Source organism: Lissotriton helveticus, chromosome 8 (assembly GCF_964261635.1).
Source record: "Lissotriton helveticus chromosome 8, aLisHel1.1, whole genome shotgun sequence".
Taxonomy (NCBI): Eukaryota; Metazoa; Chordata; class Amphibia; order Caudata; family Salamandridae; genus Lissotriton; species Lissotriton helveticus.
In genome coordinates this window covers 1,703,134,585-1,703,278,763 of record NC_136069.1, presented here as the reverse complement: position 1 = coordinate 1,703,278,763, position 144,179 = coordinate 1,703,134,585, and positions in this window count along the sequence as shown.

Genomic DNA, 144,179 nt, shown 5'->3' with positions numbered 1-144,179 from the left:
AAATCCGGGTAGCATCAACTGATGCTGGCGGAAGAGAGCCGGACATCACATCTTTCTCTACACATGTGGGACTGTGACGTTTCAAAAGAATGAGTTTTGGGGTGTCTTCGGTGACCGAAGTGTTTCAGGAAGCAGTCCGAGAGGCGCTGGTGGGCATCAATGTCAGCGATGATATCCTGATTTACTCAAAATCGCTTAACGAGCACCACATGAGGTTGAGAGCTACTCTTTGAAGGCCGGGGCTGCCCCTGCATCACACCAGGTGTGACTTCTATGCCACAGAAGTAGAGTTCTTTGGGTTTCGGTTCTCAGCCCGGGGGTTGCAAGTAGATCCGGCTAAGGTGGAAGCCATCAGGACAGCGGCGATTCCCCAAACGGCTTCCGAAATACATAGTTTCCTGGGAATGGCCAACTACTGTGGCCGGTTCATTCCTCATCTGGCAACCTCTCCGGCAGCTCACCAGAAGGACGTCAAGTGGCACTGGTCTGACAAGGAAGCACAGGCGTTCGCCGATGTCAAGAAGGCTCTGCTGAAAGGTGCAACTATCGCATATTTTTGGCCGGGAGCAGCCACACCGCTTATTGTGAATGCTAGCCCAGTGGGGTTAGGAGCAGTGTTACTACGAGAATAAATCAAGATGAGTGGGTGCTCGTCGCCTATGCCAGCCGTGCCCTCACGGTGGTGGAAACCTGATATGCACAGATAGAGAGGGAGGCCTTGGCCATCCAGTGGGCTTGTCAACACTTCAACATATACCTGTGTGGACACACGTTCACAGTGGTGACAGATCACAAGCCGCTGGTGCCCCTCTATGCAGGCACGGCCAGAATTGGGCCTCCTCTGATAGAGAGGTAGGCTGTCCATATTCAGCAACACTGGTTTGAGGTGGTATACCGCCAGGGAGCGAGCAACCCGGCTGATTATCTGTCATGGCACCCGCTGGCGCCAAGTGGAGTCCAGGGGCAGGCGGTGGATGAAGGAGCAGAGGCATTCGTAAGACAGGTGGTGGAGGAGGCCCATCCCCAGACCTTGCTCTTGGAGGACATTAAGGAAGCGTCGCTGCGAGATGTGTCTACAGGAGGTTGCCCGCATGCTACGTGACTATCAGTGGAAGTGGTTCCTAAGGAGAAATGACAGGAGATCAACCGACAAGGAATATTGGGAAGGTCTTTGGAGGTGCCGAGAGGAGCGGAGTGCGTCAGGGGATGGCATAATCTTGAGGGGCCCTCGCTTAGTGGTACCGGCAGCGTTGTGGGGCCGAACAGTCGAACTGGCACACCAGGGGCACCAAGGGATAGAGAAGACCAAGGCCCGCTTGAGAGCTAAAGTGTGGTTTCCAGACATGGATCAGCTCCTGGAGGACAAAGTAAGAAAGTGCCAGGCATGCCTAGTGACGGGGGCCGACCTGCCAGAAGCGCCTGTCATAATGGAAGGGCCGAGCCAGTCACCACGGGCGCGAGTAAGTTTAAACCTTGGGGGCTTCCCAGATGGATGGCAAATGGCAGTGTTCATAGACAGCCATTCAAAGTTTCCCGTGGTGGAGGTGGTCACATCAACAGCATTTGAGTGCATCCAGCCGGTACTGGAGAAGACTTTTGCCTTGCTGGGAATACCGGAGGAGTTCCAAACAGACAATGGGCCACCGTTCCAGGGACAGGAATTCCATGCTTTCCTCGATAGGCATGGCATACGACATCGGAAAATAACTCCCCAATGGCCACAGGCGAATGGAGATGTGGAGGGTTTCAAGAGGACATTGAAGAAAGCCTTAAGGATTGGAGTGGCTAAAGGCAACAACCTGGTATCATGTTTGCACCAGTTTCTAAGTGCGTACCGTCAGACGCCTCACTGCACGACCAAATATGCGCCAAACGACCTCCTGCTAAAAGGAGCTGTGCGTGATGGTGTACCTAACAGAGAAGTGTGGACTCCTGTTGTCCTGGATGTGGAGAGGTCCCATGCCCGCCGCCGACAGAACAATGACCAAGCTAGCAAAAGGAGAAGGGCTCGACGGGCGGACATCAAAGTAGGGGACTATGTGGTAGGAAAAGACCGACACCCAAGTTTCGCACGCCGTTTGAGCACGAGCTCTGAAAGGTAGTGAAGGTCCAAGGAATTCTCGTTGTTGCGGAGAAGGGAAATCAGTGGATAGCCAGGAACATGCTGTGGTTTAAGAAGGCCTGTGGCCCGAGTGAGGCTGTGTTGGAGTTTGACAGAGAGATGTGGGAAGAAGTAGAATCTGAAGTGCCAATGGAAGGGAGCCAGACAGTCGAAGCCACCCCGGAAGAACAGCGGGAGGTAGCCGAACAAAGTACCTAAGGCCACTGCTGTGACAGTCATCACTCGAGTGCCGAAAGCAGCGAGGACCGGGGCAGGCACCCCCACTATGGGCTATGTAATAATCCGGAGCCGAGTTCCAGGTTGCGGGACTTCTTATGTTAAGGGCTGCTGGATAAAATGCTGAACATGTGACTGCATTGGAGACGCCTCGTGAGGCGATATCTGTAAGTGACTATAATGACATTCTGTTTCGTTGTTTATTCTAAAATCCATAGATTGGATGGGATGTAGTGAGCCACCTGCCACTGCAATACTCTGTAGCACAGCCAACTCCCTGGGCAGGGCGCGGACCAGGGAGTATATAACAAAAGGTGTCGTCAGAGCACATGGCGGACGGCACAAACCGAACAACTGAGTAGACGTGCCTTATTGCAGCTCCGCTGTCAGCAGTTAGGCCTCCCCGGTCCCTTACTTCCTAGAAGTCTGTTGAAGCCTCTACCGCATGCCCCACAGATTGCCCCATAAGCTCCTCAGACTACTGGTGCCTCTCGAGGCATTACACCGTGCACCGTAATAAAACTATGACTAAACGTAACTGAGCCGCCCAGGATGAGAGTTCCCACTGTGAGCCCGCCATGTTATAGCCAGGTAGAGGGACACCTCAGTTTCTGTTCCAGAAGACTACGAAAGTCAAGGAATTTCACTATTGCGGTATAGTATTCTGTTTGTAGCGCTGATCAGGGCTTCTTCCAACCACTTTACTAAAACAGTGCTCTGGTGGGGAAATGTGATAGTACTATTGGTTTCCTTACAGAAATCTACCAGTGCTAAAGGCGCTTTCGTTGATTTTGAGGCCCTGCTACTGCATTTTTATGATGCTGCAACTAGTTAGCAGAACCCTCCCACGACCAAGATCTTTGCAGTGGGACAGGAAGGCATGAATGTCAGAAGCTCAATATTAAAGTAAAAAAGGAATGCCCTAGTGTCCCCCTTTTTAATGCAGTGCTGTGTTGGGACATTGTGCCTGCTGCCTGCAAGCATTACTCAAAAGCACATTGGTGAAAGGCAGAGAGGCTGGACCAGCGAACAGTGAATGGTGTCCAGCAGAAGCATTCCTTTCCTATGCTCTTTGGTGGCCGCTGCAGTTAAGGGCAGCTGCAGGAGAAACTTTTAATGACGGCAAGGGCAGCAATGCGGGGACTTATTCTTTGGCTGGACCCAGTTTACGGCAGGCCAACTGATAAATATTCAGCCTTTCTATCAGCCTCCATGAGGACCTCTTGAAATGGGACCGTCTAGTGGATATGGTCGTCAATATTATCCTTTTTAAAATACTATCAGTGTAACAGAGAGGCCGCAACTTCTCTCCAGTCGCGCAGATTGCTTGGATCTCTTTTGCCATCTGTGGGAAGGGCAGGCTGTAGCTTTAACCGACAGTGCCAATAGACCCATGGGTTCCTCCTCCGTTCCTTAGTGAATACGCTTGTGGTGTTACCTGGTGTGTTCTTATAGGAACTTTAACCCTTGGTGCGGTCTTGGACAACAGCACAGGTGCAACCCTCCTAGGCTCTGTGCCAGGTCACTGCAGCTTCTGGAAAGATGGGTGCAGAAATCGGTGCATATCACCAACATCATTTGATGGAGAATGTCCTCTACAACATATGCAGGTGCCTTTTTAGCTTTCTCTTTCCAAAGGTAGAAATTTTGGGCCGGTTAAAGATCCTATTGCAGTGTAGTACTGTTTTCCGCTCCCATGGAGTGATTGGCACACAGAGATCCAGGTCTTCTAACGTGATGGTAATGAAGCTGTGCATGAGATAGTACTCTGCAGTGAGTGGAAGACATTCCTCAAGTGAAGTGAACACAAAAGTGGGCAGGACAAAGGGGGTCACACTATCTCTTCCATCACCCAATTAATTCTCATAAAGGGGAGAAGAGTCTTCAGGTGATATCATGTTTAGGTCGAGCCTAGCGCAGCGCATGCGCTGCACTAGGAAATCAACCTCTTGGAATCACTTCAGCTTTCTTCCGGTTTTGTAGAAGCTTGTGCGTGTGGTGCTCACACGCGATTGGCCTTTGCGTCGGGCTTCAGCGCGCAAACGGCCAAAGGAGTCTGGATGTCCCAGCTTCTTTTGAAAGATTAACCCCCAGAGCATTTTGCTCTCTGGAGCCAGCATCGGCCATCTGTTTTTAAGTAGCGTGCCCGCGCTGGTCTCGCACGCAGGGTCTTTCCCCTCTCGTGCAGGAAATGCATCCAGTTGCCCTCGTGTGTGTGCGTTAAGGTAATGAGATGTTGCCAGTACCTTAGCTCCCAAAACTATTGTCAAAATAACGATAATGCGTATGTGCCAGGAAAAGCAGCGGGCACTGTTTTACTTTATGTGGACGGGATGTGTGGAAATTAATCCATTCCGCAGAAGTTTGTGCTGATGGGACAATAGCAGACACTGTAAGCATCCAATATGGGGCAAACCATTAAGGCTGCGGGAGGGTGGCTTGACTGCACAAAGCAATTTAACAAGTTATCCGTGGGGTAGCTCCTCCTGCCCTCACCGACACAAAATATCAATCCTATCAACTTGTTGATGAGTTTAGGCAATGATGTGTGCTTTGGCTTGAGGATGAACCCGTGTTTTGGTTAAGACACCCTCTATGGGTTAATGGATAATCCAAGCACTCTTGGGCCTTTGCTTACTACCCTCAGCGCAGGGCTCACCTTCGGTTCCTCCGGTGTGTGTCTTCCATGAAAAGCCCCTTGACCTCTACAGCAGGTGAGACCATGCGCTTGTGGCAAGCACTTTCTGACCGTGGGTCCAAAAGCCCCACTTTTGATAAACATGGGGATTTGAAAGTAACTGGGTAGTATGTTTAAATACAACATATATTTCGCTCTATTTCTCTAAAGACAGATTGGTATAACAGCCACACAGCACCCTAGACTCCACACATGATTGTGGGGCCACAGGAGGTAAGAGTTTAGATTTAGTTTATTGTATACAACCATACTCTAGCTTATGTAAAGGCACTTTCTGAAGGTGTTCTCAATCGTTTACAGACAATACTCGAGGACAATCCAACTTTTTTCTCATTTGCATACATTACCTGAAGACTAGGTGAGTCTTCAGCCCTTTTGTGACTACTACGTGGACACAGGGGTCACATCTATGAATGGTGACACAAGTATGCGCATGTCAGAGGGTGACTTGACAAGTACCTTGACTTAATGAATAATTGTAATGGACTCAGTGTTTAACAACTAATACCATATTGATGGGAATTTGTAAATACATTGACTGACAAGGTTTTTAATTCTGACCTAAAGTGCTCACTCTAGACATAGGGCCGAAGTTGATCCTGTGATAATTTTAAGGGACTCGGACCCAGGTGATGGGATCTTAAATACTTCGGTGCTCCTCCCTAAATTGTGATTATATTTATGTTTGTGGCCCTGTTGAGGTCTGAGGCAACATTATCAACAATAGAATAAACACCTGTTGGCGAGGGCAAAATGCATTAATGGATATCTAATAAAGAACATATGTTAAAACCACGACCTCAACTCTGAATTCTAGAATTCTCGAACAACCCCTTTTTGAACATAATAGTGATGCAACTAAACTTATGTTTGTGTGCATGGATTGTGTTGAAATGAAACCAGGAGATGGTGTTAGACTAGAATTCCTGACGAAGTTAGAATTGGAGTACATTATCTCATTGGAAACTAACTATCCAGGAGGTCTGAATCAGGGCAAAGAAATGTGGGTTCATTTGGATCAATAAGGGTATATCAATGTAGCAACACAATGACAATGGACTGATTGATAACCTGTGTCTCCAAATTGGAACTCTCTCCTTTCATTTACTTATTTTTCTTGTATATGTAAAATGTCATAGTTTGTTTTTTGTAAACTTGGTAGGATATACCCAAATTATCAGACACAGTTTTGCACAGATACTCATTTAGAGTGTAACTTTGGGGATGTTTATTGTGTCTGAATATCACTATTCTTTCCACGTCAGTAATTTAAATGCATCATGATCGGTATAGTGCCTTTTTAATGAATAAATATGTATTTTTTTAGATTTTTATTCTCTCAGATTTATCATCCTCTGTGTCCATTGACATCCTACTGGTGAAAGACGGTTTGTGTACGACTTACACGAATAGTGTAATAAGTGTGTATCAATCCAAAGGGGCTTTTTTGTGACTTTGATGTTTGTTTTTACCTTTGGAGTATAAGCCATCTATAAAGACAAAAGGTCCACTGGGACTAGATTGGTATAATTTTTAATTTAAAGAAAATCTTTAATTAGTGATTGTCAGAATTTTCTGAAAGGATGGAATATGGGAAAGTGTATGTGCAATATTCTAGTGGTTGACTTTCAGTAATATATTAAATATAATAAAGAAACCCTACTCAAATTTGGCAGCTGTTTGTATCTGAAAGTTGTAACAAAGTTTGTAATCCTATTTTATGTTTTGTACTGTGACTCAAGATGGCTGAATAAGTCAGAGTTTTAGAAAAACTTTGAAAAAGCTGGTCAGAGAAAGGTTTGGTTTAGACTGAAATGTGTAATCTGTCTAATGCAATGCAACTGAACATATATGCTGATTTTTTATTCTAGACATGTTCCGAGTATCAGTTGCCCAGCTGAAGTCAGCGCTGGCTATGTGAGGGTCGTGGGCAGAACAGGGCAGCGTTTTTTTCGTATATACATACAAGTATGATTAAAATTTAAAGTGATGCCAAAGTTAGATGTAAATGTAAGTTAAAAATTAGCATTTTAATTAAAAAAAAAACATTTGCCATGAATAGTGATGTCATTAATCCGGTCTTTCAGATATAATTATGGATGTTATCGATGATATCACAGAACAAGTCCTGAGCGATGTAATAGGTGCCATCATATGAGAGGGCAAAAGTCATACGTGGCTAGTAAGCAAGTTAGTTACTTCATTCATCTATAACTGGAGAATACCCAACTATAATATCATTTAACCATGAAAATCATATACTCCGGAGCCCCGTCAGATCCTTGCCCGCACGACATCTTTCACAGAGCAGCCGCCTCCATCGCCCTCAGCTTTTCCGCACAATCAACTGCCCTCAAATCCGCCACCTTCCCCGATGGCTGGAAACACGCCAAGATCAACCCCCTGCTAAAGAAGCTGTCCTCATACCCTACTGACCTCAGGAACTCCAGACCCATCTCCCTCCACCCCTTCCCAGCCAAGGTCATCTAGAAGGCAGTTCACGCTCAACTTCGTCCGCGTTCCCAGAAGTAAATCACGTCCTGACACCTCCAAATCTGGTTTTCGTAGCAACTAAAGCACAAAGACCACACTCTTCTCCACCACTGACGACATATGCTCCCTCCTCGACCGGTGTGAGACTGCAGCCCTCATCCCACTGGACATCTCGGCCGCCTTCAACACGGTCTCCCACTGCACCCCAATGACGAGACTCCACGACGCCTGCATCCGCAACAAGGAACTGGACTGAATCCACTCCTTCCTCGCCAGCCGGATTCAGCAAGTCAAACCACCCCCGTTCCTCTCAGAACCAACAGAGATCAGCTGCAGAGTGCCACAGGGTTCCTCCCTGATCCCCACCCTCTTCAACATCTACATGGACCCCCTCACAATCGTCAGAAGCCACAAACTATCCTCATCTCCCATGCTAAGAACACCCAGCTGATCCTCTCCCTCACCAACTAACCCAAAACTACCAGAACCAACTTCCACAGCGGAATGAAGGTCGTTGTAACCTGTATGAAAGGTGCTGCCTCAAGCTGAACTCAAACAAGACTGAAGTACTCATCCTGGGACCCACCCCTTCAGCCTGGGATGACTCTTGGTGGCTAGCCGCTCTGGGGTCCACTCCCACCCCGTCGGACCATGCAACGCAACCTCAGTATCATACTTGACTCATAGCTCACAATGAACCGTCAAATGAATGCGGTTTCCTCAGCCTGCTTCCACACGCTCCGCCGGCTTCGAAAGACATTCAGATGGATCCTTACAGAATCAAGAAATACTGTCACACACACTCATCACCTGCAGACTCAACTACAGCAACGCACTCCACGCCGGCGTCAACCAGAAACATCTCAAGAAACTACAGAACGTCCAAAATGCAGCAGCTAGACTGGTCCTAGACATCCCCTGCCACAGCCACAACACTCACCTCCGACAACTCCACAGGCTCCCAGTCAACAAGAGATTCACCTTCAAGCTCCTCACACATGCCTAAAAAGCTCTCCACATTCAAGGATGAGCATACCTGAACCACTGCCTTGCATTCCACGTACCCACCTGACAACTCTGTTCCGCCCAACTTGCCCTAGCCTCCGTCCCCAGGATCCAGAAGACCAAAACCAGAGGAAGATTGTTCTCCTTCCTTGTCACAAAGACCTGGACCACCCTGCCCCTCTACCTCAGGCAATCTGCGCCACTGACCCAAATCAAGAAGGCCCTCAAGACCTAGCTCTCTAACGATCCTACACCCTGAAGGACCAGCAGCCCCCCCCAGTGACTGGAGGACCCAACGGGTGAGTAACTGCACTATACAAGCCCCTGATTGATTGTTTGACTTCACCAATAACATAAGAATTTAAATATAAACTTAGAAATGTTGTAATATTGTTTCTGTTCTATGTATTTTGAATAATTTATTTTCAAGTTGTATTTTTATATGAAAATCTTATTATATACGTCTCACCCAAGCCCACAAGACCCTTCACAGCAACGGTATGCATCATGAATGCGTAGGTTATGAATTTTTGCAGTCAACGCATGAAACTCTATCGGCAATATATTAAAGAGCAGGATTCTGATATTAAAAATACATCTCTTTATTTTTCCTGTTATGCATCAGTGTACCAAGCAATATCATAAATGACAAGTTGCGACAAACATCCGCAAACCATGCTGCAACTGCTCTATCCTCAATTGGCGCGAAGAGAGAAGACCCAGGGCCTGGTGGACATCATCGAATGTTGAGACCCTGGATGCAGATGATCCTATTATGCTGAAAAACAAGGATACAATTCAATAAAAGGCCATGCATGGTTTGTAAGCAAAGTTAAGGATCAATGAGGCAGCACAACAAAGTAATCTGCATAAGAACGGTTAACCTGGCCAATGTTGAACCTTGACCAGAAGCTCTTGACTAGTTTAGAAGAGTACTGAAAAAACCTCCAGTTCAGTCTGTCACATATTCACAAAGGGATTCCTGGCAGCAATAAATAGATTTACTGTTGTGGATTCCTCCACTATGAATGGAGAGACACCCAAAGTCATAAATCTCAATAAGGGGGTGTGGGAGAAGTTCCTTTTCCTAAAGCAAAATATTTTACTGAAGAACGTAGGAAAATAAAAAAATATATATGTTTGCACAGCGGGTTCCATTACACCTTTGCCTAAATCTATGCTTTGAAGATTACCATGTAGAGGAAATAGGAGCACAGATACCATGTGACGTTCTCAGTAGTTTATTAAACACACAAAAGATGAGACATGCTTTCAAAGTGTATGACCACGGACACTCACTAGCATTCTAATCCAGCATTCTCCCCCCCCCCCCCATCATGCCATCTCAGGTAGCACCATATGCAAACCAGTCTTGACCCTGCGCCAATAGGAACAGTCCAGCCCGTACACCCAGGGGAGTTCCTTCCTGAACCATAACACAAGTAACGCAAGACTAGTTTTGCACTAATTGGGGCTCAGTCGGGTGTAGGTTGCTACTAGTTGCACTGTGAGAACGGGGCCCGCGCCTGAGCATAACTTTGCCACTGAAGGCTGGACATCAAACATCTTGCACCTTTATATTATATATATATATATATATATATATATAGATAGACGTCCCTGTTAGTGACATCATTGTGATTTAAATATGGTAACTTGTTCCATTGCTATATTTCCCAGGTCTTGTGTCCAGTGTTAATGTAGGTGTATTTCCTCTCCTTTTGAATTCAGTGGCACCATTAGTCTGGTTTGCTTTGAACTGCCAACAAACATCACCTGACTTAAATAGTAATATTGCCCTTTATAAACACAAAACAAACATACAAATAAGACTATACCTTAGTTATATATTAATGCACACTATAAACAAAATATGTACAACTTGCACATCATGTTTGTTCATCTTAGCCAGTGATCCATCTCATGATGTCATCACATGCCTCCATTTTACTATAAGACACTGGTGCATTAAGGCTTTATTGCATCAGACAAAGGCTCAAGGCAGCATCACAGCCCAGGGTGGGACCCTCACAACCCCTGGGAGGAGGGGTTCCACCATGGCAGGACCACAAGACGTGCTGCCAGCCTCCTCTTCTCAAGCTGCCCATTTCCTATCATGCGTCAATACTCACCGAGTCCTCGTACGCAGTGATATCCACAAATATTGATTACGCAGGTCTGACCCCAAGGACAAGGTCTGTCTGGACTACACTGTTCAGCGCACATTCCTACACCTAGAAAAGAGAAATACGGCAGTATGAATAGACATTATTAACATGTTAAAAACCTGTGAGTGCCCCATTCTGTCACCATAGTAATGAAATAGCATCTTATTGCCTGAAGAGGTTCATGAGTAATGGCAGGCGGGAGTCGATACGCCATTCCCTCAGAACCGTGAACCTTCACTGGGGTATATTACCAACAACCGGCGATAATTATCGCTAAGCACACTTGGCGCTAGGATAATTATCGCCAGCTATTACTGGTTTCCATCGCAAAGATAGCGCGCTATCAGCAGCGCTTACCTCAAATGCAATAGGAATACCAGCGATAGCTGATGAATGTGCGATTATCGCTGGAAATCCAGGAAAAAGGTAAACTGGGATACATAGAATTAAATAGGCAGGTTATAACCAGGGCCGGACTGGGAAAGAAAACCGGCCCTGGCAAAGTGCTTGGCCGGCCGCCCCCAGTCCGGAAAAGGGGGAGGGGGTGACCGAGCTCTTTGCCTGGGCCGCTTTTCGGCAGATTTTGTAACAGGGCCGATTTTGCAGCTATGCTGCAAAAAGAGCCCTGTAACAAAAACGATCCCCAGGGGCCCAAAATCAGGCCCCCACCCTTACGGCCCACAGGGGGATTGCGTGGTGCCCGCAATGGCCAGTCCGGGCCTGGATATAACAATGTTTGAATATAAAGGGGTATAAGTGAATGGTGTGAGTGTGTATGGGTATTTGTGAATGTAAACTGGCATGTGTGAATATAAAAGTATTTGTGAAGGGCATTCGTGAACATGAATGGGTATATATGAACATTCAAAGCGATGTGTGAATGTGAAAGGCCTATATGAACGTAAAGGGTATGATTGAATGTGTAGTGGTATAATTCAATGTGAATGATGTGCTAATATGGAAGGGCATGTGTGAGTGTGAAAGGGTAAATGTGATATGAAAGTGTATGTGTGAATGTGATGGGGCATGCATGAAAGTGAATGGGCATGTTTGAATATGACAGGGTTCATTTGAAAGTGTATGGTAGGTCTAAATTTTGAAGAGTATGGGACAGCGTGAAGGGGTATATGTGAACCAGAGTGGTGTGTGAATGTGAAGGGGTGTATGTGAATCAGAGTGGTGTGTGTGAATGTGAAGGGGTGTATGTGAATCAGAGTGGTGTGCGTGAATGTGAAGGGGTGTATGTGAATCAGAGTGGTATGTGAATGTGAAGGGGTGTATGTGAATCAGAGTGGTGTGCGTGAATGTGAAGGGGCGCATGTGAATCAGAGTGGTATGTGAATGTGAAGGGGCGTATGTGAATCAGAGTGGTATGTGAATGTGAAGGTGTGTATGTGAATCAGAGTGGTGTGTGTGAATGTGAAGGGGTGTATGTGAATCTGAGTGGTGTGTGTGAATGTGAAGGGGTGTATGTGAATCAGAGTGGTATGTGAATGTGAAGGGGTGTATGTGAATCAGAGTGGTATGTGAATGTGAAGGGGTGTATGTGAATCAGAGTGGTATGTGAATGTGAAGGGGTGTATGTGAATCAGAGTGGTGTGTGTGAATGTGAAGGGTGTATGTGAATCAGAGTGGTGTGTGTGAATTTGAAGGGGTGCATGTGAATCAGAGTGGTATGTGTGAAAGTGAAGGGGTGTATGTGAATCAGAGTGGTGTGTGAATGTGAAGGGGTGTATGTGAATCAGAGTGGTGTGTGAATGTGAAGGGGTGTATGTGAATCAGAGTGGTATGTGAATGTGAAGGGGTGTATGTGAATGTGAAGGGGTGTATGTGAATCAGAGTGGTGTGTGTGAATGTGAAGGGGTGCATGTGAATCAGAGTGGTATGTGTGAATGTGAAGGGGTGTATGTGAATCAGAGTGGTGTGTGTGAATGTGAAGGGGTGTATGTGAATCAGAGTGGTGTGTGAATGTGAAGGGGTGTATGTGAATCAGAGTGGTGTGCGTGAATGTGAAGGGGTGTATGTGAATCAGAGTGGTGTGCGTGAATGTGAAGGGGTGCATGTGAATCAGAGTGGTGTGTGTGAATGTGAAGGGGTGTATGTGAATCTGAGTGGTGTGTGTGAATGTGAAGGGGTGCATGTGAATCAGAGTGGTATGTGTGAATGTGAAGGGGTGTATGTGAATCAGAGTGGTGTGTGAATGTGAAGGGGTGCATGTGAATCAGAGTGGCATGTGTGAATGTGAAGGGGTGTATGTGAATCAGAGTGGTGTGTGAATGTGAAGGGGTGTATGTGAATCAGAGTGGTGTGTGTGAATGTGAAGGGGTGCATGTGAATCAGAGTGGTGTATGTGAATGGCAGAGGGTATTGTTAATGTGATGATGTTTATGTGAATGGCATGTGTGAATGTGAAAGGGTGTGTGAGAGTGAAGGGTCATGCGTGAAATTCAATTGGAATGAATTTCTCCCTCTTTTCCCTTCTGCTTCTTTGGATTTCTTCTTTCACACCATTTTTCCTTCTCTGGTAATCTGAAATCTTCCCTTCCCACACCTCTATCCTTCCCTCGCTGCATCTCTCACTTCCCCTTTCACTGTGTCACACTGTTCCACTCTTCTTCTCTCGCGTGTTTCTCCATCTGTCCTCTGATCTCTCCATCTCAGTCTTTCCTCACTCCCTGCATCTTGCTTTCTCTTCTTATCTCACTATCTCTTCTCTCTCCCAATTTGTCCTTCTTTGTAACACCCAATTTTGCCTTTTTTATTCTCCTTTCCTCTTCTCACCATCTCTCTCTCTCTCTCTCTCTCTCTCTCTCTCTCTCTCTCTCTCTCTCTCGCTCTCTCTCTCATCCCCACTGTGGGGCAGAGAGACAGATAGACACATTGAAAGGGTAAATCACACCCATATGAACACAGCCAGCTCACACCTCTGCAGAGGGGAGTGGCCAAGCACCCCCTTGTTTTTGTCTTTTGATCTGCAGACCTCTCATCAGTTAGGGCTCACCAGGGGGTGCGGCTCTGGGGTTACCCTTTCAGACCCCTAGCACTGCCTTTGCAAACTCTGGCCTCACAGGTGGCAAAAGAGGCATGAAGAACAGCATGTAACCCAGGCAGTAATTGTGCCGTTTCATTTCTACAGCTCTGATTGGGGCATTACACTTTGTTTGGTAAAAGAAATGCATGTCCAATCAGCACTCTTAGAATATATCATGAAATGAAACAAATGCTAATTTTTTTAAAACCCGTGGTCATGCTTCAGTACGGTTGAGAAAACTAAAAACAAGCAGTGGCAAAGTCAATAGGTTTGACCTTTGCAAACTGGTGAGATGTTTATGTGTTATTACTGTAAGAATATGACACCAGGAAATACTGCTTCAACACAGCACAATAAGCTTGAGTACAAGTTTAGTAGAGCAGAGGGGGTCCTTTCAGCAAGCAATTGTACATAAGACAGATATAGAAATTAGACCTGGGTGAAATTTTAATTATGCTGAAATATTCAAAGTAATTTCACATTACTCTGATGTGAAATGACGGGAAATTAAGCGAATATGTCCACTTGTATAATTTTGCATAATCTTGAGCAAAAATCCCTACAAGAGCACAGGGGATGGCTGGCCGCTGCTCTTCCTGTTCATTTATCGCTATTTTCTTAGCACAAATTACATCATTGGGTCCATTTTGGAAACGAGGATGCATTTTGTGCTACGAAAATAGCACTAAATGCAGGGTTAAAAACTAAAACAAGCACGTGGAGAGGCAACAAACACAATAATGACAGAAAGTGTTGATACAACAAAACACAACTGATGTCCTTCGTAGATGTATAAAAAGTCCAGTTTTAATAAAGCTTCTTGACACGATGATACAAGTGAACAGCCAATATTCTCAAAATAGGATGACCAATGAAAACCACCAAGAAACAGCCATCACGTTTCGCCCGAAGTGGGCTTCCTCAGGGCAAAGATTTCTCGAATAGGCACTCCAAAGGTAAAAGTACGTAGAAAAAGCAAACTTTATATACGTGTCCTATATAAATAATGCATCAAAAAAACACCAGACAATGAAGGAACCAGATGCAGATTCATACCGGAATTTCTTTAAGAAAAATTCTGAGTTAGGTAACTTTTCTGCCACACGTAGTTGTGATTGCGTAATTGAGTTATACGCTGCAATATGTAACACGTCCAATGAGCATTAGTTGTAAAACTCCCCATTCCTTCCGTACGATGTTCACCCTCGCTCCCTGGCAACCGGGGTGACATTTTAATGATGCTGAAATATTCAAAGTAATTTCAGTAATTTCACATTACTCGGATGTGAAATTACTGGAAATTAAGCGATTATGTCCACTTGCACAATTTTGCATAATCTTGAGCAAAAATGCCTACACAAGAGTACAGCAACAGAGCACAGGGGATGGCTGGCCGCTGCTCTTCTCGTTCTGTTGCATTTAGCGCTATTTTCTCAGCCCAAATTGCATCATTGGGTCCATTTTGGAAATGAGGATGCATTTTGTGCTACGAAAATAGCACTAAAGGCAGGTTAAGAACTTCACGCGAGTCCGAATAATTTTGCTGTAACTTGCCATAATTACGCTATGGCAAACTATACGTGTTACACTCCCTCCTAATGGAAAACATTTTCACCTGTAATTCAGAACATTAATGTTGTGTGAATATAATCTTGTGTAAAGGTAAATTTTTTTTTTTTTTTCACGGACTCGGGGGCATATTTACAAGCCCCTATTGCCACAAGAATGTCACTTTTGTTTTACATTCCTGTAGCGATTCGGGCTTCACCTTATTTAAAAAGCAGTGCTAAGCTACTTTACATAGCTAAATGCGGTCTTGTAAATAAGGCACCCTTTCATGCTATATTCAGCGTGAATTGGGTCAATGAGTGTTGTGGTGGAATCCCCGCCGCAACACCCATTGATTTTGACGCTGCCCCATATTTACAAGGGTGGCCTAAATATAGGGCAGCGCCAAAATTAAGACCAAAAAAACCTGGTTTTAACATGGCGCAACAAGAAGACATGCTTTATTTCGCCTCGTATTTGCTGTTTTTATATATGCTGCATGTTGAAGTACACATTAACAGCAAAACACCATGCATGATTGTTTATGTGCAGGAAGGTGTCACTTCCTGCACATAAACAATCATTTAAAAAACAAGCATTTGCAATGTAATAGGTCTCGCATTTACACACTTTTAAGCTATTGGCATTGTAAATGACAATGCCTTTTATTTATGTTTTGGTTTTAAAAAAACATATATAAAAAGGCATTGGGGCCGATTCACAGAACTAATCAGAGATAAAATCCTAAACTTACTAAATGCCTTCTGTGAATACCAACAGTAGTAGTAGTAAAGTTAGGACTCCTAACTGTGTCCATTTAATTTTTTGTATATGCAGGATTCACTGTTCAGAGTGAGATCTTGTGCTTAATACCGATTAGGTTGAAATGTGTGTGTCTCTCCTTCAACATGGAAGAAATGAAGTAAATCATGTGTGTGTGTATGTGCGCATGTGTGTGTGAGTGGTGTATGTGTGTGCAGGCGTGAGAGAGTGTGTGTGGACGTGTGCTTTTTTATTTTCTGATTTTCTCTTTGCATGAAGGGGACGAAACTTCTAAAACTGTCCCACGGACACCTAATGATATGTTTCAAATACCCAGTCCCCTCTAGGTTTCACATGTGTGGCACCTCCTTACAAGACATCATAAATCACGTTATGTAAACAATGAAACAGGATAAATCAAGCCGATAATGGAGGGTATATTTATTGCATTGTTGCATATTGATTTATATTGGTGGGGTTGACCATTGATTTAACTATCTTTTATGTAACTCTTCCTTTTATTTATCAATACATACACTAGGTGCCCCATTTATCAAAGTGTTGAGTTGCCCTTGCATCGCGCAATGTAACGCAAAAGTAATGCAAAACTAAAGTCAGATTTACCGAGCCACGCATGGCCACCTTGGACGTCCCTGTGGGGCTCGGTAAATCTGGAGTAACGCAACTGTAATGCAAAACTAAAGTCAGATTTACCGAGCCACACATGGCCCCCTTGGACGTCCCTGTGGGGTTCGGTTAATCTGGAGTAACGCAACAGTAATGCAAAACTAAAGTCAGATTTACCGAGCCATGAATGGTCCCCTTGCACGTCCCTGTGGGGTTCGGTAAATCTGGAGTAACGCAAGAAAGCAGAAGTCGCAGCGTCCATTACTCTGCCCATGGAGGCATTCCATGGGTGGAGTCACATCCGCCATAAATGTAGGCACAGTCCCAGATTTACCATACGTGGTAAACCTGGGAATATGTCAAAATCCGACACCTTCCCAAGGGAGGAGTAATATCTTGTTTTCCTTGACTTTTATTTCTTTCTACGTGAGCTGCATTCATGAGGAAAAGCATCAGGCGTCCCTTTCTGTCCAAAAACAATCCTGCATGGAAAGCAGGCGCACTTGCAGCATGATACAAAGCGGCCTTCACTGCGCTAGACAGACAAGAGTACATCCGTGCAAGGAGAGGACAAGAATGCACCATATAATGTTATATCTGGGGCATTCCTGCCCACTCCCTTTTAGGCGCTGCAGCGCCGCAAAGTAGCTGCTGCGTTGCCTGAAAAATGTAATCATTTCGTTCTTGAGGGGAGTGGCATCAATTATTGTGATGTCATCAGGCTCAAGGTCATGTTGCTTCACTTCCTGGTATTCAAAGTCATATAATGTCACTTCCTGTGATATCATTAATGTCAACAGGTGTGTGATGTCACTTCCTGTGATATCATTAATGTCAACGGGTGTGATGTCACTTTCACTAACCCTGGTATTTCAGGGGATCACCGTCCAGGTCAGCCCTGTTTATCAGACGCGACCACGCACCTAGAAAAGGAGAGATATTTGATCTGATGGTCGGTGTGTGGAGCTGGGATTTATTTGGGGCACTAAAGCCATAAATGGTGACGTCGAGGCTGTGGAGCAGGAGGGGAGCTGTAGGCATTAACTACACCCTCCCTGGTCTCCACAGTGGTGGGGTTGGGACTGCAGCCTTACATGTGCCTTCTCCACACTTCCTTCTGTGCAGTCAGCCTTTCATTAGACTGAGATGCTGCGGACACAAGACGGGGGTGAACCTGGTGGTGTGGAGGAACCCCCCCCCTCTGTATTTAGAGCGGGGTCTCCCTTCCTTCCCCCTACTTGAGGCAAAAGGAATCAGGGAAGTGTCCCCTGTGCCCTGGCAGGGTGGCTGCTTGGATGTAATGATGCTGTATGTGTGTAATCTGGCCTCAGGGCGCTTTAAAACCCAGCCGACTGGGAGAAGCCTCTGGATGTGCACCAGAGGCACAGCGGGGGGCTGCTTATGAACATTAACACTTTCACTTCCTAATTAACACCTCGTTTACTCTTTAAACACAATTCAAATGTGTGATACCAACTTCCACACATCTGTTTAAGATCAGTGTGGCGCTTTCAGCTGTCCACCAATTGGCAGTTTGTAAAACCTACACGTGAATTATAAAATGGTAAAGCAAACCAAAAAAAATTATTTTCAAATTTCTTTGGGATTCCGCTAAAATGTTTATTTTAATTTGGCTAATTTCATAATATATATTGGGATGTCCCGGTCTAAGACATCATTGTGATTTAAATATGGTAACTTGTTCCATTGCTATATTTCCCAGGACTTGTGTCCAGTGTTAATGTAGTTATATGTGTCGGTGCTTTTGAATTCAGCAGCACCTGTGGTCTGGTTTGCTTTGAACTGCCAACAATCACCAGACTTAAATAGTAATATTGCCCTTAATATACACAACAAATAAATAAACATACAAATAAGACTATACCGTAGTTATATATTAATGCAACCTATACACAAAATATGTACAACTCACATCATGTTTGTTCATCTTAGCCAGTGATCCATCTCATGATCTCATCACATGCCTCCATTTTACTATAAGACACTGGTGCATTAAGGCTTAGTTGCTTCAGACAAAGGCTCAAGGCAGCATCACAGCCCAGGGTGGGACCCTCACAACCCTTGGGCGGAGGGGTTCCACCATGGGAGGACCACAGACTGGCTGCCAGCCTTCTCTTCTGAGGTTGGTCATTTCCTATCGTGCATGAACACTTACCGAGGCTTGGTAAGCAGCGACCTCCACAACCATTGCAGATTTGAGCCCAAAGACCCCTAGGACAAGGTTTGTTTGGTCTACACAGTTCAGCGCACAGTCCTCCTAGAATAGAGAATAGACATTATTAACATGTTAAAAACCTGTGAGTGCCCCATTCTGGCACCACAGCAATGTGCACAGCATCTTATTGCCTGAAGATGTTCATGAGTAATGGCTGGCGGGAGTCGATACGCCATTCCCTCAGAACCGTGAACCTTCGCTGACTTTTCCCAACACCGAAATCCAAATCCCAACTGCCTCATTCTGAATCCACCCCCTAGAGACCCTCCCATGGTATGTTACAGAATCAAATATGAACAACAAGTCACCAAAATGGCGGCTGTACAAGTGCCATCATTTATGCTTTGGTACTCATGACATCAGATGTCTCCCCCTTCTCCTAGCCCCTAAGCATGAAGTAGTGTCCTACTTGATGCAGAAGGGACAAGAGAAGGGTAAACAGATCAAATTGTATAAGGTAAACTGTGCTCAGAAAGACTATGGGCCAGATGTAGGTCGGTCGGTAACGGCCGAATATCGGTATTTTCGGCCGTTACTGAGTGGTATTCTAGAATTGGTATGTAGGGCATTATTTTACCGATTCAGTAAATTCCCGATGTAGGTGGGACTTTTCTGAGTCCCACAGGCCCTACAAATTCGGTATTTTAACACAATCCACCTGGGTGTTAAAATACCAAATTCAGGTGTGCATGCACATATGTGCATGCACACCTAGCCATGTGACAGACAGACATGCCCTTAGGGCATGTCTGTGTGCCACATGGCACACATGCCTATTTTTGGGGTACCAGAGGGTGTCAAAGTGACACCCCCTGCACCCTTGCAGAATTCGGTATTTACCGATCCGGTATTTACCGATTCGGTATTTCCCATTGATTCCTATGGGCTTCACAGCCCATAGGAATCAATAGGGAACACCGATTTGGTATTTACCGAATCGGTAAATACCGAATTCTACAGATTTGATATTTCAACATCTGGAAATACCTACATCTCCCCCCTTCATATTTACCGACTCTTAAATACCGAATCGGTAAAATTCGGTATTTAAGAGTCGGTAAATATGATTTACCTACATCTGGCCCCAGGTCCTTTCCCTTCATGTCTCTGATGTCCTGACCTTAGAGCAGGGATAGCAAGGCTGGTGCAGGGGTAGCAGCTCCTCCTTCTGATTGGAGCATTCGGCACTGCCCAATGGCAACTCACGGAACGTTGCTCTCTTCGCGAGCGCTCTTGTTCCTGGTTGCCTAGCTGCGCGCTTCCTTTGGATTGTGACGACTGAGGATTTTGGGAGCAGAGTGTACTCTGGGAGTGATGTTGTCACGTAATTTCATGTTTGTGGCCATTTTGGATTGGGTCGTTCATCAGAAGTGGGTCACTGTGCATCACCTCTTAATTAAGAACGATGCACATGCTATTTCGTGCGCTTTGAGAAGAATTGACACAGCATTAAGCGTATCTTCTGGGAAGAATATTCTCTTATTGACAGCAGCGATACGCACGCTAGTTTGTGTTTTTGGACAACAGCGACATACACGCTATTTGTGGTATTTTAAAATAGTTACTGCATTATTATTAACGTGCATTTTCTTTAATAAGACTGACATTTCTAGTATTTACTCCTTTTTCAATGTTTTGCTTTTGTGGAGTTATATAACTATTTATTGTTTCTATATTTATATATATTTTCTTAACATTCACCATGTCTAATATAATGGTTTCACCTAATTTTTTACCAACAGCAGGAGAACCAAAAATGGAATGGGACTTATGGTATCCTATGTTTTTAGCATATGTTGATGTATTGAAAGAAGATGGTTGTTCTTCTAAAAGAAAGCTTGATTTATTACGCTTATCTTTAGGGGGTCAAGGTATCGAAGAGTTATCAGAATTACCTCCTTTAGAAGATTAACAAATCTGATGTTTTTGAAATTGCGATAAAACAGCTTAGTATTAGATTTGGTAAGAAAATCAATATGGTAATGGAACGCTTCACATTTTATTCAAGAGCACAAAGGGATAATGAATCTATTGAGAATTCTAGATCAGCTTTGCGTGTTCTAGCTGGGTCCTGTGCATTTGACACTATTAACTATGAACATGTTTTAAGGGATCAAATAATGATGAAAACAAAAAGTAAGAAGATTCAAGAAAGGTTATGGTTAGGAACTGAAACTTCTCTTAAAGCAGTAGTTAATATTGCGAAAGGAATTGAACAATCTGAAAAGTTTGCAAGTGAAATTAGAGGTCAAAGCCAGTCAGTGAAAATACAAGAGTCTGTACCCGAGGTTTCAGTTGTTAAAAGTCAATTTGTTCAAAAGAAAACAATGTATCCTAACAAAAAAGATGGGGTCATGAAAGATAATAAGATGGGTAACAGACGTACATTTATAATTTGCTTTAGGTGTGGTAGTTTAGCATGTAGGAAACTTTAAGAATTGTCCAGCCGTAAACAAGATTTGTGTACAATGCAAGAAGAGTGGACATTTTGGGAAAATGTGCCGTTCTCCTCAAAGTTAATTGTATTGCTTTAGGTGAGGGGATAACCGATGATACACATGAGATGCAATTGAATTCACTAAATTCTTCAAATAACTGAAGGTTTTCCTTCATGTTTTGTCAATATTGATGGTAAAGAAGTTTGCATGATGGTGGATTCTTGTGCCTGGTATTCTACAATTGGCAAAGACCTGTTTGAGGAATTGTGGGCAAATAGGGAATATTCATGCCCTGATATTAAACCTGGCAGCAGCATAAAATTGATTTGGAAGGTTCTTTTTGGGCAGAGCTCAATTTTAAAGGTAGATCTACAAGAGCGAAGGTATACATAGCTCGCAAAGGAGAGTCCATTTTGGGATGGCCTCATCAAAAAGAAATGGGGATGAAATTAGATCCTAATGCTTCACCACCAGTTTACAATGTATCTTCAAATAATGAAGATTTTATTTCTGACATTTAGGAATTAGAGAAAAATTGGGAGAATATGCTCAATTCAAACACAAAATTGTAGTACTCAAAGAAAATGCCATGCCTGTTAGGAATAGGGTTAGGAATGTGCCTTTAGCATATCGTGACAAATTAAAAGACATTCTTAATGATCTAGTGAAGTCTAACATCATTGAGCCTATTGAATCTTCACCTTGGGTTTCTCCAATTGTTTTCACTTAAAAGCAACGGCGAACACCGCTTATGTGTAGATCTTCGCAGTTTGAATAAGGAGATTTGGACTGACAAGCATCCTTTACCAAACATTAATGAAATAATTTCCACTCTTTCAGGAGCTAGTGTTTTCTCTACTTTAGATCTTGCAAGTGCCTATCATCAGGTTGTGTTAGAGAATGAATCCAAGAACTTGACAGCCTTTGTGACACCGGAGGGCATGTATCGCTATTTGCGTATGCCATTTGGCCTTGCCTGTGCTGCATCTGTTTTTCAACGGTTAATGAAGGAAATGCTTGAAGGTTGTAAAGGGGCTATTGCTTTTCAGGATGATTGTTACTTAAAAAAAATGCAAAATTCTTGTGGGGTAATGAGTAACAGATGCAAAAAGGAAATTTGTTCTGCTCCATTTTTTGGGAAAGAGTGTGTTGTAGCTGTAGATGCTAGTAACACTGGTTTAGGGGCTATACTCTCACAAAAAAAGTGATGGAGAAGAAAATATTGTGTCTTATGCATCTAGAACATTACGAGGTGCTGAATATAACTATTCTACGACTGAAAAAGAGTTACTAGCGTGTACCTGGGCTGCTCAACATTTTCGTCAATTTTTGTGGGGCACAACATTTTTGCTCAGGACCGACCATAAACCTTTGGTGAACATGTTAGCTGCAGGAGGTGGCAGGGTTCTTACTGCTAGATTGGCTAGATTAGCGGCTAAACTACAAGAATCAGTGTACTGTAGAGTACATTCCTGGTAGATTAAATGTAGACGCAGATTGTATGTCCAGATTGTCGTTGCCCCAATATGATGAATGTGATGTAGCATATACTATGCAGGATATTAATGGATCTGAAGCTGAGGTGATCTCAGAAGAAGCTTGGAAAAGGGCTATGTCTGATGATGTTACCTTGTGTTCGGTTGGGAATTATGTAAAAAATGGTTGGCCAGAGAAGAGGAAATTAACTGGTGACATTAGTTCATTTTTTTAAATCAGGGATGAACTGATGTGTTCACATAACATTATTACTAGAGGGGACAAAATTGTCCCTCCGTTTAATGTTAGGAAAGATCTTATTAAGATTGCTCCTGAGGGACATATGGGGATGTCCACCACTAAGGCGTTTACGTGAATTTTATCGGTGGCCTTGCATTGACAATATGGTTGATAGATGGGTCAGCGAATAAATTCCATGTTCTAAGAGTGACAAATCGGTTAAACCATTGTCGGTGCAAGTTTCTCCAATTGAATGTGCTCAAGGTCCATGGAGGAAATTAGGAATTGATATAATTGGACCTTTAAGTATTTCTAATTCAAAAGAAGTGTATGGTTTGGTTCTAATTGACTATTTGGCCTGAAATTAAAATGGTAGAAAAAATGACTTCTCTTCAAGTAGATTTTCTTAACAATGTATTTAGTCGCGAAGGATTAACTTCTGGGATAATTTCAGACAATGGTACACAATTCATTAGCAGAGAAATTAAATTGTTCTTTAAAGAACAAGGCATTATCCACAAGAGAGTTTCAAATTACAACCCAGAATCCAATGGTCAAGTTGAGCGCTTTAATAGGGTTATTAAAGAAGCTATTCAGCTGGCTGTGAAGAATGGTTTGGATTTGAAGAAATCACTACGTGCCACTTTAACTTATCGCACTTGTCCAAATTCTGTCAAGGGTTGTTCTCCGTTTGAGCTGTTAGGGGGTAGGACAGCAGGTTCAAAATTATTGCCATGGTGGATGAAATCTAATTAATCCGACGTGTCTAATTTGGACTTTAATAAGGTAAGGGAACGTGTGAAGAATTATCAGGATAAAATGTGTAACAACGGGTGTGTGATGTCACTTCCTGGGATATCATTAATGTCAAAGGGTGTGTGATGTCACTTTCACCTACCCTGGTATTTCAGGGGATCACCGTCCAGGGCAACCCTGTTTATCAGAACTGATCACGTGCTTAGAAACGGACGGATATTTGATCTGATGGTGTGTGGAGCTGGGATTTATTTGGGGCACTAAAGCAATAAATGGAGACGTCGAGGCTGTGGAGCCGGAGGGGAGCTGTAGGCATTACCTACACCCACCCTTGTCTCCGCAGTGGTGGGGTTGGGACTGCGGCCTTACATGTGCCTTCTCCACACTTCCTTCTGACAATCAGTCTTTCATTAGACTGAGATGGTGCGGACACAAGATGGGGTGAACCTGGGGGTGTGGAGAGACCTCCCCCTCTGTATTTAGAGCAGAGACTCCCTTCCTTCCCCCTACTTGAGGCAAAAGGAATCAGGGGAGTGACCCCTGTGCCCTGGCAGGGTGTATGCTTGGATGTAATGACGCTGTACTTGTGTAATCTGGCCTCAGGGCGCTTTAAACCCAGCCCACTGGGAGCAGCCTCGGGATATGCACCAGAGGCCCCGCACCAGAGGCCCCGCGGGGGCTGCTTTCGAACATTAACACTTTCACCTCCTAATGAATACCTTGTTTACTCTTTAAACACAATTTAAAGGTGTGATACCAACTTCCACACATCTGTTTAAGATCAGAGTGGCTTTCAGCTGTTTGAGGCATACCACCAATTGACATTTTGAAAAACCTACACAGGATTTATAAAATCGTAAAGCAAACCAATTTTTTTTAAATTTATTTCTTTGGGATTCCGCTAAAATGTTGTTCATTTTAATTTGGCTGATTTCATAATATATATTGGGATGTCCCTGTCTATGACATCATTGTGATTTAAATATGGTAACTTGTTCCATTGCTATATTTCCCAGGACTTGTGTCCACTGTTAATGTAGTTCTAGGTGTCGGTGCTTTTGAATCCAGCAGCACCTGTGGTCTGGTTTGCTTTGAACTGCCAACAAACATAACCTGACTTAAATAGTAATCTTGAAAAATAAAATCTACAAATAGTAATATTGAAAAATAACATCTACAAATAAGACTATATCTTAGTTATATGTTAATGCACACTTTAAACAAAATATGTACAACTCCCACATGTTTGATCATCTTAGCCAACGCTGTGTATCCAGTGATCAGTCTCATGATATCACATCACATGCCTCCATTTTACTATAAGACACAGATGCATTAAGGCTTTATTGCATCAGACAAAGGCTCAAGGCAGCATCACAGCCCAGGGTGGGACCCTCGCAACCCCTGGGAGGAGGGGTTCCACCATGGCAGGACCACAAGACTTGCTGCCAGCCTTCTCTTACTGCAGCAAGTGCAGAATGCGGCCGCCAGGCTCTTGACGGGTCTCCCCAGGCGCCAGCCTGCTCGCCCGGCGCTGAGGGCTCTGCATTGGCTCCCTATTAGGGACAGGGTGAAATTCAAATCACTCTGTATAGCCCATAAAGTTCTGCATGGGGTAGGCCCACCTATTCTGGGGGAGATGGTTCAGCCTTACAAGGCCTCTCGCTCTCTTCGCTCCGACCATCAACATCTTCTTCAGGTCGGGAGGGTGAAGAGGGCTAGAACCGGTGGCAGAAGGTTTTCGATAAATGTGGCCACTTTGTGGAATTCACTGCCCCTACAACTTCGCTCGGAAGCTAGTCTTCTCCGGTTCCGCAAACTTTTAAAGACGTTCCTGTTTTCTGTTTAACCCTGCATTATTCTTTGGTAGCGTTATTATCTGGCGAGCGCTGGGATGCCTATTTGGTAACCAGGCGCTATACAAAACTCAGAATAATAATAATTATGATGTTACCCATTTCCTGTCACGCGTCAATACTCGCCGGGGCTTGGTCTGCACTCATGTCCACAGCCATTGCTTACGCAGGTCTGACCCGCAGGACAATCGTCTCCTAGTCCACACCGTTCAACGCACACTCCTACATCTAGAAAAGAGAAATACGGCAGTATGAATAGACATTATTAACATGTTAAAAACATGCGAGTGCCCCATTCTGTCACCATAGTAATGAAATAGCATCTTATTGCCTGAAGATGTTCATGAGTAATGGCGGCGGGAGTAGATACGCCATTCCCTCAGAACCTTGAACCTTCGCTGACTTTTCTCAACACCGAAATCCAAATCCCACCGGCCTCATTGTGAATCCACCCCCTAGAGACCCTCCCTCGGTATGTTCCAGAATCAAATATGAATAACAAGTCACCAAAATGGCGGCTGTAAAAGAAGTGACATCATCTATGCTTTGGGAATCATGACATCAGATGTCTCCTCCGACTCTTAGGCCCTAATCATGAAGTAGTCTCCTACTTGATGCAGAAGGGACAAGAGAAGGACAAACGGATCAAATTGTATAAGGAAAACTGTGCTGTGAAAGACAGTGTCCTTTCCCTTCATGCCACTGGCTTCCTGACCTCAGAGCAGGGACAGCAAGGCTGGTGCCAGGGTTTAAGAGGTTAATGCAGGGGTAGCAGCTCCTGCCTCTGATTGGATGACCGAGGGATCAGATCAGATGATGCCCTCCTCGTATGGACAGCTGGGCAGGGCGTTCACCTCAAGCTCCCTACGACTCATCTCCCCGCTCTGCGGCACGCTGGGTCCTGCCATGCGATCACCAGGTATTGAGCTCTTGCTAAAAGACAAGGTGCAGCGACCTAGGACCAGCGTTGAGGAAAAGTGATGGTGATTGGTGGAACGCGGGAAATCATCTCTGCATTTGGTGATTACTGGGGGCACATTTCAGACCCTTGTTTCTTGTCACTATCCTACTTTAGACACAGATCAGCCATATGTAAATCAGTCTTGATTCCGCTCCAATAGAAAGAGTCCACCATGTACTGCCAGGTCCACCTCAGAGGAAATGCAAGAAAACCCAGACCAGTTTCGACCTGTTTTGCCTTCATAATGTGATGGTCTAAAAGACGTTGTGAACCGATGGTTCAAGGTTCAAAGACACTTTATTCGGATAACATCCATAAAAGCACAGCTACTCAGCAGGTTAAATGTTTACAAATAAGAGAGTCATAGTAAAATCCATTAGCAACATACAGTATACAATAATCTTTCAAATTCGTGCAAAAATACATGGATATATAATATAGAAACTCAAAGATTGGATGTGTGCGGTGGACGGCCGGGGGCCGTCCTAACCCTGCCCACTCATTAATTCACCAGCACTGCGGCGGAATTGTTAAACCGCCTCTATTCAAGCGTTCAGCCTACAGGAGGCAAACCTTTTACGTTTTTTGTGACCATGGCCTGGAACAAGCTCTCCGCGAGGCTGAGGGACATGTTCCTACAACCCCCTTTTCAGGAAACAGCTGAAGGCATGGCTTTTTTTTCATCTTCTGACCCTATCTGCCACTCTCTCACATGACCTCCTCCTCGGATTCCCTCACTTCCACCCTCCACCAGTGCCCCTCATCTCTCCCTAGCTCCCCCTCCACCCATGAACTCTCCCTCGGATTCCCTCACTGCCACCCGTGTCCCTCATCTCTCCCTAGCTCCCCCTCCACCCATGAACTCTCCCTCGGATTCCCTCACTGCCACCCGTGCCCCTCATCTCTCCCTAGCTCCCCCCTCCACCCATGAACTCTTCCTCAGATTTCCTCACTGCCACCCTCCTCCAGTGCCCCTCATCTCTCCCTAGCTCCCCCTCCACCGATGAACTCTCCCTCGGATTCCCTCACTTCCGCCCTCCACCAGTGCCCCTCATCTCTCCCTAGCTCCCCCCTCCACCCATGAACTCTTCCTCGGATTCCCTCACTTCCACCCTCCACCAGCGCCCCTCATCTCTCCCTAGCCCCCTCCCCTTATGACCTCCTCCTCGGATTCCCTCACTTCCACCCTCCACCAGTGCCCCTCATCTCTCCCTGGCCCCCTCCCCTTATGACCTCCTCCTCGGATTCCCTCACTTCCACCCTCCTCCAGTGCCCCTCATCTCTCCCTAGCTCCCCCTCCACCCATGAACTCTCCCTCGGATTCCCTCACTTCCACCCTCCTCCAGCGCCCCTCATCTCTCCCTAGCCCCCTCCCCTTATGACCTCCTCCTCGGATTCCCTCACTTCCACCCTCCTCCAGTGCCCCTCATCTCTCCCTAGCTCCCCCCTCCCCTTATGACCTCCTCCTCGGACTCCCTCACTTTCACCCTCCTCCAGTGCCCCTCATCTCTCCCTAGCTCCCCCTCCACCCATGAACTCTCCCTCGGATTCCCTCACTTCCACCCTCCTCCAGCGCCCCTCATCTCTCCCTAGCCCCCTCCCCTTATGACCTCCTCCTCGGATTCCCTCACTTCCACCCTCCACCAGTGTCCCTAATCCCAATTTATTTCTTTGGGATTCCGCTAAAATGTTGTTCATTTTAATTTGGCTGATTTCATAATATATATTGGGATGTCCCTGTCTATGACATCATTGTGATTTAAATATGGTAACTTGTTCCATTGCTATATTTCCCAGGACTTGTGTCCACTGTTAATGTAGTTCTAGGTGTCGGTGCTTTTGAATCCAGCAGCACCTGTGGTCTGGTTTGCTTTGAACTGCCAACAAACATAACCTGACTTAAATAGTAATCTTGAAAAATAAAATCTACAAATAGTAATATTGAAAAATAACATCTACAAATAAGACTATACCTTAGTTATATATTAATGCACACTTTAAACAAAATATGTACAACTCCCACATGTTTGATCATCTTAGCCAACGCTGTGTATCCAGTGATCAGTCTCATGATATCACATCACATGCCTCCATTTTACTATAAGACACAGATGCATTAAGGCTTTATTGCATCAGACAAAGGCTCAAGGCAGCATCACAGCCCAGGGTGGGACCCTCGCAACCCCTGGGAGGAGGGGTTCCACCATGGCAGGACCACAAGACTTGCTGCCAGCCTTCTCTTACTGCAGCAAGTGCAGAATGCGGCCGCCAGGCTCTTGACGGGTCTCCCCAGGCGCCAGCCTGCTCGCCCGGCGCTGAGGGCTCTGCATTGGCTCCCTATTAGGGACAGGGTGAAATTCAAATCACTCTGTATAGCCCATAAAGTTCTGCATGGGGTAGGCCCACCTATTCTGGGGGAGATGGTTCAGCCTTACAAGGCCTCTCGCTCTCTTCGCTCCGACCATCAACATCTTCTTCAGGTCGGGAGGGTGAAGAGGGCTAGAACCGGTGGCAGAAGGTTTTCGATAAATGTGGCCACTTTGTGGAATTCACTGCCCCTACAACTTCGCTCGGAAGCTAGTCTTCTCCGGTTCCGCAAACTTTTAAAGACGTTCCTGTTTTCTGTTTAACCCTGCATTATTCTTTGGTAGCGTTATTATCTGGCGAGCGCTGGGATGCCTATTTGGTAACCAGGCGCTATACAAAACTCAGAATAATAATAATTATGATGTTACCCATTTCCTGTCACGCGTCAATACTCGCCGGGGCTTGGTCTGCACTCATGTCCACAGCCATTGCTTACGCAGGTCTGACCCGCAGGACAATCGTCTCCTAGTCCACACCGTTCAACGCACACTCCTACATCTAGAAAAGAGAAATACGGCAGTATGAATAGACATTATTAACATGTTAAAAACATGCGAGTGCCCCATTCTGTCACCATAGTAATGAAATAGCATCTTATTGCCTGAAGATGTTCATGAGTAATGGCGGCGGGAGTAGATACGCCATTCCCTCAGAACCTTGAACCTTCGCTGACTTTTCTCAACACCGAAATCCAAATCCCACCGGCCTCATTGTGAATCCACCCCCTAGAGACCCTCCCTCGGTATGTTCCAGAATCAAATATGAATAACAAGTCACCAAAATGGCGGCTGTAAAAGAAGTGACATCATCTATGCTTTGGGAATCATGACATCAGATGTCTCCTCCGACTCTTAGGCCCTAATCATGAAGTAGTCTCCTACTTGATGCAGAAGGGACAAGAGAAGGACAAACGGATCAAATTGTATAAGGAAAACTGTGCTGTGAAAGACAGTGTCCTTTCCCTTCATGCCACTGGCTTCCTGACCTCAGAGCAGGGACAGCAAGGCTGGTGCCAGGGTTTAAGAGGTTAATGCAGGGGTAGCAGCTCCTGCCTCTGATTGGATGACCGAGGGCTCAGATCAGATGATGCCCTCCTCGTATGGACAGCTGGGCAGGGCGTTCACCTCAAGCTCCCTACGACTCATCTCCCCGCTCTGCGGCACGCTGGGTCCTGCCATGCGATCACCAGGTATTGAGCTCTTGCTAAAAGACAAGGTGCAGCGACCTAGGACCAGCGTTGAGGAAAAGCGATGGTGATTGGTGGAACGCGGGAAATCATCTCTGCATTTGGTGATTACTGGGGGCACATTTCAGACCCTTGTTTCTTGTCACTATCCTACTTTAGACACAGATCAGCCATATGTAAATCAGTCTTGATTCCGCTCCAATAGAAAGAGTCCACCATGTACTGCCAGGTCCACCTCAGAGGAAATGCAAGAAAACCCAGACCAGTTTCGACCTGTTTTGCCTTCATAATGTGATGGTCTAAAAGACGTTGTGAACCGATGGTTCAAGGTTCAAAGACACTTTATTCGGATAACATCCATAAAAGCACAGCTACTCAGCAGGTTAAATGTTTACAAATAAGAGAGTCATAGTAAAATCCATTAGCAACATACAGTATACAATAATCTTTCAAATTCGTGCAAAAATACATGGATATATAATATAGAAACTCAAAGATTGGATGTGTGCGGTGGACGGCCGGGGGCCGTCCTAACCCTGCCCACTCATTAATTCACCAGCACTGCGGCGGAATTGTTAAACCGCCTCTATTCAAGCGTTCAGCCTACAGGAGGCAAACCTTTTACGTTTTTTGTGACCATGGCCTGGAACAAGCTCTCCGCGAGGCTGAGGGACATGTTCCTACAACCCCCTTTTCAGGAAACAGCTGAAGGCATGGCTTTTTTTTCATCTTCTGACCCTATCTGCCACTCTCTCACATGACCTCCTCCTCGGATTCCCTCACTTCCACCCTCCACCAGTGCCCCTCATCTCTCCCTAGCTCCCCCTCCACCCATGAACTCTCCCTCGGATTCCCTCACTGCCACCCGTGTCCCTCATCTCTCCCTAGCTCCCCCTCCACCCATGAACTCTCCCTCGGATTCCCTCACTGCCACCCGTGCCCCTCATCTCTCCCTAGCTCCCCCCTCCACCCATGAACTCTTCCTCAGATTTCCTCACTGCCACCCTCCTCCAGTGCCCCTCATCTCTCCCTAGCTCCCCCTCCACCGATGAACTCTCCCTCGGATTCCCTCACTTCCGCCCTCCACCAGTGCCCCTCATCTCTCCCTAGCTCCCCCCTCCACCCATGAACTCTTCCTCGGATTCCCTCACTTCCACCCTCCACCAGCGCCCCTCATCTCTCCCTAGCCCCCTCCCCTTATGACCTCCTCCTCGGATTCCCTCACTTCCACCCTCCACCAGTGCCCCTCATCTCTCCCTGGCCCCCTCCCCTTATGACCTCCTCCTCGGATTCCCTCACTTCCACCCTCCTCCAGTGCCCCTCATCTCTCCCTAGCTCCCCCTCCACCCATGAACTCTCCCTCGGATTCCCTCACTTCCACCCTCCTCCAGCGCCCCTCATCTCTCCCTAGCCCCCTCCCCTTATGACCTCCTCCTCGGATTCCCTCACTTCCACCCTCCTCCAGTGCCCCTCATCTCTCCCTAGCTCCCCCCTCCCCTTATGACCTCCTCCTCGGACTCCCTCACTTTCACCCTCCTCCAGTGCCCCTCATCTCTCCCTAGCTCCCCCTCCACCCATGAACTCTCCCTCGGATTCCCTCACTTCCACCCTCCTCCAGCGCCCCTCATCTCTCCCTAGCCCCCTCCCCTTATGACCTCCTCCTCGGATTCCCTCACTTCCACCCTCCACCAGTGTCCCTCATCTCTCCCTAGCTCCCCCTCCACCCATGAACCCTTCCTCAGATTCCCTCACTTCCACCCTCCTCCAGTGCCCCTCATCTCTCCCTAGCTCCCCCTCCACCCATGAACCCTTCCTCGGATTCCCTCACTTCCACCCTCCTCCAGTGCCCCTCATCTCTCGCTAGCCCCCTCCCCTTATGACCTCCTCCTCGGATTCCCTCACTTCCACCCTCCTCCAGTGCCCCTCATCTCTCCCTAGCTCCCCCCTCCACCCACGACCTCCTGCTCGGATTCCCTCACTTCCACCCTCCACCAGTGCCTCTCATCTCTCCCTAGCTCCCCCTCCACCCATGAACTCTTCCTCGGATTCCCTCACTTCCACCCCCCACCAGCGCCCCTCATCTCTCCCTAGCTCCCCCCTCCACCCATGAACCCTTCCTCGGATTCCCTCACTTCCACCCTCCTCCAGTGCCCCTCATCTCTCCCTAGCTCCTCCTCCACCCATGAACTCTTCCTCAGATTCCCTCACTTCCACCCTCCTCCAGTGCCCCTCATCTCTCCCTAGCTCCTCCTCCACCCATGAACTCTTCCTCAGATTCCCTCACTTCCACCCTCCTCCAGTGCCCCTCATCTCTCCCTAGCTCCCCCCTCCCCTTATGACCTCCTCCTCGGATTCCCTCACTTCCACCCTCCACCAGTGTCCCTCATCGCTCCCTAGCTCCCCCTCCACCCATGAACTCTCCCTCGGATTCCCTCACTTCCACCCTCCTCCAGCGCCCCTCATCTCTCCCTAGCCCCCTCCCCTTATGACCTCCTCCTCGGATTCCCTCACTTCCACCCTCCACCAGTGTCCCTCATCTCTCCCTAGCTCCCCCTCCACCCATGAACCCTTCCTCGGATTCCCTCACTTCCACCCTCCACCAGCGCCCCTCATCTCTCCCTAGCTCCACCCATGAACTCTCCCTCGGATTCCCTCACTTCCACCCTCCACCAGTACCCCTCATCTCTCCCTAGCTCCTCCTCCACCCATGAACTCTTCCTCAGATTCCCTCACTTCCACCCTCCTCCAGTGCCCCTCATCTCTCCCTAGCTCCCCCCTCCCCTTATGACCTCCTCCTCGGATTCCCTCACTTCCACCCTCCACCAGTGTCCCTCATCTCTCCCTAGCTCCCCCTCCACCCATGAACCCTTCCTCGGATTCCCTCACTTCCACCCTCCACCAGCGCCCCTCATCTCTCCCTAGCTCCTCCTCCACCCATGAACCCTTCCTCGGATTCCCTAACTTCCACCCTCCACCAGCGCCCCTCATCTCTCCCTAGCTCCCCCTCCACCCATGAACTCTCCCTCGGATTCCCTCACTTCCACCCTCCACCAGTGCCCCTCATCTCTCCCTAGCTCTCCCCTCCACCCATGAACTCTCCCTTGGATTCCCTCACTTCCACCCTCCTCCAGTGCCCCTCATCTCTCCCTAGCTCCACCCATGAGCTCTTCCTCGGATTCCCTCACTTCCACCCTCCTCCAGTGCCCCTCATCTCTCCCTAGCTCCCCCTCCACCCATGACCTCCTCCTCGGATTCCCACACTGCCAACCTCCACCAGTGCCCCTCATCTCTCTGTAGCTCCTCCTCCACCCATGAACCCTTCCTCGGATTCCCTCACTTCCACCCTCCACCAGCGCCCCTCATCTCTCCCTAGCTCCACCCATGAACTCTCCCTCGGATTCCCTCACTTCCACCCTCCACCAGTACCCCTCATCTCTCCCTAGCTCCTCCTCCACCCATGAACTCTCCCTCGGATTCCCTCACTTCCACCCTCCACCAGTGCCCCTCATCTCTCCCTAGCTCCCCCCTCCACCCATGAACTCTCCCTTGGATTCCCTCACTTCCACCCTCCTCCAGTGCCCCTCATCTCTCCCTAGCTCCACCCATGAGCTCTTCCTCGGATTCCCTCACTTCCACCCTCCTCCAGTGCCCCTCATCTCTCCCTAGCTCCCCCTCCACCCATGAACCCTTCCTCGGATTCCCTCACTTCCACCCTCCACCAGCGCCCCTCATCTCTCCCTAGCCCCCTCCCCTTATGACCTCCTCCTCGGATTCCCTCACTTCCACCCTCCTCCAGTGCCTCTCATCTCTCCCTAGCTCCTCCTCCCCCTCCACCCATGAACTCTCCCTCGGATTCCCTCACTTCCACCCTCCACCAGTGTCCCTCATCCCTCCCTAGCTCCCCCCTCCACCCATGAACTCTTCCTCTGATTCCCTCCCTTCCACCCTCCACCAGTGCCCCTCATCTCTCCCTAGCTCCCCCTCCCCCTCATGACCTCCTCCTCGGATTCCCTCCCTTCCACCCTCCACCAGTGCCCCTCATCTCTCCCTAGCTCCCCCTCCACCCATGAACTCTCCCTCGGATTCCCTCACTTCCACCCTCCTCCAGCGCCCCTCATCTCTCCCTAGCTCCCCCTCCCCCTCATGACCTCCTCCTCGGATTCCCTCCCTTCCACCCTCCACCAGTGCCCCTCATCTCTCCCTAGCTCCCCCTCCACCCATGAACTCTCCCTCGGATTCCCTCACTTCCACCCTCTACCAGCGCCCCTCATCTCTCCCTAGCCCCCTCCCCTTATGACCTCCTCCTCTGATTCCCTCACTTCCACCCTCCACCAGTGCCCCTCATCTCTCCCTAGCTCCCCCCTCCAGCCATGAACTCTCCCTCGGATTCCCTCACTGCCACCCTCGACCAGTGCCCCTCATCTCTCCCTAGCTCCCCCTCCCCCTCCACCCATGACCTCCTCCTCGGATTCCCTCACTTCCACCCTCCTCCAGTGCCCCTCATCTCTCCCTAGCTCCACCCATGAACTCTTCTTCGGATTCCCTCACTGCCACCCTCCTGCAGTGCCCCTCATCTCTCCCTAGCTCCCCCTCCCCTTATGACCTCTCCCTCGGATTCCCTCACTTCCACCCTCCTCCAGTGCCTCTCATCTCTCCCTAGCTCCCCCTCCACCCATGAACCCTTCCTCGGATTCCCTCACTTCCACCCTCCACCAGTGCCCCTCATCTCTCCCTAGCTCCCCCCTCCACCCATGAACTCTCCCTTGGATTCCCTCACTTCCACCCTCCTCCAGTGCCCCTCATCTTTACGTAGCCCCCCCCTCATATGCATGTCCTTGTATATCTATATATATACTACATATCGGTGTAGTGTGTGTCAGTACTTTACACCGCGCACACATTATACAGAGACAATGAATCATACAAGTATGTTAATCAGAGTACAGGGAATGTCACATAAGCCAGTGAGGATTGCAAGGTGTAGGATTCACGCGTCATCCATACTGGTGGGCAGGATATTTTAAGAGGGTTTGGTCTGGGGAAACAACCTTAGGATTTAAAGAGTATTCCATGGGGTCAGTTTTACTGATAGAAATGTATATCTGCCCAAACACACTCATTTTAGCAACATTAGAATAATGAAAGACTGGGGCAGGTCTAACTATATCACAAAACATAAAAAGTGAAGCTCTAACTATACCATTCATGTTTGTATGCAGCTCTTTGACAGTTCATTGGTCACTGTCCTATGACAGGATTGTAACTTCTGAACTCCAAGTAACACAAGGATCTCTGTGACAGAGGCAGTAACCCACTGAGCTATCCACATAAAACACAGTTCATCTGCATTTAAAAACTACTAATAGACAAATGATTGCTCTCCAGTAGGATCATTAATCACCAGCGTTATCTGGACACTTTGTATTGTCTTATTGTTGTCCTGCATCGGCCATTGATAATGATAACAAGCATTGGCCTAGCCAAGAGGTCTCGCCTTTGGGACCTTATAAGTGTTTAGTTATCCAGCACAATATCCTTGGTGCAACATCATCAAGTGTTGCATGGCTGAACACTTCTAAAGGTCCCAAAGGCAAGACCTATTGGCTATGCCAATGCTTGTTTCTTCTGCTTTGTTTTTCTAGATGAACAGTGATATGCAGAAGGACGATAATATGGCAAAATGTTTATTTTTTGTGCACTTCATGTAATGAAAGAGCGTTATTTTTAAAATTACTTATGTTAAACTGATATATATTTTGCAACAAATATCTAACTGCTTTTTAGTGTGTTTAATTTTACAACACAAATTCTACTTTTATTCTCCACAACTGCCACCATCCTATCTATTTCATATGAAAAAGCAAAATACCAAGGATATTGGTGTATTGTGGGAAGGCAAGCGTGTGATCATGTATTAGAAGGAATAAAGTACACCCTAGCATACATTAATGCGATATTGCAAGTTACCTCTACAACCTTATAAAGGAACTTGGCCTTCAGCCTCATTCTTCTATATAGTCGTGGAACTTGTTAAATCCTTAGTATGTGCAGTAGGGTTATTTAAGCTATATGTAATATACCTACCTGTAGGTTTTTTTCATTCATCAGTCTGCTGTCGTGTTATTCTGATTTTGACTGCGCCCTCTACAGCGGTCAGCCCAATTCAGCCACCGGATAGCTTCCCTGTGATCAATGCCATCTGTTAATTTGACCCGGAGCCTGAACTCACCCAAAGTAGTTTCGTTAAGTGTCCGCGACTGCTGCGCAACTAATGGGAGCTTTCTCAGACCTAATATCTTTGCTTTCAGCCAATAATATTATTTTAGACTGAGGAGGGCCTGCCAACTCCCCCAACACTAGATTTCGCACAACTCTTAACAGATCCCTTGAAAATTACAGTCGAGATTAAAAGTATTCTGGAAATAAAGTGAATACTGCGACTAGGACAAAACAATTAGGAGGCAATTTCGCTTTTAAAATGAAGATAGGCTGATAAAACGGAAACGCCCATTTGGGATGAGCAATGTATCTTATACTGCGCCGACTTATTTGCGCTTATGCTATAAAAAAAACCACAGATGGGCGAGCGCAAGTACTCATGGGACAAGCCGAGCCAGACCTGAGGGGGGGCCTGGGGGGTCGTTATGATGAGCTGAAAGGTAGCGCCTTCCTTCTTGGGCGCTTTTACTGCTTTAGCGCAATTCTGCTCCTCTGAAGCTGTGAAAGTGTTTTAGGCCAATCTGCTTCCGTCGCCTCTGAAACCAGCATTTCATTTTGATTCGGTTTCTTTGGTGCAGTTTTATATAGCGCCAACTGGGCCTGAAGGTATCGGAGCGCTTTTCATGAGCACTCGTAACATTAACACGCGGCCCCAGTCATTTTTAAGCACAGAGCGAACAGGGGATTTGCCCAAAACCACAGGACGTTAAGCCACACCGAAACTTGAACCAGTTACCAAGGGCCAGAGTCAGCACTTCTGGTCATTACGCCACATCCTCCCACCAGACTGTTAAAACGTTATATTTAAAGACAGAGCGGCTAGAGGCAGTGTGTTCCTAGAGTTTCCACACAAGGCAGCTTTTCATTGTGTGTCTGTGGGGGCGGGGCGGGGGTGAAGCACCTTGAGCTCAATGCCGCTGCCGCAGTCGCCTTCAAGCCCTCGGTGCCAGGCCCACCCGCTAGAACTGCCGGTGCTCAGACCTGGTGAGACCCGGCCCTCTTTAAGCCCTGGAAGAACCCTCAAAGGCCCCCAGAGCCCTCGCCTCTGCTTTACTCAAAAGTGCTTCCTCTGCCTTTGTATAGCGCCAAGGGACTCCCTTGGGAGGGACAGCAGCACTTTACGAATCCCTGATTCAATTCAATGAGATACCCCTCCCTGCCCCTCGCTGTTTTACTTGTCCCGGTGCTCATGTATGTTCCTGTGTTTGGATTCAGATGCCCCTGCAGTCTGGGGCCTCTCGAGCTGGCAACAAGCATCACCTGCCTCAAAGGTTATCGTGGTTCGGGCTCTTACCGTGATATGGCACTGAGAACACGTCCCCGGCCCAGAGGGCGAGCACAGCGAGGAGGCGCAGGGAGCCGGCGACCTTCATGCTTCTTGTACAATCTGTGAACAGGTTTTTTAGTGTTCAGAAATCTGGCGCTCTACTTCTCACGGTAAGGTTTCAGAGTGTCGTAGCTTCAAGTTAAGTGCTTCTTGGCAGAGGAAAACCTTAACCTCTGTAAGAGAAGAGGATCAGGGACCTCCCTCTTAATAGGTTCCCGCACTTGGAAACTGAAGCTGCACCAAGCTCAAACCACGGGCAACAAACGGCCCTAAATTATTGATGCTGTGTAACACTACACGCAACCCCTTCTTTGACTAACGGCAACCGAACACCATCGGTACCGCTCTCGTTTCTACAGAAACTACCCGATAAGGACCGGGTCGGAATTATCACCGGTCACCCGACAACGCGCCTCGATCATTAAGATCAGCCCTGAAGATTCACAGCCACATGCTGTGATGAAACACGTGTAGGCTAGAGTGACAGGCACAGTGATTCTGAGAAGAGAACACTGTTGAGCAATAAAACTTTTGAAAACTTATGTTTGGTCTGATCTATCCCATATGTATGACCATTTGAAGATTGAAATTCAATTTGATACGCATAGTGACCTTCATGCTTCTGGAGTCGGCGGGAGTGAGCCCGGCAGCTGAGCCCCGATGGCTTTTATCCACCCCTTGATTGGACGCTTGAGTGACGTCACCCGGGCCCAGGTGAAGCAAGGGCCACTCTTCCCACCCCATTGTTAGTTCAGGGTTTCTTTATTTATTTAGTGTTCCTGAGTCTCACTCCATGATTGACGCCGCGTGTGATCCTCGGCCGCTGCTCACCTGCGGGTCCAGAGGCTGTGACGTCACCCAGGGCCAGGTGAGTCTCACTCCCTGACGCCGCGTGTGATCCTCGGCCGCTGCTCACCTGCGGTTCCAGAGGCTGTGACGTCACCCAGGGCCAGGTGAGTCTCACTCCCTGACGCCGCGTGTGATCCTCGGCCGCCGCTCACCTGCGGGTCCTTTGTAACCTGTCCCTCTCATCCGGGGCTTTCCCAGCACAGATGAAAACTCCGAAATCTGGGAAAAGCCCAGCATCGACGCCATGTTACATTTCTTCTTTTAATGGTTTTAATCCATCGAAGGTTCTAGCCTCGACCCCCCCACCGCCCCCATGTTTTTTTATATCCCTCTCAGCTTCTTTGCATTCGATGTAAACATTGGTCACTTTAAACAATGTTGAGTCCAGGAGACTGCAGAGCCTCGAGTCCAATGAATATTGACTGACAGGACGCAATTTACAACCCCCTGAGGCTGGCTAGGAACACAGGGACGGTGGCCTGCGAGGCACACAGACCACCACGGCTGGGTTTGCATTTCTTTTTTTTATTTCAAAATATTTTTATTGAAAATAAATTTTACATATCCATAGAAAAAACATTCTTAATACTTGTACTGGTCTTGCAAGATTGCGGCCTGGCGGGGCCTGAGAGAGGAAAAGGAAGAGAGAAAGAAAAGAGAGGGGGGGGGGGGTTATCGTTCCAAGTATGCGTCGAGAGCTTCCCACATGTTCTCCTTGGCCGTATGATTTGCCGCCTTTTGCTTGGCGGTGATATTATCTGCCCCCCGGAGGAAGGTTACCCAGTTGAACCAGCACTTGAAAGTGGCTTTGCTGGTGTCCTTCCAGTTACCCAAAATCGTTTTCACTGCAGCCGTTAGAAGTACATCGACCAGGTTTCGTACTTCTTAGGACTGGAGTTCTGTTGCTAGGAAGGCAGTGGCTACCCCGGCTAGTCCTCTTTGTATCTTACTTCCCGTTATTGTGTCTATGACGTTATAGACCTTGCCCCAGAAAGCTTTGACTTTGGTGCACTCGTATAGCATGTGAGATAGATCTCCCGTGGCCCTCTGGCAGTTCCAACATGTGCTGCTATCACTGGCTCCAACCCTCCCTAGTTTCGCTGGTGTCCAGTGCAACCTGTGGAGTAGCCAATATTTGGTTTGTGCTAGCTGTGGTGTGATTTTGTTTTTGGACGCTGTCGTCCATAGTTTGGCTCTTTCTACTTCGTTCAGCTGTCTCTGTATGGTCTCCTCCCAGAATGCCAGCGTCTTGTTGTTTAGGGTTGTGGTGCGTGGTGTGATTAGCTTGTAGATTTGTGCTGTTTGGTGGCCCGTCTTGTTTAGGTTTTGCGCGTATTGTATGATGGTGGGTGTTTGTTTCGTTAGTCCTGCTTTGGTGAAAGCTGCTTTTATTTTGAGGATTTCGTAGAACTCCTTGTTAGGTAGGGAGGTTGTCTGCTGTAGTGCCGTGTAGGAGAGTGGGTTGTTCCCTGCCTCTAGTTGCGAAGGCGTAGTGATGCCTCTGCTTCGCCATACCTTGCTGTCTAGTGTTTTCCCTTTGTATGTGACTTTGGTGTTATGCCACAGAGATTCCCATTTGGTGCCTTTGATACTCACTGCCATTTCCCTGTCTACTCTTAACAGCGCTATCTTTGTGTTGTGAATTATTGCGTTTTTGGCTTCTGGGTGCTTGTGGGCCGTGAGGGCCATAATTGGGTCTGCGCCACCCAGAATACACCTTTCCAGGTCCAGCCACACCGGCATGTAGTCTGGCGTGGGGGCAATCCAGTGTAGACCCTGTTTGGCCAGGGATGCCTTCTGGAAGGCTTTGTAGTTTGTGAGGTTCAGTCCGCCTTGTTCTTTTCTGAGTCTGAGTTTCGCTAGGCTCATTCTTGGTTTTTTCCCTCCCCAGAGGAACATGTTGATGCTTTTGTCTAGGCGTTTGTGGAATTCGGATGTGAGTGTGAGCGGCAGCATGGAGAGCAGGTAGTTTAGCATGGGGGTGACCATCATCTTTATTGTTTCGATCCTTCCCCACCAGCTTATGAATTTGGGGCCCCATGTGTCTAGCTTGGACGTAATTTTTTTTAGCATCGCTTCCTCGTTATGGTCCAGTGTAGCTCTTAAGTCCCTACCAAAGAGGAGGCCTAGGTATTTTAGGGGTTTTGTTTGCCATGCTAGGCCGGATGTTCCCAGGACAGCCTTGGTGGTGTGGCAGTTCATCGGTTTGCACTCGGATTTCTCCCTGTTGAGCTTGTAGCCTGAGACATGTGCATACTCCTCTATTGTTTGCACGAGTGCCTTAATTGACTCTTCTGGGTTGTTTGTGGTGATCAGAATATCGTCTGCGTATGCCGCTAGCTTGAAAGCTTGCCCCTCTATCCACACCCCCGTGATCCGGGCATTTGACCTGATCATGTGGAGGAGTGGTTCCAGGGCGAGCAGGAATAGACCCGGTGATAGGGGGCATCCTTGCCTTGTCCCTCTCTCTAGTATGAGTGTGTCTGATGTGGCTGCGTTAACCACCACTCGCGCCCGGGGGTTTTTGTACAGTGACATGACCATACCCCTGTACTTCTCGCCTAGTCCAAACTTGCGCATGCATTGGTTGAGGAAGGGCCATGAGACTCTGTCGAAAGCCTTTTCCGCATCCAATGCGATCATGACCGCCTTTTCCGCGCTGTTGGCCGTGCGGTTGATTAGGTGGCATAGCAGTCTGGTGTTATCTTGCGAGAGTCTGTTTTCCAGGTAGCCCACCTGAGATTTGTGTATGAGAGCGGGGAGAAGTGCGTTTAGTCTGGCAGCCATGACTTTTGCATAGATTTTGCAGTCCACGTTAATTAGAGAGATTGGCCTGTAGTTGTGAGGGAATTGGGGGTCTTTCCCTTCTTTGGGGATGACAATAATGTTTGCCTCCGCCATTGAGTCTGTCATATTGCCTTTTTCTGCACATGCTTGGAATACTCTGACAAGTGTGTCCTTGAGTAGCGGTTGGAATTGTTTATAGAAGGTGGCTGTGAAGCCATCTGGTCCTGGGGCCTTGTTAGGTTTTAGTGAGTCTATGGCCATCCCAACTTCCGCTTTAGTTATGTCTTGGTCTAGGGCCTCTCTTTGTTCGTCGCTTATACTGGGTAGATCCAGGCTCTCCAGCAGGCTTGCCCCGCCGTCCGCATCTAGCGATGTGTCCGCGGTGTATAGTTCTTTGTAGAACTTCCTGAATGTTTCGAGGATATGTTTATTAGCTGTGTGTGTTTTGTTGTCTGCGTCTGTTATCGTGGCGATGCAGTGCTGCCTTTGCTTGGCTTTCAGGTAGCCTGCTAAGGCCTTCCCTGCTTTATTGGCCGAGCATAAGTTTATGGATTTGTATTTGTTGATCCACGTGGATGCTCTCTCGCTTAGGATTCTGTTTAGCTCATATTTTTTCTTTGTTAGCGTTGTGAGTGTGTTCCTATCTGTTAGGTTGGCCGTGTGGTTTCTTTCTAACCCCTTGATCTGCTCCTCCAGTTCCTTAATTTTCTTGTTTCTGCCTCTGTTCATGCGTGCTTTGATGTTTATGAGTTTCCCTCTTATTGTTGCTTTAAGCGCATCCCATAGTGTCGCTGCCCCTGTGTCAGCTGTGTCATTAAATTGGAGATATTCTTTGATCGCTTCCTCTATTTCGGTGATGTTGGCAGGGTTTTCGAGTATGTCACTGTTAAGGCGCCATCTCCTGCTCGGTGTTTCATTATGCTTGCCACTCAGGGAAAGGGATATGTGTGCGTGGTCTGAAATTGTGATGGGTCCTATTTCCGTCGTATCAGTCAGGTGTGTGTGTGTGTTGCACATGAGTATATAGTCTATCCTGCTGTATGAGTTGTGGGGGTGCGAGTAGAAAGTGTATTCTCTGGCACTCGGGTTTTGTAGCCGCCATGGGTCCGCTAGTGAGAGTTTGGCGCATAGGTTTTTAAGTATGTGCTGTTCTTGTGAGGTATGGCTAGGTCTGTGTGGGTGTCTGTCTGTGGCGTTGTCCATCGCCTGGTTCATGTCCCCTGCCACGATTAGTAGTTCGCCCAGTGGGACCTTGCTAAGCTCAGTTTCTAGATCCTCCCAGAAGTTTTTGTCCCCCGTGTTTGGCCCGTATATATTGGCTATGTGTACTCTCTCGTCGCCTCTATTGATTGATGTGATCAGCCTCCTTCCCATGGTGTCTGTTGTGTTGTCGTTAACCTGGAACTTCCCTTTCTTACTGATTAGGGTGATGACCCCTCCCTTTTTGTTGACTGCCGGTGAGCATAGTACTTCGCTTATCCAGCTGGCTTTCATCCTGTTCGCGTCCTCTACGGACACTCTAGTTTCTTGAAGGACGTATATATCCGCCTTCAGTTTGTTTAGGTAGTCTAGTGTTTTTCGTCGCTTGACGGGGTGGTTGAGCCCTTTGACGTTAAGTGACACTATCTTTATGTCTGAGGCTGTCTGTGCCTGGCTACTATTGTCGGGTGACATCATGGTGTGATATTTGTGTCGCTATGCCTACGTGCACCAGTTATGTATCGCCTCTTTGCTCTATGCTTGCTAGCTAGCAGCCAACACACATAAGCCCCCCCCTGGGGTGTTGGATGGGATGAGGTGATGTATGCGGGTATAGAAAAGAGGAGAGAGAAGAGAAAGAAAGAAGTGTACTTCCGCCAGGCTCCGATTGTCCATGCAGCAGGGCCTCCCCCCCAGCCCTCTCCCCCCCTCCGCCCTCCCTCCCCCCTCCCCCCTGTCAACGTACTGTAAACGTGCGACAGCAACGGTTCCCGCCCTCCGCTTCCCCGGTTCCTTAAAAAGTCAGAAACATCCCCGCCCCCTCCTTGTCCCCGTGCTGCGCTTTTAGGCAAAGGATATGGTTGTCAGGTGTCCAAAGCCCTGTTATTCTCTTTGTGTGGTTGTCCATGTTCCGCTGGGTTTAACAGGGTAGGAGAGTTCAGTGTCTCTACACATGTCCAAAATCAAATTGTTGAGGTAGTTCTTTTCTCCGGTTCTTTTTGTCCTCTCCTTGAGGTAGTTGTTGTTCGCCTTCCGCTTTGCAGTGTTATTTGCCGCCTGCTGCCCCCTTCTCTTCCGTCTCTGAGCTATCTGATGATGCTCTTCTTTTTGCTGTCCCGGGCGTTGTTTGTTCCATCTCCTCCAGCTCTGGCTTCCTGAGGTATCTGCGTAGTTCCACTGGATCATCGAACATACGTGTGTCCTGCCCGTCTGTTATCCTCATTCTTGCTGGGCCGACAAAGCTGAACGTTATCTTTGCTCTCTTCATAGTGTCTCTCAGCGCAAGGAACCCTTTCCGTGCTTCCACTGTGCTCCTTGAAAGGTCTTGGGTAAAGATTATCTTCTTTCCTTTCCAGATGGGGGTTTGCCCTCTTCGGGCAAAGGTGAAGATCGTATCAGTATGGCTCGACCTTAGGGGTTTGCAGATGATCGTTCTAGGCCCTTTCATGTGCGGTTGTTTTGTGGCAGGGATCCTGTAGGCCTTGTCGATCTCCAAGGCTCTTTCGAATTTTATGCCTGTCAGCTTGGGTATCAGTGTTTCGAGTAGTGCTGCGCATGAGCCCAAACCTTCTTCCTCATCTTCTGGTATGCCTAGAATCCTGATGTTCCCCCTTCGATTTTTGTCTTCTTGCTCTGCGAGCCTTTTCTGCAACTCACTGGAGACTTTGGAGATGTAGCAAATGTCTTTATCCATGATGCCTGATTTATCTTCTATGTCGCTGATCCTTCTTTCTGTCTCCGCTACTCTGCTTGCCGTTTTGTTCTGGTCTGCTCGTATGGCTGTGAGCTCTAGCTGGACATTGTCCATTGAGATCTTTGTGGCCTTTGCTAGGTCGTTGGCTTCAGTTATTTTTTTTACGAGCTGGTCCATCGCAGACTCTGTGCCTTGCAGGTTTTTCATTTTGATCGGTGATTCCAGGTCTTTCCTAATTTTTTTATTATCGCCGTTCATTGTCTCTAGGCCTCTTCTTCCTTGGTGTATGGACAGTCTCTCTTTCTTCTGCAGGTTATATTGTGCTTCCTTCGGTGGGGTGGTTTTGGCAGTCGTAACCGTGTCTGCTTTTGCCGCGCTGCCGAAAGTGAACCTGCTTGGCCACCTTATAGACCTTGTCCTGGTTTTCCCGGACGCCAGGGCTACCACTCTGAGTCAGGTGCTGGACCCTGGTTTGGTCTAGCGTTCCCACCTATTTGTCGCCGCTCGTTTGGCTGTGCCTCCCCTGTGCTTCGCTCACTTCGCTGTGCCTAACCTGTTCCTCCCCTAGGGAGGCGCTGGGTTTGCATTTCTAAAGCAGGCCTCGTCCTTCAAGGAGCGGGAAAGATTCAGAAACAAAGAGATGTTATAGTTAGGGGAACATGTCAGTGAAAACCTACAGCATTAAACCAACAAACCCACTGAAACCCACCAGTTATAGTAACTATAACTCGCGCCCGTCCACGCCCTGCTAATGACCTCACATGTTGCATCAGTTATTTTTATTTTTTATTTTGAAGGTTTTATATAGCGCCAACATGACCCTTGGGGTATCAGAGCGCTTTACAAGTGAGGTAATTAACAAAAGAGACAATGTACAAAAGGAACATAGTATTTAAAAATAATGTTTTATCTCTAGCTGGTTGTTCTAAGAGTCCGATACAATGTTCAAGTGAATTTCGTCATGGGAAGAGATTTGACTTTTTTTTAAGGCGGCAGTTGAGGGGTTAAGTCTCGTTTCTGGGGGTAGTGCATTCAAAATCCTTGGCGCAAATCCAGAGAAGGCGCGGTTATAGGTTTTCTTCTTGGCAAATCTTTGAGGCTTTAGAAGAAGGTTGCTGGCGCTCCTGGTGATCTGTTTCCACCCGAAAGCTCCAGTTTCCGGGCCGGATACCGCAGGGTGTTGTGATGTCGCGCTTTATTATTATTATTATAAACACTTGTAGAGCGCACGGTAACCCTACGGACATCCTATGGCTAAAGAAGTATACAGCCCAGAGGCTGTCAGCGACACACGAGAGCGCGGCATGTTATCCAGAGAATCTACTTGTCCCCCCACAGAAAGGCGTATCATATCCTGGGGAATAACCAGGTCTTAATCTTCTTACGGAACTGCAGCAAGCCTGGTTTTCGCCTGATTTCTAAGGGGAGGTTGTTCCAAAGGCGAGCCGCTGCCACGCTGAAGGCTCTTCCTCCCAGGGTCACCCTCCTTATTTTGGACACTCTTACGCAGTTGGTAGTAGCGGAGCGGAGATTCCGGGTAGGCTTGTACCACTGAAATCTATCCTGAAGTGGCTTAGGGCCTTGTTCATAAAGTGCTTTATACACAATACACAAAGATTTGAAACGGATCCGTTGGGCTACTGGGAGCCAATGTAGATCCGCCAGTGCTTGTGTTGTTGAGAAGCCACGAGGTCGGGAGAGTGATAGCTTTGCTGCTGCCGCCTGATTACTTTGTAGTCTGGTAATCAGATACCCCAGGGATTCCAAGAGCAAGGCTTTGCAGTAATCCAGGTGGCTAAGGATGGTACTCCTAACGACCGTTGCTCTAACCTGAATAGGCAGCAACGGCAGCAGCTTACGAAGACCTGGAATTATGGAGAAACACGTTCCCACTAGTTTATTAACATGGGTCTCCAGGTTAAGATTCTCAAGAAAACTGACCCCCAGGTTACGTACCGTGTTCACTGGGGTCAGTGTGCCATCTGAAGTTAGGGGCCATAAATCTATTGGCAGGCTTCGGGCAATCCCCCCCGTCCTACACTGCAGGACCTCCGTTTTCCCACTGTTGAACTGGAGAGAGTTTGCCTTCAGCCACTTTGTCATTTCATGCATACAAGCATGAAAACAATTCAATGATTCCGCCTGGTCCCCCTCCAGGGATATCAACAGCTGCGTGTCGTCGGCGTCATTAATCACGCTGATGTTATATGCCTTAATGATACCCAGCAAGGATTGCATATACGCATTAAACAAAATAGGGCTGATTGACGACCCCTGCGGTACCCCATGAGGAACTTCCACCATTTCTGACCGGTACGGGGGGAGTGCCACCGCCTGTCGTCTATCCGACAGATAAGATCGCAGCCACCTAAGTGCTACTCCTTTCACTCCAAAGGTCTCTAACCTTGAGAGCAGAGTGTCGTGGTTCTCCGTATCGAATGCGGCGGACAGGTCCAGCAGGATTAAAATTTCCGACTTGCCCCTGTTCATCTGCATCCGAAGGTCATCCAACACCACCACTAAGGCTGATTCTGTCCCATGACCCGGTCGGAAACCAAACTGCTCCCCTCCAAGAGGTTATTAGTCTCTAGAAATTGAGACAAGGTCCTGCTAACCAAACGTTCCAGGACCTTGACTGGGTAAGGCAGGAGAGAACTTGGTCAGTAGTTCTTATAGCTGCTTGGGTCGAGGGTAGATTTCGTCAAAAGTGGAGTAATGACAGCCCGCTTCCATTCCACAGGCACAATCCCTGTGTCAATAGACTGGCAGCATAGCTGTCGTAGAATGGGAAAGATCTCTGTCCCAAACTCCTTCATCAGCCTGTGAGGTAGTGGGTCCAAAGGGGAGCCTGAAGAGACCCCTAAGGCCACCCTAACGAACTCCTCCTCCGACGGGGTTGGAAACCTATCCAGGGAGACCCCGGAAGCGAGTATCTCAATAACGCCCTCCTCATTTAGTCCTCTGGCCCCCCTGTCTGGGCCGCTGAGCTAGGTTGAGATTGTTCCTTCATACTTTCCACAATTTTATTTATTTTATCTAGGACAAAACATGCCTGTCCATCGCACAATTCCTGGCACGGTTTAATTTTGCTCATGGTACACTCAGGGTTAGTCAGATCTTTCACTATTTCAAATATGTCCCTGGATTTATTGAAGCTCTTTAGTATAATGGATGCAAAATACTCTGCCTTGGCAGTGGATATTTCTAGTTCGTATTTTATAATTGTACACCTCCAGCTAAGTCGATCTTCTTCCAAATACTCCCTCCTCCACTGTTTTTCTGCCTTTTTACACGAGAGCTTGAGGCTCCTCAGTCTCTCCGTGTACCAAGAGGCAGATGGATTTCCGCTTTTCTTAATGACTTTGACTGGAGCGATCTGATCCAGCTCCTTAATTAGGTATTCGGAGAATGCCGTATAGTTCTCTGTTATCTGCTTCTCAGAGTTAAACAGAGCCTCCATATGAAACACAGGGCTTTATGAGTCATGCAGGTGAATTTTAATTGGATTCTTGCTTCGAAGGGTAGCCAATTGAGCGCTTTGAAGTCCGGGGAGATGTGGCTATTTCTTTTGGAGCCTGTGATGAGCCTGGCCGCTGAGTTGAGAGATACTCTTAGGGGGGCTGTTGTAGATGTTGGGTGTCCACAGAGAGTTGCACTACCATATCCTAATCTGGGAATTACTCGTGCTTGAACTGCCGGCTTGAAGTCATTTACTGGGAGGAAGGGTTTTAATTTTCTCAGAGTGCTAACCTGAAAGTTTGCTCCTTTTGCTGCGGCACTGATATGTTTTTGCCTGCTTAGGTTACTGTCCAGAGTTACTCCCAGTGATTTTGCTGAATCGATTAGAAGAGGTTGGCAAATGAGTGCTGTAAGTTGTTTAAACCATTCGTGTATGGTGGCTGGTTGGTTAGGTGGGGTGATTAGTAAGAATTCAGTTTTGAGGGCGTTTAGTTTGAGGTGGTTTTCAGTCAACCATGACTGAGTCTTTTGTAAAGTTAGATTGAGAGATTTGATGTAATCCGGAGAATTTCTCTTTAAGTATAGTTGCGTGTCGTCTGCGTACATGTGAAAGTGAATATTTGATGAGTCGAGAATCTCATTGCACGGCTCCATGAATAGGTTAAACAGTGTAGGTGAGAGGGAGGAGCCCTGCGGGACTCCTAATGTGACTGGGACGGTTGTGGACAGAGAGATTGGTTGACATTAAACCTTTCGGATCTATTCAGGAGGAAATAGGTAAACCAATTTAGTACTGACCCTGATGAGCCCATTATGTACTGCAAGAGATCTAGAAGATTATCATGTTTGACGGTGTCAAAGGCCGAAGACAAGTCAAGGAGGATAAGTAGGCAGGTTTCGTTCTGGTTTGGGATTCTTAGTGCGTCATCTACTATGTGGGTCATAGACGATTCAGTACTATGCCCTGCCCGAAAGTCAGATTGGAATTTATTGAGCAGGTGGAAATTGGAGATGTGGTTGTCTAACTGGCTGAGAACACATTTTTCTAGAAGTTTAGCTAGAGTTGGGATGTTGGAAATTGGTTGGTAGGTATTTAGGTCCGTGTGGTCAGCTGTCGTTTTTTTGAGGCTGGGGGAAACTTGTCCTGATTTGAGAATTTCAGGAATAATTTCTTGGACTAAGAGGCATTGATAATCTTTTTCCAAAGTGGCAGTAGTGCCGGTATGAGATCTTTGAGGTAGTTTGCAGGAAGGGGGTCTGAGAAGTGGTTGGAGGGGTTCAAGGACGTAAATGCTTTTAGAATTGCTTCGCTATAGTTTGTGAAGGTGGCCCAGGAGGCGTTATTTTTGAGGGCGAGTTAGATGAGTCGGTGATTGGGGTTGCTAGAATGTGGGATGACGAGTCCTTCTGAGTGTTAGACTGATCTAATGAGGCCTTAAGTAGGTCAGTTTTCAGGAGTTCTGTTTTTTTCATGAAGAAGGAGGAAAATTATTTGCATCTGGGTGGCGTACATTCTCCAGCTTGGGGAGGGCGAGCTAGGCCACCAGGTTGAGTTCAAATAGTTTTTGGGGTTGGTTCTTGGCTTGTTCTAGCTGATTTTTGAAAAGGTTTGCTTTTGAGTGTCTGGTCTTTCTACAGTACGAGTTTCTGGTGGATCTGAGCAGTTTGAAGTGATCTGTGGATGACGATGACCTCCAGCGCCTTTCAGCTAATCTAAGGGCTCATCTGTCCTCGTTGAGTCTGCCGTCATACCAAGGTTTAGACTCTTTTGTGGAGATCCTCTTCAGTTGTAGAGACGCGGTTGTATCTAAAATCGAGGACATAGAGTTAAAGTAGTGTTGTGTCAAAACTTGAACATCAGTTAGGTCTTCCGGGTGGAGCAGGAGGTTGATACTGGTGGATGAGGATAGGTCTGTGAGGGTTTTTTTAGATTATTCTTCCATATTTTAGGTCTCAAAGGCTGTACTGAGTGTAGTGTAACTGATTCCTTGACGAAGAAGGTGATGGAATGATGATCGGACCAATCACATGGGAGGATTGTGCTAAGCTGGATAGCGTTTGGGTTGGCAATACCCATGTCAAGGGTGGAACCTTTGACATGTGTGGGGCTATTGCAGATTTGGGTGAGGTCAAGGACAGAAAGGAATCGGGTTGTTTGTGTTGTTCCAGTGGAGATTGAAATTGCCAATGAATATTTCGGTATTATGTTGACCAGTATGAGTGGTCACGATATCCATGAATTGCTCAATGAAGGTGATGTTATCGCCTGGTAGAACATGTGCAGTGAACATATTGGTTTGTTATTACTTCTGATATCTAGGCAGAGGTTTTCACATGAAGATAGATCCGGTGAGGGTGAGTGTTGGACTTGGCCTTTTCCCCCCAAATTTTTCGCTTTTGACCCCCTTATCTAGATTGTCTCCCCCATGGGATTAAACCTGTATAGGCCATGAGTGGTGTGAGACCCCTTGTGAAAAATGTAATTACATGAAATAATGTGAGCACTTGTAAAATCCCCCATTTTAAAACTGCACCTGATTGAAATGTATTGTATTTAAAATGGATGCCATGGCCCTGGGTTTTGCCGCTGGACTGACATAGGTCAGCGGACTAGATAATATTACCCAGCTACCCCTAGTTTTTGGAGGGAAAGCCTGGCACCCAGGGTGCTCACCCCCTCCCCTAGAACCAGTTTAGGCTAGATGTGCCAACATTCTAGAAGGTCCTGGCACTGCCTGGGAGGAGGGTATAAATAGGGAGAAGTGTCACCAGAGAGTCAGTCAGCGCTGGGACAAAGAAGAGAGGGGATCTGCTGTGAGGTGCTACCGCCACATGGGCCTGTGAGCTGGGCCCTGCACCCCTATAAACCCCCCCCTCTGTTGTCCCCATGGGCCCCTGACAAGGGAGGGCCCCTATCCAGGTCACTGACGCTATTTGACCGGGTACCACGCCAGCGCTGAGGGAAAGAGGTGCCCAGAAGAGGAGGAATGCTGTGGGCTTGAACCCCCCAGGAGGTGAGGAGTGTGCCCCTGGGGCTGGCTGTGGAACTGTTCGCCCCCCCCTCCGTGAGGTGCGCCTGTCAGACGCTGTCTGGGGAGGTTGGTGCCCCCAGGAGGCTGTGGCCCCTTTGGAAGTGCTGCTGCTGCATTGCCCTTGAGCGTTGGACTGGGAGGAGCTGCGTGTCCTTAGAAGCCCTGAACTGCCTACTCAGCGCTGTGGGAAGAGAAGCGCTGTATTAGTGTCTCTAAGCGCTATCTTGTGTGCCCCTGCGAAGCGCTGTGAAGTTGTGAGGCGCTGTCTTAGAGCGCGCTTCTGTGCCCAGGATTACTGCCACTGGTATCAGCGCTAGAGACTGTGTGCCCTGAAAAGCGCCGTATCCTGTGCCCCTGCGGAGCGCTATGAAGTAATTGACCCTTTGGAAGCGCTACTGGTGATTGCTGCCTCGAAGCGCTATGCCCCTGAGAAGCGCTATGACCGCCTGCTGAAGCGCTATGCTGCCCGGGAACTGCTGGGCTGACCGAGCGCTGCATGCCCCCTAAGATGCGCTGGCATCGTGTGCCATTCAAGCGCTGTGAAGCTTCTCCGCACTGAAAGCGCTGCTGCCCCACTCACCGCCACAGCCGAGGCTGCCCTGAGGAGAACTGGAGTTTGCCCCGGCGGCCCTCGGTGCCAGGAGAGGGCCGCCGCCATCCTGCAGTGGGCTGCGCAGGGCCCAAGTGTGGGAAGTCCTAGAGGCGGCCCCCGGAGCCTTGGAGAGGCCGCCGTTAAAATTCCTGTCAGGCCGCCGGAGTCCGTGAGGGCCGCGTTAGGCCCTGAGGCAAGAATCCCTGGATCACGTGACGGGAGCGCATCAAGCCACGCCCCCACCGCGCACTATTTGGCCGCGTGGCCGTGCCCTGGAAGGCCGCGCAGGGATTGGCTGCCGGAAGAAGCCGGCCGGCGGTGTCGCGGGGCCCCCAGTGAGCTGAGGGGAGCCCTGATGGTGTAGGAAGACCGGAGCGGGAGCCTACCCTGCCGGTCCGCGGCCGCGGACAGAAGCTGTGGAGGAGGCGGGGCCGGGGCACACTGTCGGTGCCAGCCCCGCCGCCACAAGAGAAGCACCGCCGCCAGCTCGGGGCCTGTACTGAGACCGGAGAGGGTTCGGAGGAACCAGAGAGCCCCTCCCCTCCAGCACCATCGCCGGAGGGCCCCAAAAGAAGCCTGGGCCCTCCCCACACCGGAAACCCACGCAAGGGCTCCTGTGTGAGCCGAAGATGTCAGGTAAAGCCCGGTGGGTAGGATAGCGGCCCAGTAGCGGGAACTCCTAGGAGCGAGGTGGAGTACCTGGAACCGCCCCTCCCCTCTGGGGAACACTGCGAAAGGGCCCCGTTGGCCCTACTCAGCCAAAGGAAACGCCGGAACTGGGCAAGAACAGGGACAAAGCCCTTTTAGTGACGGCCTGGCCATAAAAGTTAACCCCTGGTTGGTTCCTGACAGGCGGAGATCAGGTTGATGCCTGATGAAATGCTTGATTTCTAGAGAAATATTGGGATCTGAAGAAGTGTTTTGCTTCCTGTCTATTCCTGCCTGATAAAAGTTGCATTACTGCCTAATGAACTGTGGCCTCCTCTTTAATGAAATGTTCCTGCCCAGTGGCATACTCATCCTGGTCTTAATGGAACGGTTGTTTATCCGTTGAAAGGGTTATTACCTCATGAAATGGTAGGCCTGATTACTCAGGGTAATGCACGGCTTGTTCCTGAGTGAGGAAAGGTTAACTTACTGCCTACACTCTTACAGTGATTCTTTAATGGTTGTTTCCCAGTGAAATGTTATCTGACCTCTAAAAAGTGTTACATTTGAGCACACGTTTTACATCTGCTGGAATGTTGCCTGGCCAATTATCTGAATGGGTCTACTGCTCCTCTAGGGAAGTGTTAATTGCACGAGGAGATGTTTGCGTTTACCCTGATGAAATGTGTATGCCCCATGTTAAGGAGCCAGCTGCGCTGATCCATTACAGGTGTTCCTGTCTGGTATTATATGATGTTCTTCCCTTACAGGGGTTGGGTTGGTGTTGTCACGCATGAGGTGTACTTACGCTAATGTTGCAACTTACACTTTCAGCAACCCCCTAAGGATGAGAGCCTGAGTTGGCCCCGCCAGATTGGCCCCAGGTCTACTGATAACTTAATCACAATTTTCTTTATTTCAGCATGGACTTTGGACTCAACCTTTTTGTCCCTTGTAAATAATTCCTCATGATGTACTTGGCTCTGGCGCCAGTTGGCGCCTTGTTGTGATTACCAGTGTATTTTTCCTTTTTACCTTGCAGGTTGGAGATATCACTAAATTTATTCTTTTTCCAACCAAAGGTGGTGTCGTGACTCTTTTGTAGTGTGATTGGTGGGTCGTCTGTGGGTACTGCGTGAATGCTTCACATGTCCTCGAAGTTTGGCCTGCCCGCTTGATGCCATGCTACCCCCTTGGAGACTTGGGCAACCCCCATTTCCAACAGTGAGCTATTCACTGAGAGACTGATCCGTACAATGCAGGCAATACCGCCTCCTAGTCTATCAGGTCAGTCTCGTCTGGTGATATCAGGATTGGGGTAAACCAGAATGTCTAGGATTGGCGTGTTATCAATAGTTATGATATCATTATAATGTCACTGCAGCAATTGTTAACAGGTGGGGGAGCGAGGTATAGTTGCCATAGGGCACGAGATATAGTTACTTTTTTCAGTGATACACATATCAAAAGATACAAAGTCATTTAACCTTTTTAAGCAGACTGTTAATTAAACATCTAAGTGATCGGTGGAAGGGGGCCCTCTCCTCTTCAGACCAATATCTTCTGCATCTTTCTGTTGATATTTACTCACTTTTTTCTTACTATATTTCTAAAATACTCAGCCTGCCTATCTTAACCCTCATCTCTTTCTCCTCCTGGACCCTATATTCATCGTGTCCTGCAGGCCCGTCCTTGCATTTGATTCACTTCACCACTCCCCGCATGCACACTGCACCGGCTCTCCTGCATGCACGTCCTTACATTTGATTTACTTCACAACCCACCAAATGCACACTGTACCAGCTCTCCTGCACACACGTCCTTCCATTTGATTTACTTCACAACCCACCATAAAATCTGCTCTATTTTTTATAAATTGGTGTGAGATTTCTTTCGAGTTATGTGAATTACTTATTGTCCATATTGGTTTTGTGAAACGCTTCACACATGTTCCTCCAAGTAAGCCTGAATGCTCTTTGGCACTCTGTCAGGACTCAGCTAAGGTTACTCGCTGTGGAGTGCACGCAGCAATTTTCCAGTATGCCAATTATAAATGTGATTATGTGTGTAATTTTAGGAACAAGCACGCAGCTGTCAAAATACTGACTGAGCGAAGGTTAAAGAAAATTGAGTGCGTACAGGAGAGCTGGTGCACTGTGCATGTGGGGAGTGGTGAAGTGAATCAAATGTAAGGACATGCATACAGGAGAGCTGGTGCAGTGTGCATGCGGGGAGTAGTGAGGTGAATCAAATGCAAGGACGTGCGTGCAGGAGAGCTGGTGCAGTGTGCATGCGGGGAGTGGTGAAGTGAATCAAATGCAAGGACGTGCGTGCAGGAGAGCTGGTCCAGTGTGCATGTGGGGAGTGGTGAAGTGTATCAAATGCAAGGATGTGCGTGAAGGAGAGCTGGTGCAGTGTGCATGTGGGGAGTGGTGAAGTGAATCAAATGCAAGGATGTGCGTGCAGGAGAGCTGGTGCAGTGTGCATGCGGGGAGTAGTGAAGTGAATCAAATGCAAGGACGTGCGTGCAGGAGAGCTGGTCCAGTGTGCATGTGGGGAGTGGTGAAGTGTATCAAATGCAAGGATGTGCGTGAAGGATGAGGTTCCGTGACAATTTTAAGTGATGTTTTCGACTCGCACGAATATGGTCGAGTCTGGTATCTAAGAACCGCAAATGACGAGTTTAGTAAGTGTGCGCAGTTTCGCTGTGCTAACTTAAACCGTTCGTTTGATATGTGGGTTTTTCATCTGTACCCACGGGTTCCATCTTAGATACGGCATCCATTTTGTCTCTTGCCCTCAAGTAGCCAGCGAACGGACACTGTCCGCTTCGTCACCCTGGGACTCTCAGGATATTTGTGGAAGACACATGTACTTTGTAAATATCTTTTACGATGAGGGGGATGATGCTGTAAGGCAGATGGCCCCGCTCGAGGCTCATCTTGCCGTCCGGTTTATTGTCTCAGCCGTACATCTCATTAGGCACGTCCCTTTGATGCCTGTATCTCGTGTTTCCCGATACCTCCCCTTTTACACTCTTTTCAATCCCCCACTGTCTCCATCTTCCTCTGCACCTGTCCATTTCCCTATTTCGATCTGTTTTACTGCCGATTAGAATTCACTAATGTTGGGAAGATGGGTTTTTACAGTTGGGAACCGCCAAATGTTTCCGCACTTATGTTCCGGACCTTAAGTGTACCAAAGTGACCAAAGCAACCCCTCTGAGGGATAATTATGGGAACCAGGTTGTAAACTTTTGTGTACCATGTTGTCCTATGAGTAAATTCTGTATAAAAGGAGCGACTCCACAGAACCAATTTGAAGCAGTCTCCCCAAGTTGCACGTGTTGTACTTGTCGTGACTTCTGTGTTCCCTGCAGTAATAAACCTTGAATGCTTTGACGCCGAAGGAAGTGTCCCGTGTCTCTGTAGTTTGTGCGCCGAAACAGGTATCCCATGAAGGTTATAGGTGTTGTTCCCTGGCACCGCTGGTACTGTTAAAAGTCCAGTCCTTCAGTTGGCGCCCAACGTGGGGCGACTTCAGCGGTACCGGTCCAAAGCCTGATGATCGTGAGGAACTTCGTGTGAAATCTCCGAGGGAAGGTGCACCCCGCTTCATCGATCCTGTTATCGAAATAAGTGGCCCGAAGTTTTTCCCTGCGAAGATTCCCGCCTCCTGACGGCTGCGACGGACCGATGCCCTGACTGTCGACCTGTCTTCGACGCCCGGCGTAGACCTTATGTACAAGTGAGACGATAGACGGGCCTTCCTGGTGACGCCATTGAAGTTCTGAGTTAAGTATTTGTGGGTCGCTCCCAGTCCTTAGTAGTGGTTCTAACTTTTGAAAGCTTTGTTGTTAGCCTTTAAGGCTTTGTGGTAATAGCTCACTGAGCTTTGTAATAGCCTTCTCAGGCTTTGTGGTTAGCTCTCCGAGCTTTGTGATAGCCTTAAGGCTTTGTTGTATTGCATGGTTCCATTGCATTTGTGGTTCTTAGTATTGGTAGTATTGGTTCTTAGTATTATTTGACAGTTGCAATTGCCAAAAACCGAGGGTTTTTGACTTACACGAAGTTTCATTGCTTCGGTAATCCTTGAAGTTTGATACTAGGTTAGTGTGCACGATGCCTAGTCATAGTAATTTGTTTCGTATTTTCAAATGTTGCGCAATGGATTCCCGGTTGGAGGACTCATGTCCGATACCTCCAGTTGGAACTCCGATCCATGATCTTTATAGTCGACATGGTGTGGGTCCTATAATCTATAATGATTACTGGGTCCGCTATACAAAGAAAGACGGTGACCTTAGATGGCCACCACACGGAACTTTTGAACTTTCGATTTTAGATAATCTTGAGGCAAAATTATTTTTAAAGAAAGCTAGGCCAGCTATGTTTGATTCCTTTCGGATATGGCGTAAAGAGGCCAAGCAGAAAGAAATCAAACAACTTAAAAAGGATAAAAAGCAAGAGTTTGTTCCGATAATGCAAGCTATAAAAGAATGTAGACAAGACAAAGAAGAAAAAGATATGGAAATCGCTACTAGATTGCATCACATGAAAATAGATAAATGTTACCCAGTCTTACCGAATAATCTAGAAAAGAAAGAAGAAGATTTGAAGGAGGATTCCTTGTTATCATACTTGATGAAATCACCACCTCCTTATGTACAGGGTGCTACTGCTCCTGTAGCTCCGCCTATAGCTCCTCCTGTTGTTCCTCTTGTTGCTCCAGCGGCTGCGGGCCAGCCCGCTGTTAACCCTACGTTTGTTCCACCACCTGTTCTTGTTCCTACTGCTCCTGTACCTGTACCTTCGCAGACTGTTGTTTCTGCTACTCCGACTATCTTGTCCGTTCCTACTATGCCTTCCTTCACCTCCAGTGTTGTTGCCCCTGTTTTTCTTTCCCCTTCTGTTCGTAAGCGTGTTCCTAACACTGTTGCTACCCTTTATTCACCTCTTTCTGGTCCGTTATTTTCGTCTGATTCATCTGAAACTCCTCAGAGACGGAGTCAGATCCCTAGTGGTAGGGAGAAAGAGACGTTAGTAACAATGGCACATAGGTGGATAAGACATCCTGCTAACACTCCACGTATAGTCTTTGATACGTTTTCTCAGTTTAATGAGCCTACGCAGAGATTCGTATTTGAGGAGATGTGTAACTTTTTGAGAGAAGAATGGTACAATAATGATGTAGATGATGTACCGTCCGACATAATTGAACTTCAAAGTCACTTTTCGAACGGTATGATTATAGGAGACGATGTACGACGTGCAGTGGAACGCTTATTAGCATTCAGACCCACAGCACATTCTCGGGTGACATTAGATGATACCACTGAGAACTGGAAAGCGGTTCCTGGTCAGTATCCCATGAGAGAAGTTCCGCCACTGTGGGTGCCTGGTGATCCTAATGCGAACCCTGTGGTGCTACCGCATTTTCGAAGGGTGTGGATACATCTTCCATGGAAACGATCGGAAGTTTTGCAAGTGAAGCAATCCTTACCCGATCCGCGTAAAAATCCGGCTGGTTATTATAAGGAGTTATCACAACTGATAGAAGCTTCTATTATGAATATTGCCGACATCGACATGTTGTTTGGCAACGTTGTACCGCAACCAGTTTGGGCTAAAATTCGTCAAGCCGATCACGCAGTTGAATTAGGGGGTGATTGGGCTGCACTGATAGCAGCTGATGCATTACAAGTCGGTGGGGCTAAACCTGAACAGTTGATCTTGGATTTGCCTCAGAGAATCCTTACGCTCATGAAAACTCTCATGCCAGCGATGAAGGTGAACTGGGATAAGTTATCAGCTTGTAAGCAAAAGAAAGACGAGAGTGTCTCAGATTTCTTTACAAGGTTTGAGGAAGCGTTTGTCGACCACAGCGGCCAGGACATGGGCGCTGAGGGAGGCCAGCGGTTATTCGTTGACAAATTCGTGTCAAATTTGCTGCCTGAACTAAGCAACAAATTGAAGAATTCAGAGAGTGCGTGGGCAGTTTCAACCCCTGCGCAAATACTAGCAACGGCCCAGTATTATGAGAATAGGGAAAAGGAAGAAAGTGATCGTGTAGAAAAGAAAACAAAAGAACTCAAAACGAAGGTTTTGTTGCAGCAAGCATACCCTCCACGATCAAACCAAAATGATGCACAACAGCAGTATCGACCACGACCACAGCTCGATAGAACACAGCCGCGCTCTGACAACTTTGATTACAGATCTTCACTTGGGTATAATCAGTGCGCATATTGTAGGAAAGAGGGACACCTAAAATATGATTGTCTTGCCTTACGGGACCGTCTGAATGGTGTGTCGACACGAGGAAATCGTGGCGGTGGTCCCCAACCGGCACCACGTGGTAGAGGTCGTGGTTCATCCCACAATCAGAGTGATCGTTATCAAAATCAATCAGACGCAAATAATTGTTTTGACCAGCGAAATGCGGGGTCAGTTCGATCTGCACAGTATAATGTGGATGACTACTACGTAGGGCACGAGACTGTTGTAAATGACCATTACTAGGACAGCCAACGACAAAGAGAGGGAGTAGTGTCAGTTCCGGTCGATCAGAGTGGGCCTTACGTTGCAGTGGCTACATCAGGTGTAGTTGAGCCTTTTCTGTTAGACACTGGTGCGACGAAAAGTTCCATCATGCATTCAAAACTCCCTGGCGCACCTTTGTCTGGCTTAACGAATGTTTCCGTTGGATTCTCTGGCGCCCCTGTTAGTAACCCAGTCTCTAATCCTTTGCCTCTTATGATTGGACCCCGTGAGCTAACCGCTCCACTGATTCTATCCACAGGTTGTGGTGAAAATCTTTTGGGCCTGGATTTGTTGAAACGATTATATGCAACGTTGTATTGTTCCCCCGAAGGAGTGGAACTTACATTGGGACGGAGAGTGATCTCTCCCATGTATTTATCGGTTGATAAATTCCCACCGGAATTGAATTCCCTCCCTGCGTCTCTATGGGCCACAGGTCCCAATGACATGGGTCTGTTAGACATTCCACCCTATGTGATTCAATTGAAACCGAATGCGCGATTACCGCGTTTACCTCAATATCGTATTTCTCTTGAAGGCGAACGAGCACTGTTAGCAATCGTTCATGATCTCATTGGAAAAGGTGTTGTTGAAGAAACTCGTGGAAACGTGTGTAATAGCCCTGTATTGCCAATTCTGAAACGAACTGACCCAACTAAACCTCCTGTGTATCGCTTTGTTATAGATTTGAGAGAGGTGAACAAAATAGTGGTTCCACAATTTCCCGTGGTCCCTGACATTACGGCTTTACTAACAATGATTCCGGCATCTGCCTCCTGGTTCACAGTGATCGATTTAAAGAATGCTTTCTTTAGCATCCCGATTGCAGAGGAAAGCAGAGACCTATTCGGATTCTCATTAGGAGGTCGCAGTTTTAGACTAAAACGCGCTCCACAGGGCTACTGTGAGAGTCCATCAATCTACAGCCAAGCACTTAAAGGTCAACTTGACGCCTTTGTATTACCAACGGGTGCGGCTTTGATTCAATACGTTGACGATCTTTTAGTGGCAGCTGATACAGAAGTTATTTGCAAAACGGCTACAGTATCATTGTTACACTATCTACATGAATTGCACCACAAGGTATCGCCTTCAAAGCTACAGTATTGTTGTCAAGAAGTTACCTATTTAGGTCACTTATTGTCAAGAGAAGGGAGAAGGTTGACCCCAGAGAGAATTGCAGCGATTTCCCGAATGACTGTGCCAAAAACCCAAAGAGATGTTCGCGCCTTTTTAGGTATTACGTCCTACTGCAGACAATGGATTCCAAATTTTTCATTGTTGGCGAAACCATTGATAGCCCTTACGTGCAAGGATGTTTCATCCCCAGTACCTTGGTCTGAAGAATGTCAGAAAAGTTTTTCTGAATTGCGTGATGCGCTGTGTTCGGCTCCTGTGTTGGGTACCCCTGACTACAGTAAGCCGTTTACACTATACGTTCACGAGAGGGATGGTTGCGCGTTGAGTGTTTTGACACAACCTTTTGGTGGTAAGCAACGCCCATGTGCCTACTTTTCTTCGACTTTAGACCCAGTAGCAAGAGCCTTGCCAAGTTGCTTAAGGGCAACAGCGGCAGCTGCGGCGTCCATTCGACAGTCTGCAGATCTAGTCATGGATAATATGCTCACGGTAATGGTTCCGCATGCAGTCGACACTCTATTGAACCGAACGAAAACTCAACATCTGACAAGTGCAAGATTGTCTGGATATGAGTTGACATTGCTGGCCAGTCATATACGGATAAAACGATGTAATGTGTTGAATCCAGCAACATTGCTGCCGATCGACGCAGAATCAAGTGGTGAAGCAGTACATGACTGCTATCTCAAAACTGAAGAGGAAACCAAGGGTCGCATTGACCTAAAAGATACTCCATTGACAAATCCCGATGGTACTTTGTATGTGGATGGTTCTTGTTTCAAGTTGCCGAACGGTGATGTGACGACTGCATATGCTGTAGTTACATTGAGAACGATTGTGGAAAGTGCAAGATTAAGTCAGAATTCGGCTCAGGCTGCTGAGTTAATTGCTTTGACGAGAGCGTGTGTGTTGTCTAAAGATAAACGGGTGAATGTGTTTACAGATAGCCAGTATGCGTTTGGTGTGGCACATAGTTTGGACGATTGTGGAGAGAGAGAGGATTCCTTACGTCACATGGTACGAAGATTCAACATGGACAGCTTGTAAATGATCTTTTAGATGCACTCACATTGCCTAAACAGGTGGCCATAATCAAATGTAGCGCACATCAGAAAGTAACGGATGATGTTGGTCGTGGAAATGCGTTTGCGGATGAGACTGCTAAGGAGACTGCCCGGAACCTTAGCACTCGAATGTATGTGACGAGTTCGGTTAGGTGGCCTGCAGAATCAAGTATGTGTGAAAACACTATCGAGAGTGTGAAAGCAATTCAGAATGAGGCCACCGAGACTGAAAAGGCGAAGTGGAAAGAAAGTACGGGAAAGTTGGATGCGAATGGTTGTTGGATTGACTTATCGGAACAGAAAAGATGGATGTTGCCTGATGCGTATGTGCTGGCTGTTGTGACTATGGCACATGGGTTAGCACATATTAGCGCGAAAGGTATCTGTAAATTGCTGTTTCCAGTGTGGAAGAATGATGGTATTACGAAATGTGCTGAACGCTTGGTTAAGAATTGTATGGTATGTATGTTGTACAATCCTGGTAAGGGAACCCCAACTCCTCCTGGTAGTTTTGCTCCCCCTTCATGCCCCTTTGAGGTGATCCAATTGGACTTCATCCATATGGAACGATGCAATAACCTGAAATACGTTTTAGTTGTTGTTTGCGCATTCTCCCGATGGATTGAGGCCTATCCTCTCAAAGACAATACTGCTTTGTCCACTGCGAAAATCCTACTGAAGGAGTACTTCCCTCGGTATGGAATGCCTAGAATTGTGTGGTCAGACAACGGAAGTGAGTTTGTGGGGAGTGTGATGAAGAGTGTGTGCAAGGGCCTTGGAATTAATCAGAAATTCCATAGTGCCAATCATCCTCAGTCAGCTGGTTTGGTTGAGGGGTACAATGGCACCCTTAAACTAAAACTAGCAAAAATTCAGGCTACGACAGGTCTTTCGTGGCCTGACGCTTTACCCTTAGCATTACTGTCAACAAGGGCAACTGTACACTCCCGAGTAGGGCTCAGTCCCTATGAAATAGTGTTCGGTCGTCCTGCCAATGTTTGGGGGGTCCCTAGACCGGGTGCCTTTTGTGAACTTGAGTATCCAATGTTAATCGATTATCTTTATGACTTGACTGCTAAACTGAGGTTAATTCACCAACAGGTTCACGAAGCATTGCCGACGCAGACGGAGGGTCCAGGCCACCAGCTCCAGCCCGGAGATTGGGTGGTAACGCGAAATTTTTCGCGCAAGAACAATTTGGATCCCAGGTTCACTGGACCCTATCAGGTCCTCCTTGCCACGAGAACTGCAGTTCGTCTCGAGGGGCGGAAGAATTGGGTGCATGCCACCCATACCAAGAAAGTCCCCATTCCGTTGCCAGCAGACTCGTGGGTAAGGAAAGGCATTGCATCAACTGAAACCGAAGGATTGCCGGCGTTTGTACCTTTCAGCGACGCACAACCTGTCGGAGAATCCTCAGTGCAGCAAAAAGGCATTATTGAACACTTGTCATCAGAAAACTCAAGACCAGAACATTCAGCTGATCAACAGGGCGTTGTCCCTTCGACGAATCTTTTGTTCAACGAACAGACACGTCCTGGGAAAACCCGATATTTTTTGAGATCCAGCACTAAAGACTAATAAAAAAACCCGTTCTGTCCCTTGACAAGTGCATTATCCCGTTTTCCATGATCAGTTTGAACACTCATACTATTGTAATTATTTTGTATATATTCATTGAGCTTCGTTCCTTACACTTTTTGTTTCCACAGCTGAGAGACATTTGTTTTTTTTATATATATAAATTTGTGAAATAAAGGCCGTAGGGCCGCGCGTGTACTTCCTCCTGGTTAGTAGGTCTTGACGCTAGGTTAAAGACCGTCGATTTCTGGGAACTCCTAGGAATTGACTATTGCTACACAGAACGAAGTGCGTCAAGAAACGTTGCGGACGGTCATAGGGAATGGCATTTTCGAAGCTGATGGACTTGGAAAGAGCTCAAGCACAAAGATTCAAGCTGCAGCAACTCAGTCGTACCAAATGTTTTGTGTTCCAGGGGAGCCCTGATGGTGTAGGAAGACCGGAGCGGGAGCCTACCCTGCCGGTCCGCGGCCGCGGACAGAAGCTGTGGAGGAGGCGGGGCCGGGGCACACTGTCGGTGCCAGCCCCGCCGCCACAAGAGAAGCACCGCCGCCAGCTCGGGGCCTGTACTGAGACCGGAGAGGGTTCGGAGGAACCAGAGAGCCCCTCCCCTCCAGCACCATCGCCGGAGGGCCCCAAAAGAAGCCTGGGCCCTCCCCACACCGGAAACCCACGCAAGGGCTCCTGTGTGAGCCGAAGATGTCAGGTAAAGCCCGGTGGGTAGGATAGCGGCCCAGTAGCGGGAACTCCTAGGAGCGAGGTGGAGTACCTGGAACCGCCCCTCCCCTCTGGGGAACACTGCGAAAGGGCCCCGTTGGCCCTACTCAGCCAAAGGAAACGCCGGAACTGGGCAAGAACAGGGACAAAGCCCTTTTAGTGACGGCCTGGCCATAAAAGTTAACCCCTGGTTGGTTCCTGACAGGCGGAGATCAGGTTGATGCCTGATGAAATGCTTGATGTGTTTTGCTTCCTGTCTATTCCTGCCTGATAAAAGTTGCATTACTGCCTAATGAACTGTGGCCTCCTCTTTAATGAAATGTTCCTGCCCAGTGGCATACTCATCCTGGTCTTAATGGAACGGTTGTTTATCCGTTGAAAGGGTTATTACCTCATGAAATGGTAGGCCTGATTACTCAGGGTAATGCACGGCTTGTTCCTGAGTGAGGAAAGGTTAACTTACTGCCTACACTCTTACAGTGATTCTTTAATGGTTGTTTCCCAGTGAAATGTTATCTGACCTCTAAAAAGTGTTACATTTGAGCACACGTTTTACATCTGCTGGAATGTTGCCTGGCCAATTACCTGAATGGGTCTACTGCTCCTCTAGGGAAGTGTTAATTGCACGAGGAGATGTTTGCGTTTACCCTGATGAAATGTGTATGCCCCATGTTAAGGAGCCAGCTGCGCTGATCCATTACAGGTGTTCCTGTCTGGTATTATATGATGTTCTTCCCTTACAGGGGTTGGGTTGGTGTTGTCACGCATGAGGTGTACTTACGCTAATGTTGCAACTTACACTTTCAGCAACCCCCTAAGGATGAGAGCCTGAGTTGGCCCCGCCAGATTGGCCCCAGGTCTACTGATAACTTAATCACAATTTTCTTTATTTCAGCATGGACTTTGGACTCAACCTTTTTGTCCCTTGTAAATAATTCCTCATGATGTACTTGGCTCTGGCGCCAGTTGGCGCCTTGTTGTGATTACCAGTGTATTTTTCCTTTTTACCTTGCAGGTTGGAGATATCACTAAATTTATTCTTTTTCCAACCAAAGGTGGTGTCGTGACTCTTTTGTAGTGTGATTGGTGGGTCGTCTGTGGGTACTGCGTGAATGCTTCACATGTCCTCGAAGTTTGGCCTGCCCGCTTGATGCCATGCTACCCCCTTGGAGACTTGGGCAACCCCCATTTCCAACAGTGAGCTATTCACTGAGAGACTGATCCGTACAATGCAGGCAATACCGCCTCCTAGTCTATCAGGTCAGTCTCGTCTGGTGATATCAGGATTGGGGTAAACCAGAATGTCTAGGATTGGCGTGTTATCAATAGTTATGATATCATTATAATGTCACTGCAGCAATTGTTAACAGGTGGGGGAGCGAGGTATAGTTGCCATAGGGCACGAGATATAGTTACTTTTTTCAGTGATACACATATCAAAAGATACAAAGTCATTTAACCTTTTTAAGCAGACTGTTAATTAAACATCTAAGTGATCGGTGGAAGGGGGCCCTCTCCTCTTCAGACCAATATCTTCTGCATCTTTCTGTTGATATTTACTCACTTTTTTCTTACTATATTTCTAAAATACTCAGCCTGCCTATCTTAACCCTCATCTCTTTCTCCTCCTGGACCCTATATTCATCGTGTCCTGCAGGCCCGTCCTTGCATTTGATTCACTTCACCACTCCCCGCATGCACACTGCACCGGCTCTCCTGCATGCACGTCCTTACATTTGATTTACTTCACAACCCACCAAATGCACACTGTACCAGCTCTCCTGCACACACGTCCTTCCATTTGATTTACTTCACAACCCACCATAAAATCTGCTCTATTTTTTATAAATTGGTGTGAGATTTCTTTCGAGTTATGTGAATTACTTATTGTCCATATTGGTTTTGTGAAACGCTTCACACATGTTCCTCCAAGTAAGCCTGAATGCTCTTTGGCACTCTGTCAGGACTCAGCTAAGGTTACTCGCTGTGGAGTGCACGCAGCAATTTTCCAGTATGCCAATTATAAATGTGATTATGTGTGTAATTTTAGGAACAAGCACGCAGCTGTCAAAATACTGACTGAGCGAAGGTTAAAGAAAATTGAGTGCGTACAGGAGAGCTGGTGCACTGTGCATGTGGGGAGTGGTGAAGTGAATCAAATGTAAGGACATGCATACAGGAGAGCTGGTGCAGTGTGCATGCGGGGAGTAGTGAGGTGAATCAAATGCAAGGACGTGCGTGCAGGAGAGCTGGTGCAGTGTGCATGCGGGGAGTGGTGAAGTGAATCAAATGCAAGGACGTGCGTGCAGGAGAGCTGGTCCAGTGTGCATGTGGGGAGTGGTGAAGTGTATCAAATGCAAGGATGTGCGTGAAGGAGAGCTGGTGCAGTGTGCATGTGGGGAGTGGTGAAGTGAATCAAATGCAAGGATGTGCGTGCAGGAGAGCTGGTGCAGTGTGCATGCGGGGAGTAGTGAAGTGAATCAAATGCAAGGACGTGCGTGCAGGAGAGCTGGTCCAGTGTGCATGTGGGGAGTGGTGAAGTGTATCAAATGCAAGGATGTGCGTGAAGGATGAGGTTCCGTGACAATTTTAAGTGATGTTTTCGACTCGCACGAATATGGTCGAGTCTGGTATCTAAGAACCGCAAATGACGAGTTTAGTAAGTGTGCGCAGTTTCGCTGTGCTAACTTAAACCGTTCGTTTGATATGTGGGTTTTTCATCTGTACCCACGGGTTCCATCTTAGATACGGCATCCATTTTGTCTCTTGCCCTCAAGTAGCCAGCGAACGGACACTGTCCGCTTCGTCACCCTGGGACTCTCAGGATATTTGTGGAAGACACATGTACTTTGTAAATATCTTTTACGATGAGGGGGATGATGCTGTAAGGCAGATGGCCCCGCTCGAGGCTCATCTTGCCGTCCGGTTTATTGTCTCAGCCGTACATCTCATTAGGCACGTCCATTTGATGCCTGTATCTCGTGTTTCCCGATACCTCCCCTTTTACACTCTTTTCAATCCCCCACTGTCTCCATCTTCCTCTGCACCTGTCCATTTCCCTATTTCGATCTGTTTTACTGCCGATTAGAATTCACTAATGTTGGGAAGATGGGTTTTTACAGTTGGGAACCGCCAAATGTTTCCGCACTTATGTTCCGGACCTTAAGTGTACCAAAGTGACCAAAGCGACCCCTCTGAGGGATAATTATGGGAACCAGGTTGTAAACTTTTGTGTACCATGTTGTCCTATGAGTAAATTCTGTATAAAAGGAGCGACTCCACAGAACCAATTTGAAGCAGTCTCCCCAAGTTGCACGTGTTGTACTTGTCGTGACTTCTGTGTTCCCTGCAGTAATAAACCTTGAATGCTTTGACGCCGAAGGAAGTGTCCCGTGTCTCTGTAGTTTGTGCGCCGAAACAGGTATCCCATGAAGGTTATAGGTGTTGTTCCCTGGCACCGCTGGTACTGTTAAAAGTCCAGTCCTTCAAGGAGAGCTGGTGCAGTGTGCATGTGGGGAGTGGTGAAGTGAATCAAATGCAAGGATGTGCGTGAAGGAGAGCTGGTGCAGTGTGCATGTGGGGAGTGGTGAAGTGAATCAAATGCAAGGACATGCCTGCAGGAGACCTGGTGCAGTGTGCATGGGGGAGTGGTAAAGTGAATGAAATGCAAGGACGTGCGTGAAGGAGAGCTGGTGCAGTATGCATGTGGGGAGCAGTGAAGTGAATCAAATGCAAGGACGTGTGTGCAGGAGAGCTGGTGCAGTGTGCATGTGGGGAGTGGTGAAGTGAATCAAATGCAAGGATGTGCATGCAGGAGAGGTGTGCAGTGTGCATGCGGGGAGTGGTGAAGTGAATCAAATGCAAGGACGTGCGTGCAGGAGAGCTGGTGCAGTGTGCATGCAGTGAGTGGTGAAGGGAAGCAAATGCAAGGATGTGTGTGCAAGAGATCTGGTGCAGTGTGCATGTGGGGAGTGGTGAAGTGTATCAAATGCAAGGACGTGCATGCAGGACAGTTGGTGCAGTGTGCATGCAGGGAGTGGTGATGTGAATCAAATGCAAGGACGTGAGTGCAGGAGAGCTGGTGCAGTGTACATGTGGGGAGTGGTGAAGTGTATCAAATGCAAGGACGTGCATGCAGGAGAGCTGATGTAGTGTGCATGTGGGGAGTGGTGAAGTGTATCAAATGCAAGGACGTGCATGCAGGAGAGCTGGTGCAGTGTGCATGTGGGGAGTGGTGAAGTGAATCAAATGCAAGGACGTGCGCACAGGAGAGCTGGTGCAGTGTGCATGCGGGGAGTGGTGAAGGGAATCAAATGCAAGGACGTGCATGCAGGAGAGCTGGTGCAGTGTGCATGTGGGGAGTGGTGAAGTGAATCAAATGCAAGGACGTGCATGCAGGAGAGCTGATGTAGTGTGCATGCGGGGAGTGGTGAAGTGAATCAAATGCAAGGACGTGCATACAGGAGAGCTGATGTAGTGTGCATGCGGGGAGTGGTGAAGTGAATCAAATGCAAGGACATGCATGCAGGAGAGCTGGTGCAGTGTCCATGTGGGGAGTGGTGAAGTGAATCAAATGCAAGGACGTGCATGCAGGAGAGCTGGTGCAGTGTGCATGCTGGGAGTGGTGAAGTGAATCAAATGGAAGTACGTGCGTGCATGAAAGCTGGTGCAGTGTGCATGCTGGGAGTGGTGAAGTGAATCAAATGCAAGGACATACATTCAGGAGAGCTGGTGCAATGTCCATGTGGGGAGTGGTGAAGTGAATCAAATGGAAGTACGTACATGCAGGAGAGCTGGTGCAGTGTGCATGCGGGGAGTGGTGAAGTGAATCAAATGCAAGGACGTGCATGCAGAAGAGCTGATGCAGTATGCATGTGGGGAGTGGTGAAGTGAATCAAATGCAAGGACGTGCATGCTGGAGAGATGGTGCAGTGTGCATATATGTAGTGGTGAAGTAAATCAAATGCAAGGACATAATTGCAGGAGAGCTGGAATTTACACTCAAAATAAAGTGAATACTTTGCAGGAATGTCAAACTATCATTGCGGTCAATGGGAAAAACAATTGGTGACACTCAGCCACTTGCTGGAATGATTCCAGGAACCCTCTTAGTATTAAGGTTTTGCAGGTCGCAGACCGGGAGTCAACAGCCAGAATAATTTGACCTTTCCCAGAGAGTCCAAACGCAAAGGTGACTTGGCTGTCCTCGGTGCTGAACCGGGTCCAAGGACACTGTAAAAAATGCAGCACTTGACAAAGCAGTACTTGGCGGTCAAGCTCAGAGGAGCCCCTTGGGTGCAGAGCTTGGAGGGCACCCAGGACCAGGAATCGGCAGGCAGAACAGTTCCATCTAGCTCGGGCATCTCGGTTGCAGAGATGTTCCTGGCTATCAATGGTGCTGAACAGGCCTGCTGAACCAGGTGTGCCAATGCAGACACATTTGGGATGCAAGGGCTCAACAACTGCACCTCAGAAACTAAGGAGGATATATGCATATGGGCCCCTGTGAGTGGGGCATCAAGTGAGGCAGTCAGTAGTCAGCCAGGTGACCAACACGCCTTGTTCCCAGCAAAATTCATGACGAAATAACGGGTCTTCCAGCGGTTCCAGGAACGAGGTAGGATGCAGAAAGTTTGTGAGTTTCAGCACTACTCTTCCTTAAATGCTTCTGACCATTTACCTTCAGGCTGTTCCATGACGGAGCCCGGCAGAAGGTACTTCTTGGAACTTGGAAGTGTGGGTTGTGTCTGCCGACTGCGGAGGATGAGTACCGCTAGCACTAGGGAGTTCTGGTGAAGCACTTGGGCTGCAGATGGGTTCACCTTCCTTTTGGAACCGGCCCTCTGGTCCTTGATGAGTCGTTGTCCGGCCTTTGCAAAGAGTCAGCCACAGGTGCAGTACTTCGCAACTCTCTTTATGGAGTCCTGACAGTGCAGACACTCTTGTATCTATTCTTTTTCCTTATTCTTGAGAGCAGATGTGCGGTTCTGGTGTAGGCTCCTTAAATCCTGGATTTAGAGGCCGTTTGAGGGTGTGAAGGTCAGTGGCCAAGGGACGGTTGACCCTGCGGAAAATTTGCCCCTGAGATGACCGCACAACGGTGGTTGTATGTCATCAAACTACCCAGAACCCACTATTTTTAGGTAAATCCAAGATGGCATAGGCCATCTTTGGCTGTACATTCCAGCTGGTCAACCCTAGAGTTGTTGTCAGCCTTAGAGGAGTGTACGCCTCCTGACTACCTAATTTTCCCAGTATAAATACAAAAAGACCTAGTCTGCAAAGGCACCTCTCTTCAGGCTATACAAAATAAGCAGAGGTCAGGATTCACAGTCTTTAGTTCCCATATACACCTCTCTTTACTGTTATGAGGTTGTATCCTCCCGCTTTTTGCCGTAAATTTTTTAAAAACCGACATTTTTACAGATGGCAGTTACCACATTTTTACCCCTGACCAACATACAGGAGGATTGCTGTGAATGGTGCATACAACGTAAGCATCACATTAAAAAAAATGGCAAGATGACCCCTCATGTGCGCACCACCAATGGATGTATGTCATTACAACACGCTCTTTACACCGCGATACCTTTACGACGCGGTCATCACAACGCAAGTCGTTACAATGACTTGCGCTAGAGGCGCTGGACTTAGGGAATAGTATAATTTACTATTCCAACTCCAGCCCACATAACAGTAGGGAAGGTGTTGGAATAGTAAATCATTCTATTCCTTGGTATATAGCGCCATCCAGCGCAAGTCGTTGTAACGACTTGCGTTGTGATAAACGCGTTGTAAAGGTATTGCGTTGTTAATTCCACGTTGTGATGGTTGTCTCCCACCACCAATTAATCTCGCTGGTTGGTCCTCACTAGCTGTGCCCACTTTTATTACCATAGGTAGCCATCTTGCATTAAAGAATAATAATAGTGTCCAAAACCAAAAAACTAAATAAGGTCCTGTGTAAAGAGTGAGGTGAATAAATGAATCACATCCCACAATGCGATCACGTGAATCTAAAATTGAACAAAGTTGCACTTAACTCAATATGAACTTTATTATTTACTGTGCACTTTTATTCAAAATTAAAAACTACTACTAAAATGAAGTATACTATGTAGAGAGTCCGGGGAATCCCCAATGGGTAGTCAGAGGAACAAACAGATAATACCAACTCTCTTTTTATTGTAGTGTCGGCGAGCGGTTAGGCTTATCAGAAGGATGTGTTAGGCTTTTGTTGTACTCACAGATGCAATAAATGAGACACACACCCAAGAATAAATACGAGGCTAATTTGTAAAAATGCTATCGTTTTTTATATAATTTTTAAGACAAAGTAAACAGTTCTAAGTTAAGTACTTTCGGAGATACGATTTTGCAAAGTTCAATAAATATATCACTTCTATATGCTATTACGCTCCATAGGAATCAATGGGGAAAATGCAGGAAAATATATAGAAATTCAGGTGATGCTTTCATGAATTTCACCATTTTGTTTTAGGTTGATGTCAGGCCCAGGTCCAAATTCCCAGCAGGAGAAGTTCGGGAGCATCCCGGATCGTCTGGGAGTAGAGTGTTGAGGTCTTGAAAGCTGATGCGCAAAGACGAAGGAGGCCACTTGAAAATGCACTGCACAGAGGGACATTCAGGCAAGTCCAGCAGAACTCCTTAGAGGGAGGAGGTTGGAAGGGCCTAGCAACCTTGGGAGCATGGCTGGTTGGTTGGTGCTGTGGTCGGTGGGGCCAGGTGAAGAGCGACCAGTTCAGTCAGGCTTCGTGCATCTTGAGGTCCTCGCGGTCTACAGCAACTTGGGGAGGTTATCTTGGGACAGCCGGGCCATCAGGAATGTAGTCTCACATGTCTTGATGTCCACCCACAGGTGCTTACTTCTGGTGTTTCGGGAGTCCAGAGCGGACTCTTCTCTTGGTGTTTGCTGTGCAGGTATGGTACCCCAGGTATTAGTATGCCATGGCTCCCGTAGGTCCTGGTGTCTCCAAACTTGGTGGGGTGATAAATCTGACCCTCCAGAGCTGGTGTACCTTCTTCTGATTCTGTGCTGCATTGAGGTCGACAGACAGCAGCAAGTCGACAAACCGGACTTCACAGGATCAGTGCCTGCGGTGTGCAGGGGAGTGATACCTTCACTCCATGTCAGCTTTGCTGTGATTTCTTGAAGGTTGGGGGTGCTCTAGGGTACTTGGCGTCCTCTATGGTTTCAGGACAACACATCAGCATCCATTGTTGAGTCCTGCAAGCAGCAGGCAGGGTTTGGCGTCTTTTTCTTTCTGCAGTAGGGCTTCATTTCTCGTGCAGTCTGTCTTGTTTGTCCTGGTCTTCTCTTGTCTGTTGAATCTGGTGTTCAGGTCTAGGGGTGGCAATTAAATACTGAATTTAGGGGAGTTATACGTGGGGACAGGTAGTAGCCAATGGGCTGCCTACCTTTAGGGTGTCTACAGCCTCTAGTGACCACTTCCTATGGGAAGTGGCACTACCCTAGCCCTGATAGGATATTTAAAGATATCCCAAGATGGTGGAATTTCAAGAGCGGGTTTCACATCGCCTGCCCCGCCATAGGGGTTGTGGAGGCAAAGTGGGGACACTCCTCCTAATCTTACTAATTTGCCTACCTTTCCTCCGGCCAAAAGTGGAGCAGGAAAGGGTGCTTGGTTCCCCCAGTATCTGGAGGTTCCTGGGCTGGATGTCAAAGGTGCCATCGCCTTCGAAGCTTCCCACCCAAGAAGGCCATCCTGCCCAGGAGGAAGTGTGAAGCACCTTCACCTAGAACAGGGTTTGTCTTCGTCCTCTGAGAGTGCTGGCTCTAACCCCATGAGGCCAAAAAACATGTCTGGTAGTGGCAGGCTGACAAAAACAAGTCAGGAACCATGCCAGTGCTTGGCAGGTTTTCAGGGGACCCTCAAAAAGGGTCTCCTGTGTGAATGCATTAATAAAGCCCACACTGTCATCAGTGCGGATTTATTAAGACAAGATGTTTCGCCTTTTAAGTTTTTAACATCCCTTTAATTGGCTGTGTTTGTCTTCATTTGATTGGCTGTGTTTGTTTTACTGCTGATGCATCACCTATTTACTATCCTTTGTTGAAGCCGTGTTTGTCTTCTGTTAAGTGTCTGATTTTTTCTCTCCACTGGATCATCACCTCTTTACCATCCTTTTGGTGGGCTGTTTGTATCTTTCTTTGATGGGCTGAGTCTGTCTTCCTTTTGATTGCCTGTGTTTGTCTCTCCCTTGGAGCATCGCCTCTTTACCAACCCTGGGATTGACTGTGTTTGTCTCTTCCCCGGAGCATAGCCTTTTACAAACCCTTTGATTGGCTGTGTTTGTCTCTCCCCTGGAGCATCACCTTTTACAAACCCTTTGGTTGGTTGTGTTTGTCTCCTACCAGAAGCATCACATCTTTGATTGACTGTGTTTGTCTCTCCCTGAAGCATCACCTCTTTACCCCTCCTTTGATTTGCAGTGTTTGTCTCTTCGCCAGAGCATCGTCCCTTTACCCTCTCTTTGATTGGCTGAGTTTGTCTCCCTTTTGATTGACTGTGTTTGTCTCTCCCATGGAACATCGCTTTTTTACCCTCCCTTTGATTGGCTGTGTTTGTCTCCCTTTTGATTGACTGTGTTTGTCACTCCAATGGAACATCGCCTTTTTACCCTCTCTTTGATTGGCTGAGTTTGTCTTCCTTTGATTGGCTGTGTTTTTCTCTGTCCCTGATCATTGCCTCTTTACCCTCCCTTTTATTCCCCTCATATCACCACTGTTTGCAAATCCAAGCCTTAATACACAACCTTTTCCACCCACAGGCTACTTGCAATTACACATCTGGCCCTGCTAATCCAGTCCTTCCAGTTTGCTGGTTACTGGTTTCACGCAAGTGTAATCATAGGACGGCGCCTTAGTCCCTTGCTGTTCTAGACCAACTCAGGAAACTGTCCCAAATCGTGCAAGGGGCCCCCTCGACACCAGTATACGTTTTGCATATAGTTCTAACGGCCTGGAGCCAGTCAAAACCTTGCAGGGGGAGAGGATATTTCCATCTCTTACAGATCTCGCTCCAGGCTAAAAGCATCATATAAAAAAGGAGATTGTATTGTAATTGTATTATAATTGCATTTATATAGCACTTACTACCCCTGACGATGCGTCAAAGTTCTTTTTCGGCTACTAGCACGCTACTCCGGATCACAAAAAATTAGTGGTGAATTAGTATAGTGAAATATGAAAGTAATTTGAGTAATGGATATGTTAGTCATTATGTACTGAGAATGGTAGTGAAGGGATAGAAGAGGGAAAAAGGCTTGCATTTACATAGTGCTTGCTACCCCTGATTGGCTTTTGAAGTGATTTTTTGGCGAGTAGCACTCAATGAAGGGCAAAAGAAGTAAAAGGTACAGCAGAAAGGGAGGGACACAAATGTAAAACAAGCACGCAAGGAGGAGAGAAGAAATAACACGTGCACTCCAATTGAGTGTTAAAAGAGAAAGAAAAAAGTATCTCCGTGATTGTAAGCAATGGGAGGATATAACTCATCCATCAGAAACGCTGTAAAAAAATGTGCTCCAGAGGAAGGACACGTCCAATAAAAGGAATTAAAGCAATTGAATAAGAAGCAATGAAATAACTTGATAAACAAGATCACCAATAATAAGCAATGGGCTGACCAGAAGCCCACTCTAAGGGGCCCATTAGGATGACGGGCAGATTGCCCCCGCCAGGCTGGCAGGGGCAATCCTCCCGCCATCCGCACCTAAATTCCCCCCGCCATATTAGTATGGCAGGCGGGACCGCGGTGGATGGAAAGACCGTCCACCGCTTTTCCGCCCCAGTCGCCTTGCGACCAGGGCGGAAAAGGTATAATATGGCTGGCGGTGTCTAATAGACACCGCCAGCCATATTATGATGGGCTTGTTGAGATGTCTTTCCGCGACGGCGATGCCGCCACGGAAAGGCATGCAGTATTCACTCTGGGGGGGCCCCCTGCGGGCCCCCAGAGTGAAGGAGAGGTGGGGGTGCACACGGGGGGGGGTACCTGTGGTACCCCCTTCATTTGCATAAACAAAGCAGCAGGCACCGCGCGGTGCCTGCTGCTTTGTCTATGCAAATGCATTAATGCATTTTTAGCATTGTGGCAGAGGGGTGCAGAGAGCACTGCCCGCCACAATGCTAAAAATGCAGGATGTGCCTGCCACAGTGGCGGGCACATGCTAATACCCCCACAGGACCCCCGTCCCAAACCCCGGTAATATGTAATAGGTAATAGGCCCCTTAGTGTTTGGAATAGAAGACAAGTCTTTTGGTAAAAGATAGCTAAAGCGGTCTGCACAAGCAGCTTATTCAGTCTTTTTCTGGAGAGAGGCAGGTGTAGCTGTCCATTTTCTTCAGATAGTGACAGTGACTTTCAGCCAGTCCTGTTTTTTGGCTAGCAGAGAAGCATGCTGGGACACGTCATTTAATTTTCCTTAGCCTTTGTGTGGACATGCTTAACTAACGCTGTGCCCACACTAGCCCCCAAAGTATCAGCGAGCTCTTACTCATTGTGATCGAGACCGGGGCCTGCGCATGACTCCATGATGGCGCCCATTGTGAATATATAGCAGTGGGGCATTACCGAGATTCCCCCTGACATATAGATCTGGCCCAGGGTCCTTGTTGAAGCCAATATTTTCTTTGATGAGCCTTCCCAGGGCAGTGCCTGACCTCATGATGGCAACTGGGACCAATCCTGATCAACACCGTGGGGGTTCCCTGAGGCACCGGGGCACTCTCAAACTGAGCTGTTGTGGCTTTCCATCTGGTCCACCTTACATCAGCGCTCTATTTTGTTGTCATTTCGATGACATGGTGTCTCCTGTAAGATCTGGCCATGACAACGCCTGACCCCAAGATGGTGCCCGCCTATGGACTCCGTACTGACCCCAGTTATCTCCGGCTTTTAGGCGGCTTCCTCTCCCAGACACCGAGCCTCCTGCTGATTGTGCCTTGATAACAATGAAAGAATATCCCCTTTCCCAACTGGATTCTGATCGTACTGCCATTTCTCATCTCTCCTATTCCCTTGTTTGAGTTCGATATTCTTAGACTATACCTGACCTTCTCCTGATAGTGGAGTCGAAGCATTATGGCCATTCCCAGGTGGAGCTGCCTTGACAGCTATAGAGGTGATAGCTGGGTTATCCCCTCGGCCGTCACCTGCCCAGTCAAGTCAAGTCAAGTCAAGTCAAAATTTGTGTAGCGCACTACTCACCCAGAGGGTCTCAAGGCGCTTGGGGGGGGGTTCGTTACTTATCAAATAGCCAAGTTTTGAGTTGTTTTCTGAAGGAGAGGTGGTTCTGTGTAAGGCGGAGGTGGGTGGGGAGAGAATTCCAGGTTTTCGCCGCTAAGTAGGAGAATGATCTTCCTCCCATGGTGGCTCTTCGGATGCGTGGAATTGTGGCGAGGGCTTGATTAGACGATCGTAGTTGGTGGGTGGGGGTGTAAAAGGTTAGGCGCGTGTTGAGGTATCTGGGTCCTAGGTCGTATAGGGCTTTGTGTGCGTGGGTGAGGAGACAGAACGTTATTCTCTTGTTGACGGGGAGCCAGTGAAGGTCTCTCAGGTGACCGGATATGTGATTGTGGCGGGGTATGTCTAGGATGAGTCGGGCGAAGGCGTTCTGAATACGTTGGAGTTTTTCTGTAATTTGGCTGTGGTTCCGGCGTAGAGGGTGTTTCCGCAGTCCAGTCGGCTTGTGACAAGTGCTTGGGTGACCGTCTTTCTTGTTTCGATGGGGATCCATCGGAAGATCTTTCGGAGCATGCGTAAGATGTTAAAGCATGATGATGAGATGGCGATGACTTGTCTGGTCATCGAGAGGGAGGAGTCTAGAATGAATCCCAGGTTGCGGGCATGGTCTGTTGGTTTGGGTGCGCTGCCCAGGACCGGTGGCCACCATGAGTCGTCCCATGCAGAGGGGGATGATGCTAGGAGTAGGACTTCCGTCTTGTCTGAATTCAGTTTTAAGCGGCTGTTCTTCATCCACTCGGCTACGACTTTCATCCCTTCGTGTAGGTTGGTTTTGGCGGTGTTTGGGTCTTTGGTGAGGGAGAGGATCAGCTGTGTGTCGTCAGCGTAGGAGATGATGTTGAGGTTGTGTTGGCGCACGATGGATGCGAGGGGGCTCATGTAGACGTTGAAGAGGGTGGGGCTGAGAGATGATCCTTGTGGTACGCCGCAGATGACTTCAGTGGCCTCTGATCTGAAAGGGGGAGGCGGACTCTCTGGGTTCTTCCGGCGAGGAACGAGATGATCCAATCCAATGCTTTTCCTTGTATCCCAACGTTACTGAGGCGTTGTACAAGGGTGCTGTGACAGACCGTATCAAACGCTGCGGAGAGGTCCAGGAGGATGAGGGCAGCTGTTTCCCCGTTGTCGAGTAGTGTTCGGATGTCGTCTGTGGCTGCGATGAGGGCGGTTTCGGAGCTGTGTTTGGCTCGGAAGCCGGACTGTGAGGAGTCAAGGGAACTGTTAGACTCGAGGAAGGCGGCGAGCTGACTGTTGACGGTCTTCTCTATGACTTTGGCAGGGAATGGGAGGAGCGAGATGGGGCGGTAGTTCTTAAGTTCAGTGGGGTCTGCTGTAGGTTTCTTCAAGAGGGCACTGAGTTTGGCATGTTTCCAGCTTTCCGGGAAGGTAGCGGTCTTGAGGGAGCAGTTGATCATATCCTGGAGATGGGGTGCGATAATGGAGTCGGCCTTGTTGAAGATGTGGTGGGGGCATGGGTGGGTTGGTGATCCGGAGTGAATGGAGTTCATCAGGCGGATGGTGTCTTCGGTGCTGATCATGTTACAGGCGCAAAGGGTGGTGGTGGGGGGCTTCAGTTCGGTGGTAAGGGGGGTAGACTGGTCGCCGAAGCTGTTATGTATGTCAGTGATTTTGCTGTGGAAGAACGAGGCTGGAGAGTTGCAGAGGTCTTGAGAGGGAGTGATGTCGTTGGTGCCGGCGCTGGGATTGGTAAGCTCTTTGACGATGCTGAAGAGTTCCTTGCTGTTGTGGGCGTTGTTGTCGAGTCGATCCTTGAAAGCTGATTTCTTGGTGGATCGGATCAACTGGTGGTGATTGCGAGTGGCGTCTTTGAGAGCGGTCATGTTGTCTGTGGTTGGGTTTTTTCGCCAGGCTTTCTTGAGGGTGCGGCAGTTCTTTTTGGAGTTCTAGAGGTTGTCATTGAACCAGGAGGCTTTGACTGGCTGTGTTTGTCTTCCTTTGATTGGCTGTGTTTGTCTCTCCACTAGAGCATCGCTTCTTAACCAACCCTTTGATTGGCTGTGTTTGTCTTCTTATGATTGGCTGTGCTCGCCGTTCTCGTGGAGCGTTGCCTCTTTACCGTCCCTTTGATTGGCTGTGATTGTCTTCCTTTGATTGGCTGTGTTTGTCTCTACCCAGGAGTACCACCTATTTGCCTTCCCTTTGACTGGCTGTGCTTGTCTTCCTTTGATCTGTTGTGTTTGTCTCTCCACTGAAACATCACTCCTTTACCAACTCTTTGGTTGGATGTGATTGTCTCTCCCCTGGAGAATTGCCTCTTTACCCTCCTTTTGATTGGCTGTGTTTGTCTTCCTTTGGTTGGCTGCGTTTGTCTCTCCCCTGGAGCATCAACTCTTTCTCCTCCTTTTGGGAAGCTGTGTTTATCTTCCTTTAAGTGGCTGTTTTTTGTCTCCTCTAGAGCCTCGCCTCTTTACCATCCTTTTGATTGTCTTTTTTTTCTTCCTTTGATTGGCTGTGTTTGTCTTCCTTTGATTGGCTGCGTTTGTCTTTCCCCTGGAGCATCGACTCTTTACCATCCATTTGAGAAGCTGTGTTTATCTTCCTTTAAGTGGCTATTTTTTCTCTCCCCTGGAGCATTGCCTCTTTGCCATTCTTTTGATTGGCTGTTCTATCTTTCTTTGATTGGCTGTGTTTGTCTTCCTTTGATTGGCTGTGTTTTTCTCACCCCTGGAGCATCACCTTTTGCCATTCCTTTGATTGGCGGCATTTGTCTCTCCCCAGAGCATCGCCTTTTTACTCTCCCTGTGACTGGCTGTGTTTGTCTCTTCCCTGGAGCATAGCCTCTTTACCATTCTTTTGAATGGATGTGTTTGTCTCCCTTTGATTGGCTGTGTTTGTCTCTCGCCAGGAGTATCGCCTCGTTACTCTCCCTCTTATTGGCTGTGTCTGTCTCTTCCCTGGATCATCAACTCTTTACCATCCCTTTGATTGACTGTGTTTGTCTCTACCCCAGAGCATCTCTCTTTACCCTCCTTTTGATTCGCTGTGATTGTCTTCCTTTGAGTTGCTGTGTTTGTCTCTCCACTGAAGCATCGCCTCTTTACACTTCCTTTGATTGGCTGCGTTTGTCTCTCTCCTGGAGCATTGCCTCTTTACCCTCCCTTTTATTGGCTGTGTTTGCCCCTCCCCTGGAGCATTGCCTCTTTACTATCCCTTTTATTGGCTGTGTTTGCCCCTCCCCTGGAGCATTGCCTCTTTACTATCCCTTTTATTGGCTGTGTTTGCCCCTCCCCTGGAGCATTGCCTCTTTACCCTCCCTTTGATTGGCTGTGTTTGTCTCTCCACTGAAGCATCGCCTCTTCACACTTCCTTTGATTGGCTGTGTTTGCCCCTCCCCTGGAGCATTGCCTATTTACTACCCCTTTGATTGGCTGTGTTTGTCTCTCACCTACAGCATCCCCTCGTTACCCTCCCTTTGTTTGGCTGTGTTTGGCTCTCACCAGGAGCATAGCCTCTTTACTATTCCTTTGATTGGCTGTGTTTTTCTCTCTCATGGATTATCCCTTTTTATCACCCCTTCATGTGCTGTGTTTGTCTCCCTTTGATTGGTTGTGCTTGTACTTCTCCAGGAGCCTCGCCTTTTAAGTTTTTAACATCCCTTTAATTGGCTGTGTTTGTCTTCATTTGATTGGCTGTGTTTGTCTTACTGCTGGTGCATCACCTATTTACCATCCTTTGTTGAAGCTGTGTTTGTCTTCTGTTAAGTGTCTGATTTTTTCTCTCCACTGGATCATCACCTCTTTACCATCCTTTTGGTGAGCTGTTTTTATCTTTCTTTGATGGGCTGAGTCTGTCTTCCTTTTGATTGGCTGTTTTTGTCTCTCCCCTGGAGCATCACCTTTTACAAACCCTTTGATTGACTGTGTTTGTCTCTCGCCTGGAGCATCGCCTCTTTACCATCCCTGGGATTGACTGTGTTTGTTTCTTCCCCGGAGCTTAGCCTTTTTGCCATTCTTTTGATTAGTTGTGTTTGTCTCCTACCAGAAACATCACATCTTTGATTGGCCGAGATTGCCTCTCGCCTGGAGCATCGCCTCTTTACTCTTCCTTTGATGGAATGCGTTTGTCTCTCCCCTTGATCATCGCCTCTTTACCATCCCTTTGATTGGCTGTGTTTGTCTCTCCCTGAAGCATCACCTCTTTACCCCTCCTTTGATTTGCAGTGTTTGTCTCTACCCCAGAGCATCGTTCTTTTACCCTCCCTTTGATTGGCTGTGTTTGTCTCCCTTTTGATTGACTGTGTTTTTCTCTGTCCCTGATCATTGTCTCTTTACCCTCCCTTTTTTCCCCCTCATATCACCAATGTTTGCAAATCCAAGCCTTAATACACAACCTTTTCCACCCACAGGCTACTTGCAATTACACATCTGGCCCTGCTAATCCAGTCCTTCCAGTTTTCTGGTTGCTGGTTTCATGCAAGTGTAATCATAGGACGGCGCCTTAGTCCCTTGCTGTTCTAGACCAACTCAGGAAATTGTCCCAAATCGTACTGCAAGGCGCCCCTTCGACACCAGTATACGTTTTGCATATAGTTCTAACGACCTGGAGCCAGTCAAAACCTTGCAGGGGGGAGAGGATATTTCCATCTCTTACAGGTCTCTCTCCAGGCTAAAAGCATCATATAAAGAAGGAGATTGTATTGTAATTGTATTGTAATTGTATTGTAATTGCATTTATATAGCACTTACTACCCCTGACGATGCGTCAAAGTTCTTTTTTAGCTACTAGCAAAAAATTAGTGGTGAATTAGTATAGTGAAATATGAAAGTAATGTGAGTAATGGATATGTTAGTCATTTATTTGGATTGAGAAGGATAATGGAGGGATAGAAGAGGGAAAAAGGCTTGCATTTATATAGTGCTTGCTACCCCTGATTGGCTTTTGAAGTGCTTCTTTGGCGAGTAGCACTCAATCAAGGGCAAAAGACGTAAAAGATACAGCAGAAAGGGAGGGACACAAATGTAAAACAAGCACGCAAGGAGGAGAGAAGAAATATCACATGCACTCCAATTTAGTGTTAAAAGAGAAAGAAAAAAGTATCTCCGTGATTGTAAGCAATGGAAGGATATAACTCATCCATCAGAAACACTGTAAAAACCTGTGCTCCAGAGGAAGGACACGCCCAATAAAAGGAATTAAAGCAATTGAATAAGAAGCAAGGAAATAACTTGATAAACAAGATCACCAATAATAAGCAATGGGCTGACCTGAAGCCCACTCTAAGGGGCCCATTAGGATGGTGGGCAGATTGCCCCCGCCAGGCTGGCAGGGGCAATCCTCCCACCATCCGCACCTAAATTCCCCCGCCATATTAGTATGGCAGGCGGGACCGCGGTGGATGGAAAGATCGTCCGCCACTTTTCCGCCCCAGTCGCCTTGCGACCAGGGCGGAAAAGGTATAATATGGCTGGCGGTGTCTAATAGACACCGCCAGCCATATTATGATGGGCTTGTTGAGATGCCTTTCCGCGACGGCGATGCCGCCATGGAAAGGCATGCGGTATTCACTCTGCGGGGGCCCCCTGTGGGCCCCCAGAGTGAAGGAGAGGTGGGGGCTGCACACGGGGGGGGGTACCTGTGGTACCCCCTTCATTTGCATAAACAAAGCAGCAGGCACCGCGCGGTGCCTGCCGCTTTGTCTATGCAAATGCATTAATGCAAAGAGCACCGCCCGCCACAATGCTAAAAATGCAGGATGTGCCTGCCACTGTGGCGGGCACATGCTAATACCCCCACAGGACCCCCGTCCCAAACCCCGGTAATATGTAATAGGTAATAGGCCCCTTAGTGTTTGGAATAGAACACAAGTCTTTTGGTAAAAGATAGCTAAAGCGGTCTGCACAAGCAGCTTATTCAGTCTTTTTCTGGAGAGAGGCAGGTGTACCTGTCCATTTTCTTCAGATAGTGACAGTGACTTTCAGCCAGTCCTGTTTTTTGGCTAGCAGAGAAGCATGCTGGGACACGTAATTTAATTTTCCTTAGCCTTTGTGTGGACCCGCTTAACTAACGCTGTGCCCACACTAGCCCCCAAAGTTTCAGCGAGCTCTTACTCATTGTGATCGAGACCGGGGCCTATGCATGACTCCATGATGGCGCCCATTGTGAATATATAGCAGTGGGGCATTAACGAGATTCCCCCTGACATATAGATCTGGCCCAGGGTCCTTTTTGAAGCCAATATTTTCTTTGAGGAGCCTTACCAGGGCAGTGCCTGACCTCATGATGGCAACTGGGACCAATCCTGATCAACACCGCGGGGGTTCCCAGAGGCACCGGGGCACTCTCAAACTGAGCTGTTGTGGCTTTCCATCTGGTCCCCCTTACATCAGCACTCTCGTCATGTATTCCTATCGGTTCTGAATCGATCCCCCTATTCCTGACCCTATTCTAGTTAAACAAACCAACAAGTTAACTAGCAGTCAGCCCATGAGGCAGAAAACCCCCATGATGCAGATACCGTTATCTGACGCAGTCACACTACGGCACAGGAACGTGTTATCTGATTAGGTCATAACGCTTGTGATCTAATTAGACAAGCGATATTCCTCCAGCCCCTGATAAGGCATACGGAGTTCTCATAACAAATCAAACCTATGACAACCTGGGCAAAACCCTGCGGCCATTGTTTTGATTTCACCGAGAACTTTAGTAAAAGAATGTGCTAACGAGCAAGTCGTATGACATCTTTATTGACGTATCTATGTCCATCCTTACGTCAATCTCGGCACCTTAAAGGTATAAATATTACCGATCTTGCCATATGCAAACACACGCGTGGTGACGAGACGGAGCAGCCACACTTGCCGAAGCCGAGAGCAGAGCAGACCCCGCTGGCAGCAGCCCGCCTTCCTGATGCGCTGAGAGACGTGCTGCTTTCTCCTGCCGAGAATCCAGCACCGGCGTTTCTGGGCAGCCCTCGCAGGCAGCCTGGAATATCGAGACCAGAGAGAGAGATACCATTCCTCATTCATCCTAACTTCCAGGTACAGAACTGAATAACCCCTCACAGAGAATTCTTTAGTTATTCACTTGGCAAAAACAAACTTAACTTAAACTGTAACTTTCTATTCCCGCCCTCGTATTAGACTTAGGTCAGGTACACGGGGTAGGCGTATTTAGAAACACCAGTTGAGTACGTTTAGTCAAATGTATATGTGTATGTAAATATATTTTATTCATTTTAAACATCATATGGCTTAGAAACCATATCAATGTTTTTACAGTATTATTTTATACTATTGCTTTTAATGTATGCACTTTACTTAACTATAAGTATTGCAATAATATCGATCCATTTCTCTTGTATGAGAAAAGAGACTGATCAATAAATAACACCTTTTTATTGAACACGCCCGTCTCTTCCTTTTCTCTACATTCTGATGAGACTAAGAATGCACGTACTGACTGAGTAAAATAAATTGCCTTTTGTTCACACGACTCTCGAGATTGACTCTTGATTAGGGGAGAGCAAAGTTGTCATGTTCTATGGTTGTCAGAAACTAAATCCCTTCTTGTCTAATCAGGGAAGTTAATTCCTCCTTGAACATTCGAGAAAGTTTCTAGCGAACTCTGAGCTACGCTGGCAAACCCAAAACTTAAGTCTAGTATCGACAGTAGTAGACCTAGTTAACGTCTGGTCTAGGCCTTTACTGCTGTAGGTATTATTCCAATGCGCAGAGCCTATTGGGAAGATAGGAACTACACTACATGGCGCCCAACGCGTTTGGAAAGGGCGATAAAACTAACGTAAGACATTTAGAGTAACTCAGTCGTGCTTTCTCACTCAGACCCCTTTTCCCAAATACTCCAAAGACGTCTGGAGTGGGTGAAAGGTAATATCCTCCAAGACCTCGCAGGAGGGAACTCCTATGCATGGTTCTTAGTATAGTCAACGTTGAAGGATAAACAGTTCCAAAATATTGTGTATCTAATCTCTGTTTCCATAAGAAACCTGATCTGCAAACAAACAAAATAACCTTTTTGACAGTAAAATGTCTGACAATGAGGATGAAAGAGAGGCAGTTAGATTAGCAGCTGAAATAGCAGCAGCTGATACTGCACTACAAGACGCAGACGGGGATATAATACTAATCCCGGTCACCAAAAGGAAATCTATAACCTTAAAACTTATAGAAAATGGACTGACACCTAGAGGTGGCACAGTCATATTCGTAATTGAGGCACACGAATATCGGCAGACAGAGGTATACTATACATGGATACATTTTCCAGCAGCAAATGCTGTAACAAAGTACTTCCACTATTACAAAATAGAGGTACCACCTGACATTTACACTCCTTTCGAGGAGGTGGAAGTACCACTCAAATTTCAAGAGCATTTGCTCTTATTTGATGGCGCCCTAATACATAACATTCACATTACAAGGCTCGGTCCTTTAGGAAGACCAGGAGCAACGTGGCCGGTCCTAGCCGGATACACACCACATCCAGACATCGATAGGATGGCTGCAGCAGAGCTGTTAATACAGCTAAAACAATTAATAAAAATTCATAGACAATTAGTCCAGTATGTAATGCGGACTTCAACAATTCAGCCAGCGATTAAACTTCCACAGCTGACCCCTCACCAGGGGAACACAAATAAAATTACACCACAGAACATCCAATCCTGCCTAGGTAAAGTACCGGCTAAACGGGAACAAATACCATTCTGGTTGGCACAGAAAATTACCCAAATAGAGGCGGTGTTTCCTGACACCACCCCGCTAGAAAAACACAGGATTCTGACTATCTGTCTTCCTATGGGAATCGCACCACACATAGAGGACTGTGACACTTGGGGTACAGTCTTTGCTTCCATCTACACAAAAACGCACGGTGTGCCCTCCATTTCGGTGATACCAGATGTGCTAAAACAAATTCAAGACGAATACGGTCCAGAACCAGCTTTAACTCTTGGTATGAAATTACTAAAAGACTTCAAGCAGGTCTCGGCTATATTATTAGCCAACATAAAAGGTGAAGCAGCAAGCGTGGCGATCCGCCAGAGGTTAAAAGAGACAGATATAGCAGACCAACCAGCTGAAATTGCCAGAATCATAGAAAAATCCTATGAGGAACTAGGTAGAGATAGTTTAGGTGGAATACCAGTTCAAACCGCAATAGCTAGAGAAAAAGATATAGCTGACGGTAGACAGATCACAGTCAGAACAGCTGAATCAGCCTTTGAGGCATTAACAACACCGTGTAATTTACCAACAACAACATTGGATCCAGAATGGTTACAATGGGTAAATTCAATCACAAGGGACAAAGTATACTACTTCTTTGATCCAGAACTAGAAGAAATAGAAAATCTAGAATATGAAAAAACATATCCTCTGCCAATCGATATTCTGCCTCTACGACATTACGCCTGTGTAATCTATACAGACGGACATGCTCAACCCCCCGTTTGGGGAGAACAAGCATACAACCCCACATGTGGGATTACAAAAGAAGTGTGGCGCGGAGGTAAACTAAAACCTCTATTAACAAAATCACACTCAGTAGAAACTAATTCAGAAAAACAAACTGAAATAATCGCATTAAAAATGGCGCTAGATAATGCGGATCGCGAATTCCCGACACTTATAGTGTCAGATTCATATTACTGCGTCAAATCATATAACAGCGATTTGCAGACATGGATTCAAAACGGTTACAAAGATGACACAGATGCACCAATAAAGCAGAAACTGCTCTGGGAACAAATAGCTCTTTTACAAAAAGAACTACCAAAGACTCACGTGACTCACTCACTGAGTCATCAGCGTGATGGCGTTCACGTTGTAGGGAATTCATTGGCTGAAACAGCCGCAGCGGCAGCCACTAAATCGGCTCCCGTAGTTCGAAAAAAGCGTACATTAAAATACATTGACGGTGAAACAGTGCTGGCGGTGAAAACGTCATCAAAAGGCGACTGCTCAGCGTTACCGATCAACTATCCACTCAATTATACATACATAATCGATGCAAACTCCGTCCCTTTTGCTCGAATCCCTGGAGTGGGGGATAGAGTGATTCCAAACATGGACAGGAGAAACTTGTTAATCGCAGACGCACACATGGGCGAGGGTCTCAGACACCTTAAATTAAAAGATTCTCTAGAAGAATTACAATCACGGTACTGGTGGCCAGGCATGAGCCTGCGTCACACCATGTTTGTAAAACGCTGCCCAAACTGCAATAGAGATCGCAGTGGGGAGAGAAAGAGTTTGATACCTCGTCGTATTACGGCAGATAATATTACCATTAAAAAGAATGGCTTGCGATTAACATATACAGGCTAGTTCCACTTATAATGTAGATCACCAGCACTCGGCTGACGTCCGGACTATTATACAAAGATTTGCGAGTCTAAATGGCATATACGCTAAGAGCATGCTACGTTCGACCATTGTTTTCACTCAAGCCCACCAGCCTGGGGGGAAACATGGCCGAATGAGCACAGTCCAGCGGGAATCTTCTCACTTCCTTCCTGAGTGTACGGGATGGTGTAAAGAAAAAACCAAGGCAGAAAGCAATCTATAACGGAAAGGATATTAGGTTCGGGAGCTGGGTGGGTCAAACATCTAATAAGTGTCCAACGTAGTCTCAATAACTTGCCAAGAAATTCTCTGAAGGGATTCAGTGCGTACGAATTATTATTTGGAACTAGGATGATTATCTCTGACATTGATAGTCAGACTTCAGTGGTGAAAGAAAAAAGCTTTGATATCAAAGACCGTTTGGCTATTTTACAGGACTTAAACAAAACAAGAAAAGACCTGAGCAACATAAAGTTGAAACAGCCAACAACCACTGAAGAACCACCACCTGTCCCAGCAAGACCTGTCTGGATTCCAAAAGTCGGGGATCTAGTCAGGGAAAAGATCGCGGTAAAGAAGGAATTTGGGCCTTCTTACAGAAAAGCAGTTCCTGTCTTGTCTGTCAACGGGACAAGATCAGTTGTACTACCGCCACTTGCTGGTAAAAAGGAGAACCGAGTTGTATCCATCGACCTGGTAAAACCACAACATGTGGCCGATAACAAACAGTAGGCCAAGTGGACTCCCAATAAGTAGCAGAACACCAAGGTTTGCTACCAGTACAGAGGTCCTAACGAAGAGGCTCATCACATTCGAAACGCCTACAGAAGAACAACAAGGACTATGCAACAATGCAATAGAACTCAGACCTCTGAAAACCCAAATAAAAACATTTAGCAGAAACACACCAATCTATACTGAAGTACCAAGTGACAATGCAAGAAACAGAAATCCTGAACCAATTGGAACAATTGACAGAACTGCATCCGGCTACTTCATCAACTTCGATGATTCCTCTGAAGGCTTCAGTGAATCAAAGACACAGCCATCATCAAAATCCTTTAAAGAAAAAGCTAAGGAACTTTTGAAACAACTGAAAGAAACGTATCTGATTTCTCCATGGATTGAATTTTGGGTGGGTTTTGGTGCATTTATCCTCATACTTTGGCTCATCATGGTACTTACTTTGGGACGCTTCATTGAGGGAAAATATGCTAAAATGGACACAGCAAGTCAGAACATCAACTTGATCCTCAAACCACACACATCTTCACACGTCGAGAAAAGAGAACTTTCTTCATCCAACTTCACAGCCAATCCTATACCTGGTGGGGTAGCCTGGGACAACACTGACTATAAAATTTATGGTCCGGTGGAGATCCTGAAATATCCACACCAAATTAAGATCTCATTGAGTGACTTTGCAAAACCAAACTCATTTGCTGATGATTGGGACTTCGAAAGCATTAATAATATGATGTCTGACTTAGTAATGTCTGCTAAATTTACCAAACATGATTATTTGCAGGGTTCTACAAATTATGACAGTATGTATTGCTATAACCACTATGGTAATCACTTTTTACATAGATCTGCACAACCTAGAAATGTTTTAAATTATAATCAATGGGAACATTGTGCAACACCTCCAAAAGGGAGCTCAAGAACCGTTTACGACAAATATTCATATTTTTCAGGTTTTAACACAAGTAATGCTGAAACATTTTATTTTAAATTGTCAAACAAGACAGGAACCAAAACCATGATAACCAACACAAAATTGTTATATTCAGACTCATTTTTTGAACAAATGAATACTTTTGGATTTGAATATTGGGACAAAAATGTTGAATTGAAAAGTGTTTGGGGTACAAAAGAATGGCAAGTACAGGGTATAGAAGCTTTGTTTAGAGCCTGCATGATCCCAGAACAAATGATATTTTTAAATGACACTGTTCAACAAACCACCTGTCTTGGCCTAGCCAAAATCAAAGATTTAAATAACCCGTCTATTCCAAAGCCAACAATGTTTAGCAACACTTCTAAAGATGAAGAGATAGACGTAAACCTTTTATTAAACGAAAACAGAACACATCCTGATTGGAAACAGTGGTTGATCTGGCCCACAGATACTAATAACTGTCAAGACAGATTCCTGAACAAAACACAAGGTTTCAAAATGAACAGGCCAGACCCTAGATATCCTCAAAGACATCACCCAGGGATAATAACCACCTACAGTGTGGGCAAATTATGCCTTCAATGGCTACAAACTTCCACACTGGCAGAAATTAAGCAACACCTAACTTTACTTACTGATGGTGCTGACTTGCGTGATTTCACTTTGGGACCACGCAAACAGCGTCAAAAGCGTTTCATAGCAGCCTCTGTATATGCAGCATACAATGAGGCCTGGAAGGTTAATCAAATTGAAACAGCAGAAAGAATACGGGAAATTGACCGTATCAATTTGGAAAAATCACTTTCTGTAGTGGACAATGGGTTAATGACTCTGTCCTCCAGAATTTTTTCATTGGACAGCATTGTGTCTTCAGCAATCGACATATTATCGCAAGACTTACTGTTATTACAACATGGTCAGTCACAATTGCGTTCTATTGTACAGCTTGGCTGGACGTTACAAAATCTGCGTTCAGGCTATGTGCCTTGGCGTTTAATCAACACAACGTCACTATTCCAAATCTTTAACCTTACTGATAGACAAATCGGTATGGCGCAAAAGGGTGCTGATTATACAATCTTGAGCATTGAAAAACTAGAAAGATTACCAATGACAATGTCAGAACGACCTGTCAGTGAATGGATAATACACGGAATCATAAATATTCCAATCTCGACCTTCAGGTTTCACTACTGCCAAAATATATACAGGCTGGCATGTACGAGAAATTGGGAAAGGGGTACCTTAAAACAACTTGGAACCTGCCCTATTCACATGCATGTGTCAGTAATAAAGGACAGAAAGTGTTTCTTAGTGGCAACAATTGTGCGATGTCACTAGGCGGCACGCTTCTGTGTAACGGAATTAGTTTGCATGGAGCCTGTGAAGGGAATTCATACAACCTTTCATGTCACCAGCAAGGCGCACCTGCAACTGAAATAGAACCATTCTTTCAAAGACTCTATAATGGGAGTTACATTCTTATTGTAGACCGCAGATGTTGTAGTCTTATGCCCGGGACTCCTTATCTAGTTACTACGACTGCGAAGGTCAAGTGCTGTGGACGCTCATTGTTCCCCAGCTCCTTCCCAGACAGGGAGGCAAGGGCATGGCCCGATTTGAAAATTACTTCTATTCGAATAGATACTTTAAGCAGATTGAAAACAGTCCTTCTTCAGACGCCTACCAGGCTCTCATCATCAAAAGAAACGTATGATCTACAAGTCGCAAGGACGACTGCAGAGACACATACATTATTATCAACTAATTCCCCCGTACATTTCGCGGAAATCCTAAATGAAATCTTAAATATTTCTGATACCAATGGGGTCTCAAAGGTATTTAAGACAGTATTTTCGATGGCATTAACACCATTCAAAGCCATACTGGGTATTTTTCCAGATTTCGTCCATTCGATTTTTGGCGGACTTCCCCTGATCCTGGGACTAATTGCAGGAATCCTATTCTTAGTCCTTATTTTTCGTTATGGCAACCCATGTCACAGACAAAACTCTTGCGACAAGGGAAGAAACAATCCTAGCCATTGGATACCGGGACCGGATATCAAAAATTCTGGGACTCTCCCGGCTTAGAGACCTGAACATGACTTGGTTTCTATCATTTCGACCAATGTGGCAAAGATGTGTTTTACCTGTATTGAGGTGTCTGCTATGCGGAGAAGAATGCGTGTTAGACACCTGTCTGACGCTACAATCGGATGCGCCGATGGATGCAGAAACATTGTTGAGCCCGATCAAGGTTCATGCTTTGTGCTGCCCTCAAAGGCTACCAATCCTGATGACGGCATTCGTGGAAGCTTCACCACTACGATTGATGGGTAGTGAAGTTCAAGATGAAAGCAGCATCGAACAGGTACGACCTTCTGTCAGTAATGCAAATCAGAATGTCAATGGAGACAATCATGCGCAAGAATGCATGATTACACCTATTTCCGAGTTAGTGGAACTTTCCCAGGAAGCTGTTGACAGTTTTTTCGAAAGCCTAAATGATATGATGTTCTCACCAGAACAGAAATAGAGACTTTTGAGCAGGCTCGCACACGGCGTTCCCTGAATTCGGCCTTCAACTTTAAAAATAAAGTCACATGAACAATTTTCGCTCCAGTTCACGGACAGCAGTTTTTCCAGCAGCCCCAAATATTTTTGCATATTTTTCGGGACACTATCTTCTGCTTAAAGTAAGAACTATTCTTAGAGAACTAAGGTTTCTAAATGTTAGATAGCTTATAGACATTAGCTGCCCGCTGGCATGTTCATAAAGATATTTTATTCTTTGATGGAATGGTCTCGAAACTTTTTTCTGTAAGAAATCATTTCATGTGTAATTCTCATATACCAAATAAGCAATAATGTATACAAATGCGATTACTTTGGCATTTTTCTACAGCTTGAGTGCATACTATATATATGTCTGCAAATTTTCAGTATATTTGAAAGTTTCAAAATGCATTTATGTATTTTGGGGTGGTAAGGTATACACACTACTCTATAGTATGTTGTACTATGTTATACTATGCCTAGATTAGTAAATATGTCCATAGTTAGCGTGGAGTGGGTGTCATGTATTCCTATCGGTTCTGAATCGATCCCCCTATTCTTGACCCTATTCTAGTTAAACAAACCAACAAGTTAACTAGCAGTCAGCCCGTGAGGCAGAAACCCCCCATGATGCAGATACCGTTATCTGACGCAGTCACACTACGGCACAGGAACGTGTTATCTGATTAGGTCATAACGCTTGCGATCTAATTAGACAAGCGATATTCCTCCAGCCCCTGATAAGGCATACGGAGTTCTCATAACAAATCAAACCTATGACAACCTGGGCAAAACCCTGCGGCCATTGTTTTGATTTCACCGAGAACTTTAGTAAAAGAATGCGCTAACGAGCAAGTCGTATGACATCTTTATTGACGTATCTATGTCCATCCTTACGTCAATCTCGGCACCTTAAAGGTATAAATATTACCGATCTTGCCATATGCAAACACACGCGTGGTGACGAGACGGAGCAGCCGCACTTGCCGAAGCCGAGAGCAGAGCAGACCCCGCTGGCAGCAGCCCCGCCTTCCTGACGCGCTGAGAGACGCGCTGCTTTCTCCTGCCGAGAATCCAGCACCGGCGTTTCTGGGCAGCCCTCGCAGGCAGCCTGGAATATCGAGACCAGAGAGAGAGATACCATTCCTCATTCATCCTAACTTCCAGGTACAGAACTGAATAACCCCTCACAGAGAATTCTTTAGTTATTCACTTGGCAAAAACAAACTTAACTTAAACTGTAACTTTCTATTCCCGCCCTCGTATTAGACTTAGGTCAGGTACACGGGGTAGGCGTATTTAGAAACACCAGTTGAGTACGTTTAGTCAAATGTATATGTGTATGTAAATATATTTTATTCATTTTAAACATCATATGGCTTAGAAACCATATCAATGTTTTTACAGTATTATTTTATACTATTGCTTTTAATGTATGCACTTTACTTAACTATAAGTATTGCAATAATATCGATCCATTTCTCTTGTATGAGAAAAGAGACTGATCAATAAATAACACCTTTTTATTGAACACGCCCGTCTCTTCCTTTTCTCTACATTCTGATGAGACTAAGAATGCACGTACTGACTGAGTAAAATAAATTGCCTTTTGTTCACACGACTCTCGAGATTGACTCTTGATTAGGGGAGAGCAAAGTTGTCATGTTCTATGGTTGTCAGAAACTAAATCCCTTCTTGTCTAATCAGGGAAGTTAATTCCTCCTTGAACATTCGAGAAAGTTTCTAGCGAACTCTGAGCTACGCTGGCAAACCCAAAACTTAAGTCTAGTATCGACAGTAGTAGACCTAGTTAACGTCTGGTCTAGGCCTTTACTGCTGTAGGTATTATTCCAATGCGCAGAGCCTATTGGGAAGATAGGAACTACACTACACTCTATTCTGTTGTCATTTCAATGACATGGTGTCTCCTGTAAGATCTGGCCATGACAACGCCTGACCCCAAGATGGTGCCCGCCTTTGGACTCCGTACTGACCCCAGTTATCTCCTGCTTTTAGGCGGCTTCCTCTCCCAGACACCGAGCCTCCTGCTGATTGTGCCTTGATAACCAATGAAAGAATATCCCCTTTCCCAACTGGATTCTGATCGTACTGCGATTTCTCATCTCTCCTATTCCCTTGTTTGATTTCGATATTCTTAGACTATACGTGACCTTCTCCTGATAGTGGAGTCCAAGCATTATGGCCATTCCCAGGTGGAGCTGCCTTGACAGCTATAGAGGTGATCGGCCCTGGTTTATCCCCTCGGCTGTCACCTGCCCAGCCGGACATTGGACACAATTTCTGCCCGTCTCCCTGTTTTTTGTCTCCTTCCCCCTCATCCCTCTGACATATTACCGCAACATTGCTTTTTTTATCCCATGATGACTATGCTTCTGTAACATATGCAACTTGTAACCTGTAACTCATGATCCTCATGTTAAGTGCTCTGATACCCCCGGGTCTAGCAGTCTCTCCATCGTATTCTCCCTCCTACCCCATTACTCCACCCTCTTTCTCCTTTACGCTCCATTTATCCCTCCTCTTTGCTCTTGAATTGTTTTCCCGTTGAGACCTAGCTGTTTGGCTGATGCCCGGTGGAGCTACCTGATAGCTATAGAAGAGATGGGCTGTGGACCTCCCCCTCAGCAGTCACCTACCCAGCCGGACTTTGGGCAGACCCTCCTTTGTCTCTCCATCCTATCTCCCTCCTACCCCTTTGCCCCACCCCCTTACCCTTCAAGCTCCATTTCTTTTGTCTTCCACGCTCCTGAAATGTTTTTCTAGTAACTAATGTAATTGATGTAATCTTGTAATTTTGTGGAACCTCATGTAAAGCGCTCTGATACCTCTGGGTCTAGCCAGCGCTATATAAAACTCAAATAAATAAATAAATAAATAAGTGGACATTGTAACACTGCACAACTGGTTCATCCGCCACCAGACAATCAAATAAGTAACATCACCAGTTGATATGGAAACACTGCAAAACTGGTTCATCCACCACCAGACCTTCAGAGAGGTGACATCACCAGTGAAAACTGCAACACTGCACAACTGGTTTATCCACCACCTGACACTCAAAGAAACAGCTAGCAACACTAGTGTAATATTGAAACACTGCACAACTGGTACAACCACCACCATACAGTCAAAGAAAAAGCTAACGTCACCAGTGGACATAGTAACACTACATAACTTGTTCCACCACCAACAGAAAGGTGGCGGCAGGCAAACCCATGGAAATTCTCTCCTACTATGTGTGCCACACCCCCTACCCAAAACTCATCTCAGCTTCATCTCTTTCGGGTAAGCGAAACCTGGCATGATGCTGCTGCCATGCTGGTAGCAGCTTTTCCTGATTCTTGTCTTTTTCGGCTTTGGACTTGACCAAGGAGGGCGCCGGCATCAGACTGTCCGATCAGCATTTCTCTCTGCTTGAGGGAGAGTATTGATCCTTAGTGTACCTTTTCTTTTTTGTTGGGCTGTGATAGCCCCAGTTTGCCTCAATTTGTTGACTTTAGCCCTCTGTGCTTGCTTGCCTCTGTATTGTTTGGATAGGCATCAATGCTAAAGCTTGATATAAAAAGAAGGCAGCCATCTTCTGACTAAACACGTGCTCTCTACTTTATTAATCCAACGACGATTGGCAGTCTCTTCTGAGAGGACTTCAGGGAAAAATTCAGAGTAAAACTTTTATTTTCTCTCCTAAGTGCCTGGCTACCTTGAGCATATATCACCAGTATGCAGCCTCCTGTGAAGAACCACCTGCTTCATATGACCTCGTTTGTCTGGGAGGATCAGCTGGATTGAGGAAGTCGGCCGGCCAGTCTCTAGCCTAACTGACGTCATTTTGGTAAATACCTTGACATGGCTTCCTTTTCTGTTTTTGTGGGCTTCAGTTAAGGTTTTCCAGGTCTGCTTCAAGGGGCAACCAGGTTTCACACCAGTGGTAGCCTCCTAAAGGTGTCATAGCTAGAAGGGCGCCTTGGTAGTGGGTCGCTGGTCAGTCCCCTCCTCTTTTAAAAAACTGCTAGCTTTAAGTATTGCAAGTTATTGAGATCGCATCTCTGTACCATCGCCTGAGGAAAATTGAGGAAGCAGTTGCAAGCTTTCTGGCTAGGATGCAGGAGGCAGAGGACAAGATATCGCAGCGGGAGGATCAGATGACCATACTACAGAAGCAATCGGATTTACCAAGGAAAGATAAATTACTACTGGAAAACAAGATCAATTAATTTGAAAATCACTCACGACGCTCCAATGTACGACTGGTAGGAGTGCCAGAAGGCTGTGAAGGCACTCACACTTTGCAATGGGTTGAGACATTCATCAAGAAAAATGTGGTTCCGGAAATTTCAGGGGATCTGACAATTACAAGAGCACACAGGGTACCCGAGCATCCATTTCCAAACTCAAACTTGCCAAGGACAATCTTGGTTAACTTTGCTGACTATCGTATTAACAAACAGATTCCCTCTAGAGCAGAGGTCTTCAAACTTTTGGATGCCGAGACCCCCCCTGTCAACATTTTCAAGCGTAAGGACCCCCTCCTGACAAAAATTTCTAAATCTCTAGGTTATGAGGAAGGTGAGGACCAAATTATGCGACAGGCTTGACTAAATTGTGTGAGTAGAAAATGTAAATAATGTTCTGTGATGCTGCGTATTTGGGGGTAGCATTGCTTTATTATTTCGAATTTTTTTAAACACAGTAACACTGAGGAAAGATTTCACCCCATCAGTACCAGTTTATAACAAAAATACAGCAATTAACATCAGAAAGATGTCTAGTCAACCTCTGTGAAGGGCCTCCCAATCCGCAGGAATACGCGCTGCCACATTAGAAGCTCACCTGGCCATGGCCGGGAGCAGCAAGGGTGCATTCAAATCGTGGTGGTCTTGTGCTGAGTTAAGCAGTTTACCCATGCCCCTTTCCTCTCACCCCCTTCCTTCCATCCCTCTCTTCTCTCCTCTCCCAACCCCGGATCCCTCTCTCACATTGCAGGCAGATGGTTATTAGCCCCAGGACACCTTTTGGTAACAGTAGCACACTAAAAATCTAAATAATTGGCAGAAGCAGGGGCAGGGGATCCACTAGACCCGAACTTCAGGGGGGGGGGGGTTAACACTCCCAGCCAGGACTTGTCCAAGCACTGGTCGCACACAGTGCAACAGTCTTTCCACCTTCTCCATGAATTCCCTCACTACCACTCACCAACAATACACCTCATCTCTCTATAGCACCTGTCTGACAAACATTTCATTTTTTTATAGCGCTACTCATAGTTTACTCACACTCAGTTCTGTGATGTGCATGGTACATCTTCTTTGTACCAGGCACTTTAACCTTCTACACTGTGTGGGTGACAAGAGTGCCCATGTGACTGCACGGTGAGCAATGCAACAGTGTGAGAGTAGGGTAAAAGAAGTGACTGCAGGGTGAGTGAGGTGACCATATGAATTTGGGTTCGGCTGTAAGTGCAGAGTGGGACGAATTAGTGCATGGTTAGTGATGGCCTTGTTTGAGTGAGCTACAGATTGCGCAGTAAGGGGGGGGACAGGTGAGTGAAGTGTCACATGAGTGCAGGGTGAGAAGTGTGCTCGTGTGACTGCAGGGTGAGGTACAGAGTGAACAATGCGAGCACATTTTTAGTGCAGAGTGATCACTGTGAGAGCAGGGTGAGCGGGTGAATGTTGTCAGTGCATGGTGATCAGTGTGAGTGCATTGTGATCACTGTGAGTACATTATGATCACTGTGGGTGAATGTTGTGAGTGCATGGTGATCAATGTGAGTGCATTGTGATCAGTGTGAGTGCATTGTGATCAGTGTGAGTGCATTGTGATCAGTGTGAGTGCATTATGATCAGTGTGAGTGCATTATGATCACTGTGAATGCAGGGTGAGCGTGTGAATGGTGTGAGTGCATGGTGATTGGAGTGAGTGCAGGGTGAGCGGGTGAATGATGTGAGTGCATGGTGATTGGTGTGAGTGCAGGGTGAGCGGGTGAATGATGTGAGTGCATTGTGATCAGTGTGAGTGCATTGTGATCAGTGTGAGTGCACTGTGATCACTGAGTGCAGGGTGAGCGGATGAATGGTGTGAGTGCATGGTGATTGGTGTGAGTGCAGGGTGAGCGGGTGAATGATGTGAGTGCATTGTGATCAGTGTGAGTGCATTGTGATCAGTGTGAGTGCACTGTTATCACTGTGAGTGCAGGGTGAGTGGGTGAATGTTGTGATTGCATGGCGATCAGTGTGAGTGCACTGTGATCAGTGTGAGTGCATTGTGATCACTGAGTGCAGGGTGAGCGGGTGATTGGTGTGAGTGCATGGTGATCAGTGTGAGTGCATGGTGATCAGTGTGAGTGCATGGTGATCAGTGGGAGTGCAGGGTGATCAGTGTGAGTGCAGGGTGAGCGGGTGAATAGTGTGAGTGCATGGTGATCAGTGTGAGTGCATGGTGATTGCTGTGAGTGCATGGTGATCAGTGTGAGTGCATGGTGATTGCTGTGAGTGCATGGTGATCAGTGTGAGTGCATGGTGATCAGTGTGAGTGCATGGTGATCAGTGTGAGTGCATTGTGATCGCTATGAGTGCATGGTGATCAGTGTGAGTGCATTGTGATTGCTGTGAGTGCATGGTGATCAGTGTGTGTGCATGGTGATCAGTGTGAGTGCATTGTGATTGCTATGAGTGCATGGTGATCGCTATGAGTGCATGGTGATCAGTGTGAGTGCATTGTGATTGCTGTGAGTGCATGGTGATCGCTATGAGTGCATGGTGATCGCTATGAGTGCATGGTGATCGCTAGAGTGCAGGTGATCGCTATGAGTGCACGGTGATCGCTATGAGTGCACGGTGATCAGTGTGAGTGCATTGTGATTGCTGTGAGTGCATGGTGATCAGTGTGAGTGCATTGTGATCAGTGTGAGTGCATTGTGATCGCTATGAGTGCATGGTGATCGCTATGAGTGCATGGTGATCTCTATTAGTGCACGGTGATCGCTATGAGTGCACGGTGATCGCTATGAGTGCATGGTGATCAGTGCGAGTGCATTGTGATTGCTGTGAGTGCATGGTGATCATTGGGAGTGCATGGTGATCAGCGTGAGTGCATTGTGATCGCTATGAGTGCATGGTGATCGCTATGAGTGCATGGTGATCGCTATGAGTGCACAGTGATCGCTATGAGTGCATGGTGATCAGTGCGAGTGCATTGTGATTGCTGTGAGTGCATGGTGATCAGTGTGAGTGCATGGTGATCAGTGTGAGTGCATGGTGATCAGTGTAAGTGCATGGTGATCAGTGTGAGTGCATGGTGATCACTATGAGTGCGTGGTGATCGCTATGAGTGCGTGGTGATCGCTATGAGTGCATGGTGATCGCTATGAGTGCTTGGTGATCGCTATGAGTGCATGGTGATCGCTATGAGTGCTTGGTGATCAGTGTGAGTGCATTGTGATCGCTGGGAGTGCAGGGTGAACGTGAAAGTGAAGGCAAGAATGAGAAGTGAGTAGTCTGAAAGCAGGGTGCATTCCCAGAAACTTGAAGTGTAGGGTTTCAGATATAAGTTAAACTATTACTATAATGGCATTAATCAGGGTTCAAGGGTGGAGGGAATAAATAATGTGCTGATCCTGCAACAAACTTCCAGTCTAATGATTAGGGTTACAAGCTCATTATTCTGATGGCCCAGAAATAAGCAGTCACCTATAGCTGTATTTTTTTCACTTATCTGTGAATACTTAGAACAGCAAATATAAATAGAAAGCACTTTTAATTGTGTTCTAGGGATGCCTCAATGATCCATGACTAATAATGAAAGAGAATAAAGACAGAAAAGTCACATAACTAATTAATACATACTTTTTTTATTTATAACTCAATTTAGTGTCAAGAGCAGGTCTCTGTAGGATCTTTAAACAACACATAGCAGGCATGTTTCTTTTGGCAACCCAGCTTTATATTTCTTTTCATGAAATGCATTCTCACACTAGAGCAGTAAGTGTAAAAATACAAATGTAAGGAATAGGCAGAGTGGGGGCCCAGGGGGTACTGGTGATAGAGCGCGCAAGGCCACCCGACCAATAGTTTTCGCCGTTTCCGGCTTCAGGGCCCATATACTTTCAAATCACCACATACATCGATCAGGTGACTTCACGAGCTCTACCAATTTGTGTGTGTTCCCTACTATTATTTCTCAGTGCACCCGACTTACCATCCACCGATGCGGGTACCTAATGACCACAATGAATCAGGGAGCTAGCTGTAAAAGGAAAGGCAGCAAAATACAAACCCAACCAATAACATTCAAAATACTGTTTGAAATGACCACGGACAACTGGAAGTTTTAAAAGGTTTATCTAAAGTTCATTTGCTTCGTGCATAAGGTACATCAATATAAGGCAATCAATAACCAAGATAACGTAAATGATATAACTGTAAAGAAATAATGACAGAGTAATCATTGAAATACTGATATAAAATGTAACGAGAAGATACTATGCTATTCAATAATATTTAAGCATTGGCAGACTATGTAGGTATAACTACAGGAGGGCCTATAAAGAGTAACACGCTTCACTTAAGGTGAACGGGCCTTTGAACAATCTAGGCAATGAAGTTCTAGACCATATCAGAAAATGACAAACTGCAATGCAAAATATAATTTCTAACAAGTGAGAAGACATAGGAACAAACTTATGGAAAAATGCAAATGACTTTCAATAGTTGCGGAAAGACATGGAAAATAACATATGCAATGGTAAACTTTATTGAAGCAAAAGTTAGAAATTCAGAAGGTGCAAGATTTAAGAGGTTCAGAGCAATATTTACCTAGAAAGGTGTGGAAACCAAACCCTGGCCACGGGTCAGTTAAGGACAGGAAACCCTCAAGGAAGGATACCCCTCAAAGGACAGTAGGTGCAGAATGGACACCCCGGATAGGACAGGATACCCTCGGATTAGGAATCAGGACAGGACCTCAGGACAGGACAGCAAACCCTCAGGACAGGACCGCTCAGGACAGGACCGGAACCCACAGTTCGGAAGCAACGCCTGCGCTCCACCCGCTCTGCAGTTATCGATCAAGACCCCGATTGGGTCAGCGAACTCCCAGTAAAGTGCTTTGCCAGCACTTTAAGGTTCAGTAGAACCTTAGTCTATGGTCAAATTCGGACAGAGTGCTCCGCAGCGCTCTGTATCTTCAGTCACCTATTGAGTACGATGGGTCAGTGACAGGTCAGCTAAACCAGACAAGTCGGACAGTTCCCTAGGTGAACCCAGGGTAGATATACTGTTTTGGGGCAGTGTACCACCCCCCAATGTTGCAAAGTGTCAGAATCCCTCAATTTGGATTGGTCCTAAGGTAGGATTTGGGTAACACACCAATCAGAACACGCTAATTCGAGCCTATATTAGCATACTTGGGTACCGCCTAGAGAGATTGGGGTTCTCATGAGAAACTGTGCAGAAATACGAGTGAAAATTAACATTGTAACACATGAGGAGCAACATTCGCCGTTCTCGTAGCGCAGAGGTGGCTTTCCCAGGCGCATCTTGACTGTGGCTGCCAGCTGGCTGAGTTCCACTGTCCAAAGTGGCCACCTTTCAATGCTCCCTGGTCATGCGCAGAAGAGACCGTCAATATGGCTCCCAATCAGTTTGGACCCCCATTCCCCGCGGTACATGAAAAGTAAGCGAGAACAAATTAATACATAATAATGTCATCATGAAAACACATTACAGGGTTTGTACTTTTAACTCATCATCAAGAAATATACTTATGCATTCTAAATGTTAGCTACATAAAAACAATGACACGAGCGAACTGCACGAGCAGTATAAGCTATGTATTACGCATGCGCATAAATTTCCCTCCACTTCTGCAGACGCGTCAGGACACGTGAGTGTGGCTGACGCATGCGCAGTAACTAAAATACAAGCGGCAGCCATTTTAAGTAACTCGAGTAAATTATTTTAGTAAAACATATAGGCAAGCGTCTTAATCCTTATTTAAACTAAATATAAACGTTAGTAAGACTTACATTTATTACTTTGTTACACAAAAACGAGGTTCTTGACTTCAGCAAGTCGCAAAATATGCGAAGCTTTGCTTCATCAATCCCCTCTTTGATGATATTTACTATCATCACAAAAAATGGAACCAGATGCCAACTTTCTTTCACACTTTATAGAGTTCTATCTCTTCCAGCAATCGTTCTAACTTTTCTCTCTCAGTTCTAGTAGGGTGAGAAGTCTTCACCTTTTTGTATATTTGATCATTCATTTCCTCCAATTCAATCTCATCCACACTCCGTTTCAACCCTCTTGCATTTACCTCGTGCTTCTTGGTGCGCTTGCGGCATTTACAACAGATAAAAATGAGAAATATAATAAGACCTATAATACCAATTGGCATCAGTATCTTGAACAATAAGCTTTTACCTACGCTAGCAAGCCAATGACCTACATTTGAGAGACCATCTACCAGTCTCTTCCAGGCACTATCAACCTCGAGTGGTTTGAGTTCCTTTGTCAAATTAGTAATGTTTTTCACATATCTTTTGATCTGTACACTTTTATCCGGAATATAAGTGCAACAATGTTGCGCCTTCAACATCCGGCAGACTCCGCCCTCTTTCGCTAATAAGGTGTCAAGAGCAAGTCGATTCTGCAAAACCATTGATCTGATCGCAACCATTTCGGTATTGACCAGCAGAAATCCATGAGCTGTTTCAGTAGACAGCACATCCACTATAGTAGACAATTTGCAAATTCTGTGAGTGTTCAGAACCACTCCCACTCCAGGTATCAGTGCACTGAAAATACTACCCATAATTTCACCTATACTTTCTCTTTTACTACGCACTAAGCCATTAGTATCTTCATTGCTTCCAGCTTTTCCATTCACATGGTATATTTTCGGGAAGACAATGCCAAAATAGCAGCTTCCATACCAGTGATCCGGCAATTTGAAATAAGCCTTGTCCCCACAAATATAATAAATTCCAGGAAACACAGGCTCTGACCCATTTTTGAAACCCCAACCTCCAATTACCTTGTAATTATGTTCGCATTCACTGGAACCAATGAAAACATTATTATAATAGCTAGTCTTCTCGCGGTGAAGACATAGGTTGCCTTTCTTTTCAAAATCCAGCAACAGAGCAGGTCCCGCCCCACCATTTGAGGTGCCTTCCATGTTCTCTGCCCACTTTGGCTTTTTCTGACTTTCGTCATTAGCCTTCTTTTGTATTTTAATTCTTCTTTTCTCTGCCATGTTCAGGAACATCTTTTCCTGTTCACGCAAAGAACAAGTCAAGTTATCTCTGTGTGCATCAGCTATGTCAATGTTACCTATAGTCAAGAAGTAGTCTCCCATATATCTTATGGTGTCGCTTTTGGTATGTACAGGATTCAAGTTCCCACGTATAGGAAGTTCAGAAAAGATTACGTCATTATTAGAGTAATAGTATTGTAACGGTCCTCTTTTGTAAAATAAACTAGCTAAAATGCTACAGGAGATTCCATATGTCAATGGCAAGTGATGGTATGTCACGCCTTCAGCCACAGAAGTAGGTAGCTTCATGCAGACATAGCAATCTTCAATTTCCATAGTCTCTACATAGTGTATTAACAAGTTTGCAAAAACATTTAAGTGTGTCCTGTTCTTAATTCCATGATAATGTAGTCCTCCCTCATCTGATGCTTCTAAGTCTCGTTTTGTTTGTCTCAGTGCTCTCTCATGTCTTGCTACACTCTGTGTTGTCAACTCCTCACTGTCAGTATTTACAATTTCAGTAGGGACAATGTTAGTATCTTTACTTACAGTGAAGGGTATAAAGATTGTTAGTCCTATCCAAATTACTATCAGTACTACTATACTACATATACACACCTTGCAGCACGTTTTGCAACAACTGCAACTAGGTCTACCATTCACAGTTGAATCAGACATTTCGGCTCAGAAGAAGTTTCTCGACCCCTCTTTGTGTCTTTACACAGCTAGCTTACTTTGTGCAAATTCACGGTGGTTCGTCTTCTTCTTCAGCAGAGTACTCAGGGATGGGCTCTCCGTCGCTTACGTCAGTTATATCAAGATCTTCAAGTTCTTCCAAAACGAGTGTCCATTCAGGAGACTTGTACTTCTTGTTTTGTCTTTTTATTCGTTCACTCCTTCTTTTGGAAGAGTTTTCTTCTTGCTCTGCTATCCGCGCACTTCTCCTTGCTTCTGCACGTTTTTCTTCCACCGTCTTTATCCTTAGCCTTAGTCTCTTTACGAACCTGGGCTCAAGGTTGTTTCTTTTCTTTAGTCTCTTAGTTGGTACTTGGACTTCGCTTTCTTCTCTTATCCTCTTATTCTCTTTAGCTTGTGGCAATTCTGCTTCACTTTCTTCTTCTTCTTCCCTTATCTCGCTAGTTCCAGGGCTAGCATCAAAGTCTTCTGCCTGGTTACTAATCTGGCCTTGTTCAGGAATATTTTGTTTTTGGCTTTTGATTGTCTCTGTTTCTGTTTCTGTTTCTGTTTCCTGAACCCGTTCTTCTAACCCTATCTGATCCTGTTCAAGCACTTCGATCTCTTGATTTTCTTCTGCTCGAACTATCACTCTATTTCTAAGCTGTCCCTTATCCACATCAGGTGTTAGCGGTGGTGTATCGAACACCTGTTCTGTCCCTGTCTGACCTTCTCCTTCCTCAGTTTTGATGTGAATCTCAAGCGGCTGAGGTTCTTCGCCTGTGCCTTGCTTTTCCTGACTAGTCCACTCCCTACCTTCACAAAGTCGCTCTCTTGTTCTGATGGGATCTTCGGTCAGATCAATCATCGGTATCCATTCTTCTGGCCATATGCTTGGCAGCTCGTCATCAGCTACTCCTGGCTCAGCTTCCTGGACCTCTTCAGCAGGCTGGATTCTTGGCAGTTCGTAGTCAACTACTCCTGGGCCAACGTCTGCTGTTCCTGCAGCCTGACTGGTGCTGGGCTGCTCGTTGTCCGCTGCTTCTGGTCTGGCTCCTGCAGAGTCCTCTGCTGGATGCCCTTCTTCTTCAAATTCTTTGTCTGGTAATACCTTCTGGGTGTGGCCAGCGTGGATCCACTGGGGAATACCTGCGACCTTCACTGCAGTGGTTGTTACCAGGATTACTTGGCGTTTCTTTCCCCACCTTGGTGCCAGACAGCTTGATCGAGTGTGCTTCTTTATTTTGACCCAGTCTCCTGGAACCAAGCTGTGGAGAGGAGTCGTTGGATTGAGGATGCCGTCGTCTCCAATCTGGCGAGAGATAGAACGCACTTGGTCACCCAATCTTCTGCAGTACTCAAGCACCAAATCATCAGTAATACTCAACAGTTTGCTTCCTGGCACCCATGCTTGTCTCATCACTCTTCCCATAATGATTTCATGGGGACTTAGGCCTGTCTTGCGGTCAGGAACACTTCTCAGTCCCATCAGGACCAGGGGCAGGGCCTTCACCCAGGTCATGCCAGTTGCATCAGTCAGCTTTGCTAGTCTGTTTTTGATAGTTCCATTTACTTGTTCCACTATTCCAGAAGCCTCTGGATGATATGCACAGTGAAGTTTCTGCCTTATTCCAAAGGCCTTACAGAGTTCAGCCAGTATTTCATTCTGAAAATGTCCACCCTTATCTGATTCAATAATGAATGGTACCCCGAATCTAGGTATCAGTTCTTTTAGTAAACACTTCGCTACGGTCAGTGCGTCACTTTGGGGAGTAGGGTAAGCTTCTACCCATTTTGAAAATACGCAAACAATGACAAGGACATATCGTTTCCCTTCACAACGGGGCATGGTGATGAAATCAATCTGTATTTTTACAAAGGGACCCCCTGATCTCCCAATTTTGCTCAGTTCAACCATTGTCCTCTTGCCCGGGTTCATCTGTTGACATGACAGGCACCTCTGGCAGAGGGACTCTGCTACTTTCCTGAACTTTTTACTGTACCAAGTCTGTTGAAATACCAGAATCATGGCATCCCTACCAATGTGTGATCCTTCGTGTATTAATCTTGCCATTGTGCCAAGCAACTGTCGGGGTAACACAGGCATACCAGTTGGGCCCAAAATTACACCATCCACACGTCTCGGTCTACACCCATCCTCCTTCCATCTCTCTCTTTCTTGCCAAGGAGCCGACTCCTGCCACTCTCTCACTTCATCCCAAGTAGGCACTTCCTCAAACACTTGAAGTTGGCAGCTGGCTCCGATTCCCCCTCGTTTAGGATTAACGATATAGTGATCTCTGGCGCACCATTGGGCCACTCGATCAGCATAATCGTTTCCCAGTGATACTTTGTCCATGCTCTTCTTATGAGCACCGCATTTTACCACTGCCAGTTCCTTGGGTAACTGGATGGCCTCTAAAAGGTCATGAACAACTTTTGCATTCCGAATGGGAGTACCTGAGGAAGTCAGGAATTCCCTCTGTAGCCACAATTGGCCAAAGTCATGCACAACTCCATAACAGTACTGACTGTCAGTATACACTGTTATGCGTAGGTTCTTCCCAATTTTGCAAGCTTTTATCATAGCAATCAATTCGGCTACTTGTGCAGACTTGATGTTATATAGGTAACCTGCTTCTTCAATTTTTGTTAAAGAGACTACTGCATAAGCAGCACTCAGGCCTCCTAGTTCATGTCTTAGACAGGAACCATCTACAAACAGTTCTTTATCATGCACAGGCAATGGCGTTTCTTTTATGTCCGGGCGTGGTTTAGTACTGAACTCTGTCAGATCAATGCAATCATGTTCATCATCATCCCCACCTTCCATTTCCAGGGGGTCGGGGAGTAAAGTGGCAGGGTTCAGAATACCGCACCTAACAATGCTTACATTTGCTGCACCCACAAGAATCCTCTCGTATTTAGTCAGCCGACTAGGGGTGAGATACTGCGTTTTAGTTCTGGTCAATAGAATTACCACTCCATGTGAAACATACACAGTCACAGGATGTCCCATGACAATGGACTCACTTTGTTCTAAACTTGCACAGGTAGCAGCTACTGCTTTCAGACAGCCTGGTAACCCAGCAGCTACTGGGTCCAAGGTGGCAGAGAAATAGGCCACAGGCCTTCTGGTCGTGCCATGTTCTTGAGTCAGGACTGACAATGCGCAATTATCGCGAGTGTCACAGAATAGGGCAAACTCTTTGGAATAATCTGGCATTCCCAGTGCAGGGGCTGTACACAGACAGTTTTTCAGTCTTGTGAAAGCCATTAGGCTTTCATCGTCCCATTCTACAATGTCTGGCATTCCTCTCGTGGTCATTTTTATCAAAGGCCTGGCTAAGACTGCAAATCCCAGAATCCACTGCCTGCAGTATCCTAGTACACCCAGGAACATTCTGACGTCTTTTTGAGTACGGGGCAACTGCATCTTTTGAATTATTCTCACTCTTTCTGATGTGACTTTTCTGACACCCTTTTCTATCTGGTGTCCTAGATATTTCACTGATTTTGCACAGAACTGTAGTTTGTCAGGGGCCACTTTATGCCCTTTCTCACACAGATGATTTAGGAGGGCAATGGTGTCAACTACACAGTCCCTATGACTTTTAGACGCCAGTAGAAGGTCGTCTATGTACTGCACTAAGACAGAATTCCCAGGTAAGATCAAAGTCTCTAGACATTTTTTCAAGATCTGATTAAAGATAGAGGGGCTCTCTGTATACCCCTGAGGGACCCGGTTCCAGCAATACACGTGACCTTCGAAGGCAAACGAGAAAAGAAATTTGCTGTCGGGGTGCAGGGGTATCGAAAAGAATGCATGACACAAATCAATCACAGTGAACCACTCAGCATCCCAAGGAATCTGGTACAATATCACTGCTGGGTTCGGGACAATAGGGCAGCAAGGAACTACAATTTTGTTTACCTTTCTTAGGTCTTGCACTACCCTATACTTGCCACTAGGCTTCTTGATGCCCATAATCGGTGAGTTGCATGGGCTGCTCATTACTTCCTGTATGATGTTTCCTTCTAATAATTTTTGAATTTCCAGAGTGACACCTGCTTTCACTTCAGCATTCATTCGGTAGGGCTTAGTGTTAGGATATACTGCATTGTCCTTGATGGCTATCTGTATGGGGTCCACATCTTTCATTAATCCCACATCTTTTCCAGTGAAATCCCACACCTCTGGCTTTACCGCTTCCTGGAGTTCTTGGGGCAAATCCTGCAGGGTCAATCTTTTAATTTCTGAGTCAGGTCTAAGTAACAATAGTTTATAAATGCCATCTTCATCCGGGGTCTGTATTTCAACACCTTTTGGTGTGCAAAAGATGGTACAGTTCATTTTGCACAGCAAATCACGACCCAGTAGATTCACTGGACTGGTGTCACAGACGACAAACCTATGCATTTGTTTAAAATTTCCAATTGAAATCTCCATTGGTTCGGTAACAGGAGTACTAATCAATTGATTAGATACACCCACTACTTGGATATTTTCTCCCGAGAGGGGTAGGTTTGGAACGTCCACTGTTCTTACAGTAGAACGGGTAGCGCCAGTGTCCAACAGAAAGGTGACATCATTTCCGTCAACCTTTCCTTCAATGTATGGTCCAGACTGGTCTACCGGCAAGGAAGCGCCAAGTACGCACTCCTCGTCCTCCCCTCTCAGGCCCCGTCAGTACTGATCATTACAAAGGAAGGTATCATTTAGCAGATACTGCGAAGTTGCTGTATTTCTGTTCTCACCGCTTTCCCAAACTTCTATTTCCTCACCCTCTCCCTGTTTTCCCCTGTATACCTGCTTGGGTGCTCGAGGCACCTGAACTGTTTTTACCTGGGGTTGAGTCTTTCTTGGTCTTTCTTTCTGCGTCTGTGGAGTTAAATCAGGTGTTTTTGCATTATCATCTGTCAATTGGGGACACTCGTTTCGCCAGTGTCCAATTTCGCCGCACTGATGGCAGGGAAATTTCTTCATAGCCTCTTCCCTGCTAAATTTGGGCCGGGGCTTTCCTCCACCCCCTCCCCCAGGACTTTTGTTCTCAGCATTTTTAACCATGTTACTCAATTGTTTTTCCTGCTGTTCTGCGAGCTTCACTTGAGCCCACATCACTTTTTCCTTAAGAGCCTTTTTCTTTTCTGCCATCTCGTCCTCGCAGTACTTAGCGTACCGCAGGACCTCATCCATTTTCTTTGTATGCCAACAGATTTTATTATCTTTTATCCACTGACAAATTTCAGGTCTTAAACCATTTACAAACCTGTAAATAAAGTGCGTCATGTCCTTCAAATCGATGTTATCAATACCACTGTATGTTTTAAATACCTGTAATAACCTCTCATAGAAGGAGTGCACTTTCTCGTCCCTTTCCTGCGTTGTTCTATCTATTTTTGTCCAATCAGTTTCTTTTGCGGGCACCTTTTCTTTCAAATGCTGAATTACCTGTTCATACTTTCGCATGACATCCTTTGATGGCTCCCCTGTTTCCTTATTTCTTGGATACTCCTCACTGGGCCAGTCTATGGCTATTTTGCACTGGGTCCATAAATCTACCGGAACCACAATGTCGAAAAACCCATCCAGGTCTTTCCACAGACATTTCTGTACCTTCACGAACCTTTCCACCTGCCTGTACCAGTCTACTGGTTTCTCTCGTAATTTTGGAAAATCGTTCGTAAAGGACACAATATCCTGTCTAGACCAGGGGACATGCACATATTTCCCTCCAGGTACTTCGCGCATGGGGCATAACTGCTCAGGTTTCTCTACCTCCCTTAAAGCAAATTCAGGAGTCACTTGTCGGGAGCGAGCCTCTTCCCTCTTTTTCGCCCACCTGCTTCTCCATCTTTCCACATCTCCCCATTTCTGCAGTACCCCCAATAATTCTTTAATCTGCAACTTTTTTCCCGCCACATTCAGGTGCTCTATATCTTTGTCTGAGAAGTCTGCTCTGTACGGTTTCTGTAAGGGCTTGGATTTTGAGATATCTACCCCCATACTAGCTGCGGTTTCGGTCAGTTTTTCGTGGAGCACTCTGGTGTTCCTTGTAAAGCTTTTACATATAAACGACAATTCTTCTTCAGAGTAGGTATTCAATCGATCCAACCCCACATTTCCTGCCATTAATTCTTCTATTTCTACCCTCAGTTTGTAGAGGTCTAAAGGTTTCGTTTGCGGAGTCTGTTTCTCTAATTCACGACTCCAACTCTCAATTTCATCCGGAGTTACCAGAGAGACATTCCTAGTGCCTGTTGCTGACTCTAATTTAATCTCTTTCGCATTAAAAGGGTTATGCCTCTGCTGCATTCCCTTTCCGGTCGGTTTGTTTGGCAAGTCCAAGAACGCAACTTCAGACTCGCACTCACTGGACTGATCATCTATGATTATCGGTTCCTGTCTCGGGGGTGCCATGACTGGGGTCATAACTGGAGTATTCGGATTTCCCTGACCATTTCCGTATAACGGGACCACTGGTCCAATAGTTACTGGAATAGTCAATGCCTCAGGACTGGTATTTAACTGGGAGATTTTCTGAATTATTTCTGTCCTTTGTCTAGCTAGGGCCTCTTGCTCCTTTTCCACTAGTATCCTTCTTAAAGTTGTGTCATGTAATATCTGTGGGGTCAATGGAGGAGTAAAACTCGGGGCAGTAGGATGCGTTTCACTTGGTCCCCCACCATAATTTGGTTTTGGGAACAATGTTCCGGTGTTAAAGGACCTGTGTTCTTCCTCATATGGAGGTTGAACAAAAGGCAGTCCTGAATTCGATGGTTTCTCTTCTTTTTCATACAGGGGTCTGGGAAAGAAAACTTTCGTACGTGAATATTTTTCTTCCTGGCTTGCGGGCACTTTGGGATATATATCCCTTGTTTCCGCCGGTTCGGGTTTCTCAGAATAGGGCAATACTTGACCACCCCCTCCCAGTCCTAGGAATCTGTCTTCTTCCTTGAGGAAGTGGCGTCGGGGAGCATCTCCTACACTGGAAGGTCGGGTTCCCTCGTTATAAGGTGGCGGACTTCTGGTACAGATGTCATCTATCAGTTCATCATCTGACTCCCCAGGGGCCCCCCAATGCTTACACTTTTCGGTACTTTTCTCACCCGCTGCAGGGTTATGACATGCCGGCATCATGGGAAACAGACCCTCAACAATCATGCTCTGCCTCCACTGTTTCATCCTTTTATCCCTGGACTCCTGTTTCAGCCTGGGGTACCACTTGGTCAAACCCTTGTCCATTCGGGGTCTTTCTCTTTCAAAAGCCTCAATCTCCCATTCCTCTAATGCCTCATACTGCGTTAGTCTCGGTCTGGGATGCAGTTCATTCATCCGAGTTCTTAAATTAAATAAGATCCTACCAATGAAAGTACCATCTAACGGAAAAGCCAATACTCCGTCATCTTTTGTGTACTTCACCCAATTCTCCAACCACACACAGGTATTGTACCCTCGGTCAAACATCATGAATGAGGCAGGAGTATTGGGTGGTGGGACAAGAACACCTTCTCAAGATTTAATCGGTTTATCCGTTTTAAAATAATTTTTCACCTTACTTACAAGGGACATTTTTCTCTTGGTTCCGTACATAATATCGTATCTATTAGTCTTCCACTGATCCCTTTCAAACCCTAGGTGCCTTGGATCAGGTCGAGTTCCTGTAGTCTGCGAGTGCCACATACGACTTCTACGCTAAACTTTGTTTACAAACTACCTCCAATCAGAACGCGCTTCAGAAATCCGTGCGACCAATGGGTGCGCGACTCTGAATAATCTCCGCCAATGGGTGCGCGGCCCCTTCGTGAGACAGTTCCCACGCTCTGGCGCTTACCCCTCCTTTACAATCTCAGCTCCGCTACCCGCCCGCTGCTTCTACCAATCCCAGCGCGGCACAGAGTGACGTCAGAGGCGCTTCGCGACTGACTCCCTCCCTTCACAAGGTAACGGAAACTTTCTTTCTTTTAAAGTGCTCAGTGCTTGGTTATTTTACAACAAATACACATTCGCCACAGTGCTCAAGTGTCTAGACAGAGAAAGAATTATCTTATTGCAAGTAAACTACTTCCATTTACTTTTCACTCGCTGCGGGTAGATCTCTTCCGCCTACCCTTCACTCTAGCATCGGTGAACCTGTTATTCCCCTAAACTCATCCACTTCTTTCCGGGATATATTCAGAGTTTAAGGTTTCCCAGCGGACCCCTCTGCTTTCACCCAAGCTCCGAGGAACCTGCTACTCTTCCGATGTGACCCTTACTAGGTTACGCCACTATGGGAATTTTGCCAATGAACCCCGTTACTGACATTTATTCACACATGTATTCAGAAAACCCTAGTTAGTGCTTCCCGGTTATCTTAACCTGCACCTAACTTTCCTCGAGCCTGTGACCTCAGGACAATGGATTCTATTCTCCACTTGCCCTTTCAATTCCCTGGGGAGTTCGGACAACAAGAAACTAAACGGTTGACAAATGCATGGATTAATACATATAACAATATAAGAACAAGAATAATAACAATACAGCAATTCATGAATTCCAAAACAGCGTATTCACAAGAGAATGATCAGGTCTCTTAGAACAGCCGCTCTTCTAGCAGCATCAATACACTAGCAGCTTCCGACTCAACTAGTCCAACTAATCCCTGCCTTATTCTCAACTAGTCCCTAACCATCCTCTGGCTACCAGTAAAACTGATAGAGCGCGCGAGGCCACCCGACCAATAGTTTTCGCCGTTTCCGGCTTCAGGGCCCATATACTTTCAAATCACCACATACATCGATCAGGTGACTTCACGAGCTCTACCAATTTGTGTGTGTTCCCTACTATTATTTCTCAGTGCACCCGACTTACCATCCACCGATGCGGGTACCTAATGACCACAATGAATCAGGGAGCTAGCTGTAAAAGGAAAGGCAGCAAAATACAAACCCAACCAATAACATTCAAAATACTGTTTGAAATGACCACGGACAACTGGAAGTTTTAAAATGTTTATCTAAAGTTCATTTGCTTCGTGCATAAGGTACATCAATATAAGGCAATCAATAACCAAGATAACGTAAATGATATAACTGTAAAGAAATAATGACAGAGTAATCATTGAAATACTGATATAAAATGTAACGAGAAGATACTATGCTATTCAATAATATTTAAGCATTGGCAGACTATGTAGGTATAACTACAGGAGGGCCTATAAAGAGTAACACGCTTCACTTAAGGTGAACGGGCCTTTGAACAATCTAGGCAATGAAGTTCTAGACCATATCAGAAAATGACAAACTGCAATGCAAAATATAATTTCTAACAAGTGAGAAGACATAGGAACAAACTTATGGAAAAATGCAAATGACTTTCAATAGTTGCGGAAAGACATGGAAAATAACATATGCAATGGTAAACTTTATTGAAGCAAAAGTTAGAAATTCAGAAGGTGCAAGATTTAAGAGGTTCAGAGCAATATTTACCTAGAAAGGTGTGGAAACCAAACCCTGGCCACGGGTCAGTTAAGGACAGGAAACCCTCAAGGAAGGATACCCCTCAAAGGACAGTAGGTGCAGAATGGACACCCCGGATAGGACAGGATACCCTCGGATTAGGAATCAGGACAGGACCTCAGGACAGGACAGCAAACCCTCAGGACAGGACCGCTCAGGACAGGACCGGAACCCACAGTTCGGAAGCAACGCCTGCGCTCCACCCGCTCTGCAGTTATCGATCAAGACCCCGATTGGGTCAGCGAACTCCCAGTAAAGTGCTTTGCCAGCACTTTAAGGTTCAGTAGAACCTTAGTCTATGGTCAAATTCGGACAGAGTGCTCCGCAGCGCTCTGTATCTTCAGTCACCTATTGAGTACGATGGGTCAGTGACAGGTCAGCTAAACCAGACAAGTCGGACAGTTCCCTAGGTGAACCCAGGGTAGATATACTGTTTTGGGGCAGTGTACCACCCCCCAATGTTGCAAAGTGTCAGAATCCCTCAATTTGGATTGGTCCTAAGGTAGGATTTGGGTAACACACCAATCAGAACACGCTAATTCGAGCCTATATTAGCATACTTGGGTACCGCCTAGAGAGATTGGGGTTCTCATGAGAAACTGTGCAGAAATACGAGTGAAAATTAACATTGTAACACATGAGGAGCAACATTCGCCGTTCTCGTAGCGCAGAGGTGGCTTTCCCAGGCGCATCTTGACTGTGGCTGCCAGCTGGCTGAGTTCCACTGTCCAAAGTGGCCACCTTTCAATGCTCCCTGGTCATGCGCAGAAGAGACCGTCAATATGGCTCCCAATCAGTTTGGACCCCCATTCCCCGCGGTACATGAAAAGTAAGCGAGAACAAATTCATGCATAATAATGTCATCATGAAAACACATCACAGGGTTTGTACTTTTAACTCATCATCAAGAAATATACTTATGCATTCTAAATGTTAGCTACATAAAAACAATGACACGAGCGAACTGCACGAGCAGTATAAGCTATGTATTACGCATGCGCATAAATTTCCCTCCACTTCTGCAGACGCGTCAGGACACGTGAGTGTGGCTGACGCATGCGCAGTAACTAAAATACAAGCGGCAGCCATTTTAAGTAACTTGAGTAAATTATTTTAGTAAAACATATAGGCAAGCGTCTTAATCCTTATTTAAACTAAATATAAACGTTAGTAAGACTTACATTTATTACTTTGTTACACATAAACGAGGTTCTTGACTTCAGCAAGTCGCAAAATATGCGAAGCTTTGCTTCATCACTGGAACCATAAAAAAACTACGCTTTGGTAATCAGTTAACAAAGGCATGTAAATATGCCAATGGTCTTTAAAGACCTGTGAAAAACGGAGATAAGACTCCAGGCCCCAGGAGCGCAAGCTGCACTGCAGCAGCACGGGCTGAGACACAGGATGGGGGAGGAGGGGGGCTGAAGCCCTGTGAGGTACTGGGTTTTTCAGAACCGGGGAAGGCACCGGTAACCCAGCGTTGTCAGGGTACACCCAGAGACCTTGGGTTCTTCCTGATCCAGACCACAGAAACTCAGAGTCTTCTAGGTGAAGTCAAAGATCGATTTATTGGCTGCAACCAAGGTAACAAGTGTCCTAGAAGTACAACACACGGGGAAGTATATTCTCAGGAGACTGCTCGCATTTACAAAGTCAGGCTTCTCTCTTTATACAGAATATTCAGCTTTAGGCAAACATTCTTCGAATTTGCAATATATCATTTACAGGTTTTGGTTACAAAAGGAAAAGCAGAGTCATGATGACATGTACATATTTCACGCCGTGCTGCCCATCACCCGGCAAGGCCCAACATTTCATCAGATATCGGTGGACCCCCAATAAAACAGGCACCTCCCCACCATAAAGTAAGTGAAGCAAAAAGAGTAGAGACAGATGGGAGCAAGATACGGCATGTGTCCACATACTGTACAAGAGTAGCACCTTTAGGTAAAATAATCGTATCAAGCTGTGTTTTTAGAGCTTGACTGTATATTGATGGACTTTCACAGTAGCCCTGAGGAGCGCGTGTAAAGCGGAAACTGCGACCTCCTAAACTGAAGGAAAAAATATCCCTGCTTTCCTCAGCAATAGGGATGCTGAAGAAGGCATTCTTCAGGCCAATCACCGAAAACCAAGAGGCGGAAGCTGGAATCATAGTCAATAATGAGGTAATGTCGGGGACAACTGGGAATTGTGGCACAACTATTTTATTCACCTCTCTCAGATCAATCACGAATCTGTACACAGGTGGCTGAGAAGGGTCAGTTCGTTTTAAAACGGGCAGAACAGGACTATTGCAGACGTTGCCTCGTGTTTCTTCCACGACATCTTTTTCAATCAATTCGTAAACGATCGCTAGCAAAGCTTTTTCACCCTCACTAGAAATCCTATATTGTGGAATTCGTGGCATTTTAACATTGGCTTTCAATGTTACAACATATGGTGGAATTTCTAAAAGGCCTACATCATTAGGACCAGCGGCCCAAAGAATGTCTGGAAGAAACGACAATTCTGCTGGAAGTTTATCCCTCGACAAGTACATGGGAGAAACCACTTTCTTGCCTAAAGTAAGTTGTACTCCTGAAGGAGAACAGTACAAAGTCGCATACAATCTTTTTAACAAATCCAATCCTAGCAAGTTTTCACCACAACCTGTTGTCAGAATAAGGGGTGCTTCGAATTCGCAAGGACCAACAGAAAGAGACAAAGGGTCAGAAATCGGATTTCTAACCGGGGCGCCAGAAAAACCTACAGAAACGTTCATTTCGCCAGACAAAGGTGCGCCAGGGAGTTTGGAGTGCATAATAGAACTCTTTGTAGCACCAGTATCCAACAGAAAAGGTTCTGACACACCTGATGTAATCACCTCAACGTATGGTCCACTCTGATCTACTGGAACTGAAACAACTCCCTCTCTTTGTCTATGGCTGTCCTAGCAATCATTACCTTCCCAATGCTCATCTTCTGTGTAATAATCATCAACGTAGTATTGAGCTGTCCTATCAGATGCAATATTCTGCTGATCGAATTTATTCATAGAATTTTGTGGTGGAAGGGGACGTGTGTTCTGGGGACATTTCCACGTCCTCTACCTCTAGGTGCTTGCTGACTACCACGACCTCTTACACCAGAAACTCCATTTGCACGTTGTAACAGAATAGGACAACTATACTTGAAATGACCCTCTTCTCTGCAATATGAACACTGGTTGGGGCCTATAGGTACACGGGGTTGAGTGTACTCGGCTCTTTGCGAGTTCCTCTGATACTGTTGAGGCTGCTGAAAATTGTTCTGATAATTATTCTGACCATTATTATTTTGATTACCACCACCACGTGGCGGATATGCTTGCTGTAATAAAACCTTCGTTTTCAATTCCTTGGTTTTCTTTTCTGCTCTATCTTTCTCATCCTTGTCTCTATTTTCGTAATATTGGGCAGTAGCTAATATCTGCGCTGAGGATGAGACTGCCCAAGAACTTTCTGAATCCTTTAACTTTTTACACAATTCTGGAAGCAGATTGTGCACGAATTTATCGACAAACAATCTCTGACCACCTTCTGTGGTCATATCTTGACCGCTGTGGTCGACGAATGTTTCTTCAAACCTGGTGAAGAAATCTGAAACAGTTTCCTCTTTCTTCTGCCTGCATGCAGACAACTTATCCCAATTTACACGTATTGCAGGCATTATCGTCTTCATGTAATCCACTATTCTACCAGGGAGTTCTGCTATCAAAGGCTCAGGCTTAGCACCACCAACTTGTCGGGCGTCTGCAGCGGCGATATTAGCCCATGAGTCACCTAACTCTTGATCATGATCTGTATGGCGAATTTTACCCCATAAAGGCTGTGGAACTACGTTCCCAAATAACATAGCGATATCGGCTAAATTCATTATACATGATCCAGCGGTTTGTGACAACTCTTTGTAATACCCTGCAGGATTTTTACGCGGATCAGGCAATGTCTGTTTAAGGGCTAAAACTTCAGCTCGCTTCCATGGGACATGTACCCATACACGCTGAAAGTGTGGCAAAACAGGTGGGTTAGCAGTTGTGTCACCCTCTCTCCACTGTGGGGGAACTTCTCTCATCGGGTATTGTCGCTCCTTTTTCCTACTAGATGCACCAGGCTCAGATTGTGACCCAGAACTGCTTCCCTTACTCCGATATGATAACAACATTTCAACTGCTTTCTCCACATCAGGACCTACAATCATGCCCTCCCCAAACTTAAACCGTACACGACACATCTCTTGCGGGATGCATTCTAGATCATTGTCCTCCAAATCCTCATAAAGGAAAACACACATCTGTTCAAAAACATATCTCTGCGTCGGTGCTTCCCATTGATGGAAGACTTCCATGACCGACTCTACATCGTATTTTACGGTGTCCATAACCCACTTTCGTGCCAAACGATTCAGTGAGTCTCTTTCTTGATAGTCAGGCAGTCGACTTCGCAACTGTCTTCGTTCCATTTTAGGGGTCGTAGTAGGCGACCCAAAAAGAGGTGAAAGAAGGTTAGTGACAGTGCTGGCCATTTTCTGCCGAATGGAAGGTGAAACTGAAGGAAGAACGGGCGGAAAAATGGGGTGAGACAAGGCAGAGTCAGAAGCAATAGCAGAGGGGGCATCAGAAGAAGTAGAAGCGGCACTAGGCAAAGTCGTAGAGGGAGCTTTAGGAGAAGTTGAAAGTACAGTAGGCAAAATCATAGAAAGTACAGATGTGATCGGTGGGCCTTGAGGAGGCTGCACCAAAGGAGTAGGAGCCAGCTGAAGAGTAGCTGGTGGTTGCTGCAGAGGAATAGGGGGCATAACAACCACAGGTTGTGCGACTGTGTGTTGTGGAGGTGCCTTGGCATTTTGTGCATAGGGGGTGGCGAACTTAATAAATGCGACATTAATGGATCTTTTTCACGCTCTTTTGCTGCCTCTTGCTGAAGAGACGGCAAAACTGGATAACACTTATCTATCACCATTTTACGTTGCCTGTGCAACTGCTCACTCATCTGCTCTTCTTCATTGTCTTTAAACTGCATAGCAGCTTGCATTACTGAAAGTCCTCCTTCTCTCTTATTTTTCTTAGCTAATTTGATTTCTTTTTGTTTGGCCTCCTTGCGCCATAGGAGGAAAGAGTCGAACATTGCCGGCCGGGCTTTCTTTTTGAACAGTTTAACTTCAAGGTTGTCTAATATTTCGGTATCAAAACTACCATATAGGGGCCATTTTAAAACACCATCTTTTCTTGTGTATTTGATCCACACTTCGTTGTATGTGATGGGGCCTACCTCATGTTTCACATATAACTCGTAAGTTGGAGTTCCAACCGGAGGAACCGGACATGAGTCCTCCAATCGGGAGTCTCTATTATTACCACCAAGACAAAACAAATTTCCAAGTCTAAGACTAGGCATTTTTGCTCTCTAGTCTATTTCCAAACTTCAAAGGATTATCGATTACGATGTTTCTCGTGTTCTTCCTGATCCAGACCACAGAAACTCAGAGTCTTCTAGGTGAAGTCAAAGATCGATTTATTGGCTGCAACCAAGGTAACAAGTGTCCTAGAAGTACAACACACGGGGAAGTATATTCTCAGGAGACTGCTCGCATTTACAAAGTCAGGCTTCTCTCTTTATACAGAATATTCAGCTTTAGGCAAACATTCTTCGAATTTGCAATATATCATTTACAGGTTTTGGTTACAAAAGGAAAAGCAGAGTCATGATGACATGTACATATTTCACGTTGTGCTTCCCATAACAAATCACCCGGCAAAGCCCAACATTTCATCAGATATCGGTGGACCCCCAATAAAACAGGCACCTCCCCACCATAAAGTAAGTGAAGCAAAAAGAGTAGAGACAGATGGGAGAAAGATACGGCAGGTGTGCGCGCTAAAATGGTTTTATGGTCTGTTGAGCCCTGATGCTATCTTGTTCGGCCACTGGGAGGGGAACTGACCTAACAAGTTCGGCCTGGGGCAATGGTTCCAGGTCATAGGAAAGTCGATTAAGGAGTACGTGTCCTTGCTGGAATGAATTTGGCTGGATTAAGGCCTATGTAAAGGGCAACATACAAGATGGCTGCAGTATATAAAATGGAAGCCAAGGGTTCTGAACGATAATGACGATTTCGAGGAGAAATCGTCACTCAAATGTGCTGAAAATGCTTGTACATGATGTACTCGACATTCTCGGTCTTTTGATACCAAATTCGTCATGTTATGATGAAGTAATTATTCTCGAGTTCGGGAATAAACACACGAGTCCAGAATTTCAGAATCCTAGTCCAGAACTTCAGAACCACACCTGGAGCCAGGGCAGAAGTGACACTGTGAAGGCGCGACCCCCTTTGCATTGCTCCACGGACCCCCTGGGGGTCGCGCCCCACAGTTTGAAGAACCCTGCTCTAGAGCCATACAAAGAAAGTCATTTTCCACTAACGAGGTTCCCTGTTGCTGAATTTTGTCTGATACGTCAGCGGCTGCAGCAAGGGGTCAAACAGAGTTTGTGAAGCCGCTTTATCTATTCAAAGCTCAGGTAGTGCAGGCAGCTATAGCCAACAGACCAAACTCTGGGTTCTAGTAAAGGGCAAATTCCACATGTTTATTGACTGAGAAGAAGCACAAGAAATGCTGCAATCAATTACTACCTAGAGGGTTTAAAAAATAGGGAGCAATGTCTCACTATGATTATTGATGAGTGGTAGGGAGTTGTTCACTCAGGGTGCTCCAACATGGCACCCAGCAGGGGCGTTTATCTGGGGCCCTTTCAGCCAGGGTAGAGAGGGGTATGGTAGGCTGTATCCCTCCTTCTAGGGGTGGAGCATCAAGTTGGGCGGGACATTGGGGGGTGTTGGTGGTGGGGTGCACAAACTTTGAAAAAGAACAGAAACATACATTGGAAAGTAATGACAGAAAAGATTTGTGTTCTGTCGGCGTCGTTGTTTGAAAAGGATGTTTGGAAAATGGGGGCTGAAGTGCGAATATTATCGATTAATGTCAACGGGCAATCCAACAAGCAAAAGTACGGGGCTTACATAGATTGCTAACCTCTTTTTTCCCCCAAATGTTGTTTCTGCTTGAAACTCATTTTAAGTCTTATTCCACAAAGTTGCAATTTATTTTGGATGAGGGTTAGACTGGAATTTTATGCAGGTCCGGAGGGACCACGAAGGCATGTGGATTTGGATTACTGCTGGAGAGAATGGCTACGTATGTAATCCCAATTTTTGATGATTCAAGATCTATTATTACAATCAATGATTTGATGAGAGGTGCAGAGGGTCCCATAATGGAAGGGGGAATTTTAACTATATTCAGGATCTAGCTAGTGACACGTCGAATAGAACGAGAAAACAGTGAAAGCCAAATACTAAAAGGGCATTAGATGTGATGATCCAAGATTATCAACTGATTGATCCATGGCGTAGAGCCCATTTAGGAATATCCCAATATACTTTTTACTCTCAAAAATTTCAGTCCGCTTCTTGTATAGATTACTTTCTTATTTCTCGTTCCCCTAGGTGTCTTGATTCCCCAACTCTTTTTCAGATCACTCGGCCATCAGTCTCTAGATAGAATTAGATGTAAGGCGAGGGGGAAGAGCCATGTGGTGAATGGATCGTCTCCTTCTCTCTAAAGACTAAAAAATGGATCAAAGACGTTTTTCAGATAATAAAGGTTCTGTAATACTCTTTTCTGTTTGGGGTGCCTTTAAGGCAGCTATTAGTGGGCTGCTGGTGGCCTTTATGGCCACTCAATCCCAATTGCGGTGGGTCAGCATCTCTCAACTCCAACTTGCGGTTGATACCGTAGTTCAGAGAATGACAGGTCCATTGATCGACCGAACAGCTGGAGTCCTGCAGCTGGCCATTATGAAACCAGAGTTAAAGGAATTTTTAGTTCTCAAAGAGATAAATAGCTTGTGGCCATTTCAACACAAGTTTATGAAGAAAGTCAGATGGTCCGGCAACATTTTGGCCTGATCATCTAGGGTAAAGCGGGAAGCTGCATTAATTACCGAATTACAGGAACCTGTGGCGGTGGGTCCTTTCCTTGGAGAAGGAAAAGGTTGCAAAAAGTCTTTCTTGATCATTTTAGGAAATTATATGCGACTAAATATAGGGGGCCTCATTTATGAGACATTGTGTGAGTTTTGCGCTTCCGATGCGTCACTTTTTGTGACGCATCGGCGGCGTAAAACATGCCTCCTGATGCGCACTATTTACAAAGTGACGCATCTAAGCAGATGCGTCACTTTGTAAACCCCTGCGCTTCATTATACCTGCGTCAGGTATAATGTATGCAGAGGGGGCGTTCACTCGCAAAAAGCCTCGTAATAGTGACGCAGTGAAATCTATGAGATTTCACTGCGTCACTTTTAGGATGCTGTTGCGTCAAAATCTTGCGCCTGCCTCACAGCAGGCGTAACACTCATGCGAGCCCTTTCACATGGGGCTTTCCCCATGTGAAAGGACGCATTGCTGGAGTTGCGTCACTTTTGTGACACACTCCAGCAATGCGTCACTTTTGCGCCTACAGATACGTCAGAAATACTGACGTATCTGTAACTCCTTGCGACATGATATTTATAATATGACGCATCAATCATGTCGCAGGGAGAGCGCAGTGAAAAGTGACGCATCACTGTTTTCACGCAGCGATGCGTCACTTTTCATAAATGAGGCTCAGGGTTCCGAAAGAAGAGATACACCAGTACTTCTTAGATATGAATCTACCAGAACTGTCAAATATTTAGGCAGAGGAATTAGGGCTCACTATTACAGCAGCTGAAATTCACCAAGTAAAAACCTCAGTGCCATCTGCCAAGGCCTACGGAAGTGATGGGCTTCCAATAGACTTCTATAAAATGTTTCAGAAAGAATTGACAACCTTACCAGTCGAACTTTTTAATGCAGGTAGAAACGGCCTAGAGGTTCCATCAACATTCGAGGAATCAATTAATGTTAGTTTTGTCAAAACGGGGAATAATTCCCAGAGCATCAACTCATAAAGGCCCATTAGCTTATTGAATTTCGATTATAAAATCTTACTATAAGTCTGGGCTAATCAAATCATGCATATTGCCCAGAAAGTTATTGATAAAGATCAGACTGGCTTCCTCAAAGGCAGACAAATGTCTTCCAATTCAATTTTTTCAATACATGTGATTGATTTTTTTAATACGAATCAGACACCCGCACTTTAATGATGGTAGATGCTGAAAAAGCATTTGAGCTTGTTAATTTGGATACTCTGGGGCATATGACCAAGGAGGGCGATAGGCGAATATCGCTGCGTTAGCGGCCGTTTTCGGACACTAAGCGGCGATAATTCGATCGCCCGATTAACAAGCTGTCGCTAACAGCAGTTAGCGACCGCTTGTAGGCGATAGCGAGCGGTTTGGGGCCCGCTTTGAATGTCAGCGATATTTATCGCTAATGACATGCAAAGTGGGCGTACCCAACCCGTTAGCGACTGAAAGCAGTCGCTAACGTCGCTATCGCCTATTAGCAAGGCAGGCGTAGCGATGGAAATATTCACGCTAAGCGCGAATATCTCCAAATACTAACACCTGCCCAGACCAGTTCTTAGCCATGTTATCCAATGGGAGGAGGATAACATGGCTAAGAGCATTTCATCGCTAATGCGTGAATATCGCTGTATTCTCAGCGATATTCATGCATTTCGCTGCTATCGCCTGCATTTTTATCGCTTTTGAGATAAATCTTGCTAATAGCAAGTTATCTCAGCGATAAAAAACGGTGATGCCCGGCGATAAAAATATTGCCGCTAACCCTACTTAGCGAAAAATATCGCTATTTGTTGGTAATATGCCCCTCTGTTTTTTGCTCTTCAGAGGGTTGGATTTCCTAACTCAATCATTAATAGGTTTCATAATATAATAAAATATATCGGGCATGCATGAGCAGATAATTGTGAATTCTAGCATAGTTAGAAATATTGATATAAATCAGGGAACTCGTCAGTGATGTCCCTTATAACCGGTTATTTTCACTTTTTTTATGGAACCACTGGCAACCAGGATTCGGGCAAACCAGGGAATTGAACCACCTATAGAAGGTATGGCTAAACTTAAACTGTTTGCAGACGATATCATTGTATATCTTATGCCTGAAGAGCAGAATATAAGAAGTGTCCTGGCCGAGTTTGACCAGTTTCAAGCTATTGGTGGGTACAAAATTAACCATAACAACACAGAAGTATGGATGTCCAGCACTTTAGGTAATGTTCTACCCGGTAGCTTGCAGTGTGCGGTGTCTTCGAGTAATGCGATTCGATATCTAGTGGTCTACGTAAAAAAGTCTTACGTTGAGCTCTACAAGCGGAATTATGGCGCTATGTTAAGCAAAATTAGGGATCTACTGGATAGACGGTCTCCTCTCCCTCTTACACTTATCGGAAGGGTCGCCCTCATTAAAATGTCAATCTTACCTCTACTAATTTTCTTATTTATAAATGTCCAGACAAAAATCAATACGGCATTTTTCAAAGAGTTAGATGTACTTTTCCAACAGTTTGTTTGGAGTAGAAAGGTCCCCAGAGTTAAATATAGAAAATTGTAAGGTTTATGCAAGTTTGGAGTTTTATGGAATAACCAGAGAAGGAATTTTAGGGCTGCTATGAAGGGGTCCACTAATGGCATAGGTCGACACATGGAAACACTTGGGGGCATAATAACAACGGCCAGCAATAATTATCGCTGGCCGTGCTTAGCGATAATTATATTAACGCAGGCTATCTCTGGTATTTATCGTTATGAACAACGCGTTTCCTCAGGGCGATTAAAATCCCAGCAATAGCGAGGTTATCGCCGTTTTGCATGGAACATCGATGGATTTCCAGCGATGTTCCCTGCAAAAGTGCGATAAACTTGCTGTTATGACCCACATGGTCGTATCAGCATAATCCACCCCCTATGTTAGGGATGGCTAAGTCAGGATTTTAGCAGAAGTTAGATTTTGCAAAAACGCAGTTTTCGCCTAAATAGAATGGGGCATATTTACGAGTTCTGGCGCATCTCTGCATATCAGCAGAGATGCGCCAGAACAAATGCGTCATGCAAAACTACCCTTGCGTCATGGCAGATGCGCCACATTTATAATGCGGTGCGCCGTGGCGCAAGGGTAGGCAGATGCGCGACGCATCTCGTGATGTAAGGGTGGCGCATCGCTGGAGTCGCGTCGCAAGCGCGACGCAACTCCAGTAATGCTCAGGGCTGCCCAATACATAACATGCTGCGTCAGTACTTACGCCTGCTTCAAGCAGGTGTAAGGAATTGAGGTAGCAGCGTCGCAGAAGTGCCTGCGTGAAATCTTGTAGATTTCACGCAGGCACTTTTGCGAGGTGCACAGGCGCCGGAACACCCACCCTGTGTGGGAACGCCCCCATTGTGGCGCTGAGCTTTATAACGTGACGCATCTCCCTAGAAGCGGCACGTTATAAATGCCTCGCAGGGATACGTCATGTTTACGCCGCTGTTGCATCACGCAAGGCGGCGTAAACGTGGCGCAAGGGGCTTGTAAATCTGCCCCATAGTGTGCTAAAATCATGTGGGCTGCCTTGTATATATCACGATGTAAACATCAGATATATTTGCAAGGTAGTCCATCCGGGGTACGCCCAGTGACGCCCACTTTGCATCTCATAAGAGATGCCAAGGGAGGCGTTGGGGAAAAGGGTGCTAACATGCGATTATGCATGCTAGCACCCTCTTGTAAATAAGGTGATAGTTGTATCTCCACTTTTTTGGCTTTGTAAGCCCAACAAGCAGAGGTAAAGCCCTTGTAAATATGCCCCTTGGTGATTCTTGCCAGGCGGGATTCAGGTGATAGATGTTTACTTTCTTTCTGTTATATGTAATGTCACAAAGTGTAGCTTACATCTACTCTAGCTTTAAAGGCGGGTCGGAGATATTGGAATTTTAGCAATAGGTGATCCCTTTCTTCTATCTTATTATTTATGACGTAATAAAAATCACCAGCCCCCCAAAGACAGAGCTGATACCAGCAGCGGTCATTGAAACGCTGCACAAGTGCTCCAGCCGTCAGCAGGCACTGCCAGAAACAGGCATCAACACCAACAGAGCATTGATAAAGGTGTGCCTGCTGCTGTATTTAAAATCCTTCTAACAAACCATATGCATGGACCTGGCAGAAAGAGGTAAAAGTTCTTGTCTGGGCCTGCTAGGCCTTTTCAGATCTGTACTTAAGCCATTAGATTCGAGATTTACATTGACAGTTGTTTCGAAAGTATTAAAATCTTAGCAAATAAGTCAAACAAATTCATGTGTTTCTATTTATAATTATAGACTTTCCACCTGACTCAAGTATTCCTCACTAATTCATAACTCTTAATTCCTCGTGCTTCAATACTGATCCCACTCTGCCATCTAGTGGTTTAATTCAGAACTGCTCATCCATTGGTTTGAAACAACAGTTTGCTGCCAGTGCTTGTCTCAGTTACTTCTAAAGGCCAGCTTGCTGTTCTCTCTCTCGGCTTCTGGTCTTCTCTGCAACTTGCATTGGCTGCCAGTGGATAGGCGTATACATGTCAAGACCTTGTGTACTACCCATAAGATCTTGCTCTCCCAGGGGGAGCCCTATCCAGTCCATTCGGTTATCTCTAAATCAACCATCACATCATTTAAGTTCAGACAGTATTAACCTGGCCAATGGGATAAGAGAGTAAGAGCAGGAGGCTGCTCGTTCCATGCTGAGGCTCCATCTCTCTGGAACGCGCTCCCTCTCAGGTCCCGTCACCACCATTTGCAATTCAGTAAACATTGAGGACCTGGTTCTTCTATACAGAGGGTCTTATTTATGAGCCCTTGTGACAGATTTGTGCCTCCATTGCATCACTTTTTGTGACGCACTAGCGGTGAAAAACATGCCCCCTGTTGCGCCCTATTTACAAAGTGACGCATCTAAGCAGATGTGTGACTTTGTAAACCCTGACCTACATTATACCTGTGTCAGGATAATGTATGCAGGGGGGGGGGGCGTTCCCACGGAAAAAGCATTGTAGAAGTGACGCAGCAGGCGTAAGACTGACGCAGGCACATTTGAAATGGGATTTGCCCATGTGAAATGACCCATTGCTGAAGTTGTGTCACTTTTGTGACACACTCCAGCAATGCGTCACGTTTGCGCCTACAGAAACGTCAGAAATACCGATGTATTTTTAACTCCTTCCTACATGATGCGTCATACTGTAAATATGACGCATCCAGCATGTCGCAAGGAGGGCGCAGTGAAAAGTGAAGCATCGCTGCTTTCACGCAGCGATGCGTCACTTTTCATAAATAAGGCCATGAGGCTTTTATTATAACATAAATACCATTTCTGTGTGTAGCTACCCCAGCAAGAGCGCTTCATGGAACTAGTCCAATGAAAAGAAAACTGCAGAGAAATGGTGAAGGCCATAGCAAAACCCTCAGTATAGAAGATTCGGGTGGTGTGAATCTCAAAATTCCAGTGGCAATCGCTCAAGGTAGCAGTCTGAACCACTGTTTTGTTCCAACCTTGCCCGAATCTTGGTCCCAAATCTTTACTGTCTAAGCTACCTCCCTGCACTTGCTACCATTATAAATGTAAGATTCAGGTGGTGTGAATCTCAAAATTCCTAAATAAAAATGCAGCTAACTGCATGGTGTAGGCGGAAGCGGGGGGATGATGTGACCAAGATTCCGGGCAGACTGTTCCCATGAGGAACAGGGTCAGTACTGATTTACATCAGGTATATCTAGTGTGGCAATGTTGGCAGAAAACAGTGGTTCAGAATGCTACCCTGAGCAATCGCCACTGGTTAAACTATTTGCAAGCATTCATCCCGTCAACTTTTGGGTGTTTGATTGGCAGTAGGATGCCTGGAAACCTGAGACTGCTGCACCTTCCAAGTCTCCTACTGCCAATGTTTGTGAATTCCTAAAAGTAGTACATTTTCACCCATTGAGTGATTACTTCTGTGGGTACAGATTTACTTCAGTTTACGTAAACAGGCCACTATATATATAATCCAAAAAATGAAGAAGTTAAAACCTATTAGTGAAATGAGAATGATGAGAAAAGCAGACACAAACACAGCCCCCCTGACCTAAAGTGCTATGGTCTGACTCTATATTATGTAGGCCCTGACTCCATCTTACTGCACAGTGGTCACCATCTTCCTTAACTTAGACATTGGAAGTCAGCATATTGTCTGATGTAAGCAGAGTCATTCTCATGTCTGTCTTTAAATGCAGATGTTGCCAGACCTTATCTTTCTAGGAATTGTATTACCGTCAAGTTCTTGGATAAAAGATATAGATCTAATGCCACATTTATCCGGGTCAAATGTTTATTCCTCACCGTGTCAAAGTTAAATAAGAAAGCATTGTGACTCATACCCAAAATAGCTTAGTCTGAATTGATATCCTTCTGCCTTTTATTTTTCATACGGAACCATCTGGGAAGCCTACCTTGATGCACATAATCTGTTAGACATTCTCAAACGCGTGTCATAAATTTCAATTTCTGATAAGATTTAGTATGTATGTATTGCGACTTATATAGCGCACGTATCACCCGAAGGTATCAAGGCGCTTGCTTAGGGAACCCGTCCTGGTATTCCCCTGTGAGATACCCCGGCAGGGTATCCACAAGGTGAAAGCCAGGCATCCCGCCGCGAGGGGCCATAGTGGAGATTAAGCAAGCTATTGCCCAGAGTCGCAGAGTGTGACCCCGTGAGTTGAGTAGGCATCAGGAGCGAGAATTGTCAAGTCCGTGGAATTTTTGAGCCCGAGACCCGCCAAGGCAGGGAACCGAACCCTGGTCCACAACCAATCTCAGCTTCCGGGTCTGCCGCCTCTAACCACTGAGCCACGCTTCTCCACTAGTATATATGGACGACCACTTAAGCACTTGTCAGGAGAGGTCCTTTGCCCAAATTATCACCTAAGATTCTGCCAGAGATGGTCTCACCTGCTGCCAGTGCACTTCACACTTCACAGATCGCAAATCTACCCTGAAGCTGGTAAAGCCAAGTTCCAGAGCAAGACCGACTGACTGCAGCCACAGTGGGTGTTTGCCCTTCACGGAAAACACTGACTTCACACCTCAGGTGATAAAGACAGCGTTGCTATCAACAAGGTATGCCGTGCGCCTCTTCTCTCCCTGAAACTCTAAACTGCAAGTTGCTCCCCCTTCAATGCTCTTATAGTACAGCGCATAGAAGTAGACGTAAGGTTGTTAGGATCTAGATGACATTTTAAATTACATTTTAACAATTCTGGAAATATTCAGTTTATTCTAGTTACTCATAACTTGTCTGGTTTCTGTTTTTATAACATTCGATTTAGTTGTTTTAGATGAATTCAGAAACTGTTCCTGTTCTAACAAATACTTTTAACTTAAAAGTTAAAAAAATTCTTAGTGCAGTGAGTGTGAAACTCTGATTAATGAAATAAGGTTTGTTGCTGTTTCACAGTCCCCCTGATCCCTTTATGGAATTGGAGTAACCCACCAGCAATACTTCAATGTCAATTACACATTGAATAGTGTTTGTGGGGACACAATAACTTGTCTCTCACATTCATCGCTGGTGCATTGAACTAAGGGGCATATTATCAAGGGGTTTATCTCCGCTTTTTTGGCTTTAAAAGCCAAGAAAGCGGAGATAAAATTATCTCCCTATTACCTAGCTGTTGCTAACACCAGTTAGCGACAGCTAGTAGGAGATAGCAACCATTTTGGGCCCCACTTTGCATGTCAGTGATATTTATCACTAATGACATGCAAAGTGGGCGTGCCAAGATGTTAGCGACTGGAAACAGTCGCTAACATCGCTATCTCCTATTACCAACTTTTGGAGATATTCGCGCTAAGCGCGAATATCTCCAAAAGCTAACACCTGCCCTGAGCAGTTCTTAGCCATGTTATCCAATGGGAGGTGGATAACATGGCTAAGAGCATTAGCTCGGTAATGCATGAATATCGCTGACTTTTCAGCGATATTCATGCATTCCGGACGTTTTTTATCGCATTTGCGATAAACCTTGGTAATACCAAGGTTTATCTGCGGTAAAAATCGCCGCAGCTCTGCGGTAAAATTTTGCCTCTAACCAAGCAATAGAGATAATTATCGCTATTGCATGGTAATATGCCCCTAAGTTCTTCTGGGTCACCTTTGACTGGAAAAAGCACACTTTGTAGAGTTTCGCCAAAGTCGTAATTATGCAACATCCAGACTCAGGGACTCAGTCACAGCTACCAAACCAAGAATGCATTTGAGGAATGTAACACCCCAAACACTCCCAGGGAAGCTACGACCCTGTCCTGCTAGTTCGTCCTGGCAACTCATGACTACAGTCATGCACAAGACAACAACCCAGAGTTCCTGCTCTGGGATCACTTATTTTAACTGTATTTTTACAGCATGCAGTCTTCTTCATATCTGCTACAAGAAGCCTTGATGGCATCCTTGTCAAATCGGTGCATGTTTCCACCTCACCTTTTCTAAATAATTTTATCAAGTGGCCGATGTACTAAGCGAGAGTCAAAAATAGAGGAGGGCATGCAGACAATAGGGTGAGCCGAGTCATGGGTCTGGCTTGGCTCTATGAGTCCATGTACAAGTCCGGCCAGAAAACATTTGGCATGTACATCATTCAACAAACATAATTTGTCCTTTGCTCTGTTGGCGCAGACTATGGTCCAGCCCAGAACTGGCTGACTGTACAGCGGCTCTTAGAACAGCAGACTCTTCCAAACAGATAGGCTGGCTACATAAAGGAAAAACATCTCAACAAGATATTGGAATGAAGGAGGTATGGGATGACCCTTCGGGATCTCCCTTCCCTGCAGACGCTATCTTAAAAAAGCAGTTTTGGCAAGTATATTGTGCAGCTGAGTCATGCGTAGTGGAAAGTTCATCGGTGTGCTTGCTCCCACCCTGTTTTGTATCTACATTAATGGCCTGTTTGATGCACTGAGCAGATTCAAGGATATAGAGGTTCCCAATTTAAAGTTAAATCCGGCAATCATGTTCGCAGACAATACCCTCACGCTTTCTAAGTCACCAATGGGCATCCAGTGAATTCTTGATCATTTTGGCGAGTTCCGTAGAAACAGGTGGTTGAAGATCAATATACAAAAGACGAAATATATGGTCTTCAACCCCGCTTGCACAACCAGGCCAAACCTGCACATAAATGGTATCCAACTTAAGTGGGTATCAGTTTTCAACTATCTTGGTCTCTCCTTAACAGAAAAAAATGATTTGGGGCCAGAAATGTACAAGTCAAGTCTCAAGCTAACCCAGACCACAGGTGGGCTGGCCAATATATACAGAAATTACGTTCATAAGCCCGTAGAACCGGTTAAAGAGATCTATAAAACCCAATTAAGGAGCACTGCTTTCTCTGGGACCTAACTCAGGGGGGAAGGTCTTCCCAAGACCAACATCAAGGCTGAGAGTAAATATTTTAGACAGTTGTTCGGCCTACCAGTGATCTCCCCACTTGATCCATAGCGTCTGGACCTAGGGTAAGAACAATTGTAGAGGAAATTGGCTGCAGACCCCTAACTTTCTGGCGGTGACTATGGGTGACCCCTGAATTGGCCAAGTATAGGATAGAGTTACAAGAAATCTTGGGGTTTCCGGGTATAAGTAAGTAGTCATGGTTTGCACACATCAAGGAAGGTTTCCACGCTATAGGTCGAGACAGTCTATGGAGTAACCCGAAGGTAGCATGTAATGCAATCTTGCGTCTACAATTAGTTAATAGCTATAGGGAGCTAAACCTGCCCAACTTCATGAGCACTCTGCTGTTGGTTCTCTTACAGTTAATTTCCAGAAAATAAAGGACACCAATAATCTGGAGTCTTGCTTAGATGATTTACAACCGGCTTTAGCTATGAAGCTTTATGTTGTAATCAATGAGAAGATGGATACTTCATGTAGGATTGAATATGTTACTTTATTAAGTTAATTAGTTAAGATAGAAAGGAAACCCCATCAGGAGCAGCTGTCCTGCTGCTCAGCCCTCACTTAACTGACATTCACATCACAGCAACATTCTAATCAACCAACATTCTATATGACATACAAACCAGCTGAGCAGCAGGGAAACTTAAGATACAACATATCTCCCTTCGTTATGGGTACAATTGCATACAGTAATAAAATAGTTGTCAATTAAATGTATTCTAGTACACATAGTCAAAGGTATTAAAACAGTGCACCAAAGTACAAGTGGACAACACGAATAAAATATTTTAACACAATTTTAACACATCCCATACCGCTTTACTTCTTGAAGTGAACAACTATCTTCATCCTATATCCTTATGTCACTAATTTTACAAGTTGGCCAGACTAGTATATCAAGCAAGACACAAAGGAACAAACTTAATAGGACAAATATCAGGAAGCAGCGCGTATACCATAGACTGAGAACAAAACTCAACAACCAATGAGTGACTATATTTGATTTGATTGGGGTTTTATATAGCGCTCTATCGCTCCGAGGAGCATCTTGGCGCTAGATGTGATTTGTGTGGATCATAGGAGGGGTAAGAGATATAATAACCCCTAGAGACGTTTCAGAATTAAACCAGGGCTTTGCAGGTGGTGGCTGTTTGGTTGTAGATCCAGGTTTTGATGGCTTTCCTGAATCTTCTTTCGCATGAGATTTCCCGGATTTGAGGAGGGAGTTTGTTCCATGCTCTTGGTCCTTTGACCGTCAGAGACTTTCCCCCTCTAGTGGACAGCCGGAACTTTGGAATGATCATTAGGTTGGCTGTGGCAGATCTTAGGTGACGTCCGGGGTGGTAGCGGTTGAATTTGTTGTGAAGATAGGTTGGACCTGTTTTGTGGAATGCCCTGAAAGAAATTATCAGTAGTTTGAATAGTATTCTCTTTTGAATGGGAAGCCAGTGGAGTATATCTAGTGCTGCTGATGCCGAGGACTTTTTCGATGTTTTTAGCACTAATCTTGCTGCAGTGTTTTGTACCATTTGCAGCTTATGTAGTAAGGCTTTGTTGGCCCCTACATATAGACCATTACAATAGTCTAACCTGGATGTAATTAATGCAACCGCTACTGTTTTCTTGGCTGATAAGGGAAGGAAATCAAAGAATTTCCGAAGGCTCTTGATGACATTAAAGCATGAGCCAGCCACTTCAATGGTCTGTTGCTTGAAAGATAATGCTTCATCAAATTTGATGCCTAGATTACGGGCACTTTTTATAGTTCTTGGCGGGGCTTCGGCATTGGGTGGCCAGCAGGTTTGGGGGGAGAACAAGTTGTTTTTCCCGAAGGGTAGAATTTCGGTCTTTGCGGTGTTACATCTCAGGTGATTTGTGTTCATCCACTTAAAGGTGGCCTCTAGACAGTCCCTAAGGGAGCGTTCGGCAATTGCCGCGTCCTCATCTAGAATTAAAACTAGTTGAGTGTCGTCGGCGTATGCTATTGAGCTGATAGCAAAGGAGGAGATGAGTTTCATTAATGGGACCATATACAAGTTGAACAATACAGGGTTCAAACTAGAGCCCTGAGGTACCCCAGATTGAACTTCTCTTGCCTCAGAGTGATATGGCCCTAAGATGATGGTTTGTTTTCTTTGTCTGAGAAAATTGGTGAACCATTTCAACACGGTGCCCCCTATGCCTGCGCTACTCAGGCGATGAAGTAGAATATCGTGGGACACCGTGTCGAACGCTGCGGATAAATCAAGAAGGATCAGGACAGCTCTTTTGCCCTGATCCAATGCAGTCCTAATTGTTTCCGTTGAGAAGATGAGGGCAGATTCAGTGGAATGGTGGGAACGGAAGCCCGCTTGGTTAGGGTGAAGAAGGTTATTGTTCTCCAGGTATGCGGTGAGCTGTTTGTTTACGCATGTTTCTGTAAGTTTACATAGTGCTGGGAGAAGTGATATGGGTCGAAGGTTTGATAATGTTGTGGGGTCTTGGATAGATTTTTTTGGAGAGGTTTAACTACTGCGACTTTCCAACATATGGGAATGTCTCCTGTTCGCAGGGAAGAGTTCAGAATAGAGTTGATAATTGGGTTAACCTCGTCTTTTATGGTCTTGAGTAGTAGAGGTGGACAGGGATCAAAAGGGGAGCCTGAGTTCAGTTTTAAAATGGCTTGAGAAGACTCAGTTAGGTTGATCATGGTAAAACTGTCCCATGTTGTGGTACCAGATAAATCTTTTGGAGAGATAGGATCCATTATGTTTAATGCTAGCTGGCTAATCTGTGGGAATTCTTTAGTAAAGTTGGTAATTTTCTGTTCGAAATATTCCGCGATTTTATCGCAAAGAGCTTGAGACGGTGGAATGTCCTGTGATAGTATTTTAGGTTTTCTGAAGCTGTTGACTATTTGGAATATCTCTTTTTGGTTGTTATTGGACGATTCTATCAGGTTGGTATAGTAATTGGTTTTCGCTAGCTTGATAGAGGTATGGTAATTCCTCCTGGCATTCTTGTAATTTTCCCTATCTACCTTCCTGTAATGGCGTCGCCATTTTCTTTCTAGAAGTTTAACTTCTCTTAGAGTGACTTTTAAGGATTTGGTATACCAAGGAGCGGATTTTTTCCTTTGTGTCTTATTAGATTTGGTTCCTCCTGTTGTCAATCTATCTCCAATGGATTTCATCCAGCTCTTATAGTGTTCATAGTCAGTGTTCACATTTCCCACAGGTGGTCGTCTATATACAGCATAGCCATCAAATAACTATGTGACTACATACTACATAGCCACTACAACATGAGTTAATGAGTCATCTAATATCTAGACACACTCACACACAACACCAGTTGTGGAACAACTCTCAGTGAAACAATCACCAACACCAAAACAATATAACTAATGAGCGACCATATACAGCATAGCCCTCAAATAACCATGTGATTACATACTACATAGCCACTACAACATGAGTTAATGAGTCATCTAATATCTAGACACACTCACACACAACACCAGTTGTGGAACAACTCTCGGTGAAACAATCGCCAATACCAAAACAATATAATTAATGAGCGACTATATACAGCATAGTTCTCAAATGACCATGTGACTACATACTACATAGCCACTACAACATGAGTTAATGAGTCATCTAATATCTAGACACACTCACACACAACACCAGTTGTGGAATAACTCTCAGTGAAACAATCACCAACACCAAAACAATATAACTAATGAGCGACCTTATACAGCATAGCTCTCAAATAACCATGTGACTATATACTACATAGCCACTACAACATGAGTTAATGGGTCATCTAATATCTAGACACACTCACACACGACACTAGTTGTGGTACAACTCTTGGTGAAACAATCACCAACACTAAACTACAATTTCTAATGAGTGACCATATACAGCATAGTCTTCAAATAATCATGTGGCTATATACAGTATAGTCCACAAAGGCACTACCAACTCACAAATAGACACCAGACCTATTGTGAAACAGTTATTGAAGTTTTAAACAGAAATCCAAAACCATAGTGATCTTAATACTTGTCAACAAACTTCACCACGCACAACCAAATAATACCTCACTTACACAAAACAATAATGAGGATTAAATCATAATGTCTGCACCCATCCTCATGTGCACCTAGCATTTTATCTACACTGTTGCTTGTAAATTTTAGTAACGCTTGTCTTATCAAAGTGTCCGCATCGTAGATCCACTTTCTGTCACTGGGACGTCTTCTTGTTTCAGGCACGGATTGCAGGAACAACATTGTACTGAAAAGTTGTCTTTCTCTTTTGCTGCATCATTAAAGCTGCGCATATACAAAACCGATTGAACAGAAAACACTGACCAAGGTGTTCTTCATGCAGGCACTATAACAATCCAAATGCTCCAACTAGATCACACCTCTGAATGCTCAATCAGAGTAGATAGACACATGAGCGTAGGTTTTACCGTTTACTTATCCCGCTCTTCCTTTCTTCTCATAGAGTAACTGACACTTTCCCAAAACGCGTTGCTCCAGTAGAGTTGGTTGCTTAGTAACCAACACTGACTCAAAATGGTTGCCACGTAGCGTCATTGCTTGCTTCCTCTCCTTGTCTTACGGTGGTAACAGAATCATCAGCGTCAATGGCTCCGTTCGGAAGATGTCATCAGGAAGGTTCTAATGGTGAGTAGGCTCGTGTTTCCCTGCTCGAGTACGATTTCAAAAGACGCTACGCTATGATTTAATGACTCAGTTTTTCTGTTCGAGCTGCAGATTGATTTCAAAAGACGCTACAACTCACCGCTGTAGTCCCTTTTGCATTTGAGCCATGAATAAAACGTTTGGGTTGACAAATTCCTGTTTCTTCTGCTTAAGTTACACTTTCCAAATTACTCGAGCATTACGTTTACAGTTACAGTCAAATCCACAGTTTTGATCAAATCCAAAGTACAGGGGGGGCAACGTCAAATATTTGTATAAACTCTTCTGCCTTGCCACAGTTAGTTACAGCGCTAATCTTTAATCTCTTCTGGCTTGTCAAAGTTTGTCAAAGTTTTATTTTCCTTTTTAGACAGTTAAACCAAGCAGACCACACTGCTGCTGGTAGTTTAAACTAGAGTTTCTCTTTTTGTTCTGGCAAATCTTGGTTTCAGGGCGATCGATGTAGGGGTCACTGATGGGGTTAGTTTGCCAGCCAGCGTTACACACACACTTTACATCCAAACTCAAAGTGTTTTACCTCTAGTTTTCTTTTCTTCTCTTTAACAGTACTTGTGTGGTACTGGTTCTTTATCTTTTTCTTTCTCTCCTTGGTCACAATGAAGTCTTCCTTATATAGTCTTCTTCCTTTAAGTTGCACGCGTTGGTTCTTTACAGAACAGTCCCCAAATGTCGCCAAAATGTTGTAATCAATGAGAAGATGGATACTTCATGTAGGATTGAATATGTTACTTTATTAAGTTAATTAGTTAAGATAGAAAGGAAACCCCATCAGGAGCAGCTGTCCTGCTGCTCAGCCCTCACTTAACTGACATTCACATCACAGCAACATTCTAATCAACCAACATTCTATATGACATACAAACCAGCTGAGCAGCAGGGAAACTTAAGATACAACACTTTACCTACTGTTTAGGAATGGCTCCCTCCCGCTGCGTGCATTTTCCAACAAATAGTCTGGCAGTTCTGCTTTGGAGTGTAGGGCATGCGGTGGGGAAGAGGAGACCGAACTCCACGTGTTTTTCTTTTGTCCTGGATCCGAAAAAAATAGACAAAGATGGTTGGTACAGTTGTTGTTTTTTTTTCCTCATATGACCTCCGTAGCTACAGCCACCTCTCGACCTGGTCCACCTCTGGCGCATATAACTTTGATGGTTCTTAGTCTCAACTGGTATTTTCCTTACGGGAGTGCCCGTTTATACACAACTTGAGCTGACCCAGAGGTTTTAATCATAGGAACTTATCCTGTACCTTGACCTATTCTAAACTAATCGCAAAGAGGATCATCCAACGAGTTCCAATACAATCCCGAATCTGGCCTCTCTTTAGATACATTTACCCGCTTATCTAAAGCTCTGAAATATTTGGCGGAATTCCACCAGGCATTCAAATAGGAGGAGCTTCCTGGCGCCACAATTTACAAATCTCTCTCCTCGCCAACAAAATCAAGTAAAATACCAATTTATGTTGTGGCCCAATCTGGTCTCGTACCCCACCCAACATTGGGCTTACCTCCACATCGGCACCCATGACCCTGGAGATAGTCTTACCCACATCAGTCCAAAATTCTTGTATCTTAGGGCAAGAAGCAAATACATGAACGTCATCAGAATTCTGGAGTCCACACCTCCATCATCTATCTTCTCATCCACCCTTCATTCTGGAAATTTTAAGGGGGGTCCAATATTTCCCGTGGAGTGTCAAAAAAGTGGTTTCTTCTGAGTGCAGGGTAAAGCATGTCAATAGATACTTGCCATAACTCTTTCCGCTCTTTACTCGGCAAGTCATTCTCCCAGACCCGATATGGCTTATCCATCTTTTTTTCTGCTGCAGCCTGAAGATAGTTATACCATAGAGCAACTTCTTTCTTCCTTGGGGCCTGGTTTTGTAGTTCATTTTCCATAGGATTATCCTTCAATAGAGACCAGCTTTGACTCTTGCACCATGATGTAAGCTGATTCATAGTATGGCTCCAAAATTCCCAAGGGTGGCATTTGTTACCCACTACTACATCCTTCCAGTGTGAAACTCCTGCCTCTTTTAGTGGCTGGGCTAGAGCGTCCAGAAGGCAATCCAGAGTTCCAGGGGAGTCCCACACCAGTGCCCAATTGCTATAGTAGACGAGCCCTGCTGGCTCTACTCATATCTCTTAATCGGCAGTTCCTCAGTGGTGTAGCTTTAGGAGGGTGTTTGGGGTGTGACAACCCCCCAAAAATGAATTTTCGGCTTGCTAATTGGGTCTGAGGACTAGAATCAGGTCTGCTATATCTGTGACAGATTTTCTTTTGTCGTGAGTAAAGAATGAAAGACAAAGCAGTGACTTTGATGTAATGGGAGAGGGAGGGACAGAGATACCCGTTTGGGCCCAGATTTACAAAGGACTTGCATTGCCTTTGTGTCACGCGGGATGATGCAAGGCAACCCAAGCCTTTTAGTGGGATTTACTAACCCACGCAGAGCTGCTTTGTATGGCTTTGAGCGAAGAGTCCACAGTATCGCAATCACTGCCTTGCATGCTCCGCATGGGGAAGGCATTCTATGGGTGGAGCATGGGTATTCTCATGTATCCACCCGTGGATATTGGCACTTTGCCTGATTTACAGAGACTTGTGAACCTGGGAATGTGTCAAAATGACACACCATCCCAACAGAGGCATAACAAGGAGAAATAGCTTTATTTATCCTCATTACCTCATTGCGACACGCCAGTGGCGGAAGGTGAGCAGAGAGGCCAGGGTGTGCAGGGGCGGGAATGCACCGCTGGGTGGCGGGAGGGGCTCGGGTGCAGCTGCCTGGGTGCACAAGGGGCGGACAGGCGATGATGTCGTGTGCAATTGTATGTACTTTGCCATTCATGTATCTGGACTCTGTTTCAGATGACGGATCTGTTTCGGATGTGAGACATGTAACACCGGTGTCAGCACTCTCTCTCCCTGTCCATCTCTTCTGTTATCTGTGTCTCTCTCTTTCCCCCTCTCTTTCTGTCTTTCTCTCTCTCCCCCTCTATGTCCGTCTTTCTCTGTCTCCCTCTCTCTGCCTGTCTATCTCTCTCCCCCCCCTCCCTCCGTCTTTTTCTCCTCCTCTCTGTCCATCTTTCTCTCTCTCCCTCTCTTTCTTTCTCTGTATCTCTCTCCTTCGGTCTCTCTCTGTCCTTTGCTGAGCGCAAGTCAGACCTTCTCATCTGGATTTTTGTCTTGCAGGTTGTGACCTACAGATTGTCCCGAGGAGGGCCGCCATGTGTCTTCATTTCTGTTCTGTGTTTATTTGAATACATTTTTGTTTGTTAATTAGAAGGTGTATGTGTGATGCTCATTTTTGTAAGGGCACATGCGTGTCACCAAATGTGATTGTGCAACATCAGGTGAAATATTTGGTACATGTTTTGTGTAGTTGATGTGGCATGTTTTTGCCCGGGGTGGGTGCCGGGGAGGAAGGGTCCTGGGGGTTGGGCGGTGGGTGTTGTGGCCCTGTTGGGGGACATATGACGTTACAACGCATATTTTTACAACGCCTACCTTTACATCGCAAGTTTTACAACGCATACCATTACAACGCATAGTGCTTTTGGGCGCTGGATAGTGAATAGTTTAATTTACTATTCCAACTCCAGTCCCCGTGGATAGTAGGGAAGGTGTTGGATAGTACATTAAACCTATTCCCTATCCTAGAGCGCCCCCCAGCGCAATGCATTGTAATGGTTTGCATTGTAAAAGTTGTGTCGTAAAGGCACTGTGTGGTAAAAGTTGCTAAAGGATGTTTACCCCTGTTGGGGCTTCCAGCTGCATGATCGTTGGCTCCACAGCATCTGTTGCCCTTCAGGTGTGGCTCTGGGTTGGGCTCCCTTTTCTGGTGCAGGGTGTCATCTGACTTTACACCAGGTCAGAGCCGGTGTTAGTTTCCTGCTGCTAACGCACCGTATCGCCTTTTTTGGGATCTTAACACCGATCTGGCTGGTCGTTGAGAATGTTGCAGAGTGGTGTTCTCACAGCTTTTTGCACGGGAACGCCTTCTCTGCATCTCATTAGCGATTGTTGCGGGGGTCATCTGTGGCAATGTTTTTTGAGGCTACTATCGCAGGTTAACTGGTGATATGGGCTGTTTGCACCAGCTTGTGAATAGTGCAATATATTTATCGTGACTTTGGCTGTGATAATGTGCCGATAACTCGGTGATAGCTCCTTGAGAATATGCCGCTATGATCTCCCAAATAACACTTTCCAGACTCTTCCCTCTTCTATTCCTCCATTATCCTTTTCACTCCAACTCACATACTAACATGTCCACTGCTCAAATTAACTCATATTTCCCTATACTAATCCACACTAATCCTTTTGGGTTCTGGGGTAGCTGCTACTCGCCAAACAGCATTTTGACACCTCCTCAGGGGTATTAAGTGCTATATAAATACAATTACAATATTTCTTCTTGTTACGCCTCTCTCGGGCTGGCGTACCATTCTGACACTCCCAGATTTAAAGGCTTTGCAAATCTTGGACTGTGCCAAAAACCATGGGTAGATCACGGGAACGCACTTGCTCCCCCTGTAGAAAGCAGAGCAGCACACGGCAGCGATTTGGAAGAAGATAACACATTGTAAAAAAACAAAATTAAGAAATTTAAGAAAATGGAAACACAGTTCACCGAAGAAAGAAACATTGGGGCATATTATCAAGGGGGTTTATCTCCGCTTTTTTGGCTTTGAAAGCCAAGAAAGCGGAGATAAAATGATCTCCCTATTACCTAGCTGTCGCTATCACCAGTTAGCGACAGCTAGTAGGAGATAGCGACTATCTTGGGCCCCACTTTGCATGTCAGTGATATTTATCACTAATGACATGCAAAGTGGGCGTGCCAAGATGTTAGCGACTGGAAACAGTTGCTAACATCGCTATCTCCTATTACCAAATTTTGGAGATATTCGCGCTAAGCCCCATATGCCCAATTGTGCTGTGCCACGTAATCTAGATAAACAGATGACTGCCGATATGAAAATGCCAATTTTAAACAATCACTTAAACAAAGCAAGAGAAAATGACACAGAAACGCTGCAACCGCAGGCAATCTGTCAACATAGCATATGGCAACCTCTATCACTTACAAGTAAATACTCCCATGGCCTGACCACTAGAGCACAGTGAACCGAAGTAGCCCACTTTCTGGCTGGACAACCAATCCCTTAACAATGCTAGCAGAAGAGAAAACTTTAATGAATGCTTAGAGTTTCAGCAGCCACTGAAAGTTTATAATATCCCTTCCAGATAACCCACTTTGACTACCTTTAGCCTCTTTATATGTAGATCCCCAGCACCCCTTGTTACTTAGGACCCGGAACCGGAGACGCAGTACCCAAGATACACATGCAGATGAACATAAGCTGCAGACTCTCTATAGAAGTTAATGGAAAGATGCCCATGTTAGCCTTGGCCTGCTGGGATATTGCATACGTAATGAGCCGCGAGAGGCCTTGCATTCCACTCTTTTACTATGAATTACCAGCAGAGTGGAAGGCCCCCGGAACTGGCACTTTATATGCACCCGCACCCAGCAGTGGCCCCTTGGGTATCAAGCATGGAGCTATGGCGCTTCACCCACCTATATGCAAACATCTGTTTCAATATCCTTATGATCCTTGGCCTGATGGGCATCACTCGCCCTTGGAGCAATGAAAAGAAACACGTGCAACACAATGGCGTCCGCACGGAGTGTGGTGCACACTGGACAGCCTATGCTCATGCGCACAGAGAAGGGGCTGCTGGGATATTGCATATTAGACGACAGGGACAGGGAATTATGGGGCATATTACCAAGGGCATTATCACCGCATTAGCGGGACTTTTTCCCGCTAATGCGGTGATAATTTTATCGCCCTATTACCAAGCTGTCGCTAACACCAGTTAGCGACAGCTTGTAGGCGATAGCGGGCATTTAGGGGCCCACTTTGCATGTCAGCGATAATTATCGCTAATGACATGCAAAGTGGGCGTGCCAAGATGTTAGCGACTGAAAACAGTTGCTAACATCTCCAACTCCTATTAACAACTTTTGGAAATATTCGCGCTAAGCGCGAATATCTCCAAAAGCTGACGCCTGCTAAAAGCAGTTCTTAGCCATGTTATCCAATGGAAGGTGGATAACATGGCTAAGAGCATTAGCTCGGTAATGCATGAATATCGCAGACTTTTCAGCGATATTCATGCATTTCGCAGGATTTTTACCGCTTTTGAGATAAACCTTGATAATATCAAGGTATCTCAGCGGTAAAAATCCTCGGTGCTCGGCGATATTTTTTTCCCCGCTAACCAAGCAATAGCGATAATTATCGCTATTGCTTGGTAATATTCCCCTATGTCCCGGCCATTAAATATGCAATATCACAGCACCTGCAGCTCTTCTCTGACATCCACCTGCTTCTGAGCTCCACCGATGCACCGGTGGTCCGACCGCCTGATCACAACTTAGGCGGTGGGTCCGCCATCGTACCGCTGCAACCGCAAGGGATCAGAAATCCCCGGCGGTGACACGCGGGCGGTATGAGTGCCGCAATGTGCTTGGTAGTGCTCTGTTGTACCACCAGGCATATTACAACTTTCCTCACTGCCAGCGGTCTCACGGAGTTTCCTTCTCCATTTATTTTTATTTCTTTATTTTCAAAGTTTTATATAGCGCGAACAAGATCTTTGCATATATCAGAGCGCTTTACAGAAACGAGGGGTAAGGGAAACAAGGGAGTGGTTAAACAAACATTTGGGCACAAAATAGTAGTAGGTAGTAAGTGAGTAGCAAAATAGGATAGCAATCAGATAAAACAAAAAGTACAGTTAGACAATCAGATAAGCAAATAATACTGAATAATAATGAAACTGTTGGCGGTGAGGAAAGAAAGCCATGTACCATGTGGCCATGTGCATGAGGGTGCACGCAGGGGGGCACATGTTGTGCCTCCAGGAGTGCATGCACCCCAGTTCCTGCATGGCATGGACTGCACAGGCCATGCAGTGCAGCAACTGCCTTTGGCGCTCTTCTTGCGGTACTCATTTTCAGAGGCACTGCCGAGGAAGCACCAAAGAAAAGGCTGCCAGACACAAGAAACCTCGTAATCTGGTGGGCGGTGCTCACAAGGCTTTGGCGGTGTGGGAGCGGGGAAGTGGCATGGCAGCCCCGCTCTAACACTGCTAAAGTCGTATTTGGGCCCTAGGTGTAGCTGGCAGTTGGCCTTTGTTTATTGCTCCCAGACAATGAGACCAAGGGAGAATAGGTGTTGGCAGGATGGGCTATCTCTGTCAGGACAGGGGGAAGTTGTCTATGACCACACTTGCACATCACAAAGGCCCTGCCTCATCGCACTCACAAAGGGCTTCACAACATTCTTTTGGGCCCCCAAATAGGCTGGAGCCAGGGCAAGAAGGAAAGAGATTTCAGACACTTTATGTAGAGGACTCAAGAATCTTCTCCCATTTAAATCATGACAAGTATAAATATTGGACTATCAAATCCAACTCTTCGGTACACATCAGAACATGAGAAAGGCTCAGAAGAAGGACTGCAATGCTGCTCTGCTGCAAAAGGGGCTGTACTCTACTGCCTTGCTGCCTGTGTGAGGAGGACTAGATCTGCATCTTGAACCCGGTACCGCCAGAGTGACTCCAGGGGCTAGCTGGCCTACGTCTTAATCCGAGCCTCAGGGACAGAAAAGGCTTCAACCAACAGAAACCCTGCAGCTGGTCTCTGCTTGCTGTAAGTTTTTTGTCCCCTAAATGCCTAAATGATGCTACTCCAGTTCTCAACCATTTAAAATGGGCCTGAAGGTGCTCTGTCAGCCCAGCTAGCGCAGCGCAATGCATCGCCCTGTTGCTCATCAGAACCACCGCAGCACAACACACCTTGACACAGAACCTTGATACACAGCCAGGAAGCATCTCAGAATGCCGCTGTGCAACGCATCTCCACACAGGGCCTCACATTGCAAGTCTGCACCCTCATCGCGTGGCCTCCCAATGCTTCTTAGCACTGATTTTTAGGTACTTTATTCAGCAGGGCTAACTTGGTCACTTTTTCCAGCCCACGCTTCATTGATCTAAACTTGTGATTTTGTCCCAGGCCGGCGTGACCAGATACCCGCAGTAAGTTCTTTCTGCCTTCAAGTACTGTTTTTCCCTAAACCTTTAAAATTGCACTTCTCGGGTTCTACTAATTGTATTTTTGTCACTTTGGTGTCAATTAATGTATTACATTTTACTCAATGTTTCTAAACTGATGTGGCTTATTTCTTGTGTTGTGTTTCACTTTATTTCTGTTTGTATGCTGCCTAAATACTTTACACATTGGGCCTCATTTATGAGAAATGACGTATCGCTGCGTGAAAGCAGAGATGCGTCACTTCTCAGTGCGCACTCCTTGCGACATACCTGATACGTCATATTTAATGTATGACGCATCATGTCGCAAGGAGTTACAGATACGTCAGTATTTCTGACTTATCTGTAAGCGCAAAAGTGACGCATTGCTGGAGTGTGCCACAAAAGTGACGCAACTCCAGCAATGCGTCTTTTCACATGGGGCAAGCTTTGTGCGGGGGATAGCCCCCCTGCATACATTATACCTGACGCAGGTATAAAGTAGCACAGGGGTTTACAAAGTGATTTGTAAATAGAGCGCAACAGGAGGCATATTTTACGGAAAGATGCGTCACAAAAAGTGACGCATCGGCTGCGTAAAAGTGACGCACTGCCTCATAAATGAGGCCTCATTTTGTTAGTGCCTGCGTCAGTTTTACGCCTGCCATGAAGCAGGCGTAGGATTTTGACGCATTAGCGGCCAAGAAGTGGCGCAGTGAAATCTTATAGATTTCACTGCGTCACTTCCATGACCCTTTATTGCGTCAAAACGCCCCCCTTGCATGCATTATCCCTGGTGCAGGTATAATGTAGCGCAGGGCTTTACAAAGTGACGCATCTAACTAGATGCTTCACTTTGTAAATATGGCGCAACAAGGCACATTTTTTACGCCACTGAGGCGTCACAAAAAGTGACGCACCGGCAGCGTAAAAGTGACGCACGGCCTCATAAATAAAGCCAATTGTTTCTAAGTTAAGCCTTTGGAGTTGCTTGTGTTTCACCCTGACAAGAATTGTGGCTGCTGCATGAGTAGGGCTTCACCGGCCTCACTCCGTAACTCAGTTTCCTACACTGACCCTGGGTACACTTTGTACCATATAGGAGAGACATACAGATCATTTCAAATGGACCTGGTCTGCAGGGTCCCAGTGCAACAGCGTTGAAAAACCAACAGCAAAACCTATCAAAAAGTGGGCGTGGCCATGCAAAAAGGGTTCTTTTCCTACATTAAGGGGCAGATTTATGTTGGGAATGCGCCACGTTTGCGTCACGCAACTGCGGCGTAAACATGGTGCATCCCTACGACCCATTTACAACGTGACGCATCTAGGCAGATGCGTCACGTTGTAAAGCCCTGCGCCACTTGTGGGCGTTCTGGCGCAGGGCGTTCCGGGGCAGGTGCGCCCGCGAAAGTGGCTGAGTGAAATCTATAAGATTTCACTCAGTCACTTTCAGGCCAATGCTGCGTCAAAACCCTGCGCCTGCTTGAAGCAGGCGTAGGTCTTGATGCAGCATTGTACAGATGGGGCACCCCCGAGCCTTGCTGGAGCTGCGACGCAACTCCAGAAATGCGCCACCTTTACGGCACAGATGCGTCACGCATCTGTGCCGTTTTTGCCCCATGGTGCGCTGCATTGTAAATGCGGCGCACCATGGGTGGCGGAGCCGCGGCGCAAAAATAACTGGCGCATCCCTGGGGATGCGCCAGTCATCATAAATCTGCCCCTCAGTTTGTACTTTATTTCCAGCAGTATGGATACTACAGCTTGCTTCCTCCCGCTCTCCAACCACTCTCCCGGAAGTCTGTCTCAGATCATCAACATCATAAGAATTGGAACCCCAAAACAAAAGGTTCTCTAATAAAACATGACCAATGTACTGTTACACAACACGCTATTTAAAAGACTTATTCATAAGACTATCTACAGGCACTCGCTATGACCCAGACCCCAACCATATCTGCATATTCAGATAAAACCCAAAGAGTTCTACCACATGTAGTGAATTAAAATAAGGGCAGATCACACTGCCCAGAAAAGTTACGAAAAGGAGAGTTTCTATAAGGGGGCCGTACCAAAGACCGTGAGGCGTCTGATTGGGAAACCGTCACTTTTCAAGTGTGGTTGTTTAGTTCTCATGGCGTAAAAAGAAATGGAGGCCTATATTTACAAACATTGGGGCAGATTTACAAGCCCTTGCGCCACTTTTGCGTCATTTTTTCCATGTTAAACATGACGCAAAAGTAGCACAAGGGGCTTGTAAATCTGCCCCATTGTGCATTGTGTTTGCATCACAAAAGTGATACAAACCAGCGCAAACTGTTTTATTGTTATATAGTTTCCAGTGCAAAACTGGTTTTGTGCTGGAAAGAGGCCTAAAAGTAGCGTCAAGAGATCGATCCATGGGTGGTACATGTGTGTTCCCATGCACCCACCCATGTCATATGACGCCAAACTCTATCTACTAACGTTAGTAGATAGGGTTTGGGTCACAAATTAACACCT